This window comes from Barbus barbus (assembly GCF_936440315.1).
Source record: "Barbus barbus genome assembly, chromosome: 47".
NCBI classification, from domain to species: Eukaryota; Metazoa; Chordata; class Actinopteri; order Cypriniformes; family Cyprinidae; genus Barbus; species Barbus barbus.
Window position 1 is genome coordinate 7,822,253 of NC_136725.1, and position 104,863 is coordinate 7,927,115.

General features: G+C 38.1%; 5 protein-coding genes across 9 annotated transcripts; all 5 read right to left on the reverse strand.

Annotated features, from left to right (window-relative positions):
• Positions 1-358: 358 nt before the first annotated feature.
• On the reverse strand, positions 359-11,077 carry wnt11 (wingless-type MMTV integration site family, member 11). Its single transcript, XM_079410143.1, has 6 exons — positions 10,859-11,077; positions 9,247-9,457; positions 7,706-7,932; positions 6,195-6,475; positions 5,626-5,918; positions 359-1,604 (listed from the first exon to the last, which is right to left on the reverse strand). Exons 2-6 carry the CDS (start codon positions 9,327-9,329, stop codon positions 1,430-1,432), a joined length of 1,059 nt encoding a protein of 352 aa, XP_079266269.1. The 5' UTR covers positions 9,330-9,457; positions 10,859-11,077; the 3' UTR covers positions 359-1,429.
• Positions 11,078-22,856: 11,779 nt separating this feature from the next.
• Positions 22,857-37,419, reverse strand: LOC306865946 (uncharacterized protein). Its single transcript, XM_079410811.1, has 14 exons — positions 37,129-37,419; positions 36,431-36,551; positions 35,925-36,032; positions 34,687-34,723; positions 32,710-34,562; positions 32,545-32,572; positions 30,658-32,426; positions 30,517-30,565; positions 30,205-30,248; positions 29,978-30,026; positions 27,991-29,855; positions 27,827-27,863; positions 27,661-27,744; positions 22,857-27,582 (listed from the first exon to the last, which is right to left on the reverse strand). Exons 1-14 carry the CDS (start codon positions 37,215-37,217, stop codon positions 23,564-23,566), a joined length of 10,152 nt encoding a protein of 3,383 aa, XP_079266937.1. The 5' UTR covers positions 37,218-37,419; the 3' UTR covers positions 22,857-23,563.
• A 915-nt stretch (positions 37,420-38,334) lies between these two features.
• LOC306866112 (52 kDa repressor of the inhibitor of the protein kinase-like) lies at positions 38,335-42,455 on the reverse strand. Its single transcript, XM_079411135.1, has 5 exons — positions 42,167-42,455; positions 41,504-41,624; positions 41,058-41,138; positions 40,873-40,912; positions 38,335-40,618 (listed from the first exon to the last, which is right to left on the reverse strand). Exons 1-5 carry the CDS (start codon positions 42,253-42,255, stop codon positions 38,724-38,726), a joined length of 2,226 nt encoding a protein of 741 aa, XP_079267261.1. The 5' UTR covers positions 42,256-42,455; the 3' UTR covers positions 38,335-38,723.
• A 312-nt stretch (positions 42,456-42,767) lies between these two features.
• On the reverse strand, positions 42,768-46,975 carry LOC306865511 (cytoskeleton-associated protein 2). 4 transcript variants are annotated; one of them, XM_079410148.1, is made up of 7 exons: positions 46,800-46,975; positions 46,372-46,462; positions 45,415-46,232; positions 44,434-44,773; positions 44,251-44,311; positions 43,819-44,134; positions 42,768-43,731 (listed from the first exon to the last, which is right to left on the reverse strand). In XM_079410148.1, exons 2-7 carry the CDS (start codon positions 46,399-46,401, stop codon positions 43,443-43,445), a joined length of 1,854 nt encoding a protein of 617 aa, XP_079266274.1. In that variant the 5' UTR covers positions 46,402-46,462; positions 46,800-46,975; the 3' UTR covers positions 42,768-43,442. The 4 variants fall into 4 exon arrangements, with proteins under 4 accessions (XP_079266274.1, XP_079266273.1, XP_079266275.1 ...); XM_079410147.1 differs by having other exon boundaries at positions 46,372-46,437; positions 46,800-46,937; XM_079410149.1 differs by having other exon boundaries at positions 46,381-46,437; positions 46,800-46,929.
• Positions 46,976-51,960: 4,985 nt separating this feature from the next.
• On the reverse strand, positions 51,961-79,842 carry LOC306865353 (LHFPL tetraspan subfamily member 6 protein-like). Of its 2 annotated transcripts, XM_079409906.1 has the most exons (5): positions 79,640-79,842; positions 78,749-78,892; positions 78,389-78,662; positions 54,990-55,088; positions 51,961-53,363 (listed from the first exon to the last, which is right to left on the reverse strand). In XM_079409906.1, exons 3-5 carry the CDS (start codon positions 78,660-78,662, stop codon positions 53,245-53,247), a joined length of 492 nt encoding a protein of 163 aa, XP_079266032.1. In that variant the 5' UTR covers positions 78,749-78,892; positions 79,640-79,842; the 3' UTR covers positions 51,961-53,244. The 2 variants fall into 2 exon arrangements, with proteins under 2 accessions (XP_079266032.1, XP_079266031.1); XM_079409905.1 differs by having other exon boundaries at positions 78,389-78,892; positions 79,640-79,837.
• Between the last annotated feature and the right edge of the window lie 25,021 nt (positions 79,843-104,863).

A 104,863-nucleotide genomic window follows, 5' to 3' on the forward strand; every position in this document is an offset into this window, starting at 1 on the left:
TAAAACCTGAATAAAACAGCCGTACTTGCAGTAACGGACAATTAAACGCTGGAAAGAGTTGAGCTCATTGTGCCAAGCGCAAGGTTTAGCTAGCGCTAGCACGTTGCTATTTATTAGGCTATGGTGTCCAAACAAACACTTTCCCAAGGTTTCTGAGTTTGAGAGACTGGTTCTTGTGTGCTTTTAATCGGAACAATAACAAGTGTGAGATGATTTATAGAAGTGTCATTTGTAATTGTGCTAAATTGTTATTTGCTCAAGACATGGAACTTAAATTAATGACAACTATGTTTTTGCAGTAGGTCTTGCTCAACATCTCATGAAAGTCCATTTGAATTAAAAGAAAAAGCGAGTCTTACAGGTTTAAATGGTAAAGATTTTTAATTAGTTCATAAATATTTATTTTTTAATTCAGCATACAAAAATGACAGTATGTACATCCACAGATAAGTGGCTCACGACTTATTACGGCCATAATAGGTGACCCACATATTCTGTTCACATGCTCAGAGAAGTTTGGCATTTGAATATCAGCATTTTTTTATGTTGGGTAAAAATATAACAAGGCACAACACATACAGTCCAATGTCCTTGTTGATATACGTGGAATAAATACAGGTACTCTCCCTCTAGAATTGAAGTAACCAACCAACCAACAGATGAAAGCCACTGTAAGTTCCTAATTCAAAAGCCACATTTGAAGTTCCCTTTGCATGATCAGCACATTCTTTATCTCGTCAGTCTTAACTGGTGAGAATCAAGTACCATCTGAGCACTGAGGTCTGAATCCCTTAGAACTTGGAATGTGGAATCCTCTGGAACGTCAAGCAATTCCGAAGGTTCTAAAAAGAGGGCTGAAAATCAATGCCAAAAACAGGGAAAATGTAACTTTAAAAAAAAAAAAAAAATAAACGGACCCAGGTATTGTGTAAGAAAATAGACTTTTAAGATCTGGATAAAGGAGCATATGTTTTTAAGTTTAAAAAAAGATGAGGAGTAAAAATCCTCTTGAGGACGGTGAGCTGGGTGTTTTTAACAAAAACCACGTTCATTTGTGCAGTAAAAAAGTCCAGAGTTTATAAAAGTTCATAAAGCCAAAAATAAACCATGTCTTCTCAAAAGCATATAAGATGGAAAAGCGTAAGACAAAAGAAAGCCTCGTTGGTAACATGCTTTGGTTATTTGTGGCCAAGTAAGTCAGGTAGACAAAGGTTATGCTCCACACCCAGGCTGAATATATCTAGAACAGAATCAAGTCTTGAAATTTTCAGCTCGTTCAACCACAAAGTCTGGGAATTCGAATGAGAATTCTGTCCAATTCTGTTACAATAAGTAGAGCGCATTCCAGATCTCCTTTAGATTAGTTTAGCTGAGAATAGGTACGTGCGACAGGGATCGGAGCAACTGTTGGCAGAGATGGAGAGCCGACTCATTTGCACACGTATTTCTCCACAGTCCTCTCGCACTTCTTGCACGTGACATAGCAGCACCAGTGGTATTTGCAGTGGCATCGCTCCACCACTCTCTCTGAGTACGGGTTGTAGCCTCTGCCACAGCACATCAGATCACAGCTGTCACTTCCGCTGGAGGTTTTATTGCACTGCCTGCAGAAGAAAGAGACAAAAAGAACTTTATAGAACATGCTGTACCACCAACAAACATAATAAAAAACACTTTTGCTGTCATTGGTTTGGCAGCAATAATCACTCATAAAGAAGGCCTTTTAGGGGACTTTTACATATTTTTTTAACAGGTCATCTTTAAAAACAACGACAAAGAACACACAAATATGGGTAAAAAATAAATTTTTAGAGAAAAATGTTTTCTATTTTCTTTATATAAAAAAGTCAATTTTAAATCATATGATATTATTTTTATCAGTACTTCATACTGAGGAATATTGTTTATTTTCTATAGTTTTCTATGATTTTATATTTTTGATAAAATAATATCTTTTTATTATAGTTTTTATAAAATATGCAAATATGTGTGTGTGTGCGTGCATATATAATAAGTCCATTTTAAGTTATTTGACATCAACACTTTTCAATACTGAGGACTTATGTTTTTTATAGAAAAATCTGTGGAAATATTTTCTACATTTTCCAAATTTTTGATAAAAGTGCATTTTCAACACCTTTCTATATTGAGTAAATGATCATTTTTTTGTAGAAATATTTGCAAAATCTTTTCTATATGTATCTGTTATTATTTTTATTTTGAAAATATAAAACAGGCCATTTTAACATTATTATTATTTTATTTTTTAAAATATATAAAAAATTGTATATTAAGCTAAATGTATTTACATACCTTAAAAATAAATAAATATACTAACTGACTAGTCAGCTGTTAGACAGCTAACTCATACCTAATCTAAACTGTTTTCTATATGGAACTTCAGGAACATGACTTCAAAAATACATTCACACAAATAGATGACCAAACATTTCTGTGTGACCATGAGAGAAATTACTAAACATAAGCGTCTTTTCAAACCAAGGTAAACCTTTAGCCCAACCACATATTAAACCAACAGCATTAAACCTTCTTATAACTTGTTTTAAGAGCCAGTTGATTCGTACCCAGGGAATATTTTCTCTTGCGTTTAAGTGGATCCTGCAGACGCCCTCATGTACTGAAGCCTGAGGCAACTTGAGCAATGAACAGCCCTGTCATAAATCATGCTCTATGCACTAGGGGTCGGCCTGTGTGTAGCCCTCTCAGTATAAGTGCATTGTTTTATAATTGTGTGGTGTTAATGCTCAGGGTGCTGAGAGACAGACAAGAGGGGGAATGGCTACTATGAGAGAGAGGTGAAGAATGCTGTTATTTAAAACTAAAGTTAAATTCTCTCCCAGGTCAATGCTGAAAGGGCAGAAAGGCAGATAAATATGCTTTAGGACTCAATGAGCAGCATATGTTCTGCTGACCTGCACCAATGTGGAGTTATATAGTCAAACAGTTTGTAATTCATGAAGAGACCTTTAAAAAAACAAATAAGGAAGAAAAAGTAGTCTAAATTTAGGACATTTTGCTTCCAAACTCCTAACGTCTCTAAAGTGATCTGGTTTTACCATCAGTTTAACAATTTAACAGCTGTGAGCAGAACTTTAAGTTTCATCCCGAAGTGAAAACACATTTTAAAACACATCTCAGCGCTCACTCACTTCGAGATTGTTTCTTGTTTCTTTAGTGATACCGATCATCTCTAAGCCTCTGGGATGTTGTTCTGTCTGAACTTCTAATGCGCCAATTTCATTAATAGCAGTCTTGCTGCTCACAAAGCAGCATGAGGAGCATGCAGAGCAATGTAACTTCAGATGAGATACGTTCAGGGCTGCACTAAGCTTGTCATTTGGTCTCTCCCATCTCTCATCGCCAAATCAGATTAGAGAAGCCATCTCTGCAGGTCTAGTTAGGGTAACACTCACGGCTCATTATCTTAAGACTCTTCAAATCACAAAGAAAGGATGTGCAATGATAGCAGCTTCCTAACTTCATGAGTGAATCTCACAGAAAAAAAAAAAAGAAAAAAAAAAAAAAAAAACAGGTCACATTTCACCACAACATCAAATAAAAAAGGAAAAAGAAAGAAATGTTGACATTTCAATATTACAATATGTAGTTCTATTTTTCTTAATGTGCTTAATTATCATTAGAACAACAATTATAAAAACTGAGCACATTCCCACATCCCAAAATTCTCATTATAGAAACATTATAACTTAGGATGTACAATTGAAAAAATACAAAGCACACACATATTTAGGTAAAACACAATTTTATAGAAATATGTACAGAAACATTTGTCTGTAACTTATTTTTAATTTTTATTATTTGCCATTATATTTTATCAGCACTTTGCTGATCTGTGGAAATATATTTTCTATATTTTAAATAATAAAATATTTTAATAAAATATATACATTCGTAAAATAATATGAAATATTATATTTTCATAAAAATTGAATTGCCATAATTTGTAGGGACATTTTACTCATAATTTACATATAATTTAATACACACACACACACACACATACACACACACACACACACACACACATACTCTCACTCACATTATTGGCATTACAGCAATAAGAATGGGCTTTTTTCCCAATGGGAAGTGTGCTTAGTTGTCATAAATATAATGTCACAATGTAAACATTTTCTTCAGGCAAAACATATTTTCTTCATTGTTTCTGCTGATTTTGGGGTGAAACATGACCTGTATTTCTTCACAGGGTTCGTGAGATAGATTAACCCTTGTTGAATGGTATAATTATAATAACTGACCCTTCATAAAAAAACTGACATCAAAACATAACACAATGTTCATCTGAGGACAGCAGGTGTTTTAAAGACAGGTATGAGGTGATGGGATAAACAGAGGTGCTGAACCCCTTACATACCAAAGACCACCATGGAAGCAACATGTGAGACACACACAGTTCCCTGTTGACGTTCTCTATTGATTACAAAACACACCAGTGTCTTGTGACCAAGTACCAAGCACTAAATATATGAACAGAGAGCACGTGTGAGTAGTCTTATCAGCACTACGGCTGAGAATGTATACTGTGTGTTGAGTGCACCTGACATATAGCATGTCTCTAGGTTATCAGCGCACTGACCTATAATGCCTATAAAAACCTAAACTGAAAATATTGAGTTCAAGAATTTGACAAATTATAGACATTAATGTCCTTTATTTTTGCTGCCACCATTTTTGGAGCTGACTGTGGATTGCAGAAAATTCATGTCATATGAACCAATAATTCCACAAAGCTTACAGCCAAAAAAAAGCAACACAGAGCACATTTAAACGCAAACATAACAAAAGCGAGGAAGCTGAGGTTTTTCCATTCTTACCTAAATCTGCACCTGTGTCTCCACTGATAAAGCAATAGGAAATAAGCAGGAAGAATTCATTGTCGTGCTAATCTGTGTGCAGAGCTGCTATCGGCTGAGAGCTCTTAGCTCTGTGAATAGCAGCATTACTCACAGAAAGACTGTGATAACAGTAAAGAGGACACAGTCACTTTGGACATGTCAGAGACACGTGTGTACACACACAGTCCGGCTTTATCAGGGCTTTTCAAAACAAAATAGTGCCACCACTGCAGGAAGAGATGAGACATCTTATAAAGTGCCAATGAAAAACCTAAGGCAAACATCTCATGACACGATCGTTGTGTTTAGAGACAACCTGCCATATTAAAATAGTTTTTAATATGTGGAATAGGTTGTTTTTCTGATCAGCGACAAACCAGAAATTTAAAAACAAAAGTTAAATTTGATTCTGGTTATGTCAATTTTTTTAGGTTTAAATTGGTGTAAAATGTTTACAAGTGTTTTCTTGACCAATCATCGCCGTCACTTACTGTCTGTTCCTACTACAAATGACTGGTGTGAATTCACATAAAAGGAATATTTAATTAAAATAAACAATTAATGAAATACAATATATATAATATTTTTTTTATTTATTTATTTGTTTGGATTAGGGCCTGTGAAGATATTGTCTTGGAATTTTTAAACCTGACCTGTCTTTTTGCTAGCCAAAAAAAAGTCCTTATTGTTGAGCAGTTGAGTATGTAATTTGGTAATTAGTTAGTCTTACCTGTCCTGAGTACCAAAAGAGCCCGACTTGTCATTCCTTATGCAATAATCCGGTGAACTCTGCAGATAAACCAGCTCATTCTCTCGCACTGGCCGGATGTCGATATCTTTGGGGACGAGTTGTTTGCGTGTGCCCATGGGCCGATGAACCACCTTAGTGGCTGACAAATACTTGGTCTTTAGGTCCATGGCGATGTCCTTCAGGTCCTGTAGGCCTCTCCAGCAGGTCCGAATGGAGCAAGAACCAGAAACACCATGGCATTTGCACTTCATAACCAGAGCATCTCTCAAAGCCTGTGCAGGGGGGAAAAGTGGAATGGATTCAGATGAAGACAATAATAAAATGACATTTTGACAGTCTACACAGGGAATGCAACATATTAGTGAATTTGGACAGCTTTTGCTCATTACACATCATGTATCAAATAAAGAAAAAAAAAGTAATAACCCATTTTAATTATAAATGTGGTTTGAATCAAACTCCATGCCTGACTGCCTGTCAGATTAAGTCATGTGATTTTGGTTTTGTAGTGAATTGATGACACATGGTTTCTGTGAGGCACCGCTTACCTGTCTGCCCACTTCACTATTGTGAAGATGCATCAGCTTGTTGGCATTCGAACCAGACTTCTTCTTCATCTTCATGGGGGCATCAGAAAACTTGGAGCCCATGAGGAGACCATAATGCAGGTTATCAGCACAGCCGCCCCACCTGTACCCAGGCTCAGGTATCTCACCTGGAATCGGACCACACGAGCACAACCTCAGGTCTCCAGAGGTGCATGCCCGTGCTATAGTGTGACTTATAGCAGCTGCGGAGAGCGCATGCACAAATGCAGATTCCCTCGTTCCTAAAAGACAAAAAAAAACTGATTAAAATTAGTTGCTTATACAAAAAGAAAACATGAATTCTGAATACTTTAACTGATTTTTTTCCCTTACAAAAAAGCAAAGCAAAGCAACATGAGAAACCCGTCAGTATGCCGTATGAAAGGATAATGGCGGAGATTATGGAACTGTTCACACAGTGCACATACGTCATGACAAGATAATAGGTGTAGAAACAGGAGAGGCTCAACTTGACCCCGTACAAGGTACATCAAAGGCCGCCTCCTTAGCGGTGAATTTACAAGAGGCAGGAGTGCTTTAACTCTTGACAAATGCAAACGTTCTGCGGGGAAGGATGTCATACTGTTCTCTAGAACTTCAACAAGATTTAGTTTGACCATCTCCGGCATTTAGATCACACTAAAAGCTCATAATAAAAAAATAGGGTAGACGATTAAGGCACCCGTCAAAGCGTAGCATGCAAGTGTCAGCGCCGTGTGGAAATCCAAGACGTGATGCTGAATCGTTAACCCATGAAAAAAAACAAGTTGACTACACAATATCTTTTTTGTGACTATTTTATTTAATTGATTTCATATTTCTTTAATTGGTTGACAGCGGAAAATCACATCTGTGATGCAGGGGTCGGGCGCAGGGTAAAACCGTAGGCTTTAAATGACTGTGAAACCAGGAAAAAAGGCAATTCTCTGTCTATTACTGACTAACTCGCTCAATAGCATCTCTCATTGAATTGAATGGATCCTATTGTTTGTCCTCACAGTAAACGCTGCTCCTCCGTGAAGTCTCTCATCAAACGAAGCATGAGAAAGAAGAGCGACGTGCAAGAATTCTGTGGGTCGGAGGTTTCCGGGTGGGCAGGGGTATGATTTCTTTTATCATGCAGCCAGGCACTTAGGCCGAATTGCAGCATTTAACTGGCATAGTCTGTGTTACCCGGAGCGAGAGTGTTTAGAGATCACCGTAGGCTGCTTTTTAAACCATTGCCCTCATAAAGAGTTAGATGGGTTCCTCAGACCTATTAAGGCCTGAATGGAAACCACACTTGGGTATAAAGAGAGATGTGTGGTTGCCTTGAAGGGGCTGGCAATGGACGGACAGCGGCCCGTTTGCAAATTTAGGGCTTGCTGTGTCTAAACAGAGCATCTGTGGATAGATTTCAGAAACGCTTTACACAAAATAGACTTCAGTTGGAAATAAATCCTCTTTGGACATGATTTTCCTCTGTATCTCACCTCGTTCCAGGTCCGGGAGGAATTTTGGAGCATCAATAGAGGAACAGTTCCAGCGCATGTCTGTGAAGGTCTTTTGGCAGACCTTTTTAACCTCCCGTGCTGCTTGGATGATGGTTTGCATGAGCTCCAGGTTACTTCTACAGAGCTGAGCCTGAGAAGAGACGAGGCCTGGCAACGTCTTGCAGTGCTGGGTCTTGTTGATGTGTTGCGTGGTCTGCGATAGCGACCTAGATGAGTAAACGCATATATTTCAATGAACACTTGATGTTTGTGAACTGTGTGCATTAATATAAATGTCTTTTAAGTTGTAGAAATTTAATCAAATTTTATATTACAAGTTAAACAGACACTTGAAATACTCATTAAAATGTTTGGTGGTGTGAAAAGTGATCAAAATATTTGTGGCAAGTCTTGAATTTAAAGTGGCTGAATGCAGCATAGTCAAATAAACATGGTTAAAGCCAACTGTAAAATATTAGGAGTAACATCAACGGTTTAAATACGTTTGCGAAAGCGTTCTCACACGCATTTAGGCTGCGGGCTAAAATTGTTCAGTGTCTCACACAAAGGCATGCAAACAACAACCCATTCCCAGAGATAATCAATCAAGATTAGACCAAAATGGAAGAAGATTATTTCTGAATCGCTTGGAAGCAAGAAAAGGCACCAAAAAGCAATTGCCAATGGAAAAAATGTTGTTTATCTGCAAGATGATTTGGTTATTGTTAAAAGTTTAGTGAATGTTCCATGGTATAGCTGCTCTCAGACAATGGCAGAGGAATTTTTGCAAGGTTAAGTCATAGCAAAAAATGCAAATTATAGATTTTATCTTAAAAATTATCTCCCCCTAAAACTTAAGAGATAAACAATATTAATTTCAGTAAGACTTTGTAGTGAAACCTGTTGAATTCAAGCATTGCTTTTATGATTCCTTCTCTTTTACTAAAACGCACACATGTATCACTATTCGTGAGAACCAACTAATGCCCGCTCTACCTTTGCCTGTTTCAGATTAGGGGCCGCCACTTTATGTTCCATGATATGCTGTGACTGACAGACCCCTGTCTTAACCTCTACACACACACAAACACACATACACTCTCCATCTTTGTTATCCAGGGAACACAGGTGTTTATGGCGGCATCTGTTTTGCATTTCTTGCCATGCAATATCAAGACTGTAGAAACCTCTACCAGCATCTTGTGCATGCAAAATGGCCTCTTCACGACCAAATTTCTCCACCATCATGTTTTGTATCGCAATGCATCAACAGTATGATTATGCGAATACGACACATTCTGCTGAAATCACAAGTTACCAGGAAAAAAGTGTTCAGTTGAACTTTCCTTTGATTTAATAGAATTAAGATAAAATTCTGTGAAGATTTTTTTTCCAATCCCATTTTTTCACTACCAAGAAAACATCTTTTCCCAGCTTCCATTTTTTCGTTGCAGATGATTTGACAAATCAGTCAGCTTGTAAAACATCTTGAATGCATTTTAGACAGTTTCGGTATAAATAAAGAATAAAGAGCAACTCACAGCCATCTGATTCCTGTGCACTGCTGGGACAGGAGCAGGAATGTAAGGAGACAGAGCGGGAGAGAAGGGAAGGTTCGCTTCATGCTGTACAACAAGATCCAGCTCGATCAGAAGACACTGATGCAGGTGCTCGCTGACCCCACTGCTTCTTGACACAGTTATAATTAAAAGCCAAAAGCCATGGCACTTATTCCTTATTTCCGTCCCTCTCCTGTTTGGAAAAATAAAAATCAGATTCAGATTAAAATAGATCACATGCAGCGGACCCTAGGTTCATGTTATACTCTGATGATTACTAATGTGCACCAGACATACTTTTACAGACATAGATTTTTAAAAAATACAAAAAGCCTTTATAAATAGCTTTACTATTGCTCCAATGTATTTAAATTCTGTATTGTTATTATGTTATTCTATTGCATTACTGCATCACTTTTGTTGTTGAGGATTTAGTATCATTTAAATTAAAAATGTCTATATAGTTTTTTGGTTTTGCATCTCCTTGTGACAAGGAGACACTGAAAAAAAACTCATTAAAAAGATAAGTGATTAAAAAAAAAACATTAAAAATGTTCAAATTTTCCAGTGTTTTAGTACTCTGCATGCAAATTTCTGAAATATAGGTGTGGCAGTTTTTGGAATGTTGTCAAATGTTCTCAGATTATTCCATCTGCTGGAATAGGAGGTCAATAAACAGATACTAGCTCCCAGTGGACAGGCTGTCTGGCCTCTGGCATGATGCTTTCAAATACAGACAGTGATTGTCCAGATTGCTGAGAGCTTGCGTTTTTTTTCTTCCTTTTCCTTCTGGCTACAGATACATTAAAAGCGCAATTACAATTACAAACATAGGTAGCTATTGTATGAAAAATTACAATACTTATAATACTAATTACATTTCAAATGTTTCCTGCTGTTGAAATTAACACTATAATTTCAACTGTAATGATTTCTATTATTTTATTTATTTTCAGTCTTTTTAATAAATAACAAAATGTAAAGTACAGATTGTAGCTTTGACACTACATTGATTTTACTAACAAATTTTAAGCAGCAATTAGACTTTACTTATTTTTCAGTGAACTAAATATAGGCTAAAGAAATAAATACACAATGCAGTGCAGTTTATATCCTATGCATTTTCTATAATTTAGATCGTATGGCCAGCTATACGCAATCCGAAGATTTCAGCATTTCTTCAGAGCTCTTATACGAGCTAATTACACTAATCTCATATGAGATATAAATGACGGCTATTTAAAGATATGAGGCGAGCGATTCACTTTTATTGTGTGTGTGTGTAGTCTATATGCAAAAGTAATAAAACAGCTGTTTCACTCTTGCAGGCTGCGATTTCTCGAAGTTTGCACTTCATCTTTATCTCTTGTTTTTCCACCTTCGGGGGAAACGAGGTGAATTTAAAATGTAACCTAATTAGTTATAGGCTAACCCCGATATAAAGCCTGCCCTAATTTTTTGGTAGGCTACTATTGCAGATTACTGCCCTGTCGATTTGCTTTAAATTCCATTAGATATTTAAAAGCTAAAACATCTTGAGATACCAAGTTAAGAAATGTGCGCACAATAAATGTGAACGCACTTTCATCCTCACCTTTATCAAACGGAGACTGACGCCAAAAAATGGTGCAAAATAATCCAAAAGTGTGTTTTATTTAAATCCAGCCAAAATTCTCTAGCCAAAGGTCTAAATGTGCGTTAATCCGTTTTTGTAAAGTCCAAATGAGAAAGCATCATGCAACAGTCCACTGATAAAGAGATGTGTGTTGATTTTGAGGTGCTGTGCTGCTCGCGCGGCGGAATCTGCTGGACTGACGCTGCAGACGGAGCTCGAGATTATATGAGCCCGCGCGCCACTTTGATCTCGAGCTGATGTCAGGGGCTATTAGCATAACAAAGTGGTTAAGGTTTCCAAGCCAAAGAAAACGCTGAAAATATGATCTGTGACACTCCGACAACGTTTTTTAAAAGCCTAGTTTCATTATGGGTCAGTCATCGAAAAAGGTGCGGGTTGTGTCCCTCATGAATAGCCTGTGTGTAAACGATGAGTTTTAAAAATTAACACAAACTTTTACTGTGATATTGTAGGTAGGCTATTTAATTTTTTTTATTCCCTTTTCTGTTTCCAACTTATTCCAACACACACATTTCAGTGGAAAATATTTATTATTTCTATAAATAACTTTAGATTAGGTTAGAATAAAAACTGTTGTTCATAACTATGCTCTATTAAAATGATTTACAATTCCATAAATACATAATGACATCATCATCCTTTCAGGATGTGAACTCAAGGACAAAGGTGCACTATTATTATTAGCACTTCATCTTAGATTTGGTCAGTAGGGCATGATTTTAAATAGTCCACCCTGTCGCCATTATTTAGTAAAATAGTGATTTTTGGAGTGGGTATTTGTTGAAATATCAGAATTAAATTTCCTTTCTAATAAACTACTCGTGATATCATGCCAGTCACTGTAATCTCTGAGAGGTGAAATTAGTAAAAAATCGAGGGAACATTAATTTCAGGGAATAAAATCACAGAATTTGCTACAACGTTGGAAATATTGCAATTCTAGTGTTTGCAAGGTCCATAAAATTAAGTAGGCTATGCGGCTTTCCTCACTCGTGCCATTTACAGTCCTGTACACGGCCCATATTGGCCACTCTAAAAACAAGGCCATTTTCCAAGGACGCTAATAATGATTTCAACGTGATGAATACGTCCTGATGCACGTATCATATTAGCCACAAAGGTTCTTCTACATTTCACACAATAAATTATTTAACCTCCAGAAATACTCCCAGTAGCCCATTGAAGTCCACATCTGAGCAAAGATATTTCCTAATTTATAAAAATGAGCTATTCAATTCTTTTGTTGTTTTTGGTCTACCAAGAAGTATAAAAGGCTCCATTAAAGGATTCATTATCATTACGGATTGCTAATAATAAATATAAATGTGTTGAGAAAATATTGTTATAGAATAAAAAAATAGGCCAGTATGCGTGTCTGTTTATTACAGATCGCACCACACACAATGGCCAAGTTAATATTTTAACCATCTAAGGTTACTGTCATTTTAATAGTGTCTATGGTGTAATAAAAGTCAAGATGTTCTCTGGCCATATGCTTCTCTTATTAACCTGGCTCTCTGGCCCAAAAACACCTCCTGCAGTGAATTCCGTAACAAATGCGTGTGTATGAGTAAACTCCAGGCGCTACATATTATCTTGAAATGTATTTATTATGTGCACTATACCCACCGAATGCATTCACTCTAATGAGGCCTGCGAGAGATGCATGATATTGGAAACTGTAGGCTATTTTAGTTTAATTGATTTAAGAAATAATCTAATAAACTAATCCTTCTCTCACAGCTGAAACCAAAGCAGCGAACAGAAAAAAAAAAAAGAACAGAAAAGAGGGCAGCATTTATATTTAGAGCTAATCTGATACTCTTAAGAGGTACCACCGACAATTGCCGATGCATAACATTTCCATTCGCTCCCAAGCTGCACCGTTTCAGCTCAATATAACGTGAAATGCCCGTGGAGCTCTAATCTCGACCCAAAGCGATGGGAAAGCAAATATATGGGAAAACACATCTGCCCACAGCAAATGATTTAAATATGCGGGAATGGGAATTAGCCAAACCGAGGGGGATGTGCTGGAGATAATAGACTTTGGACATGAATAAAAACCACAGGCCTTTTTTTTCGAGATTCAATGCATTCTGAACATTGCGGACAGATGGGAGTATCAATAAATGGGTCTTGTTTTAATGTTGAAACAAACTTATTTATGATCTGTTATGTGAAGTAAACAAAAATACACATTCATATCTTTCAGAAAGCTAATTTTGATTAGGTTTGAAGCCATAAAAGCAGCATGTTTATGAAAAAAGTCCTACAGCCATTTTATGAGGGATGTGAAAAGCATCTAGTAGCAGTGAGATGTGAATGGGCATGAACTCTTAATATCAGGTCAAACGGGACTGAAGACTTACCAAAACAGCCGTGACCTCTCTGGTGGGTCTGTGTTAGAGGTTTTAACACGCAGGCTCTCAATTCCTTCCCGTACCAGGATCAACACCACAGCCACTTTGATCTTCCAGCCTTCTCCTACCAGCATACATAGCCTTAGGCTGGTTCATAGAGGGCACGAAAGCTACTTCGGTTTATATAACTGAAATTATGCATGGGGCAGAAAAATGCATGTGCTTTGAATGAGAAAATGTCTTTTTGTGAAATTTTACCTGCTTTAATTTTTTATGCTGTTACCGAGACTAATGATTTAACGTTTGCATAATGAATCATTTGCGGCAGCTGTGCCAACTGCTCTGCACTATTTGTCTTCTATCTGAGACATCATCAGACACATAGCGCCATTTACCCTGACACATATTCAGATCGTTCATTCTGAGCTTGTTGGGAAGTCGTGGCCTAATGGTTGGAGAGTCGGACTCGTAATCCAAAGGTTACGGGTTCGAGTCTCGGGCCGGCAGGGATTGTAGGTGGGGGGAGTGAATGTCCAGCGCTCTCTCCACCCTCAATACCACGACTGAGGTGCCCTTGAGCAAGGCACCGAACCCCCAACTGCTCCCCGGGCGCTGCAGCATAAATGGCCGCCCACTGCTCCGGGTGTGTGTTCACGGTGTGTGTGTGTGTGTGTGTGTGTGTGCACGATGGATGGGTTAATGCAGAGCACGAATTCCGAGTATGGGTCACCATACTTGGCAGTATGTCACTTCACTTCACTTGAAGGAGTGCAGAGACACAGTGCCCCCCGTCCCCTGACGTCTCGGGTCTCTGCCCTGCTCACAGCTGTCTCGTGTCTCAGTGACTGTCAGCGGCGCAGAGCTAGAACTGCATGCATCTGAGCTGCACATCACACTCCTGATATCTATCACTAAGAATGCAAAGTTACAAGAACAAATAAACTTCACTCAAAGACAAAATAAATCTCTTAGTTTAAAAAAATGCCTTAATATTGTCATCAGCAGAGAAGATTTAATGTCTTGTGACAATATTCTATAATAAAACCTGTGTTCATCATTATATATGAATTTATGACTTGATACTAAACATGTATTTCTATTGAACCATAACTTTTGTTCAAGTAAGCAATATATATTGACTTTCAGACAAGTCCATTGCTCCATGTGAATGCATGGTTCCAGCAGCGAATGGTGGTAATCGTTACCCAACTGAGGCAAAACATCTACACAGTCCAAACAGAACACAGCAACAATGTTGATTTGAAACATTGTTCAGCAGCTCTGTGTCTCCGACAAATACAGAATCCATTTGTTTGAGATACAAGAAAGGCGGCAGCGTCTGTTTGGGGCTGGTTGGCTACGCCATGATGGAGAGTCTGTCGTTGACTGGCTGTTTAAACTAGGAGGAAATGCATAATTTTGGCTGCAGCACTGTGTCCAGCCAGTTTATTTAAGCTAAGGTGGGAGAAGCTTTGTTTTGGCTGTTCTTTTGAAACCTGTTTTAATTAGGCAATCTCATAAAAACAAATCATGATTTAATAGGCTGAATGAAGAGAGACCTGACAAACAGCTTATGTTGGCATGCCAGTGTCCCGAGGTTTTGTTTCTATCGCAAGCATGCTGGTGCTAAAGTTCAAATGGCTTAAATGTAAGCAAATTACTGTTTAGGAGAACATTTTAGGAAGTTTACGTACACTAACATTAAGAATGAGAACCACACCCACTCACAACTAATTCAATGCTTTCAGTGCACAAAAAAAGCGCAGAACATGCTTTTGCGTCTGGGTTTGTGTGTTCTTAGGTGCTTTTTGCTGTAAAAACACCAGGACAGTCACACTCAGCAGGAGAACTCAGAGAGAAAACGTTCAGCGTCCAATTCAGAGAGTTTGGACCTGTTCTTCAGAAAAGGGCCATTTGTTTAGGACTGGCCCTCTCTCCCCTCTTTGAAGGCGATGGCCCCTTTCATGTACCAGATGGGAGGTACTTCCAAAAACACAAGTGACTTGTCTCACTGTATGGGAACATGCACCCGTTTGGTTTTTGCTATTGGTGTCTGGTAACATTAGCTACTTCAAAGACGTTCCTCAGATATGGTTATATGCAAACTGATTTGGAAAATGACAATATTTGCTACAAGCAGAAGTAGACCTTTCATGAAAGCAAATTCTATAATCATTAACAAACATGCAAGGAACTCGATGCTCCGCAGCTTGTCGCTGTAGTGTTGTAGCTGTGTGGGGTTTGATCTCTCCACTTGTAAATGATAAAATAGGTGGGAAAGACAAGGAAGCGAAGGGGAGGAACAATGAACGCTTGTTCACAAGCCAGCGTGAAACATGGAAGGAGAATTAAACTAGGGCTACAAACAGCAGAAGCATGAAAGGCCTCACAGACATCGCCTTGTGTATGTCCATGTTGTCCTGTCCACATTTGAGGGAGTGTTATTTTCCCCTCACTAGAAGATCAAAGCCTTTACCCATCTGCCAAGGAGAATGCTGGGACAGGCGATACAGATGAGATAAAATCAGTAGCACAGCGATTTTATCGGTCAGAAGAGACGTACTTGTGGTAAGAGCATTTTCTACTCAAAACTAGATCAAAAGAAGCTGCTCATCAACAAAAGTGAGTGGGTTATAGAGGTTTATACAGATGAGATATAACCACTGTCATCGGAAATGAGACAGCAGGCGGAATACATGCTGCTACAGCATTCCTAGCAAAAGATAAAAAAAACCCTGTGCAACATAAGAGCCAGAGGAATACAGTTGGCCTTAAACCAATACACAGGACATCATGTATGTCTAAAGTATCACTTCTATTTTAGAATAAACAGTCAGGAGTATCTATTTTAGCTGATCACACAGTAAGTGATTGACAACTTGAAAACTAGATAACAACAGGAGAGACTCAGGATTTGGATCCAGTCTCTTTAGAAGAGCCTGTCAGAAGATATCAATGTTGTCTGGTACCCAAAATCAGTAACACTGTATTTTGTCTGGTACCTAAAACTCTTCTATAAGCCTGAGAGTTTAACAGTGGACACCAGGAAGCAGCACAAGGCGGAAGACAAAGTGATGATAAAAATGAGCTGGGTTTTAATCTTAGTCGCGCAGACATTCTCTGACCAGCGAAAATCCAACAAGTGTTTTTATATCAAACTGCTCTGCAACAACATTCCATAAAACCTTGAAACTGAGATATTCCCTCTCATTTGTAATGACAAATATTCTGTTAAATCCCACAATAATAAGATTAAACAATCAAAAGCATCGCAAGTTAAATAAGTAATGTAAAATATAAAAATATAGGTTAATAAAAACAGTATAAATGATAAACCAAAATGAAGAAAATAAAACAACACAGATGTATGGCTGCTCTCTTGAAGCTATACACACACTCAGGTTGCTGAAACTTTCCTTCACTCTTGAACTGTCCTGTTCACACAACCACTTACATAGCATTCAAATCACTACTGTATGAATGAATAAGCAATGTCAATTCATTTTTTGTTCTCATGCTAGCCTTGAAAATCACCTGTAACCATTGTGGCAGCGATTGTTTATCTGTGACATCTTAATTAACCCATAGCTACTTTTATACCTGAGAGAAGCGCATTTGAGCTGCATACAAGACCTCTGATCTCTCTGACTAATTTTAAAACCTAGATAACACACAGCTCATGTGTTGCTCACGTATGTGCAAGTTGGCCAAAAAAAAAGGCAATACACGCGAGACATACATGCAGCAAGTGGCTCTTGCATTTTATGATGTGAAAACTAGTTATTATCCAGTAGGGTCCAGTTCATACATCAGGGGTTCAAAAATACATATAGCAGATAGCGGCTAATGAATCTGAAGTCTTGCACATTGACATGAAACAGCTTGCATTTTGCTTTGAAAAATAAGATGGATAGAACGAGGTCGTCACTAATTCCGTAAATAAATGTAACCATATTAGACACTTAAGTACATGACTGACACCACATTCTGCTGCTGTGTGAACGTGGTCTATTATAATAGCCTTTCACCTGACTTGCAGAGTTTGTATAAAGGTTTCTGAAGATTAAGAGAATTTGAACCAATGAGAGAATGGTGTAAGCTTTCTGGGTGGTAAGAGCACAGACTTGGCAAAAGTTTTGGGTTTAGATGAACACTGATCTACTAAGGCGGTGGAGATTAACAGGGCAGAAAGAGGTAACAAGTAGAACAATAGATAAACTGTACGGACACATCTGTTTTTGATCAATAGTCTTCTGTAGGATTAAAGCAAAAAGAAACCAGAGTACCAGGGTCAGTTATAAGAACTACAGACGCTCCAATCTGAAAGCAAAGTAGTCGGGAGAAAAGGCTGCCAGAGCGGTAACCTAATCACTCCAAATCACAAGATAATCCTACTTGCCCTCCACTCTTACAGCAGGGCATTATTCATATCGGCAGGCACTCAGACCTCAAACTCTCATAAGCAAATGAATCAGTGACACATTCCTAATACTCTTGATTTAGAAAGCCAAAAAGCACAGAGTTATTTCAAGAATTCTAATAGCCATATTAATCTGTCAAAGATATGCCCATTTCACTTCCAATGCACTCAGGTTCAGTTATAAGTGTGGGGGAGAAAGTCGAAACACTAAAACCGCTTAAAAACTCACAGGTTAATCCATGACATTTAAATACATGAGATCTGATGTTAAGGTCTAAATTTACATGCAGAGTACATGGACAAAAAGAAAAGAAAAAAGAAAAAGAAAAAAATTAAGTATTTCCGGATCTGACCAACATATTTGACATTGGAATAACTCAAACCAAATGCGTTATTTGTTGGTGGTTCTGAGATTTTGGCTAGGGATTGCTGGCACGGAAACCTTGAAATAAAATCCTGTTAAGCCCTCTGCCTCTCTCTCAGGAGTATAGTTAAAACCATGCTGTGCATGGACATGATTATGCACCACCACAGGTCCTACGGCATGGCCCTGCCTTGACTTCCAGCAGGAAACAAGCTCAGGAGTTCAATTAGGGCAATTCTCGGTTTGGCCAGGACATTAGCAGGCGATATAATACAATCAAACAGAGAGTGATGAAATATATAACATACTTTTTAATCAGCCATTTGAAAGAGCACATCTGATTTTAGAACAGATTACAAGATTATTGACAATTTAGAATTTATCAAATGGTTATGACAAAAGCTGATGGTGGGAGAGTCTCTGAAGGCTAGAGAAGACCGGAGGACTCCGACATAATCCTGTCTGCAAACAGCGCTGCCAGGCTGCCCAACCATCAGAGGAGACGGATCTGTTTGCTCTGTGGATGAGCAGGGGTAACACGAAGAGATAGTTCTTTCACACCGGGCTGAGCAGACACAATTAGACCCTTGTTCTGAGAGGAGGGAGAGGGCAGCTCTGTTTCGGCCTACAGACAGAGAATACATGAGCCCTCTACAGTGTGATCAGAGCAGAGGATGCTCCAGATGAACACACAGAGAGAAACAATGTTCAGACTGAGTGCTTTTGGAGGAAAGAGAGAGGAAATGTACTAATCCCAGATAGCAGTTCACAAGAGGAAGCGTATCTTGGCATTTCAGCTGCCGTTAATGGCTCCAGTGGTTTTAAGGCTCATGTTATTAGCCTGGAAAAGGCTGCCAAAGGAACAACAATTCCGTCCTTAAAGATAGGCTAGATCTTCATAGTTTGAATGTTTAAAATAATCTAAAAATAATAATAAAAAAAAAACATTACCTGAGCAACAGTGTCTTCCTCGGATCTACAGTATTAACTGACAATAAGAGGTCTATTTTGTGGCTGGAAGGATAATGTACAAACTCAACTTGTGATGTTGCAACTCCTGTCCTTAATGAACATTTAAGGGTTTCTAAAGACAAGATAGAGAAGTTAAATGTTGGACTTGTAACTTTGTATTTGACAACAATTAATATCACAAAGAATTCATAAAAATCTGGCCAGCAGATCTCACAAATAATTTATTGCTTGTGGAAAATGGGGAGAAAATCAAAACAACTGTGGTATGCGAAACACATTGGTCGATGAAAGACGGACAAGGACTTGGCTTGTCAGTATCAAACACCACATAAAAAATAGTTTGGGAAATGACCAAACAAACAATTGTTTCGAGAATAGATGTTGCACAATATTGTCAAACCACACTTTGCCATTTAACAGCAGAACAAGATTAGAGAACGAATGAAAAAGTGCACAAAGTGCTTTGATGGGATTGTTGATTCTTTAAAAAAAATCATACATTTGTCTTGATACAAACTTAAGTCACTTAAGCTGTTGGCAAAAACTTGGAAATGCTACCCTAGGGAGCAAAAAAGAAAAATACATACATTCTTTGGAAGAGCCTGTCTATAGCTGGAAATACTGTTTTTCCACGCAATTCTAAAAACTTCCAAGTTAGTTTTTCTCCATTTGCGCTCAAGATTATGAGTTTCTTTCTTGAGAGAATGGGTATAACTGTTGTACCGTGGCGCAGTACGTTTTTCTCTAACCTTTTTCAATTTGAGGGGGGCAACAGCTTCTAATGTATTAGAGAAGATAGTGCCCATGTTGGGTACACAGAGCAGTTGAGATAAATCAGGCAGGTTATTTGTGAATCTGTCTTTGGTGGCTGGAACAATAGTTCTGCCCGGACGATAATGCGGAGCCATATAACTAATATCAGTAATACGCAGCATGCACGATACAAGGAAATGATCAGTAACATCATCACTTTGAGGTAGGGGTGGGCGATATGGGAAAAATATCATATCACGATTTTTTATAGAAATATCACGATTCACGATTTTTATCCCGATTCTTTGTTAGTTTTACTATTTTGGTTTTACAAGTTGTCTGAGCATTACAGCCAAACTAGAAAGACAAAGATGCATGGCAGATATTTAGGCCAAAGTGGGTGAAGATAAAAAATCTGTCATTATTTTATTTTTCTTATTAAAAAATAAGAACAAAGATACACATTACAAATACACATAATATACAAATAAAACAAACAGTGCTTTATTTCCAGGTACAATAGGTGTATTTAGCAGAGCATTCAATGAAATTGAATGAACAAATATAAAAATAAAACACTAGATAGACTGATTCCTAAAGCAACTGTATTAAAGTTTTTCAGTCAAGAATAGTGAGTGATTTTTCTCTTTGTGTTTTGTTGTTTTGTTAACGTTAAATGAATAGTTCCCCCACAAATTAATATTCTGTCATCTGTCTGTCAATTCTGTCATAATGTTGTATTTTTATATCATCATTTACTCAAAAGTTGTTTTAAACCGGAATGAGTTTCTTTCTTGTGCTGAACATTTATAAATGCTATTTTGAAGAAGGTGGAAAACCAAACAGTTGCTGGTCCTCAGTGACTTCCATAGGATTTTTCTTTCCTACTATCAAAGTCAATGTAGACCAGCAACTGTTTGGTTTTCCACTGAGTAAATAATGACAGAAATTAAATTTTAGGGTGAACTATCCCTTTAATGACAGTCGACAGCATGTTTAGTGTCCTGTCCCTTTAAGAGCTGCACGCATCTAATATACAGGCACGCATCCGTTTCTCTCTTAACTATTTACTTTCATTTTAGAGATAACCAACTCAGTCTGTATGTAAACCTTGTGTGTTTTGACAGTATTAGCGCAAAATATAACTTAGTTGAGTAATCAGGCGCTGTTAGACAGGCGTTTTAGTGCGCGTGCTTCAGGTGTATGCGCTCAGAACAAGCGCACGTCAGACCAGCGCGCGAATTAAACATTTAACCAGCAAGGCTTGTATGCAAATAATGTACTTTTGCGATCGCGAATAAGTGCAGTGTCCTGTCTGAGTAACTCTACTGCTGTATGTCGTGTTGTACAGTACATAGAGACGGCGGTGCCAGAACTGTATTTGACAATGTGCGCTGTAGCGCGATACTACGATATTTCTTCAAAAGCAGATCGTGGAGACATTTTTATCGTCCACGATCAAAAATCGTCATATCGCACACCCCTACTTTGAGGTACGATATCTATATCGGTAAGATCAAGTCCATGCGATATAATTAAATCTAGCGTATGATTAAAACGATGAGTGGGCCCGGTGACGTTTTGCTTGACTCCAAGAGTTTATTAGGTCAGTAAACGCAAGTCCTAACGCATCATTTGTATTATCAACGTGAATGTTAAAATCTCAGACAATTAGCACTTTATCAACATTAACCAATAGATCTGAGAGGAAATCTGCAAATTCTTTTAGGAAATCTGTATATGACCCTGGTGGTCTATACACAGTAGCCAGAGCAAGAGATAGGAGAGATTTATTTTGCATATCTAACAGTGTAACATTCAGCAGAAGTATTTCGAATGAGTTAAACCGCCTGTATCCTGTTTTCTGAGTAACATTGAGAATATCACTATATATTGTTGCAACAAGTCATAGATTCAATCTGCCACAATAAAGTAATAAAGCAGGCCTTAATTGATTTGTAGTTGTAATTACTGTGGCCTTGTCTTGTTAATAGCTTTATTTTCCTGCCTTTCCAACCACATCTACTGCTGCTCTCACAAGAAACGACCCTAAAAGGTCAAAGGCTCTAGCCCCCAAGGGTGAATCATAGGTCCAAGGTTACATGGAAATGGGAGACTGATTGCTTCTCAATGACATCTCGAAATCTACTCCTGAAAACAATATTCTATGATGGATCTGGAGTCTACGAACCAAGGGTTAAAGAATGGATGCAAAACATCGACAGGCTACAGGGGGCCAATGCTATTTTGTGAAAAGCCTGAACTCTTAAAAAAGGCATTAAAAAGTGAAGACAATCATTAACTACCTTTAACTTTTAGTGGAAGATTAGTGAACACTGGCAGGAAGTGGTGAACAGAAGTGGGATTCTTCTCCTTAGTTTGGAAAAAAACCAAGGCAAAAAAAAAATAAAAAAAAGGGTACACAAGACTAAATCAGTTAAAACAAGACTAAAAGTCTTAAAACACAAAACTAAAATAACTGAACAGATAAAACAAGGTAAAAGATGTAACCAGCCAATTACATAAGTTGTTAGACTACCACCACAATAGTGTAACATTAAGAAATTTAATTAGTATAGCATAATAAATATAAATATTTTATATTAAGAGCCAATCAGCCGTTAAAAAAAAAACACACACAAAACTCCATTTAGAAAATAAGTTTGTGTTATGCATAAAGAAAAAATCCATAATTGCAATTATTTCAACAATTTGTGTATCATTTGACATTATTAAATATGCTGTTGTATTATGCATGTATTAGCACCAGTCACCCTGCTCTCTAGATATTGGTGTCAGTAATGTGGGGAAGAAAAAGCACACACAAATGAATCTATTACACACACTAGCTTCATTGAGGGTGAATAAATTAATGTTCCTACGATTAAATGAGCTTCTACTATGTATAACAAATCATCTAGGCAAAAAGTCTCAGGGAAAAAAACCCAACAAAAACCCCCAGATGAATCAGTCCTTACCCACTGGTACATACCAAACTATAACAGGTGTACATTGCCATCTTGTGGACATCCTTAAATAGTCCGTTTTTCAATTGAGAAGAGATTGAAATATAAAACACTGCTTCTTTCCAATGATTTTATTTATTTTAGTCAAATATATATGAACGCTTCCTTTGTGAGGAGGGCTTCTGGGAGAAATGTTTACAGAAAAATCCATTTATCTAAATAAAACTGCAAACAAATCAAACATTGTAACACGCATAATGATACAGGGACAGACTGGTCTTAGCTTGTGCCATGGGATGACATTGACAATATAACAGTTATAATTCATTGTGATAAAACATGATTCTCTTTTCCTCACAATGCATCTCAGAATATTTATATGATTTGAAGTCTTTAAAAGTTCCTGAAGATATTAGGAAATTCCCAAAAAGTGTGGTGTGAAAGTGTCCATCCAGACTTTTTGTCACATGATTCAAAGTATTATGTAGGGTTTTTGCATAAAGGCACAAAGCAGTAAGGCCCCCCAAGGGCATCCTATTCTGTTTTTTTTTGGCAAGACATTGGTCCCAATTGGCAGTCCTCTTTTTCCATGCCACTTACGTAAAAGGAAAAGAAATAATAAAAAAGACAAAACATCAATAAAACCATTATGTGATTATACTTAAAGTGTACAGGTCTAATTCAACTAATAAAATAAACATACTGAAACCTACAGTCAGATGTGATCTACAGTTTAGAGAATACAGTGGGACATTCTGAAGTTTCAGCAGTGTATGACATCCTATTAGACAGCTTGTTTGGGGGAAGCTAGCTAAGCCAAGCCTACTACAGAGGGTACAGGTCAGATTTCATCTTTCCCTGTGTGAAGCTACTATGCGTGCTGGAGTAGGGTAGGACAGCCAGGAGCCTAAGGATAGTTGAAATGTTGGGAAAAGACTCAATGTCAGAAGTTTTGAGAGTGCCGAGAACAGTGTCGGGTAGGTGCTGATGACTGGCAATACAGTCTTGCCACCTGTCCCTCCACATCTGCAGCTCATCCTGGAAGGAGTTTGGGTCAGGTAAGACATCTTGGAACACCTTGACAAACTCAGTGTTGTTGCAGCATCCCTCCACTTTGGACATGACATAAGGCACAACCTGCAAGCAGCGAACAGCAGACAGAACATCCTGGGAGAGTCCTTCCATCTCAGCAATACAGTGCTCAATGGCCCCTGTACTGATGTCCTCTCTGTAGTGCACATTTAAGGGTGGTTGTAGTGAAGGTACCTGCTTAGAAGCTAAAGCAACAGCCTCTTGAAACCAGGTTTGATGATGCGAGTCAATACTGTTCTTCATTTCACTGAGAGAGGGCAGCAGATCAGACACGCGGTTTACAGCTTGATACACATCATAGGAATTTCCCTGAAGACTCATGCTTATGCTTTTGGTGAGGCTCAAGATGTTTTTCATAATCACAACCGTCAAAATGAAATCAAAATTTTGGATAGCAGAAAGGAAGCTCTGAGCCTTTGCTGTGTTTGCCTCATTATCTTGGTTCCCTTTCATCTCATTCAAGCAAAAGATGATGGCCTCTAGAATGTCTGTAGTGAGTTCCAGAACTTCATGGCTCATTGCCAATTGATTGCTGCTGATCTTGGCTTTCAGCTCACTGGCCTTCCTTTCGTCCTCCTGGAACAAATGTACAACAGCATCCTCCAGTCTTACACGTCGCTGAATATCCTCAGAGAACCACATGAAGAGCTGCTCCAAGCACTCAAAACAGTGAGTTATCTCTCTCAGGGAGGACAAACAGGCTAGCAAAGATTTTGGAGTTACAAGGTTTGGGAAACTGAAAGCATGAGGGAGTCTCTGGGAAAGCAAAGCTGAAGCCTGTGTCATCTGAGAGACTGAGGCACCTGGTCTTGCCAAGGTTTGACTTCTACAGAGTGCCAAGTTCAAACCCCATTTCTCAGAAAGAGCGATGGTGAGCGTATCAACGAATGAAGTAATGTTTGTGGAGAGCGGGATAAAGGCCAATATATTTTCACACTTTATGTCTTGTTTGTTAAGGTAGTGTATTCCTACAGAGATGTATGGTTGGCCATCGATTGCAAACTCTTCCTCAGTGACTATAGAAAAGAACTTTATGTTGCACAGTTCCTTGAGCAATTCCTCTCGAGCAACAGCATTGTAGGGGGTAAAAACTATTTTTTGTATTCCAGTGCCATCCAGGGCAACTACTTGGTTTGCACTATTCTGAGCCTTTACTTCAGACTGGACTGTGCCTTCAGATTCTGCTGCCATGGGGTGATCAGTAATATCCTCAGGTGAAGCAGGTGTGCAATGGTCAGTAACACTTGGAGTTACTGCAGAGGACTGATCAAGGCAAATGTGTACTGCTGCAGTTTCTTGGTCTGAGCAATCTGGAGCCACTGAACTGAACAGATATGTGCCACAAGCCGCAGCTACTTTGGGCTGCTCAAGGCCAACCTGATCCATGTTGGACTGATCAGTATCACTTTTATTCCCTGGTACTATCTGATCATTTCCACCTTGACTAAGTGCCACAGACTGATCAGGTACACTTTGATTCAATGCAACTGCAAGAATAGTTTCACCTTGAGATTCTACTACAGACTGATCATTTCCACAGGGTTCATCTGCCACAAGCTGATCATTTCCACTTTGATTCCCTGATGCTATCTGACAAGTTCCACTTCCATCTTCTAACCCAAATCCACTTTGACGTTCTACTATAGGCTGATGAGCTGCAACTTCCACAAATGTATCAGTTACAATTTGATCTGGTGATGACTGATCAGTTCCACTTTGCTCTACTGTTACAGACTGTTCATTTCCAGACTCAACCATGAGCTCATCAGATCCACAATCTCCCAAAACTAACTGATCAGTTCCAACTTCATTTGGTAAGACAGACTGACCAGTTCCACTATCATCTACTGTTACAGACTGTTCATTTCCAGAGTCAACTACCATGAGCTGATCAGCTCCACATTGATCCCCTAATATTAACAGACTAGTTCCAACTTTGTGTGGTAATATAGTTTCTGTCTGAGCAGTTTCATTTTTACCTTTAACTACAGACTGATCGGACTCAACTTGACCATCTGCTATAAACTGATCAGGCACACTTTGATCTTCTGTAACTGACTGACAGGTTACATCTTGATCTGCTGTTACAGACTGATCATTTCCAGAGTCGTCATCTACCATGAGCTGATCAGATACATTTTGATCTCCTAATACTATCTGACTAGTTTCACCTTCACTTGGGAACCCAGTTTCTGTCTGACCGGTTTTATCTTGATGATCTACTACTGAATGATCATTTTCAACTTGACCAAATACAATGAACTGTTCTGTTACACTTGGGTCTCCTATTTCTGACTGACCAGTTACACTTTGATCTCCTGTTACAGGCTGATCATTTCCAGAGTCATCTACCATGGGGTGATCAGATACATTTTGATCTCCTGATACTAACTGACTTGTTTCACCTTCACTTTGGAACCCAGTTTCTGTCTGACCCTTCTCATCTTGATCCTCTACAATGGAATGATCATTTTCAACTTGACCAACTACTATGAACTGTTCTGTTACACTTGGGTCTGCTATTTCTGACTGACCAGTTACACTGTGATCTGATGTTAGAGTCTGATCTTTCCCAGAGTCAACTACCATGAGCTCATGAGATTCACTCTGATCCTCTGATATTAACTCACCTTCATTTGCTAATCCATGTTCTGTCTGAATAGAATCTTGACTTTTTACTACTAAATTTACAGTTTCAAATTGACCATCTGTCACAAACTGATCATTTACTATCTGATCTTCGGTTACTGACTGACCGGTTTTGTCCTGACCTGCTGCTACAGAATGACCATTTCCAGAGTTATCAACAGCCTCAAGTTCATGAGACCCAATTTGTTCCACTGATACCAGTTGACCAGTTTCTGCTTCATCTGCTATCACTGTTAATAACTGACAAGCTTCATCCTGAACTTTTACAATAGACTGATCAGTTTCAACTGAACTAACTTCCAACTGCTCAACTACACATTGTTCCCCTGTTGCTGGCTGGCCATTTCCACTCTGATCTTCAACTACATATGGATTATTTCCACTCACATCAATTTCCATGGGATGATCTGTTTCGCTTTGATGGACTGACTCTAACTTATTTACACTGTGATCAACTGACATGAGCTGAACCGATTCACTCTGATCCTCTGACACAAACTGACCATCTGCTAAGCCTGTTACTGTGTGACAACCTTCATCTTGAGCAACTACGGATGAATCAGTATCAACTTGAGCAACTGCCATTAACTGATCAGGTATACTTTGTTCCTCTGTTGGTGGCTGGTCAGTTTCACCTGGTTCTGTGGCAACAAACTGATCAACTTCCATAGGTTGATCAGATTCACTTTGATTAGCTGATACTGCCTGAACAGTACTAACTGGCTCTTCTTCATTGGACTGCTCAGTTCCACCTTGATTAGTAACTATTTGATCCCCTGTTACTGGTAGACCAATTCCACACTGATCAAGTACTTCAGACCGATCATTTACATCTTGAACAAGTACGATCAGTTGATCACTTCTATCAGGTTCTGCTGCTGTAGATTGCATAGCGGCATCTTGGACAGATTCTGTTGGTTGGTCAGGTGTGCTGGTTGGCAGAAAGCTGCAAGCAGGGATGACTTGAGCTGCAGTTGTGGCTTTGTCTGAGCTGCTAGGTGTTAAAGATGATGGCTGGTCAGGTGTATTTTCTTCAGCTCTTTCTATTTCACTAGAGTCATTGGTTTCCACTAGAATTTCCTCTGGAGCAGCAGTTTCTACATCTAAAAGGATGAGACATAATATTTAATAAAAAGCGATAAATTACTTATTACTAATATTTTTCATTTAACATTACTTACCGATTCCAGCAACATTTTCCTCTTGTGGATAATCCGAACCATTTGTATCTGCAACCATATCCTGTGGAGCCATGGCAATCACCTCTGAAAATGACAGGAAAGAGAGTGTCAGAATAAAACACAACAGCAATTTCATTACTTTGAAAGCCCATTTGAGCTTACTTACCACCTTCCATTCTCAGGTGATTAACTCTTGACTTTACCTACATGTATGAAGAAAATAAAAAAAGGAATTTTTTTTGTTTATCACTTGATATCTGTGTGTGTTAATTTGATATTTTTAGACAATGAGAATTATTAACAGCGTAAACACTAAGAAATTTACCACACCTGAGCAAGAAATTGATTACTTTCTGGATCACCCGCCATGCATTTCTCAATCACCTCTTCCAGGCTCTGTAGTGTCTGGCGATGCATAAGGAGCATTACTGCATCAGTCTTACTGCCCCTGCTGAAGATACCATCTCGGAGTAAGGTCCTCAAAGAGTTTAGCGTTGTCTTCATTAGATCACACTCCATGCTAATGCTGGGCAACACAGCCACAAGCTTAAGAAGGGTTGCAACATTTGGAAGGTTTTTGGCTTCATTATGAAGCAATGTCTCAGAGATGGAGGTGGGAGGACAAACATCTTGATACTTCTCCCTCCATACCGTGGCCCAGGTGTTAATGTCTTCTTCCACTGTTTCTGGGTCAGGGAGATCACTCAGGTATATAGTGTGCAGTTTATCTGTGGATTCTGGGAGAATAGGCAGAGGGTTGCATGTTGGCAAAAGGGACAAAACTTTCAGGGCTTTTAGGTGATTCTCTGAGAAGTTAAACTTCATTTCTTCAATCAAACCATTCAGAACTGGTAAGCTAACTGCTTCCATGTAAAATGTTTCTGGTGAATCATAGCTACTGACAGATTCCGCATATGACAGCAATCCCATGACCTTAGTTGCAAGCTCCACTGCCTCCTCAAACCAGACAGAATGCACCACACTCACATTGTCCAACATCTTGCTAAAAGTATCTATTATTGGCATAATCTTCTCAAACTCGCAAATAATGTCAGCAGGGTTTCCACAGCGAAACACAGTGCTGCAATTCCTCAAAGGTGAACAGGCATTCTTCAAGATCACTAGGGGGATGATAAAATCAACCTGTCTAAGAGCTGTGGACAGGGTCTGGGAATGCAGTGACATGCTATCACTCCATGACCCACTGGAGTTGGTGCTCACAGAATCCAAGCAGTTCAGGACTCCGTCCAGCATGTCCACTAAAATATCAAAGAAGTCTTCTCTCTTCTTCCATCTGGACAGGCAGGTCTCTGGGATCTCTGCAAGTGCTTCCCGTGGAGTATTCAGCAGCCCATCCATGGTCTTGGCAAGCTCGCTCTCTAATTTGGGTGACTGGTCAAAAAACTGTAATAGATCCTCAGCTGTCTCTAGAACCTTTGTAATGGATGCATTTTGTAGGCTTAAAGCCAGCCAATAGGCAAGTCCACAAGACTCACTGGGAGTGTTCACAGCTAATGGATAGCTCTCTAAAAATCCCAAAGCCATCTTCCTGAGACTTTTGCTCCCCGTACCAAAGCATGTGATGGACTGGCCACGACAGCAGGCCATCTGAAGTCCCCACTCATCTTCAAGTGTTTCTGAAAGAGCCTTAGCTTGCAAATCCACATCAGAGGTTTCATCAAAGGGCAAAAATCCTATAAGCTCCACTTTAGGAATACAGTCATTCACATATCTAACAAAGACTGGTAGGAACTTCGCCTCACCCACTGAAATAGCTCTATCAGTGATGATGGAAAAGAAAGGAGAGTCCTGAACTTCAGTGAGGATTGTTTCCCGTATGGCCTTCACAATACTTTGTAACATTTCTCCCTCTGAAAACAATGTCCCTTCCTCCTTCACCCACTGACATGAGGCAAGTTTCTGAACAACAGAATCTTGTTCTGTTTCATCAAGGTCGATCAATGAGCAGTTTCTCCTTGCAAGCGTAGCTGCCTGTTTAAAGACTTCTTCACAGTTCTTTATGTTGTCAGATGGTTCATCAGAATGGCCATTCTCATCTGGAACCTGCTCCACTTCTTCAATCTTTTCAACCTGCTCCTCAGCAGCCACTTCCATGCAACCAGCAACCACTTCTAAGTTTTCAGGTTGCTGCTGAGTCTCTGTGCTCTCTGTTCCCTCTTTGTAGATTTCTGCTTCTAAAAGTCAGGGTAAACATTGTTTTAGACAACAAATACAGCGTTTTCAATAAAACAAATATTTCATTAAACATTCAAACATTAAGAACTCAAATGCAAGACCATTTCCAAAAATGACATACCACTGCCTGTTATCTCAGAATTCACAACAAGTATTCTGGAGTCTTTGTCCTGTGAATAGAAATACTACTTATGAACAAAACTGGAAAAAAGCAATCAGCTATCACTAGCTGATATGAATCAACATTTTACCTAAAATAGTTTAAAACCATTTTCAACTCAATCAATTCTCTAAACCCTTTGAAAAATTATGTGTTATTATAACAATTATCATCACAACTTTACAAACCTGCTGAGCTTCCCTGTCCTCTACTTCATCCATGTGGGTGTCATCTGCAATGTTGGAAAAGTAAGCATTAATGTCGACATGAAATTAAAAATCACCATACCTATTTTCCAAATTTATGTTACTGATCTTACTGTGAACAACTCATGCATTCATGTTTTGTTGTTTACCTCAATTTTAAATCGAAATACAGCTCAATCTACTGGTAAAACAACAGAATTCTCTTTGATTACTGACATCTCTACTCTAAATACTGCTTTCACTCACCCCCCTTCAAGAAAGAAAAAAGCCAGAAATAAAAATATTATTACACACCTTGTGTTTGTAGTTCAACAGTCCTTCCAAAGGTTTTGGATTCTTTGTCCTGTGAAGTAAAACAGACTTTAGGAACACATCTGGAAAGCAAATCAAACATTTTTGAAGCAAGCAACAAATTACTTAAAAACTCATCCTTACCAGGCAAATACCTTCCAGTGTCTTAGGTGTGAGCTTTAAGCACTGAGCAACCATTCGGTCTAGGTCTCTGTTAAAGTCAGTGCCCACCTGAAGCACGGCTAAACAGGGCAATCTGTCCATAGGTGAGGTGATGTTCAAGTAGTCTTGATACATTTTGTGCCGCTTCACCTCACCACAATATTCTAAAGCTGTGCTTGGCAACACACACATTATCTTCAGCAATGTGTTGATGTTTACGAAGTACTGCATGAGGGGTAGACGCAGAGTCTGAAAAATGGTCTCTGGTATGGTTACACTAACCACTTTCGTTTTCCACTTCACTTTCCAGCAGCTTAGCTCTGTGAAGAAGTTGTCAGGATCGGGAAGGTCACCAATGTACAATGGAGGTTTTGACTTGAGTGTTTCAAAAACATAGCTCATTGTCACAGAGCACGGGACCAAGGACAATAAGTTGAGAGCCTCCTTGTGGTCATCAGAGAAATAGTCTTTCACCATGTTTATAAGGTGGTCAACTAAAGGGACACTCATTGCGTCTTTATAGTATGAACCTGGCTTCAAGAGGCTGTCCCTTGGAACAATCACACTATCAGGCACTTTAACCTGCACACCCAGACTCTGAGCAAAACATGAAGCTTCATCAAACCAATTCTGATGGAAAACCTTGATGTTGGTTTTCACTCTGTTAAGCGTGGCCACAATACCACTGATCTGGCTGAGCTGCGAGGCAGCACTAAAATGGTCCTTCTGTAATGCTGCACTCAGTTCTCTAGTGAAGGATGAGGCATTTTTTAGCGCAACAATTGCCACAATGAAATCAAAGTCCTTTATTAACTGAAGTAGTCTCTTGGCTCGGTTGGATACTGCCAAACTCCATCTTTGTGGTTGGCAGTTATCAATATTTTCAAGCCAATCTACCAGAGGCTCCAGAATCTGAGCAAAGACTTCATAAGAGTCGTGTTTCTCAAGCCAAGAGGAGCAGAAATTTCCTTGAAGCTCATGGATTTTCTCATAGCTCTCTCTTAGGCCTATGGCTAAGACTTGATCTAACTGTTTCTCGAGCGCAGGCATGCTGTGGAAGAATGACACTATCTCCTCTAACGTGTCTATGGCTCTGATGACTGCAGCTACTGGAACTGACCTGGACCACCAGGTATTGAAAGAGTAACATGAGCAGTGTGTGCATATAGCAAGAGGATACTGCTCCTGTATTTTACATGCAAAGGCCTTGAGCTTGTAGGACACTTCCCCAGAGCCAAGGTAAGCTTGGCCTCTGCAGTAGCTCAAATCGAGACGCCATTCTTTGGTGACAACATCAAAAAGTCGTTCGCACATGGCCTCAGTGTCATGAGTAACCTCGATAAAACCCAGAAGCTCAAGGCGCATGACATCAAAACTGTCAACAAATCTGATGAACATAGGTAAGAATTCTGTCTCTCCCAATCTTACAATTCGGTCGATAAACAGGGAGAAGAATGAATTTCCGAGCTCTGAAAGAATCCTCTCTCTTACAACATCCTCACACACTTTAAGGACTTCATTCATCTCGGATTTGGTCACATATTCTACTTCTTGATCTTGATCACCCTGAGTGTGTCTGCTTTGTCTGCCGTATGCTGCCGTGACAGCGGTCTGTAACGCTGATTTTAATGCCTCTTTATCAGTTTCTGCACACTCAGGTGGTTTCTGTCGCTCAATGTCCATATTTAAAGTCATCTCTCTTGGTTCTTCTGTATCTTCTTTAGAGGCGTCATTTGCACTGGTTTCAGGAACTGTTATATGAGTTGGAGTAAAATAAATAAAATCAACAACTGTATTTAACATAAAATTCAGCTGAGTTACATTTTTTCTTATTCAAGCTATCAAAACCAAAAAGGGGAGAAGCTTTACCTGATGGTTGCACTTCCATTACATCATCCTTAAAAAAAAAAAAAGTGGATTAAAACGGTGAACAGCTTGTTAAAAGCATGCTTAGTTTTTGCCATTATTTATCTCCTAAAGCGAAATATAATTAAATACAAATCAAATTTAATTAGTTACCAAAACCGTACTTACTTCATGTAATAGCTGCAGGATTTCTGGATATTTCTTTACATATGCCTCCACCATTTCCTCAGTGCTGAAGTGGACATCTTGATTGACATAAACAAAGGCCATATTGCTCAGTCTCTTTTCCACTTGTACTTCTTTCATGTAGGACTGATAGCGGTCCAACACCATGTCATAGTGCCCATACACATCAGATTCTGCGCGGACACAAGGGATGGTGCCCAACACTCTCAACAAGCTCTGCACATTTGGGTAAAAGCCTATATCAGGGATCTTGAGGGTAGCAAACACACTGGTGGGAAGAATCCTTCGCTTGCTAGCATGTCGCCATTTCACTTCCCAACAGCCCAGCTCATCATAAAAGGAGTCAGGACGAGCCAAGTTATTCAGGTTAGCATCAGCAACTTTGTCTTTGCGGATGCTAAAATTGTGGTCAGCCATGTATGAGGGCACCAATGACAACCATCTGAGGATTCTTGCCATTTCAGTGCCTAGGACTCTTTTGACTTCATCAACAAGGTATTGTAAAACCTTCTTGCTCAGTGCTTCCCTGTAATAATCCTCCAAAGAGGCTTGTGGTTTCTCTGCACCATCACCATTTGTCACCATCTCCACTGGCAGATTGACTGGCACCCCCAACTTCTTGGCTCTGCCGACTGCATCAGAAAACCACTTTCTGTGAAAAATGTCGATCTCCTGCATATGTTTGGTTAGAAGCTTCAAGGCGTTAGAGATGGTGTACTGCAATGTGCTGCTGATGCTGATTATCCCCCTGAGGCTGGGGTTCAGGATGCTTACACAACACAGCGTATTCTTCAAGACCACAAGTGTAATGATGAAATCAAAGTTCTTCAGCTTCTCTTTCAGCATTAGAAGCACTACGACGGTGTCTGTGTCCACATCTGAAAGGGCACTGGTGCACATCTCTCCAATGCTGCTCAAAAGCGGCTCCAAGATATCAAGCATTGTCTGGAAAGCATCGGTGGCATATTCCCAATGGTTCTGACAAGAGTCCTTCACTCGGTCCACTTCGCCTTTGATGTGGCTGTATGAAGCAGTGATCTTGCCATCAAGTTTCTTTGCCAGAGTTTCTGATTGCCTAATAACGGCAGCAACCTGTTCTACAGTATCAACAACATCCTGAATTGGAAGGATGGGCATGGAGCGAATCAACCACACATTGAAGGCGTAAGGCTCACTGGGGGACAAAACTACCTGTGGAAAATCCCGCAGCATCCTGCAGGAGAGATCCTTAAGTTTCTGACACATGGCACCTGATGACAGGTAGGTGAATCCGCGGCAGTGCTCCATCCGCAGGCCCCACTTGTTCCGGATCTCAGATATAAGCATAAGGAACAGAGTGTCAGAGTCAATATCGCAAGGAAGGAATCCCATGAGGTGCTTCTGTGGAAAGCCTTCACCAGTGACTGAGCGGATAAACACAGGAATCTGGTCCTTGCCCTCAATGCTTACTCTGTCTTGGAGAAGTATGGAAAAGAAGCGTGCAAGGCGCAAGCTATTGAGGATCTCCTCACGCATCACATCCTCACCTAAGGTGAGCACTTCTTTTTGGTCAATCTTTTCTGCGCATATGGTGTTGACAGAAACTGGCCTAGCTGGGTCATTGCCCAGTGGTTTTACAGCATTAAGAGATGCACTGTTGGTGATGCTAAAACCAGTGAAAGCTAAAGTCTCCTTGAAGTAGTCTTTCAAAATTTCCTTCGCTTTGTAAATAGCAGGATCCTCCTTCTCTGATTCATCATGTGCAGGAGGATTGTGCGTGTCGCTGTTCTCAGCTGAATCACTCTCAACTATAGCTTCTGCCTCTGGCACAGAGGGGTTTGAGTTATTGGTGGTACCTTAAAAAAGCAGAACACAAACACACTTAAAAACAAAAATGTAGAGAATCTGCTGTAATTAGTTTGTGTAATTACAAAGAGAAAACAGAATTTAAAAATGCTGACATGGAAATGCATTACCTACCTTTAGTTTTCTTTGTGGCAACAGGCTCCTCTCCTGTCTGGAAAAAAGGAAACAAAAAAAAATCTATAATTTGTAGTCAACGCTACAATGTGTCCATAATGCAGTGGTTATCTCACTTTTTTGGTTGCGGCCCCCTTAAACCTATAAAAAAAAAATTCCGGCATGACAAATCCCCGACATTAAACTTATGTACTGACACGAAGTTAAAATGATTTGCAACGGTTGCATTGTTGTGTACAGTGTAGACAGCCTCTAGCTATTGTGGCGCGACGCGACAACTTTAGTATCCGGTGTAGACACGGTGAGTGAAGCCGAGAGAAAGATATGCCTCATCATATTAAGCTTTTGAATTACCAGCACCTGCCTGGGTGTGTGCGACTTCATCTATGGCTTTTCTCTTCCCTTTCACAAACCGATCCATATCCCATTCTAAGTTACGTCCGTTGGCTGTTTACTGTTTACTTGTTTTACTTTTACTGCAGATGGCCCGCGCCCCCCCTGCAGTATCCCCCCTCCTTCACAATTTGTGAACCACTGCCATAATAACAAATAAAAACAATGAATTAATAACAATGATGGCTACAAATTATAAAATGCTTGTTGAGGGAGTGAGCTATTGAGAACTATTACAAGCACGGAATCTAATTTAAATGAGATGATGGAATCACATTCAAATGATAAGTAATCTACACAGAAATCAATCCCCAAAGTGTTTGTTTACCTTGTCACTTTGTATTTAACTGCATAAACTTAATCAAAAAATAAAAGACAGGCAAGTAGTTTGCTTCATTATTTTAAGTTAATAAAAGCCTGTATTGCATAAGATTGTACTGATATATAAGTCTTTGTGCTGAATAAACTGATAAAACACTTTGCATTGAATATCTACTTGATGCTACTTATGTGTGCTGGGTTCACGGTGCCAATCTTTACAAAGGAACTCTTTAAAACCCAGTACAGAACACTTCATTGTCTTCATTTGGTTATTTTCCAGATTTTGGAAGATCTGTCTTTAAATAAGTTGCTAGAGACTACTCATTATTAAACTACTACTCATCATTATTCTTGTGTTTCTCTTATATTGAGATAAACACAAATATTAAAGAAAAACAGATTTTTGATATTTTTAAAATAATATTTCTCAAGAAAAGTTTTTCTCAGTCTATTCACAAAGCAAGAAAGTTATGAAACCGACTAAAACAAGTTTCTGATTCTTGATGTGTACATTAGATACTCACTTTCTCCCGTGTCCTTTTTCTGTTGGTAGTTTGTGCATTGTCCTTGTTGGTTGCAAAATCAAACATAGTAGGAACGGCATCATCCTTCAAAACAGTTTTCTGAGAGCTCTGAAATAAAAAGGAGTTTTACACATTAAGGGTTAACTGTGTCATGTCAGGGGGTGGGGGCAGGTTGACATAATTGGGGACCTGTGAATGCTATATATTTCGAAAAAAACGAACATAAATCAGACATTTATACAAAATACAATTTAATGACACTCTATGCTAGAGGCTTATGTTGCTGGAAATAGTTTTATTTTTATGGCATCCATAATAAATTTAATACTGTGAAATATTTAATCTTCTTTACATTTTGAAAAAAAACAAACAAAAAAAAAAAGTAATTTTTTTTTTTTTTTTTTGAAAAGCAAATGAAATTTTACAAATGGCTATTCATGATAAAATAAAAATAAAAACCTAATTTTTTTAAATAGAAGATGCTCGCCAAAAACCATGCAACTTACTTGCTGACATATCATTGAGGTCTCAAAGTGTTTTGAGCACAATCTGTAGTTCCTGTGTAAATCTTCAGGTGTTTTGGTCTCCAGATCTGGTCTGTGGCATTTACCCACCCATTGTTTACATCTAAAGATGAAGTAAGGTTAGGGCAGTAGTGCAAAAGTGATATTTTACCATGACTACAAATCTCAACAATCAAAATCACAAGTCTAAAACAAAGCACATGCGTTTAATAAACACCAAAATACTCAGTTTGACATCCAAATCCCACAAGAAGAAAGCAACGGCACAAATCAAGCCCTGAACAGAATAACGTATTCTGAGGGAATTAAATTCCTGCCATTTTGGGAAGGGCCTGATGATGGCGAACGTGTACAGAAGTCAATTGGTTACTGTAACCCCTTAAAAGTTGCAGCAATCACGTTGAAGAAATGCGAAAGATAACCTAATTTCATGCTTGCCAGTTAAAAAACAGGCCCTCGCAAACCAAAAAAATCTTTGCGTAACCAAATTAATGAAAGCAACAGGGAAAGCAAAGCCCACAATAAGGGTGCCATGCATTCATTGAATCATTGTAAAAGGGGGCAGAAGCTAACAAGCTAACAAACGATGCTAACTTGCTCATTCTGTACTTAAATAAAAATATAAATAGGAAAAAAACAGCATCGATTAAATTGCGATTGCATTTAAAGACTGCACTCACCGAACAGGATCCAGCGGGAACCTGAAGAAGGAAACGTTGGACTGGTCCGTACTCTGCTTGCAGTTTGCTGCGGCACAGCAGTCGGGCATTTTGGACTTAATCAAAATGAACACTGCATTGCACAAATCCTTCAGCGCAAAAGGAGACGCTTTGGCAGCAAAACGCGCGCGCGCATCTACACAGATTTCACGCTATCGGGCGTTATTTCCAATCGTCGCGTGCATTCTACTGGAACTTGCTCATGGCCGAAATGTTGCTACTTTCACAGAGGAATCAACAACCAGGAAGAACACCTATGTAGAGCGGAAATGGACTAAACTGAGGACGGACCCCCCCCAAACAAATAACGATATCACCGTCATTCGTTCCCCTTCCAGAATAAGTAAAAAAATGCTGCACAACTTCTTTTGTAAAAGTATCATCACAAAATGACGACTCAAATACAAATTAGTTCCCCTTCTCCACGAGGCGCCAAGGTTTTTGTAACCCACGTGAACATTCGAGGTCACACCCTTTTAATACCACTTTATCAGTCCTGATTCTTTCATAGGAGTCTAACCCATTTAGTCCCACATAGTAATATCTGACTTTGAGGAATCTAATATGCGTCGTTGATGTACTTTGCAACGACAAATTACAAATTCAGCTAGTCTTGATTTCATATGGTCACAGCTGTTTAATTTTACTTTACCCCTATGAAAGATGTCATAAAACACATACAACCACCATGTTTGGTTAAAACTTATATTCATATTTAAAGGCGTTTTGTAAGGATTATATAATTTACCCCACAACTGCCTAGTAGTAAAACATATGAACCTTTTCTTGTGCCTTATTGGGCCATTTTTGACTCAGCAAGAATCATCCCACGATATAGCATAATTTCACATTTTAAAAAGGCATGCAGTTTGTTCAGTAGTATCATTTGAATTAGTTAAATGCATGTGTGGGAAAAATGTGTGAATAAATGAGATAACATGGTGACTTGATTCTGCAATCTAATGCACAGGTCTCAGAATTATTAAATAATGTACCAGTAAAATAGCTCAAAGATCATTTGTAACAAAAGCAATAGAAATAATTAGTAAATATTTTATCTATATATAAAAACATTATCTATGTGCCTGATATAAGTATTAAAAATGCAACTCACTATATAATAACCTGCAAATAAGTGAAAATCATTATATGCTAATGATAATAGTTATAATACATATAATTATCATTTTTATTTGACATCATAAACAATCATTTAATATCACATTATATCAAAAGTTTAAAAACGGAAAACAAGATTTGTTCCCCCAGAAGTTGTATTTAATTCTGAAAAATGCATTTAACAGTTTCAAGACACATTCGTGAAATTGGTCAGCAAAATATATTTTTAATATTTTTAAATTCAAACGGGGGGTATACTTTTATATACACCATGTTAAATGAAACGGTAGAACAATAAGAAAAGGGTCAAGTCCTGTTAATCTTGTATGATTGTACATAAAAAGCAAAAGTAACAAAATTATAGCTGCAAAATTACAAACTGCATATTGACAAGAGTCATCATACTGCAATATGTAAGACTGTGCTGCTGCCTGTAATCAATCATGATTCTCTGCTGGCTCACTATCTGGATACATTTTCAAGTATTTCTCCACCATGCTGTCCAAATCATGCTTAATAGCACAGTTAATATAGAGCAGAGCCATGCTCTTGTTTCTGTGATGCACAGGTGTATCTTCCAGGTACGCTGTCAGTCGTTGTTTCGCAGTGCTACATTTGTCATTTGTCAGAGCAAAGACTGGCAGATTGTACAGGACTTTCAGGAGAGCACACACGTTGGGGAAGAACTTCACATCGGACAGCTGAAGCGTCTCGTAGATGGTTGATGGCAGTACAACGTCTTTAGTGCCATGCTTCCATTTGATCTTCCAGCAGTGTAACTCGGCAGGAAAGGTGTCTGGGTTCAGCAAGTCATCCTTATAAATGTCTGCACTGGTCTCCTCTGCGGTGTTGAACTTCAATTGTCCCATGATGGCAGGGACAAGTGACAAGGACTTCAGAGCCTTCAGGTGATTTTCAGAGAAAAGATCAGACAGCTCCTTAATCACATGGCTGACCACTGGAAGGGTGACTTGCTCTTTATAGTAGGTCTCAGGTTGGATTTCCTCACCAGATGTTGGTCGTTTTCTGAAGTACAGCCTGGGTACTTTCACTGGGATTTCAAGAGCTGCAGCCAGGTTAACAGCCTCCTCAAACCAGAACTCATGGTAGACCTCGATATTCTCGTAAACTTCATTCAGCGAATGCAGAACCGCAGTTAGACTGCTAGATGCGAAGAAGACCTCGTTCGTTTGGCCTTGCAGATTCTTACCAAAGGCTCTGGAGAAGGAAAGCGTGTTCTTCAGCACCACTAACGTCATGACAAATTCAAAATCAGCCAATGCCTCGGATATGACAAAGGCATTGTGTGCTACTTCATCGCTCCATTTGTGATCTTCATTATCATGGATGCTATCCATGCAAAGCAGGAGAGACTCCAGGAGGTCAACAGCTACTTCGAAGGTATCATGCTGCTCAGTCCATTTCGAGTAACAGGCCTCTTTGAGGACACTGGCCTTTTCTTCGTTTCCCTGGTAGTAGATCGAAATAGCATTGTCCAGCTGATTTTGTAACAATGGTGACTTACTGAAAAATGCATCCAGCTTTTTCAGGGTAGACATGACGAGATGCACTCCTGTGAAGGTCATTGTGTTAGCCAGGCAGATGTTTAGAGAGCAGCTGGAGCAAGGGGTGAGAACCGCTAGCGGGTGTAACTCAGCTATTCTGGCCACCACTGCTTTAACCTTCATAGCGGACACACCAGAACACAAATATGCCTGTCCTCTGCAGTACTGCATGTCCAGGCCACATTTCTCGGTCACTTCAGCAATAAGCCTCTTGGTGATAGCCTCCACATCACCCTCAAAAGGCAGAAACCCGACAAATTCTTCCCGGAGGGAGTTGGTCTTGTCCACAAAACGTATGAACAATGGGAGACGACTCTCTCCACCTATCTCCACCAGGTTGTCTACAACCAATGAGAAGCGTCCTTCTTTAACTTCAGCCAACAACTCTCCACGAACACAGTTTTCGATCACTTCCAGCATCTGCTGCAATTGAGTGGAGGAGCAATACTCAAGGTTTACGGGCGACCCCTCGAACTTCTTTCTGAGAAATTCGTCACCTGCGTTGATGCGGTACTCCAAAAGTGCCTGGAAGTTGCTGGGAGTGAAGCTTTTGCTTCTGGGTTCTTTGTCGGAGTGCCCATGCAGAGGGATGTTCTGCGTTCCCATCATCACGACAACATCTAACAAAGACTTAAGATACTCTTTATTCAGCGTTTCCTCATCAATGACCTGGGGGCTGCTGTCAACCCCATCGCCATTTTTGCTCTCACTGATCTCTTTGGTTGTTGCCTCACTATTATCTTTCGTTGGCTCACTTTGGGAGTCCGCTGAAAATACAAAAATACAAAAAAAAAAACAATATGTGTAAATTCAGTAAATATTTTGTATAGTGAAATTCATGTAAATAAATAGAATGTGTCAAAGAGATTTATTACAGCATTACTAAGTAAAAATGCATTTAAAAAATATCCCTCCAGATTACAGATTTTGCAAGGAGGGTATGTAATTATATGAGAAAATTATATTTTAATATCTAAATAACAAAAAAAAAAAAAAAAAAAAACACACAAAAACAACTCACATTTATTCTTCTTCGCTTCAGGGGCATCCTTATTTTCCGTCTGTTAGAAACATACCAAATTCTTTACTAAAACATTCACATTCAGTATTTACACATAATTGACATTTAGCTACCTTAAAAATGTTAAGAGATAGGATTAATACAGTACAGTAACAACTCATCGATTAATACTGAGCAACTCTTACCTCATTATTCGACCGTTTGAGGGAAGGATTGTCAAATATGGTTGGTATCGCATTATCCTTCAGTACAGTCCTGAAAGGGCTCTGGATAATCATCACAATAATGTGCAATGCAATATGTTAGAGATCATGTTATCTATTCATGGGAAGTTACGATGTCAAGCCGTTTTATTTGCCATACTTAAAACTCTTACACAGCCATTTTTCATTCTTGTATAATTATTGTACTTGCAGTTTTTTACTATTTATATTTTCACCGAAATTTATGTCACACTGCAGGACTATTTAAGTGAATGGCAAAGCGAGCAGAAACTTAAAATACACCTTTTCCCTGATACATAGCCTACACAATTTCTTATATTTTAAATTATAATTCATATGAAGGTAAAGTACATTAAAAAATACAATAATTACACATGAACTATACAAAAGGATTAATAACAACTTACGGTTTTGGTTATCAAGTTAGGTTCAAAGTGTCTGGCACACAGTCTGTGGTATTTGTTCAGATGGTCCGGTGTTTTGTCTTTAAGGTCTGAGCGACAGCAGTTTTCCACCCATTTCTTGCACCTACAGAATAAATATCTTATGAATGGAGGGCTTTTAGCATCTGCCATAGCACTTTAATGTGGATATAGCATTATGATACTGTAAAATAGTGCATATTCTCTGTATTGTTTAGTTTTTACTGAAATATACCATGTTGATTGTGTCTAGCTGCTAATACACAACATCCATAATGGGATCAATGCAGTTCATATCTATGACAGATATATATATACTTTCAGTACATTCAATCAGAACTGCGTTTTAACAGCCAGTTGGCCTAATAAACACACTTTCTTATCTCATTTAAACAATACAATTGCAAAGTAAAACTGGGCAGCCTGATAAACAACTCCTGGTTATATAACAATACGTTGTGCAGCATATAAACACTATATATTGTCTTCTGATCTGCCAAGCGAGCTAACTGGCTCAGTGCAGCTCTGCATACAATGTCTGTAACTTACTGGAAAATAGATGAAGGTTTAAACGGAGGTTAAACACTAAGTCGTCTATCGTCTAGATGACAAAGAGTAAGCTAGGAGAGCAAAATGTGTGTAATTTACCTCTCTGGGTCCCGTGGAAACCTGAAGAACGCCAGCACCGAATGAGTGCTGTTCCTGGAGCAGTTTAGCGCCGCGCAGAAATTAGGCATCGTGCGTTCACTCTGAGTCGAATCTTTAATAGCGAATCAAGTTCATTGAACTCACTGTGATGATATTCCGTCCAGAAAGTTTTAAAAAACGTAGTTTTAGAGACTAATAAAGTGGTAAATTGATCGGCACTCTAGTGCTTTGTGTGGCCTGGAGGAGAAGCGCGTTGGAATTCGTTTCCGTCCCACAATGCTTTGCTCGTGCACAGCGAGTTCAAATTCCCAGCCAATCAGCGTGCGCTTACAGGAAGAAATTGGCGGTAGTTTGGGAGGAAGCGTGGATCTGGTAGAAAAATACATTTATGAGCAATATTAAAGTAGTAGTTAGGCCAAGACCGATAGATGTGTCATTTACTCACATGATTTAAAGTCTTTTTTGAATACAAAAGAAAAGGTTAGACTGTCTCAGTCACCCTTTCGTTGCCATACAGAAATGTTTTCATTAACCCTTAACTAGACACATCAGATAATAAAACCATTTTTTCCATTACATTGACACAATGAAACTGATATTTATATTGCACTGATATATTCTTTATTAAGGTGTCTTACATTCACTAGTTCAGTGATCACAATAATGGTTAAAATACAGTGAATGCTCATCTTGCCTTTAAAAAGACATGGTCACTAGTAAGGGATTCATGAAATCCTCTAGAAAATAAGTCTAGTGAATTACAAGACTTTACTGTAGGTTCAGAAAATTACACATTTAAAAGAAAAACTGAACAGCTGAACAGTAGCAACAGCAGAATTGGTGACATCTTAAAAATCTTCAAGAGAAATTAGTGACAGAAAGGCAACACATTCTTTAGTTTGTTCATTTTTCAAAACAAATCAACAGCAAAAAACCTTTTTACATCAATGTCAAAATTGTTTCACTCCATCTTCCAGGTTCACAAAATGAACAAAGCAGTGTTGTGTTAAAATGTTACAAAAACAGAAAAAAGCTATTTATACACACACACACACTGCACTAGCCTTGTTAGCATAGAAGAGAACTTTTATAATAGTGCCTATAAATCAGATTATTGTCCCTAAACTGTTAAAGCCATTGCAGTTAAGAGATCATTTAGCAGCCCAATGCAACAAACACTTACATATTAAAACAAACCATTTTTAATAGTGTCACATAGGATACTTAAAATGTAGGTGTTACATATGCTCATAAATGTCAACATCAGGTTATACGCTTAACTGCATACTTTTGCAAAGTCTTCAGGCTGATCAGGCAGGTCTTCCAGTAGTGCTGGGTTTTTTCTGTAGATGTAAGCATTTGCATCTGCATCTTCCATCTGCACCAGCTCAGCCAATGAGGAGACGCAAGTATCGTGGTCGTTCAGCATACCTGGCATACGAGAGGACTTACGCTGGATTCGTGTCGATCGTCGAACAGGAGTCAGAAACTTGAGGTCTTTGATGGTGCTTTTGCGTCGTGAGCCACTGCCTGGTGCCGTTTCGCAATCGATTATCTTTTTTACACTATAGGATGAGAAAACCAGATGAACACTTAAACTTCTTACAAATGTATGTGTCTTTGTACATACCGTTAAATGACCCCAAACTCACCTTTGCAGATATGGAGTCGTTTTCACATTGTATTTCACAATGGATGCCCCTGCCATCTCTGGAGTGGTGCTGTTCATCTCCTCATCACTGTCATCATCTTCACTCGCAAATGGCTTCTTCTCCTTAGGTTCCTCATCATCATCCTCATTCTTTATAATAGGTTTCTTAGTGTCTTCTGTAAGCTCACTTTCTGAGTCTTCCTCATCTCCCAGTTCCTCCTCTTTCAGAATTTCAAACACTTCATCTGTTTCCTGCTCCTCCACTTGCACTTCCATTCTTTTCTCTGCCACCATGTCAGATTTGTCAACATTTACACCTGTTGAGGATGGGCAAAAACATATGAACAATTTATAAAAATCACATCACGACTCAAAAATAGTAATATTAGTGTTAATTAGCAATTCCTGCATAAAGAATATGAATGGGACTCACCATCTTCACATGATGAGGGCGTCTCCATTTCCTCCAATTTATCACACAAGTTCAACACCAACTGCATATTACATATAAGCAAAGCAGAAATTACGAAAAAAAAAAAAAAAGACAAAGTACATCAGTGAATATCTCTCTGTCTGTCTATCGGTTTCACGAATAAGACTCTCTTATGGTTCTTACCGACTCCATTCTTATCTCTGGGTCGACTGGCAAATCCATATCACTGTTGTCCAGCAGGTCCAGTGTGGTATTCCTAATATTACTTGATCTCCTAGAACACACTGATTTATTGTCAGGGACTTCGATATCATTAGTTTGGTTGTTGGTCTTCAATGGAGTGGTTGGTTTTACAGCCTCAGTCTGGACTGCAGGCTCAGACTGGGCACCAGTTGTGGCTTTGGGTCCAGTTTTAGGCTGTGGAGCTGGTTTTGGTTTTCTTGAAATGGCTGTCGACTTTTCCGCGATTGGAGGCCTTTTCAGAGCCTTTCCCCTAGATGCCAGCCACTCTGCAAGCTTTGCTCTGAAAGTAGAGTGCAAATGAAACATTAGACAAATCACATCAATATATTCTCTTCTATCAGCACATTGTCACACTTGTACAGTTAAAATTAAGCAGGTCATGCTTGACTCAAGTTTCTAAAATACATAATCTATTGTCCAAAACTTTGGTGTCTAAGATTTTATGTTTTTTGAAAAAAAAAAGTCTCAAGACTGCATTTATTTGAGCAAAAATACAGTAAAACAGTAATATTGTGAAATCTTACAATTTAAAACAACTTTTCAATGTAATGTAGTTTAAAATGTAATTTATTTTTGTGTTAAGCAAAGCTGTTTTTTCAGTAGCATTACACAAGTCTGCAGTGTCACATGTTTTAACTTCAGAAATTATTCTAATATGCTGGATGGATGCTCAAGAAAATATTAATTGGACACATTATTATTAATCAAATAAGAATAATATTCTTGTGGAGAGCGTGATACATTTTTTTTTTTACCAGTATTCTTAGGTGAATAATTTTTTGTAACATAGTAAATGTCTTTAAATAATTATTCAGACAGGATTAATTAAACTGATTAAAAAAAAAATGTATTAATTAAATAAATATATGCTAAATAATCTTACCGACCCCAAACTATTTGATGGTAATGTATTCAACTTACCTTCTCTCTTCAGCCGTCTCTATTTGTACTTTGTAGTGGCTGACTGTACTTGTGACAGGCCTGCAGACTTTCTGTTCAGTGGTGGCTGTTTTGGGTATCTCCACTTGCACCATCTCTTTCTTCTTCAAAGCCATGGGTTTGTTGATGGCCAATCGCCCTGTAGCTAAAGGGGCTGACCTGGGAAGAGCACAAGCACCTGCTTGTGAGACAGTGCCTTGGACCTTTTGAGGAATCTGTTTTTGGGGAACAGACTTCTGGACTGGTTTTTCAGTGGCGTTCAGCTGGATATCGGAGACAGATTTCGGTCTAGATGACAAAGCAGCGTTTACTCTGGGTTTAGTGGATGCAGGCAGGGAAGTAACAGACTTGGACCGAACTTTTGGAAGCTCAGGTTTTGGTCTGGTCACATTCGGTTTTGAAATCACCTTCTTTTCTGTGGTCTTCACATCAGCACTGGGTTTTCTGAAACAGTCGATTTTAGACTGTACTACACGACCCTTATATGTACCAGGTTTGGATTTCTGGATGGCAGAGATGGTAGAGGGTGGTTTTTGAACTTCTTCCACAAGCTTCCTGTGTCTTACAGTCTGCTGTGTACGGAAGGCCTGGCTTAGTGTGTTACGCTTGGTAGGATCAGCATTAGTTTTAGTCTTCAGTCTAGCATCCTTTTCCTTCTCTCTTGTTCCAGAGTTATCCTCCTTAACATCATTCTTTGACTGAAGGGGTGCAGATCTACAAATCACTTTTTGTTTTGATACAATACTGCTGGTGACTTGTTTTTTTGGGCCACATATTGGTTTACTGTTTTCCTTGTTGCTCTAAATAGAAAGAATAAAGGAGCTGAATTAAGCAAACTACATTTCAAGCACACAAACATTTGTTACACATCTAAATGTGAGAAATAAATGTCTGAAATCTATAAAAGAGCTGATCTGCTTCACAAAATGCAATGATCACCTTTCTCACCACTGACTCCATTCTGTGCATCTATAAAGGACAGCTCTTCAAAGACGATGATTTCCCCTGCACAACACCACACTGTTATAACCTTCAAACAAGCAAAACAAGAAAATAGCAACTTTTGACTGCTTTATTTAGCTGGGTCATGTCTCACAAGCTTGAACTACATCAAAATTAGACAATACATATTTTTGTGACTGTCATCTTAATATTATTATAAAATAGAAATCGAAGTTGCACCCAGCCATACAAAAATACCTCATAACATATCGAACAGATGAATTCAAAATATTTCACACTTTTCTATCAGTACTAAAACAATCATAGAGGAGCTCCCATTATATTAGCACGCTTCAAAACGAACCAAAACATGACAATACTCGCAACAAATTGATAATAGTTGCCAAAAAACAGCATCTACTTACGTTATCTACTGCTCCTTCAACCAGTCAGGTAAGACAAGTATAAATATCTCGGTTTAATAACTGTATTTGAAGAAGAAAAATCTCCTCAGATTCAAGCACAGCACACGCTCTTTCAAACTAGTTTGAGTTCAGGTCAGCGCGGCGAGATTCAGACCGTTTGTGAGTCACTCTAGCCTACGAATCGTATTGGCTGCTTCTGATCACGTGATTAAAATTGAGTTGGCCCCACCCCTTTTATAGAAAGCAGGGAGCAGCCTGTTTTGAACCAAAATAAAATTCCTCTCATAACTGCTCAGTTTCAGAAGAACCCGGCTGCCCTAAATTCCAGTCTAATGACATTAATTTAATTTTAGATAGCCCTAGCCTTGGTAAGAAAACATAATGTTTAATAAAAAAGATAGGCTATGTATGAACAGCATAGTCTATTGTGCTTTTATTTTTTGAATGCCCCTGTTCATCTTTGTTTTGGTCTTAAATGTCTTAAAATTTCTAAATGTTAAAATGAACTGCATCCTAGTCTTAAATGTATCATATGTTTTACTTCATTCAAATGAATATGACTTTTCTAAAAGGAAAATATTTATTATTGATCTGTTTTTGCTATTAGGGACATTTTATATTCATCAAACTAAATGGAGTAACTTAAAACCCAATTTTGCTAATTTCCAAACAGCCTTTAAAGTTTATTTAGAATCTATAAAGTCTTTAAAAAACCGTACAGCCCAAAGGATTGTGTCTCTGCTAAATGAGTTTATTTTCTTTTTTAAATTATTATTTTATTGTTTTTATTTTATTAAAACTGTCTCAATTTGTATTTACAAAATGTGTAAATATGAGAAATATGTGAAGAACCTGCTGTTGAATTTCGTAATTTTGAAAGTTCAAAAAAAAAATATATATATGTACAGCATAATTTCTATTTAATTTCTTCCATGTGAAAATAACTGAAAAATCTTAAAGTCTGCTAAAAAGATGAGAGTAAATTTCATCGCAGGGCATAAATCAAAGTATGTCATTGAATATATTTATTCCAGACACCTGCACACGTACAGAATGCAGTTCAGAAGTTTGGACATTTTCCTGTTCATTTATTCGCTCAAAAGGCCTCATACACGCACAAGTGCATAGCAAATTACATTAAGCCACTAGATGGCAGAAGATTCCACAGTCTTGATGCCCTAAACCAGCTCTAAGCAGAATATTACAAACCCATTTGAAATGTGCCTGCATTTCAGTGTGTGATAATGAGTAAATAAGGAGCTTATAGCTGTTAGGCTATGACTCCAACTGTGATCTCAAATTGCTTCCCTGGGGGTTCCACTTTAATTAATGCAATATTTAATTCATGAGATATTCTGCTGACTGCATCATGTGAGGTCTGTTACACATGTGTGGTCATTTCTGCCAGTTAATTATGACCTTTATTTAAATAAAGAAGGAAACTAATTTGACCTCTGTGTCTGGACTAATCTCCTGTAAACCAGAGGCAAGAGGGAACAAATGAAGCTGGTTGGACAACTTCTTGGTTATTCCATTTCAAGTAGACATTGACCTGAAAAGCACTGTTTTCTTATTGGTTTACAATAAGACTTAAAATGAACATGCATCTACTTAGCTAGGCTATCATTTACAAAAAAAAAAATTAAATTATAAATGTTGTTCAATCCTGATGTTACAAGAGAAAATAGTTAAACATAGCCATTAGCCAACAGTTTTTCATGTGAAGTAGACTTCACATATGGCACTGATGGCAGCCATATGGCTCCATCGAAACATCAAGCCAAAAACAAAATCAACCAATCCCTTTCTTTTATTTAATCTATACACTAAACCTAGTTGCATATTTCTGTGAGGGAAAATATTATTGCTGGTGTGGTATCAAAATAAGACTCATGAAATGATGACTCCCCTGCTTCTCCCTATGAAGCTTTACTCTGCAAATAACTACACAACTACAAGCAGAATCCTTTATGATATGTATAACCAGCGTTTCTAAACTAACCATCTGCTTTCACCCTCATTTGCTACAGAATTCGAGTACATGATGTACATTAATAGCTTCACCTACTACGGTCACAGAATATGATGGTCACAGTGTTCAGATTTTGGTAACCTTTAATACAGTTTTATCAGATTTGGTGACCCTGCAAAATTAGAGAAGATTAGACACCACTAGAGTGAATTTGGGTAACATTAAAGCCATTCTGTGTGAAATAGATGGACGCAATGGATTTTGGTAGCAGCCATGGATAATGTGAATATTAGGAAATATCTAAAAGACATCAGACCATCTTCCAAAGACTCATCTACCTGACTCGAGACAATACTAGAGACAGTAAATCATCCATCAAAATTATTGAAGTAAGAGGGAATCACAGAGGTGAGATGATCTTATACATACGGACAGCTTTTTCCCTGAAGTCTGGCAAAGCAATGCTTTGAGCATTATGAGTGCCCTCCATAAGTATTGTAACAGTGAAGACAAAATTGCTCTGTTGGCTGTGGAGTCAAGACATTTGCAAATATGATTAAAAGATGAATATGAGACAGAACTACAGAATGTCACATTTTATTATTAGCCGTTTAAACATACATGTTTTACCAAATAAAAAGTTCAGCACTTTTAGAGTCCATCCCACTCATTGATGTGAGCATAAGTATTGGGACAGTTGAACATAAGGCAGATATAAAAGATTAAAAGCTATTATTTAGTTGCAGATCCCTTGCACACAATTACAGCAGTGAGTCTGAGACCCATAGACATCACCAGACTCTTGGTCTCATCCTTTGAAATACTTTTCCCAGCCTTTAATGCAGCCAATTCCAATTGTTGCTTGTTTTGGGGAGTTTCTGCCTTTACTCTCCTCTCCAGCTGGTGAAATTCATGTTCAATCAGATTTATATCTGGAGATTGACTTCGGCAATTTAAGACTTTACATTTCTTTGCCCTTATAAATTCCTTGACTGAACTGGCAGGGTGTTTTGGGTCATTGTCCTGATGCAACATGAAGCACTTCCCAATCAATCTGGTGGCATTTTCTTGAATATTGGTAGGTATTTAGATAAATACCTACAAAATACCATCATTTAGATAAAGGTTCATCTTTGTCTCATCGGCCCATAAACACAGTTCCAAAACTCTTCTGGCTCAACTTTGTGCTTTTTTTGCAAACTCTAATCTTGCCTTTCTATTTTTGGTGCTGGTCAGAGGTTTGCATCTTGCTGTGTAGCATCTGTAATTCTGTCAAAGTCTCCTGAGGACAGTAGATTGTCAGAGAATCACCCCAGCTTTCTGGAATTTGTTGGTGATTTTACAGCCACATCTTTTAGGGTTCATTTTCGCAGCTTTTATGATTTGTCTGTCATCAACTACTGCTGTTTTCTCAGCCGATCAGGTCGTTGTTGGTTGCTGGTGGTTTCCAAACTCTTCATTTCTCCATGCCCTTTGTTTTTGCTATAGCTCTAATTGACTTCCTCTTTTCTTTTAGCATCCAAATTGCTTGCTTTTCTCTCAAAGTCAGCTCCCTTATCTTCATCCTGGTGGTTTGTGTGTGTCATTATCGGATGCAAGATTCAGAATACAGAAGTAATGGATATAAGTTCAAGTTCAAGTTCAAGTTTATTTATATAGCTCTTTTTACAATACAAATCGTGGTAAAGCAGCTCTACAGGAAATTAAGTTCCCACAATATATTTATATATTGCAGAACCTTAATATATTTAACTTATGGCAAAATTTGGTAATTCTGTATGTTGTCTGAGCGTTGGCATCCTCTGAGGGGTTGGCATTATCGTTTCTCAGGTGTTCGGTCATCTCAGATCATTTAAGGGTTGGATCCAGACTGAAGCTTCTGTCATTCCGAGTTACCACGGGATGTTAATCAGAAACAGAGAAACAAATAGAGACATAATTAGCGTAGCTGCTGTTCCATCTAAGCAAAAATTATTTGTTCAATCCAAGTTAAAGAATAATAATAATGTACATTTGATCAGATATAACTGCAGTACAAGATTACAAGATGCATTATGTGAATGCTTGGCTAAAGATATCCTTGTCTTTAATCTAGATTTAAACAGATAGAGTGTGTCTGAACCCCGAACGTTATCAGGAAGGCTATTCCAGAGATTGGGAGCCAAATGTGAAAAAGCTCTACCTCCTTTAGTGGACTTTGCTATCCTAGGTACTACCAAAAGTCCAGAGTTTTGCGACCTTAGGGAGCGGGTTGGATTGTAGTGTGGTGGAAGACAAGTTAGGTACGCAGGAGCTAAACAATTTAGGGCCTTATAGGCAAGTAATAATATTTTGTAAATGATACAGAACTTAATAGGTAGCCAGTGCAGAGACTGTAAAATTGGGGTAATATGATCATATTTTCTTGAGCTGGTAAGAACTCTAGCCGCTGCATTTTGGACTATCTGTAGCTTGTTTATTGAAGATGCAGGACAACCAGCTAGCAGTGCATTACAATAGTCCAGTCTAGAGGTCATGAATGCATGAACTAGCTTTTCTGCACCAGAAACAGGTAGCATGTTTCGAAGCTTGGCAATGTTTCTAAGATGGAAGAATGCTGTTTTTGTAACATGGGAAATATGATTTTCAAAGGACAAGTTGCTGTTTAATATAACACTCAGATTTTTGACTTTAGAGGACGTGACAGTGCATCCGTCTAGTTGTAAATTGTAATCCAAGAGATTCTGTGTACTGTTTTTTGGTCCAATAAGTAATATCTCTGTCTTATCTGAATTTAATAGGAGGAAATTATTGGTCATCCAATCTTTAAGATTTTTTACACAATCTATTGGCTTAGATAGTTGAGAAGTTTCATCTGGTCTTGTTGAGATATATAGTTGAGTATCATCAGCATAACAATGAAAACTAATCCCATATTTTCTAATAATATTACCAAGGGGCAACATGTATATTGAAAATAGCAGAGGACCTAGGACAGATCCTTGTGGTACTCCATACTTTACTGGTGATAATTGAGATGACTCCCCATTTAAATGAACAAAGTGGTAGCGATCGGACAGGTATACTAAACCATCTTAAAGCCTGCCCTTGAATACCAGTATAGTTTTGTAATCGATCTGAGTGTGTCATGGTGATTCAACATCTATGTGTTGAATCACCCAATAATAAAATGTGACATTCTGTAGTTTTGTCTCATATTCATCTTTTAATCATATTTGTAAATGTCTTGACTCCACAGCCAACAGAGCAATTTTGTCTTTACTGTTACAATACTTTTGGAGGGCACTGTATTTGTTAAAACTCCACCACGTGTAACATTGATTTTCTATTGCCTTGCATTTACTGCAGCTTTCCAAAATTGGCCTGTCTTTCTCACTGACAGGTTTAGCGTAATTAAGGGGGAAACTGTATGAACTCTCCTCCACTCAGTCAAGTGTTAAACCAGGGTGAAGTTTGATGATTATCAGTAACAGGAAGGCATTTGCATTTCTAAAACAACAGCTGACTGCAGAGCGTGTGTGTGACGGTTTGCTGATAGTGCTAAATGGGAACAGCAGATCGTCAATAACTTCTGATCAGCCTTTACATCTTCCCACAGTGTGGATCCCTGCAGTTTCGCATTCCAGAGGCGAATACTTCAGCACTGCATCACCCTGTCGGAAATTAACAACGGGCAATCCATCATTCCAAAGATAAAGATACACGCAGGTTAAAAATACACAGATCAGAAATGTTTAGATTATGGAGTTTCTGTTTAGAAGCAGTTAAATAAAAGACAAAAAACAAATACACTAATAAAACCCCTCAAAATTAACATTTGTAAAATGCAATCCTTTAAATAGAAATGTTCTTATATAATATCGCCAACAATTATTATTATTTTTTAAATGACAGTATTTATTTACAAATGCAGTGAAATATAATGGACAATTACACATATGTTATATAAAAGTTGTAAATACCAAACAAAGATCATATCAGACACAATATATTTGATGTATATTATTGCAGCGGAGATAAGTGAGGCAATAACAGGACATTAATAAAATGCATAATATAGAATAGGTTATTGTAATAACACAATATACCAAAACACAACAACTTAAACCACCGAGAATACTGTACTTACACAAACACGATAAAAAAGGAACATATAAGTTATAGTAACACAGAAAGTTCCGTCCGAACTCAAAAATTCAAAAGTCAATAGGTCGTCTGACATATTTTCCTTTTTAATCATACTGGCTCCACTTTAAATGCAAAAGATCCCAATGCAGGCCAAAGATCAGTCGTAAGATAAATCTCCAGTGGGAACTACAACGGAAAGTTCATCATTCGGTCATGTCTCCTTGTATATGATTTGCGTTTGGGAAGTGCACCGGATGTAGAAGCTCTCTGAAGTGAAGAATGAAAGTCATGCCCATATATGTGGTGTTTATAGTTTCCTCTATTGTTGTTTTGTCTTTCACATGTTTAGTAAGGGTAGTGTTTCTGTTTCTTCCCTGCGAAACATGCCATCCACGTGCACAACAGCATGGCCACCACAGCTCCAGCCCCGGTGCAGTAATAAGCCCATCCGATCTCACAAGAACCTGAAAGAAACATCAACCTCAATATGTACTAATACTCAAAATTGGTTATGTTCACACAATGTATATTGCGAGGCACAATATATTGTTAAATATGAATTTTTAATGCTAAAATTAAAGCATACATTATTTCTAGTCTGCTACCTATTAAAAAAAAAATGTGTGTGTGTGTGTATATATAAATATAAATATATATATACATACAGTCGTGGTCAGAATTATTGGCACCCTTGGTAAATATGATCAAAGTGTCACGGGTCGTGGTTGTAGGTAAAGCGCACGAAGAAGGAGTAGACAAAATTGAGTTTTTAATAAGCTTCAACACACGTATAACATTTGAAATAATATTAATCCAGGACAAAGGGTGGACAGAAACTGATGGCTTATTAAAGATAGGCAAACAAAAGGAGCAAACGAGATGATAAATTAACACAGGTGATCAGAATGAACGAAGATTAACTAATGAGAACAGGAACTAAACCAGATATAGACAAACAGGAACTCAAACACGTGACACAAAGAAGGCTCTGAAAAGAAACCTGCATTATTAATCTTTTGGTTATGGATCATGGATTCTATCAAATACCAACAGATAAAAATCAACAAGTGACTGACTCTGTTAGAAATCTTATAATCGGCCATGTTTGGATCTTCCAACGAGACAATAATCCAAACACAAACCTAAAAAACAACACATAAATGGGTCACTGAGCACAAAACCAAGCTTCTGCTATGGCCATTCCAGTCCTCTGACCTGAAGCCTGTAGAAAATGAGTGGGGGTAACTGAAGAGAAGAAGCACGGTCATGAAGCTGTGACTCTAAAGGGTCTGGAGAGATTCTGGATGAAGGAATGGTCTCTGATCTCTTGTCAGGTGTTCTCTAACCTCATCAGGCATTATAGGAGAACATTTAGAGCTGTTAAACTGGCAAATGGAGGTTTCAAAAAGTATTGAAATTAAGGGTGCCGTTAATTGTGGCCAATGTGTATTAGAGAAAAACATTTATTTCATAATGATACTTCCTCCCATTTTATGTTCTTATTCTCCAAAGAAAGGTTAGATTTTTGTGAATTTTTTAAATAAAAATCAAAAGGATTAACAATGGAGCTTAATTTTTACAGCCTTCTTTGATCATATTTACCAAAGGTGCCAATAATTGTGACCACGACTGTATATATATATATATATATATATATATATATATATATATATATATATATATATATATATATATAAAATACTAATATTTTTAATTTTTCAAAATATTTAGTAAAATACAAAAAAAATATAAAATATAATTTATTACTGTGATATCACATGATCCTTTAAAATATTCTGATTTGACGCTCAAGAATCATTCCTTATTATTATCAAGGTTGTGCTGCTTAATATTTTTATGGGGTATTCTTAAGAGGATTCTTTTGATGAATAAAAAGTCCAAAGTAACATTGTATTTGATGAACAAATTCTTTGTAACATTTCTTTACTGTCACTTCTGACCAATTTAATGTGTCCTTTTGGAATAAAAGTATAAAATTTTTTCCCTAAATAAATACACAAACAAATCTTACTGACTCTAAACTTTTATGGTGAACATAAAAATCTGAACTTGTATATATACCAACGTACCAAGATCGAACTGGTCAGAGCTGTTGCCGCAAGTCTGTCTGACCTCCTCACTGTCCCACCCTAAAGGGTACAGGGCACATCCCGATCCGATCAGCAGCCCTGCAGAGAGAGAAAACACACTGTGAATACAAACAGACCTAAAAGTAAACAAGAAAAAAAACTTTATAACGTGATTAAGAGCTCACATTGTTTCCCGCTGAGTTAGAATGAGAGCATGATATCTCTTGAAAAATAGATGATAGCCATGAAAAACAGCGCTTCATGCATTTTGTCATTGGTCTGAAAAGCTATTATTTGTTTTACTGCAAACAATGCAGGATCATTAGCAATTTTTTTTCCATTTGACACAGATACTCTATCACAAGCAAATGCAAACACACCTCCGCAGAGACGATAAAGCACAAATCTGGTTTTCATCTGGGCTCAAGATCCAAACAGCTATGAAAATATGATAATAAATGCAGCAAGTAGCTTATTTATAAATGAGCTTCTAGGGAATTCTTTCATATTTTCCCTTTTATGTTCTTACCAATTCAGCAAAAATAAACAGGCGTGTAATTCCCACCAGAAACATATACAAGTTTCAATATGGCTCCTCCTCTCCAGTGAGCTCTAAATTCTTACCAGAATACTTCCTAATAAATGCATGTGTCATTTCAATACTAATAAAGTGGGGGTATATATGCTTTCATCAGTGTTTTATGATAAACGTGACTCAATATAACATGGCAACTACAGTAAAAAAGCTTTTACTGTTCTAAAAACAGATTTATGAGCAGTATTGGATTTGAAGATGTTAGAAACACACGTCATTGTTGTCATGTGGTGAATTTGGCCAATCGTGAAACAGCTGTGTCGTCATCAGCGCTCCAGCAGTTGCTCTGGAGAAATGACGATGACGCCACCATCCTCTCGCTGTTCTGGCACGGGGCCAATTCCCATCGTCCCGTGGACCTCCCAGACACCACTGGACTAAGATGGAGGGAAGGGATCCTCCGGTGTCTGGAGAGTGTCCAGCTCCGAGCCCGGAACGGTCGCCGCCCTGGAGGCCTCCAGAGCGCCCACCCCCCTTCCCCGTTGGATGTTGCTAGGCGCGGGACGCGCCTTCCGGGAGGGGGGAGTAGTGTCAGACTTTGTCTCTCTGTTCCCCTCCTCTCGTGCCCATATTTGGTTAGTTCCTGTTCCTGTCCTCGTTTTGCTTATTAGTTCATTAGTTCCCAGCCCTGTGTTATTAATTATATAGATTAGCTTCTGTTTATAAGCCCTGTATTTCCCTGTCTTCATGTCGGCTGTTAATTGTCTTTGTGTGCATCAATTCTCCTGCGATCTCCATGTTCCTTGGCATTTGGTTTCGATTAAAAGACGTTGTGAAGTTATCTCCTGAGTCTCCTCGCTCCTTACTCCTGGTGACCGTGACAGAATTTGCGTTCATCAACCCTTTATGCTTTGTATTGTGCTTGCTAGTGTCAGGCTCTATTTTTAAGTATTTTGTGACTATGACTTCTATATATTTATAATTTCTAATTATTATTTATATACGTAATATTAAGGTTATTATTTTTTATCATATTTTAGATAAAAATACTGGTCAAAAGTTTGGAATTTTTATTTTTTGAAAAAGAAAAAGCTATGCTTTTGATCAAAAATACAATGAAAACTGTAATATTGTGAAATGTTAGAAGAACTGTTTTTTATTTAAATATTCTTTTTTTTGTGAAAACCATGATACACTACGTCTCAATATTTTTGAATAAGTAGTAATAAGAGTTAAAAACACATTAAATTGACAGTAAAAACATTTGTAATTTCTCAAAAGATTTACGTTTGAAAATATATTAAAATCTAAAATAGTTATTTTATTTTTGTAACAATAGTTTAAAATATCACTGTTACTGTATTTTAAATTAAATAAATGCAGCCTTGGTGAGCGTAAGAGACTTACGGTGTAAATGAAACATATTTAGCAGCTAGTGCAACCATGCTGTGTGCATACCTATGCATGTCATGTAATGTTTGGCTCTCTTTGTGTCTGGTAAGAAATGATGGGTGTGTGATCTTCTCAAGTCGCCTGTGCTGACTAGATGTTGTCTGAGATAATGAGAGGACAGAGGACTGAACACAAAGAGAACTCCCACACTGCCGCACAAGCTAAAGCCTTTTACAGGTTTACAGTTTATTTTTGGAATGATTTGCTTTCATTTGTACTTAGACTTTGATGTCACAGACATTCTTTGATATAAAAAAGCCTAGATTCCGGCATTAGTATCCCAGCTCTGTAGGACTTGCTCCTTTTCAGAAGTTTCAGAACTCATCTTTGTCTTTAAAATTCTTCAAATGTCTCCTGTTTCCTCCATCCATCCAGCAGGCCTGAAAATCCATTACATTGAGTCAGGCACTTACAAAAATGACATTCTACTTCAGAGTTCAAAACTGCAAAGGAATACAGAGGGAAGGGAAACAAGCTTTTAGTGCTTCTACTTTTGTTTCTCAGAGGCAATCAGAGAAGTTATGAATGAGTAATCGATAAGTTGCTATTGGGCTAGTTGTTATGTGTATGTGAGCGTGTGAAAAGAATACAGACTTATGCAGAAATTAACTTCTGCAGATTGCAGCCATATTCCTTTCACCCTGGCGTGTGGTTGAGCACATATCCTGAGGTTTGTAAAGTTGCGAGTACAGCAGTTCTCCTTGACCAATTCAAAAATGGACCATCGCAGTACTGTGAAACGAGGTGGGCCTTTCGTCACTGAAAAGGTGAGGGAAAATTAACAGTGATAAAGTAAACAAGAGGGATGAAGTGCTGCACACTCACACTCTGAAAAAAGTATCTCTGTGGCTTGCAATGTGCTTCTGGTAGAATGCAGCACTGTGTTTTCAAAGTCATATTACCACTAGCATCTGGAAATTTCATAAACTGTATGTAGTGCATAGTATGTAGTCAGAATATACTAATTAAACTGCATGCTAGTCAAAGTGTGTGCACTATAATAAAAATATGCTCTAGAAAACTAGTATACACTAAGTAGCACTCGTTACAGAAGATATACTACACAACTAGACGGAAAGACACTAGAGCATTACAAAACAAGTATGCACTAAATGTAGCTTATACGTGGCCGAGGGCACAACATTACAAAAAATGTACAACACAACTAGACTAAACTAGACACTACATTACAAACTAAGCATGCACTAAATATAGTATATAGTAGGTAGAGTGCACAAAACTAATATGCACTAGGCAGCACTCACTACAGAAAATGCACTACAGAACTAACCTGAAAGACACTATGCATAAAAAAAAATATTATGCAACGTTGCAATATACCAGACCGAGCAAACCAGTATGCAGTTTGTAGAATTCACTACAAAAATGTACTACACAACTAGACTGAATTACAAACCAAGTATGCACTAAATGTAGCTTATACTAGGCCGAGTGCTCAACAAAACTAGTATGCACTAGGTAGCATTCACAACAGAAAATGTACTATGCAACTATACTGAAAAACACTATGCATAACAAAACGTATGCAGAAAAATTTTGCATATACTAGGCCGACTGCCCAACAAAATTAGCATGCACTAGGTAGCATTCACTACAAAAAAAAATTAAATACACAATTACACTAAACTAGACACTGCATTACAAACAATGTATGCACTGATGTGGCATATACTAGGCAGAGTACACAACAAAACAACTGTGCACTGGGTAGCTTTCACTACAAAAAGTACAACACAACTAACCTGAAATACTCACTAAATTACAAACCAAGTATGCACTAATATAGCATATACTAGGTAGACTGCTTAGCAAAACTAGTATACACTAGGTAGCATTCAAAACAAAAATATACTACAGAACTAGACATACATTATAACACAAGTATGCACTAAACGGCAAATACTAGGTACAGAGCACTATAAAACTAGTATGCACTGAGTAGCATTTAAGGCTGATCTATAAACTTTGTATTACAAAACAAGTATGTACTAAAATGTTGCATATACTAGGTAGAGTGTACAACAAAACTAGTATGCAATAGGTAGCACTCACTCTAGAGAAACTACAGAAAATGTACTACACAATTAGACACTACATTATAAACAAAGTATGCACTAATGCAGTATATACTATGTAGAGTGCACAGCAAAACTAATATGCACTAGAAGACCTACACTACAAAACAAATATGCATGAAAAAATAATAATATGCACTGTGCATGAAATTGCATGCACTATAAAAGCTGACTGTTAGGAATTGTGCATGTGAGTTATGCGTATTACCAGATCTGAAACAAATGGCTGTCATGTGGACATACAGACTGAGGTGCACTAAAGCTCAGAATGCAAGGAACCCAAAATAAATTTAGCTTTGACTTGGAAAAATTAATCTAACGAACAAAGTGAAGAAAACAGCGGAAAATTTTACTCATTAAATAATGATCTCATGAGATGTGTTTACGCCATATGAGTTTCAGTAATAGGACGAAAAGGGCATTGTGTGCAGCTGCTATATATTTGTGTACAGCATCAATCTGAAACAGAGGAAAGTCTGTGTGAGAGAGAGGCATAGGAGAACACAATCCAGCATAGGAGACGCTACTTCTGAGCATTTTGTCTCTAAGGATTCTCATGTTGCTCACATATAGAGATCAAGCTCTAACCCGAAACCCATAATCTTGTTTTAAACCCTCATCTAAACACAATTCTCTCCTTACATGAAGAATGGCAGGGTTTGAATTCTCAATCAAGCCACAAAAACAGTGATCAACTTCAATCTTCTCACTCTCATGTCACATGCTTTGCCAATACATGTGAGTGCAGAACCTTGATATGAGAAGGTTTATGTCAAGTGGATTAAATAATTAGCATTAGCTAATGTTTATTATGCGAAAAATATGGGTTTATCTCACCATGGATTCATTTTTTTATTTGAAGAAAATACTTCAAAGATTTGAATTTAGTAAATGATGACGAATTGGTACATTTATTAGAAATGTTTTTCTATAATGCATTTCTGATTTCTAATAAAATCCTAAACTTATACATTTCTAAATTTCTCACCATGGGTGCATTTTTATAAAAAAAAAAAAAAAAAAAAAAAAACCCTTAAGATTTTAATTTAATAACTGATGAAGAATTTTTAAAAGTTTTAGAAAACAATAGGCTAAATAAGAATAAGAATAGGAAGAATAAGAATAATACGCATTATATTAATAACAACAATAAAAATGTATATTATTTTGCAGTGAATTTCTAAACTTCTGCATTTCTAAATATCTCACAAATTTTAAGACTTTATTTAGTAACTGATAAAGAATTTACAAATGCGCTAGAAACAGTACAGCAAGCATAAAATATACACACATAATTGACAGTAAAAACTAATCTAAAAATTATTTGAAGGCTTGTTGAAAAGGATGAGGGACTGCAACCCCTGATAGGGAAAAACAATGGACTAGGTTGTTTTCAAGAGGTGATCCACAGAACTGTAGTTATTGTGTAACGCAGCAGATGGTCCACTGTCAACACTACACAGAGCTCACACAGCCTGACAACACCACAGGAAACGAGAGCGCCAAAACACGGTCTTCAGTGGAGACAGAACAGCTGAGACTACTGTCTTATCACAAAGAGCAACACCTCCGATTGCTACTTACGCAAGCTCTCTTCAGTGAGTGCACAGATAACGCCTTCATACTGTATTTGAAGTGTTTTTCCACCAGAAACAACAGAAACCACACTGTAGAGGAAGGGACAGCAGTGCAGTTGCAGCCTTCAAGAGCTTGCATAATCTGAAAGGATTGACTTCACATTTCACTTACAATCCAAAAGATCTGCTGTCGGGAAAGCGTGGGGACCAGTTACTTATGGATTCAGTAAACACTCCAGCACACAACGATAAGACGTATCTCTTAGCCTGACAGCCGACAACAGTCTCAAAACATTCCACTTTCGGCTCCACAGCAATCAGTCATCTCATTCTCTCTGTCTATTCAAAGTCTTAAGTGAGAAGAGAGGATATCACATCAAAGAAATATGGAAATTAGGGTCTGCAGATTTGTAGTTGCATAACATTTTCTACCACCAAATTAATTTTCCATGACACTTTCTGAGATTGGGCCACAGACGTCTACAGAACCTGGAGAAAACAGGGAAAATCCTATTTTAAAACCCATTTCACGATTATAATAAGAACCTTTAAAAAGTAATAGCAATAATAACAATAATAATAATAATTATTATTATTAAAAATGTCATTATATAAATACACAATTATATTGTATACACTTATATACAATTACTTTTTTTCCAACTCTGTGGCCATGCTAATCAGTTCAACCATTTTGTGCAAAAATTGTTAAAATTCTATTTCAAAGTAATAATAAATGTTGCCTGCAAAACAACCAAATTTTTTATTCACTATAACCCTTTGGGTTTACTCATCTTTACTCATAAGAAAACAGCTGTTGTGCTTTACAAAGCCATTATTTTTCAAACAAAAATACTGATATTGTCCAATTATGCCACACGCTGGCCAGGATTCAAAACCTGGGATCTTGAAAGTAGTTCTTCTGAAGTTTGTGTGAAGTTTCTTCAGAAGCATACAGTCTTCAAATGTTTGATAATACCACTATCATCGATCATATTCTGCCCTTCCATACAGTTTGGCACCGAGTAGGTGAACAATGTCAGACATCTAGCATCTCCCTTTGATGTCAGCATAAATCTGCCCCTCTTTATTAAAAAGCCCTGGCAGGCTGACGATGGCTTCTGACTGAGAACAAAACCCAGCTGGTTCTCATTCTATCGCTGAAAGCCGTCATTGCTCAGAATTGGAGAGTGCTGTCCAGACATAACCATAATTTTCATGGAAGGGAGGCATTCATATGGTGCTGGTGGGTTTTACAGGCTTTGGGATTTTTTATCATAGAGCTCTTTCATGACCTAGATGTCTGGCTCCACGCCTGCACTGCTGCTATCTTCTGCCCACCCACTTACATTCCATCTAGCAGCTCAGAAAAATACCCATCTCCAAGGTTGTGGAGGATGAAGAATTGTGTTACGCTGGCTTAAAAATGAGCCTCTCAGCCTGATCATTTGTTAAGTGCTCAGATACTCTGGACCATACACTGGAATAGACAACCCACTTCCGTACTGATAAATATCTCTGCTGACTTGGTGATACAGCAATATATATTTACAAGCTAATGCAAGCATCACATTTATCATTGCCAGTGTTATTTTACTATTATTATTTATATGCCATTATAGTATTTATTAAAATCTTGAATTTGTTCTTAGTTTTACATTTTCAGTTTAAGGTTTAGCAATTTTGTTATTTTTACTATATTTCATTTTTAGTCAGTTTAGTACTTCAACTTTAACTTAAACTTGAGTTAGTTGCAAAGGCAACATTTCTAACTTCTAAACAAGTTTTAGAAGTTAGAAATGTTTAGGTATTTCGTTTAAACAACAAATGATGATTATGCGATTGTAACCGAATATTCGAATAACAAAATTAATCTACAGTCAGTTCTCAATCTGATCTAGCCATGTTACTTCATTTGTTTTAATACCAATAATTGGTGTTAAACTACAATCTTGTTAATATTATAATAGATATTTAGTCTGTTTATCAAAGTTATTTCAGAAGACTTTAATGACTGCTGAAGTTGTCAAACTAAGCAGCTGCAAAAACAGCATGACGATTAGCAATGCTACTGTGAAGTCTGCAAGTTTAGACAAAGTCCACTCATGTTCTCGTGAACAAGCACTTCTGAGGGATGATGAGGCTCTAGACTGGGTGCCATGTCAATCAGCGCAGCCTACTGCGGAACATAAAAAGATATTTTGAAGAACATTTCAACTGTTTTTGCCTATTTAATGAAATCAGTGGAGTACAACGTTCACTGCATGGACAAAAAACACTAAGACTTTTTTTTAAATATCTTCTTTCGTGTTGCACAGAAGAAAGTCAGTCATACACGTTTTGAATTGACATACAAGCGAGTAAATGATGACATAATATTCATTTCTGCACGGCACGCTATCCCTTTACTGACCAAACAAAAAGGACTGCAATTACATTATTTAAATTTATTTTGCCAGCAAAAATATAATTTGGTGCCCCATAACAACTCTTTGTGATAAAAGAAACAGAGAGCCCTGAAACAGAGACGGTTCGTGGCTTTAAAGGTGGGGTATGTAATTAGTCGGGGCCGAGTACCAAAACAAACTTGTGGCCAATCAGCAGTAAGGGGCGTGAAGGAGAGAGCGTTCAGTAAATACTTTGTTTCATTGTAATGTACTGTATGTACGTTCCCTGAACTACATTTCTGCGGCTATTAATATGTTTAAATGAAAACTAAAAGAGGCAGTGTGTGTTTGATGTATTTTGTCTGTAAATATAGTGAGGAAGATCGCAGCAGCCAAGGCGAGCTGACTGATGTTATCAAGTACGCTGCTCTTTACAGAATTAACGGACTAACGTCGTTCTGCCGCAGGAGTTCACACTCCAGAGTCTAACTCGTGAAGTCCGAACTACCGAGGATGCAAGTCTGAAATTTGCATAATCTTCTCAGTACTTTAGACCGCGATGGAAACGCAGACAGCAACAGGTCTGGGGGAAAAAAGTTCCTGGGACATACTGTTCCAGGTCATTTTGGTGGAAAAGTGGCTTAAGTTTCACAGAACTAATCGTTGCCTGGGTTGCGTAGGCTACGTACATGTAGGGCGGATCTATCAAAATAGGGGCGAGACCCTTTTGGGGTAAAGGGGCGTGTTTGTTTTGGTGATTTCAAATATCAACATTGGCTTCCAGAAATTGCTTACCCTGCCTTTAAAGTCAATCATCTAGATGAGACACTTATGAAAATGGTGCCCTGAAGGCTTTGAATGACCAACATTGGTCTCCATGTTCATGCATTCCCTGTCATTAACATCAGTGTGTGACATCTTGGTTGGAAGATCTGATCACAGATGGCTCCATTACGGCAGCATATGGTAGAATAGTGTACCCACACAGACCATCAAAGCCAACTTGGACCTGAAATTAAGGCCCCTTGAGAACGATGCAACATTTCTATTCCACACCATCTTCCTGTTAAATATTACAGAATCAGTTTTTGTTTCATATTTGGTCAGTTCATTTGAGTTGCTCCTTCTACAGATTATTTGCTTTAAACTGAAAATTGTGTCATCGTCCACCTAACCTCAGTTCACTTCAGGTTCATGTGACTTTAAACCAATTGATCTCTTTAAACCCCAAAGGAAACAAATTTTTCTCATTCTTAAATAAATATACTAGTTTCTGAAAGCATGCATTTTGATTATTTGACCCAAGCATTTTCTGAAGGACTTTCCCAGACCACCTACAAGCTCTTGAATGGGATTTAGGATTGAGGATTAAATAGGGAGAACTAAAGCATTGTTGTCCTAACCCTTTGTTTTGAGACAAAAAAAGTTTTCCAAAAACAGGTTATGATCCGAAGTACTTCTAGAGCCTTTCTTTCAACACCCTAATGATTTCATTATGTTTCAACATAACGTTCCAGCAGATGTTGAGTTTTGCTTTTCTTTTTAACCCTAGAGAGAAGGAGAGGTTTATTGAGTTTGGTTGAAGTCAATAATGGAAACATCTGGATGCAGTTACAACACAGTATATTCCCACATAGAGAAGACGACGTCATTCAGGAATCAGCAGGAGAGAACTGAGAAAAAGAACCGATGGGAGGAACCTTCCCAAAAGACCCACAACTTCTATCCATACCAGATGCTAAAATGACACTCGAGAGCTTCGGGGAAAAAGAACAGTGTTCCATTGTTCTAGAAGAAGCTCTAGAAGTATGTCATCAAATATCAAGTGACTGAGAGAGTATGTGAGCCGTATTTCAAGTACGAGCTGTTAATAACTTCATTCGCTGCCCATAAAGCTTGTATGTTTAAGGTGTAGTTCACCCAAAAATAAATTCTGGCACGATTTACTCACCTTCATGTCGCTACAAACCTGTATTGTTCGTATGTGAAACATAAAAGTTTGGACCCCTTTCGATTTTTACAGAATGGAAAAAAAAGTTGAAAAAATGAGTTGATGAGCTAATAAACTCATTTTAAAATGAATAGGAACCAATTACCAAACAGAAAAAAATAAAATAAATAAATACTGGGACTATACTGGGAATAAATACTTTCCAAACAGGTTTCATCTGCTGGTATGCCAAAAATATAGCTCCGCCCCGAACTCATGCCATTGGTTGAGCCAATGTTGCTGTTGTTGGGCAGGTTGTGCTGCTCAAACAAAGAAATGTTTTGAATTTGCCTCAGAGTTGACACTTTTTGGTGGGAAATCCACCTACAAATTGCTTACATACAGCTATCTCTGCATATCAAGATGGGATTTTAAAGGGATAGTTCACCCAAAAAGGATGATTCTCTCATTGAGTTCACACCCTCAGTCATGTTGTCAAACCCGTAAGATCTTCATTCATCTTCAGAACACAAATATATATATTATATAAGATATTTGTAGCTCTAAGATGAAGAAAGGTCTTACGGGTTTGGAACAGCATGACTGAGGGTGTGTAATTAATGATATAATCTTTGTTTTTTGGTGAACTATCCCTTCAACATTTTTTTAGACAACTTCAACATAATTCATATTTAATTCAAATCAAATTCAGTATTCTTTAAATGTTTCCTGCCTTTTACTTCGTTAAAATAGAATTTTAATAGCTCACGTGTAAGGTTTCTGCCATGTACCCTTTTAATATATTTTCTCCCTTTCAAGATGTGATTTAAAATAGAAAGTGTGCTTTGATCATGGAAGAGCAGTGGAGCGGTTATCTGAAGGAGAAAAAAACAGACGGGAACGAATGACATCAAAGAAAGTTATGGAAAACATGTAAAGGTGTGAAAAATCACTCCCAGCATCATTCCAATCAAAAATGCCAGTGAGTAGTGAGGTCCCGCATTAGAAAGATGAGGAGTAATTTACACTTCATCAGAATCGATTACCTACTAAAAGGAGAGAAAAAGAGAATTCAAGGTCACTGCCTAAGAGACATGCATCACAAGTAGAGTCATCATTAGCTCGGACGTGAGAAAGAAAATCCCAGTTAAGCTCATAGGAAATGGATTGCTGTGGGACGGATATCAAGATAGCCCCAACACAATTTCTCTTTCTCCTGTGTAATATTCAAGGTTTGATACTCTGCCATAATAATAAAAGAAGAAGAAGTAAATACACATAGCAATAGAGGCTGAATTGGGTGCCTTTTGGCCTCCAGCTTATAAAACAGTAATATTTTTGCAGAAAATTATAACACACATAGCTACAGTGAAATAAACAGACCCAGAGGTTTCCATCAGACACATTAAAGAAGATGAGAACATGGACTTCAAAGATACTCCAAAGGTTGATGAGACAAACAGAGTGAAAGAGGAAAAGAAAATGGATATTTAAGGGAAATAGACAATATTAAAATGAGATATTTGGGGGTAGGGGAGTTCAACAAGGAGTGTCACAAGTTATTCTGAAGGATAATGATCTTCAAAATAAATTATTAACTAGATTTTTACATTATCTGAAGCTACTATTCTAGGGTGCTCTGGCTGGATTTCAGCACATTGCAGGGTGTTCTGTAATAAATAAGTAAATACGTTTATGAATAAAATCATTTAAAATATATACATATACATGCTTTTTAAGAGACCATATTTGAAGTATCATTCTTTAGCACAAATTAGGGATTAGTTAGCACCACCAAAGATGCAAAATGCACAGGTTCATACTGACAGAAAACCTTGGTTGCAAATCATGGAAGGACTGCCAACTAGGAAATTAAATCTCTAGTTTATAGTCCACTGCTCATGTGAAGAATTGGTGTGTATATGTGTGTGTGCCAGAAAAATCATCCATCACAGGTCGTCCTACGCTGCCATACTATGCTGTCACATTATGCTGTGACAGCTGTACCAGGAGTTCAAAGAACAGACTATGACTTCTTGTCGTACCCCGAGACTATCCTGCCTTCCCTGCTCAAGAACAAATAGAGAAAATAAATCAAACAAACAAAATTGCTTTTTACTACGTCTCTAAGCATTTTTATCAGCACAAAGAAGAATGCATGCCCTCTTACAGGTCACAGTGGCACTAGGTCAAGAGTGATTATCTTCCTATTGGTCTGCGTCCCGTCTATGTCCTTTTATTCAGATTGCGAAGGTGACCTGGACTCTTTCTTTCATAATGAGCTACAACTTGCAGTAAAATAGGCTCTCAAGAATCTGGCAAAGAGGGAAAGTTAAACACTGCTTGTGATGCAAGTTGTTCAAAGTTGTTAATTTAGTGCATGCATTTAGTACACTTGACAAATAAACCAACAAGTACATTTGAGCTATTGTTATATTGTTAAAAATATTTCCATTTCAAATATAAGCAGTTCTATTGAACGTTCATCAAAGAATCCTAAGAAAGTATTACAGTCTTCACAAAAATGCCGCATGACTGTTTTCAATATTGATAATAATAAGAAATGTTTCTTCAGCACCACATCAGCCTATAAGATGATTTCTGAAAGATCACGTGACATTGAAGAATAGCAGTAATTGTTGAAAAATCAAGCTTTGACATCAAAGGAATAAATTACATTTTACTATAAATTACAATAGAAAACATTTATTCTTAATTGTAAAAATATTTCACAATATTATTATGACTGTCCAGTTTCCATAAAAATGTATCTAAATGTGTTTCAGTTTCAGTGGGTCGAGTCATAAAGCCAAAGCCAGTGGCTTTGATTAGACTTAAGTCAATCATAAGGTACAAAAAAAAGAATGTCACGTTAAACCGTTAGCCCTTGTTTCACATTGAAGAACATTGTTTATCTGATTATTCTCCACCCCTCAGACTCCTCTCCGTCTCCTACTTCTTGCCTAAAGAAATCAATGTAAGTATTGCATTACCAAAGCAGCCTGTCTTTCGCAGTGATTCAAATCTAATATCACTTCCTGAGGTTGAAGAGAAACTTAAGTGAGATGTTTTTTGCATTTACTTTCTAAGAATATAATTTAAGCACACTTACAAAATGGAAAATCAATAGCTTGTAAATCATTCACAGGTCTATCAAACTTGCAACAACATGAAGCCTTCTGTCATACCTGCCAAAAAAAAAAAAGTGCAAGAGACTGCATCAGTGTGTTAGAAGAACACAATTATTTGGGCTATTAATTTGTCTAAAATGACTAATAATTGGTCTAATATGGTAAATCATTTATCAATGGGACATCTTGCAATTGGGACATCCATAGATTTTACTCCAGTTAAGGGAGTAACACCACTGTAACGCATGACAACTCTATCCATTTGTCTATAGTAAAGAAAATAAGTGCTTCAGGCATACAATGTTTGTAAACCACTAAAGGAGGAAGTTCTAGCCCACAAAGAAGCTTGTCTTCTCCTCATCTGACTTTCTCCACCAAGCACTTTTCAATCTATATATAACTGCACTGGGCAAATTACATCTCAATTACCAGAGCGCTATCTGTGAAGTGGCCTGCCAGGGATGAAGGGTTACTGCTGCCAGGGCTCGTCATGTCATTGTTGACTTCTGGGTTGCCAAGTCAACAGGTCAGAACATAGACAGAGTGTTCCAAAACTCACATACTTACAATCTGGAACTCTTCATAACAATTACGTCCATTTCTAAAAATTCTGACATCCTGTTGTGTCTATATGTGGGTGGGCAGGTGGATGTTTATGTGCAGTCCAATCAAGGCTTGTTTCCTGGAAGTGCAGTCCTGTCTTATCAAAACCCAACAGTGTGAAAACAGAGAAAGACCTGCACAGACTCGGACCTACTGTTACAGATGGAATTTTCCATGAATGACTGGCTTTTTTTGGCAGCTTTTGTGATGAATTGGCTGCTGTTTGTTAAAGTCCACACGAAAACATGCCAGCAAAACATGGACACAAAAGGGACCTGTCAAATAAAATGGTAAAGTAAATTTGAAGAAAAACCTAGAGTGCTAATTTAGAGCGTCCTTGCACCACTAACAAAACATAGCTTACCTAATTAGATTTTTTTTTTAACACAGAGGCATGTGTCCCTCTCAAAACCATCGTCTGACTTGCTCTTCTCAAAATCCTTTGACCAAAAGACAGACAGAGCCTGACTAAAATTCCATGACAGTGACGTGTGAGAAAGCAATAAAGGGTGAATGGTCTCCAGATGACCCATTCGCTCCTGTTGACCCCCGACAGGGATTGTCTTAAGGTTTAACCTTTGAACTAGGCCAACAAGGAACATTACAGAGATATTCACACCAAAATTCTGTCATTAATTACTCACCCTCAAGTCGTTCCAAACTCATAAGACCGTCGTTCATCTTCCTTCGGAACACAAATTAATTAATCATATTTTATATGAGATACGAGAGCTTTCTGACCCTGCAAAGACCCTGCATTCATTTTATGAAGCTACGAGAATTTGCATAACATTACGGTTGAACCACTGATGTCCTTGCTACGTCTCTGGGCCTTGAACGTGGTAGTTGTATTGCTGTCTATGCAGGGTCAGAAGGCTTTTGGATTTCATCGAAAACATTTTAATTTGTGTTCCAAAGATGAACAAAGGTCTTACGTGTTTGGAACGACAGGAGAGTGAGTAATTAATGACAGAATTTTCAGTTTTGGGTGAATTATCCCTTTAAGAGTAAAATAACAAGGCACAATTTCTCTAACTGGTTCGAGCCATTACAGCTCTGCTAAACATCTCCTTTGGTGTTCCCTAGAAAAAAGTTATGGGTTTGGAAACATATAATGGACAGAATTTAAATTTTTGGGTGAAATATCCCTTTAATAAAGCAGTTGGGGTGAGCAGCTGCCTAGACCAAAGTGTCCGCACTGAGTTCCATCATAAACCTTGGCATTCAATCCCTAGACGTGATTGACAGTCCTGAGCTCAGCTCAAGTGGCCAGCCAGCCGCTGCTATCATCCTCATGCACATGATGTAAAGCCGCACTGTCACCACACGCCGTTACAGACCACCACAGACTTACACGGACCATAATTCTTATTTCAATCAGCCAGAGAGTGAAGAACGAATGAAATGGTGAAAGAAAAGGACACTGAGGCAAAAAGGCCACTAGTGTGTCCTAAACTAAGCTCATTAATTAATTTACCATTATTACAGCCAACAACAGCTGGAAATGTTTTTATGAACATAAATGCATGATTATTCTAAAAGCCTTTTCCTTTTTAAATCACACTGCGGAAAACTTAGGAATGCTGTTTAGAAGAACACAATATGTTTGCTATTTACAATTATATTAGCCAAGTTTTTCTCAAGATTAACATGCCACTAAGGTAGGAGATCAAGTCTTAATTTTTTAGTTTTGTTCATCACACAAAGAGTATGGCTTTGGAATACTTGCAATATACAGTGAATAAGTGATAAGATAACTTTTATGATATATTTATGCTATGTTTTGGTGCTTCGGTGTCCTTTTTGTCCAAAGCAGCACATTTTTCGATCTCTGTTCTTGTACTATGTTCTATAGAAGAAAGTCATGAAGGTGAATAAGCAACAGAGTTTTATTCTGTTTAATATTACGTTGGCTTTGACAGCAAATGGAGCAGGCTAAAAAAGAAACATTTACAGGCTACTACGGAAAATATATATTCAAACTCAAGAAAGCAGTAAACAGACTGAAAAAAACCTTAAAGCTCTAATGGTGCCTTGGCGATACCACCTTCTGGTTCCAAGAGACCTGAAGAGATGAAAACTCTTCTCTACTGAGCTTCCTTCAAATGTGCCTGTGCCTTCTGTGTGAATCCAAACCTTTATTTTCTTCTGCTTTATCCACAAAAGAATCTCCTTCTGCCACACTGTTGGATCTGTCTCTGAGCTAGGAGAGAAAACCATTTATTTCCTCTTTTACTGTAGCCAAAGAATGTCTCTGCTGCCACAGTCGTGGCCCTTAGAGGACCATCTGGAAGCCTGGAACATTCCAGCATGATTGCCCTGAGGAGAATGCAGACCTGCATTCCAATCTGAGGCAGGGAGCCTGGCCGGAGAAGGACCATGCAGCGCTGGAAGTGGACTGAGCCAAGTTCGCCATGGAACTTCTCAAAGTTCTTGAACACAGAGGCTCCTTTGTTCACTTAGAGTTAGCTTTGTTCAAGCGTGCGCATACGTATTTGCAAAACGTTAATAAAGTCTAGCTCATGCCCTTCTGGCTAAGAAAACCATTACGCTAAGAATTGAAAGCGATAGTTCACAAAAAAAAAAAAAAATTTCTGTCATCATTTAGTTACCCTCATCCCCTTCCAAACCAGTACAACCTGTATTCTTTCTTCTGTGGAACATGAAGTGTCTCAGTGTTGTCAATGGGGTCTAACATCATTTTAACATTATGACATACAAAGCTACAAATCTTGAGTAATACCACATATTTATTCTACAAAAAAGATGCATGTAAGATTGGGGTCAGAATGATTTTTAATGATTTAGCCACATCAACTCTTTCCAGTTTATTTTTGATGAATTGGTTTATCCATTTTACAAAACCAAACCATCAGTTCGTGAATCAGACTGATCCGGTTCTCAGATTTAACTCACTGATCCAGTCAAAGTGGTTAACAGCTCACTGGAGGGAATGATTATGAGTGAATAATGATTTAGATTTCAGTAAATATTTGCATGAAGTGGTGTGTACTACTATTCATCCCACTTTTATTTTTGAAGCGTGAAACCCTCAGTTCCTATTGAATGAAATGGACTTGAAAATAAAAATCCTTCAAAATGTCTTCTTTTGTGTTCTGTGGAAGACACAAAGTCATACATGTTTGAAACAACATGAAGAAGAGTAAACATTGGGTCAGCTATCCCTTTAACAACAATAAAAGGCCAATGTCTCAATTTTCTGAAAGTTTTTGTGGATGATGACAGAGAAAGGAGTGCTAGATACTATTCAAGAGATGCATAAGCAGACTGAGGACATGGTATACAGGCAAATATGAAAAAGTATCCGGACGCTCTTTCATGCGCTGCACACACCCACACGCTCACATATGCTATTCTGAGCATCTGAGGATTTGAACATCCCAGCTCTCTTGTGAATCACTGCCTTTCTAAATTATGTGAGCTGGTTTCAAGATATGTGCCTCAAAGCTAAAATATCATACTGGATTTGAAGACTGATTTTTTTTTTAGTCAGTTAAGTTTCAATGAATAATTCATGAATGAAAGATCTCCTTCTAGCACGTGTTCGCCTGACTCCGGTTTATCAGGCCATACATACCCACAATGACATTCAAAACAATGGGAACACAAACCTCTTTATATTCGACACACCACAGCAAACTCATTCTGAATCTCATCTTCCCAACTAAAGACTAGAGCACAGTCTCATTTGTGACACTGTCCATATTTATATATATTTAGGGATGACAAAATTACTGAATATTGATACTATTCATAATTTGCATTCATATTTACAATGTTTAGTTTTTTAATTAGATTTAACATAACGACATTTTAGTGTCACAAAAATATTCCTTTTATCCCTACCCAAAAATCCTTTGCATTCCATACTTTCCTTCACCTACATCGTTCCAGACTAGTGCTAAGCAAAGGCAAAGATTTTGTCGAGCTGAAAATGAAGTCATGCAGAACGCCGCTTTTCTTACAAGAATGTAAACACATGCAAACAGCAGTTGTTGCTGTGACCTACATATCCTTACAGCTGTTGTGTACAGTTTTGTCAAAGGGGCTGATATCGCAGCCTGTTGGAAAGGTTTCTGAGTCATTTCCTTAAGAGTCACGGAGGAATCAATTCTTGTAAACCGTGAGGGTTTCTTTATAAAAGTTGAGATTGGCCAGCTGATGGTGCCCTGCTGCTCTTACGTTGTTTTCTCTGGAATCTAAAAGTCTGCTTTGAGGATAGCATCTCTCCTAAATATGCCTTAAATTATGTGTGTGGGTCAAATAACAAGAGAGAATAGAGAATGGCAAGTCTCCTAAATGGCTCCTAAAGCGAGAGCTGTTATTGCACATCATGTTTAATGATCCATTTTTATTTCCCAAAGTGTAAAATATCCCTATGGCTGCACTACGTATTAAAAAATGTGATGAGAAAACACATAACAGCATTGAGACACATCACGTCATGAAACTGCACCTTGATATCAATTTGTTATGCCAGTATCTAGGTATATTCATTACTTTAAAACACATTTAGCTTAATGTTTAATTTAATACATTTAACTGTTGTGGGAGTTTCTGTCTTTCATTCTTTCACTATGCCATTTTCTTGGTTGAAAGGTAATAATCACAACATCTCCTTTCATAACATAGGTTGTGGACAATTTTAACATGCATGGATGCACACTAGTTCATCATTCAGGCATATTCTGGCATTTAATTTACTATAGCATATTACAATTTTGGATGCACTAGTATAAACAAAATCTGTAAAAAATTTAACTTCAAAAGAAAAAAATAGTAAAATATATTTTTCACATTAAAAATGAATGATTTACATTTTTCGGATCATTAAGATATCGAAAAGAAAATGGATTTTCATGACAATTAAGTACATTTTCCCTCAGTTCTCATTACTGCAATATAAAAAATACTAATCCTCACATTATAAGAATGTGTAATTTATATTTCAATTTAAAATAAAATTAAATTGTAAAATTTTACATTATTGTAGTTTTTCTTTTTCTGCTAGTAGTTTATGATTATGTGTAAAATAACATTCCATGCTTTTTTATCACAATCATAGAATTACAGAAATACAGAGGCATCATTTAAATTAATAAATTATACAATCATTTCATAAATTTGTTACATACACTAAGAGATCGATCATTTAAATTAATGGGATACATAGCGGATACATTACAGCAAAGAAACTTTGGGGATACATTCTTAATAGTCATGAAAATAACATTGCACTGCAATAAAATTTCATTTTGATTTTATGCTGTAATTTAACTGGCCCTGTGAGACTTCTAATCTTGCATATCATTTAGGAAGGATAAAATGTGGATTGAAATTCAATCATAATGGGCTACACCCAAAAGTGCCAAGTTTACAAGACATTATATGATAGACACTGTCATTGATTTCTGGGAAGGACAGTGACAGATTTTCTTCACCTCTAGCCTATTTAGTTCACTGTGTGTCACTCTATACTCTTTTTCTCCTATTCTCCAGCAACATTCCAAAAATTCCAAGGAGTCAACAGAAATTTTCAGACAGTAAAGAAACTGAGAGTGAGACATAGTGAGAGATGCGCACCAGTACTGGAGCCAGTAAGTCTCTTCCTGCTGCTGCAGCTGTCTCCATCAGCTGGATCCTGTCTGTCTTTCTCATTCTCACCACACTACGCCCTCTCATCTCTCCATCCGACTCTTTCCAAGCACCCAGGGGTCAGCACGGGTCAGCTAAAACTAGCGTATACACCCAGACCACAAATACACGTTGCTCAAGCACACACATACTTCCGTTCACCACACAAATGTACACAAAAATCAGTAGTTCTCAACACCCGGCCGTTTTTCTGCAATTAGAAACTTTCCAGCGTGACTAATTCAATATTGTCAATTTAGATTGAAACGAGAATGATTTACACAGCAAGCAGACGTGAGGTATTTGACATCTGAGCTAACAGAGGGAAAACAGGAGGCAAACTTTCACAGCTCAACAATTTTGCACATTGTGCAGTCCACTGTGACCAGACGTAATGTCAAGGACAACTTTGGAAAAGTTACTCATTATTGTGACACATAGGTGGGCAAATGACTTAAAGATACAAGTGCCAAATTGTTGCAGTTTCTGAATTCAAACTTTGACAGACAACATACACATTTGTTCCAATCTGCACTGACTCTCTGTTGGTATTCGTCGAAAGTTTACAGCTCAAGAAGTGAAAGCTTACATTAAGACAACTGCTGCTGGATGGATTACCGAACCATCACGTCTTAAAACTTACTCAAGCACACGCATAGACACAGTTGTTGCCACCTGACTTATTTGTGTTTTCCTCAGGGTAAGGTTGGATAAGATTTCCCCACTGTAAGTATGATAACATGATCTCTGGAATAAAGGGTCCACAAAAACACAGAACAATTGTGATATTCTGAGCAGTGACTTAATGTAAACTGGCCTTATTTCTGTCACTTGAACAACTGAAGACAAGGAATTCACATGTGAGTATATACATATACATGAATACAAAAAACTTTGGGATCTGTCAGATTTTTTAAATGTTTTTGAAACACAAGTTACCAAGTCTGAAATTATTTGACCAAAAATGCAATACAAAACAGTAACGCTGTGAAATATTATTACAATTTAAAATAACAGTTTTCTAGTTTAATAAAACTTCAAATGTAATTTGGTTTTGTGATGGCAAACTTGAATCAGTGCAATTACTCCAGTCTTCAGTGTCATATGATTCTTCAGAAATCATTCATCTAATATCATCTAATATTCTGATTTGGTGCTCAAGAAACACTTCTTTTTATAATAAATGTTGAAAACAGTTGTGCTGCTTAAAGGGGTCATCGGATGCCCATTTTCCACAAGCTGATGTGATTCTTTAGGGTCTTAATGAAAAGTCTATAACATACTTTGGTTAAAATTTCCCAATGGTAGTGTAAAACAACACCCTTTTTACCCTGTCAACATCAGCTCTGTTTTCAGCAAGCCGTTTTTTTAGTTCATGTTGCTTTAAATGCTAATGAGCTCCGTCCCTCTCTTCCGTGGGGTGATGAGCAGTACTGTTTACTAGGGGCATAAGGCAATACATAAGGGACGGAAAGCTTGGGAGAAATCCAAACAGTTGATTTTTGCATTCGCAAACTGTAACAAACTCATCAGGCAATGTCATTACAGCAAAGTGAGAAATATCTCCCAGGAGCTGAGGTTCTGAAAGGATGTCCACAGTATATCACTAATGTGATAAGAAGACATTAAAGAGTAATTGAGAAAACACCCAGATCCCACTGAGTCATATCGGCAGATCTATCAAGCGAAAAAGACTCATTTCAAGGTCTTGGGTTCTCATTGGTCAGGATTCTGACAGTAGCCAGACGGATCCCATAAATCCTACGGTAAATTCACGTATGAAACACATGACTGAGCCAACTGTCTTTCAGGAGAGCGTACGTGACGTATGCAAACATGCAACGGGTGCTGTGAAGCAAGACGTGCGTGTGAGAGGAAATCCAATAGGATGCAGTAACCATAACATTCATTCAGAAGGCACAGACAACAATATGGCCTACTTCCCAAGTCTGACCTATTAACAAATAATATACCCACATGAAAATGGCAAACTGAAGAAGTGATACACCAATGTGGCATCTGGCATCCATCCCAGAATTAGTAAGCCCATAAGCGAGTCTCTATCGCCTTTACTGTATCAAGTGATAAAAACAAAGCAAAATCACAGCCTTCTAGGACAAGGCAAAACTGCAAACAGGAAATATTTAGTTGCCCTTGAATAAAACATCACAAAGAAAGCAGGTGTGCGTATCAAAGTGTGTGTGGTAAAGTAAAGAGAGCACAAAGGAGGAGGGAATATGAAAGAGATATGAAAAAGAGAAGTGTTGCCTACGGTCCCTCATAGAGAGGTCACGTATAATAAACCTCCATTATTTCCCATCTCTGAAATGGAGCAAAGTCACTGCTCCGAGGCAGGACAAAAGAAGAGAGGGTGATGTAAGTCATAAGGGCCCGTGAGGGGCCCTCCTGCTCATTACAAAGCCAATCGCTTCATAAGCAGCTCTGTTACTGCCACACGAATATAAAGATCTCATAAAAGGAAAGTAACAAGAGATCATTTATTCTGTTACCTCCTGCTCTCTCTTTTTTTTAACATGTGTGTGTATGTTTGAGAGAGAGAACAAGCCTGGATTTGCAATGCACATTCTCTTTCTTGACCATTAAAAGCTTATTTGGCCAGGACTAGTTTTCTCCGAGGAGGTCAGGTAAATTTGTGCTTTGCAGACGTTTGAACAAGCCTGTTTTTTTCCCTCATTCCTCTGTATAAATTACTGAGTAATTTAATTTTTTTGGGGTCCTGGGAGAAATTGAATGCTGTCCAGAGAGGAATGTGTGTGATTACGGTATATTATTTTTCTCAACGCTTCTCCTCATTTACTTTGACCTTTGGTGAATGCCGTAACTAAAGCTTAAATTTCTCGTTTCACTGCCTGGTGTGCCTTCAAGATGGATTTAGACCTTTCGGCTGACTTCAGCTTGCCATCTGGGTAAAATAACAGTCGGCGGTTCAAGTACTGCTGGTACTGCATCTGATATTAAAAGAATGTGTAGCAATACAGAAAGTACAATCACAAACTAATCAAAAAGTCATTTTTTACTCACCCTCATGTCGTTCCAAACCTATATAACTTTTGAAGACCGTTTCTGTCCATAAAATGAAGATGAATGTAGACCTGTGGTTCAGAGCGACATGAGAGTGAGTAAATGATGACAGGCGTTTCAATTTGGAGTGAACTATCCTTTTAATAAATTAATTTTAGTTTGTAAATTTACCAAATTTTCCATAATATGCCCACTTCCCATCCAAAATCGGTACATGAAATCATAGACGCTCTGTGTTAACAACTGTAGCTCAATCATCGGTTGAAAAACCAGTTCCATCTTACAAGTATTAAGGACATGAAAGGAAACTCTTGTTTGCTTTTCACTATTTGTTTAGTTACCAAGCAAACTCAAACTGATTTTCACCAGGGTGTGAGTTTGGTGTGTCGGCCCAAATCAACAAGGCTCCTATCCTCACAGGATGACATGAATCGTAGCAACAGAATGTCAAAACAAGCACACCAGGTTCGACTAAGAGGATGCGGTTGTCGTCATGTGTTCCCGCTTAGAAGCTGCTAAGTACTTGCGTCTGGGAAAGACGCAAACGAAAGTGTGTTTGAGGAGTTGCAGTGTTTCATTTTACTATGCACTTACAAGCACATTCATCCATCCCTCTGAAAACCAATCTATACATCCAACCAATAAAAGCACTAAAAATTAGTAGCTGACCAATGCCGATACCAACTAACTACTGTAGAAAGTGGGGTGGCCAATATAAAGCCTATATTAGGTTATTCTTATAAGAAAATAAAATTGTATTATTTATATTATATTAATTAATATCAGCAGAGTTATCAGCTTGGCCATTGTCAATCTATCACTACTTAAAACGATAACAGTTCCTCATTCAATCAATCATTTAGCGGTCACACTTTTCATCTCTCAATCCATCTATACACTCATTCTGTCATCTGTACATCCATTCATCCATCCATTTCACCATTTACCCATCCACTGAATCTCCAGTCAAGCTCCTTGTAATTGAACTCACCTCCCACAAACTGTAGCCCTCCTGCTACTCTTCCGATGGTGCGAGAGATTAGATCCGTAACACAGCATCCCATGATTGCCGTGAGAGCCACCAGGAGCAGCAGTCCGCAGCCTGTTCCCGTCACCACCGTGCAGATCCTCCATTCCAGACTCGGGATGCCCTGAAAGGATGCATAGCGCCCACACTGCTCCAACATAACCGTCCCACCACGGGCCTCATCCCTTACGGGGTAGGAACAGCGGCGGAATGTTCCAAATGACACCGGCTTACCCATCTGCGACCCAAGCAGCCAGTATGGCATGAAGAAACCTATGCAAGATGTGGCTGCACAAAGAAAGGACAACAGGGCCCATACCACACCTGCACATGTAAGACTAGATGCCATCACGATCAGCTCAAACTTTCATATAGATGCAAAAGACACTGATTTCAGGTTTAGTGCGCATGCAGAGCTCCTAAGCCCACCGGCCTAGATCCTCCCGGCATCTTCCTGCTCGGTTATACCTGAGGAAATAGTAAGAAGTGTGGGAGGATTAGTAAAACCGTGGGACATCTGTTTCCAGTCATAAATCTGATGAGACAAGCTCTTCAAATTGGATAAACTTAAAGGTGTTCACTTTCTCATGTCATTTTCTATCTGAAGAAACAAAGGTGAACAAAATTTCACATATTAATGATAAATAAATGAACAAAAAAAATTGAAATAGACTATATGACAATTTTTACTAAAAAAGCAAAAATATAAACATAAACTGTTTACATAAAATGTATAGTAACATGTCACCTGTTTGTCACTTAGCTTTGAGGATGTTGTATAGTTCCCACATATTTTGATCAACATCATTTTATAAAGATTTCTATATTTGGCTAGTTTTCTATATCATAATTTTATAAAGATTTCTATAGCCTATTTGACTGTTTTCTATATCATATTCCAACCCTTGAAATTAACAGAGTTAAACTATTGCATGCATTATGCATTGCGTGCTGTGACAAGAACTCAAAAAACGGAGGTAAAAGATGATAAAATGGTAATGCACATAGTAATTCACATTTTCCCGCATGCATTCATCAACTTTTTTTTTTTTTTCTAAAATCTAAAATGGAAAAGTTAACATTATCTGTCATCTATTATAGGCTAAATAACCATATGGAATGTAAACGAAAATGAAAACATGTATGGCGCACTGTAATGTGGAAAGTCCAAAAGTGAGTCAAGAAACTGATTCAAGCATGCGACAGAGATCTTACATGTCTGTGTCGTTCACTGTGTCCGATTCCACTTGGTTTCAAAAACTAGAGAACATATATGACGACTAAATGCAGCGTATACTCTCTGTTCGTTTCTATCCGTTCCAGGGTTGCGGGTCTCTGAAGTCTTTAACTCCGCCGTCTAGAGTCCACTTACTGCACGTCTCTGCCCGGGACTAAACCGAGCGTGTTAAAAACAGAGTGGGAAAGCGCAAGCAGAGACACCAACCTCCAGATCCTCCGCCCAGGGGCTGGTCTGACAATATGCTGCGCTTCCCAAGACGACGCAAGACTCCGCCTGGCTGCCGCGAGCTCTCTCAAAGTCCCTCGTCAAAGTCAAAGTAATTTCATTTCTGCTCTCCGTGGGAGAAAGGAAAATATTTATAGAAACGAAAAACGGTGTATCCAGCAGGCATGATGAAGAACATAAAATCCTTTTTTAAGACAAATATTTGTTTTACATCATGCGTAGATGGGGACAGTCATTTCACAAATTAAAGAAAAAAGGCCTACTGACAATACATTTTTAAACTGACTGTCGATTTTGAAATATAATGAAAATAATGACAACAATACAAATGATAGTTCACATAAAATGCATAATTTACATAAAGTAGCCTATGTAATTATGTAATTTCTGCAGAACACAAGATCCAGGGGGAGTGGTTGGATCTAGATCTAACTCCTCCCACCTTACATATACCTAAACCTACCCGTCTCCAGCCCCTGATCCCTAAAACCACCCATCCCCACCCCTAAACCTACCCGTCTCCACCCCCTGATCCCTAAAACCACCCATCCCCACCCCTAAACCTACCCGTCTCCACCCCCTGATCCCTAAAACCACCCATTTCCACCCCTAAACCTACCCGTCTCCACCCCCTGATCCCTAAAACCACCCATCCCCACCCCTAAACCTACCTGTCTCCACCCCCTGATTCCTAAAACCACCCATCCCCACCCCTAAACCTACCCGTCTCCACCCCCTGATCCCTAAAACCACCCATCTCCACCCCTAAACCTACCTGTCTCCTCCCCCTGATCCCTAAAACCACCCATCTCCACCCCTAAACCTACCCGTCTCCACCCCCCTGATCCCTAAAACCACCCATCTCCACCCCTAAACCTACCCGTCTCCACCCCCTGATCCCTAAAAACCACCCATCCCCACCCCTAAACCTACCCGTCTAAAACCACCCATCTCCACCCCTAAACGTACCCGTCTCCACTCCCTGATCCCTAAAACCACCCATCTCCACCCCTAAACGTACCCGTCTCCACTCCCTGATCCCTAAAACCACCCATCTCCACCCCTAAACCTACCATCTCCACACCCTAGATGTGGATCCAACCCCGCCCCCTGGATCTTTGTTCTGCAGTGAGGGGCTACCATACACTGTAAAAATTAGTTCGGTGTGAAATAACACAGAAATCGAAAATTATTAGTTGGCTATATCTTCAATCTCCTCTCGAAGCTCCGACAGTCCGCTCAGAGAAGCTGTCAATCACAGCTGTAATCATAACGACACGCCCCGTATTTACAGCATCAAATTACTAGCTAAAATCAAACTTAGCACAAAAACGAAAAATTGAACATATATCAGCGTGATAACAACTACCTTAAATGACCTAAATCATCTTTCGGAAAATTATATTGGAAGTGTAATTTATTTTTTATTTTAACTCAAGTCCCATTCGTTTACATGGAGAGGGCGGGGTTTATGACCTGTACTGCAGCCAGCCACCAGGGGGCGATCAAAGCGCCCGCAGCTTCACTTTTAAAGACGTCTGTGGCACACCCGGGGGCTTCTGAATTTCTGACACGTTCAAGGCCAAGAAACATAGTAAGGACATTGTTATAATAGTCCATGTGGCAACAGTGGTTCAACCACAATGTTATGAAACTATGAGAATACTTTATGTGCATGAAGAAAATTTATTGGAAAAAACCTATATTCAACAATTCTCTTTCGTGTCAGAATTCGATGAGTGTTCACAACATTACGTGTGCATTACTCTCTTTGCTAATAAGCTGCAGTGCATCCAGGTTCTACATCAGCAGCACCACACACTTACATTTATTGTACTCTTGTGAATGCACAGTGGAGAATGACACAGAAGAGAAAAATGGTTGAAAAAATTGATTATTTTAGTTTTCTTTGCACACAAAAAGTAGCCTATTTTCATAGCTCCATAACATTAAGGTAGAACCTCTGATGTCACATGGACTATTTTTGGACTATTTTGTCCTTTCTGGGTCTTGAATGTGTCAGTTGCGTTGCTGTCTATGCAGGGTCAGAAAGCTCTTGGATTTAATCAAAAATATCTTAATTTGTGTTCTGAAGATAAATAAAGGTCTTGAGGGTTTGGAACGACATGAGGGTAAGAAATTAATGACAGAATTTCCTTTTTGTGAACTATCCCTTTAAGCTTAGGTCTTTCTCAGGGTCAAGTTACGTGTCGCCACCCAGGATACAAATTTCACTGAACTATTTTATACATAATAGAAACCATTGCTGCTCACATAAACGGTTTTTGTACATTTGGATTGCAACAAAATATAATATTTTACACTTTTGGTTTCAGCATGGTTTATATAGGCTATTTCATGTATAAACAATTATTATAAAATATTTTAAAGCTTTTTAAGTGAACATCCTATGCACCTGACAAAAGAAAATTCTTTAATTTAAGAGACATTTATGCAAACTGCTGAGTTTTAAACAGGTAGCCTGGACATCGATCGAATGTATACTGCCACACTGCCTAAACAGCACATAAAAACTGATGTTGCATATCAAAACGGGTCTGAGGGCAGCAACGACCTTCCCGATCAGAGGAAAGGGTACACTGTCAGCTGCACTTCTTGATCCATTATTATAATTTCCATCCTGCAGTGTTATTTCTCGTCAGCAGTGTGTCTCTGGTGGCATTGGCTAATGTGGCTGTAATGATGTTTTAGTATTCAATATCTTCACTGCTGTTTCATTTTATTATAAACCAAAAGCAACATCAGAGATTCGCAGCATGTTAAAGCGGTTCTGACCCTGATGAGAAATGCAAATTGAGGGAGCCCATCTCTTCTTCTTTCCCTTGTGTAAAGTGATGTAGCCGTAAGCAGTCATGCAGAATTCATGGAAAGCGTCTCTTGCACAGGAAATAACCAGACTGAGAGACCTTAATCTTTGATATGTATGCTGTGATACAGCATAGAGATCTGGGCAGCATGTGTCTGTCCAATGATTTCCTGTCTAGCGATTACATATTTAGCTACTTGGTGGGATACTTACAACTTCTTCTAGGAGGTATTTTTCCTATCAAAGACTACACAGTTGAGCAAGGATTTGCATTTGAACTGAAATCTCTCAATCAAATGTTAGAGAGAGCACAATTTGAGCAGTCTATCCTTTGATCTCTGTTCTAACTGTTTGTTCAAACCATGCAGGTCTGCATAAAGCCTGTTAGACAGACGGATCATTTAGCTTCTCAATGGACCATGGACATACACACACAAAAAAAGAAACACTCCGAAAGTAAAACTCTTTTGCATCTTGAGATTATTAAAGCATTTGCAACCATATGTTGGTTGATGTTTTTTTCCCATATTACAGAATTAGTTTACTCACAAACACACTCTGTGAAGCTGTTCTCATTGGTAGACTTAAAGGGAGTTTTTAATTAAATCCGAGAGCTTTCTGACTCTGCATAGACAGCAAAGCAACTATGTTCAAAGCCCAGAAAGGTAGTAAGGACATCATTAAAATAGTCCATGTGACATCAGTGATTCAACCGTACTTTTATGAAGCTATGAGAATACTTTTTTGTGCGCAATGAAAAACTTTATTCTACAATTTCTTCTCTTCCATGTCAGTACTCGACACATGTTCATGACAGCACCATGACACGTGTGCTTTTCTCTCTTTGCAAACAAGCCACAGAAAGTCGGTTCCATGCATACTCTTGTGAATGTGCAGCGGAGACTTACACGGAAGAGAAGAATTGTTGAATAAATTATTTTTTTCCCCCTCACAAAAAGTGTTCTCGTAGCTTCATAAAGTTACAGTTGAACCACTGATGTCACATGGACTATTTTAACAATGTCCTTGCTCCATTTCTGGGCCTTAAATATGGTAGCTGAATGGCTGTTTATTTAGGGTCAGAAAGCTCTCAGATTTCATTAAAAATATCTTAACTGAAGGTCTTACTGGTTTGGAACGACAGGAGGGTAAGTAATTAATGACAGAATTTTCTTTTTTTTTTTTTGGTGAACTATTCCTTTAATAGCACCAACACATAGAAAAAGGTCCAAAATATCAAGTTTATGCAGGGTTTAAATACAAGTAATGTGGTTGTGCTTAAAATCCGTTTCCCAAAATATCTCAATTTGATTTTTAAACTGCATATTTTACCATTTTGAAAACGTGTTTAACGCTACTCGTTTGTCTGCTAAAATCTTAATTTTTGTAAAAGCTATGTTTTCTAACAGCTAAGCCTTTTTAAGTTATTAATGTTCTTATGAATTATTATTAATACTTCATAATAAAATGAACATTAAAGTGACAATACTAATAAAATAAAGGTTAATTATAATTTTAATAATAAATATTTCCATCACATGACTGGCTTTAGCTATTAGTCATGGGGTGTTGTGTAGGAAGCAGTCAATAAAATGCATTTACCAGCTACTACATATAAAGATATGACTTTAATTTATGATATTTGTGTCTTGACAGAGTTATGGCTCCATTAGCTCTTATGATTAATTAAGCACCCAATCAATTTGCAGAGGCCATATTGCTTTCCACCTGACTGATCTGATTTCAGCTCAATATTCAGTGGCTTACTGGGTATCTCAGTAAGCCAGATGTCTATTACAAGTGTGAGAAGGTAGGTGCCAGATGTGTGTTCGGCTCATTGGAATTCACCTGTATGTCACAGATGTATATGAGAGTAATTTAGTGCCAGGCTGACATTTACTATCCTCGTAAATGACATCATATGGATTTTATAGGTGTGAACTGAGTTCTCGCTGATGTGTCGCCATTTGAGCACCTGACTTCAATGGCAGTTTGTGACCTGAGGGTACAAAGACGCTCATCAAAACCCGACCATTATAATTATTCACTCTCTCTCTCTCTCTCTCCCTAGCTGTGCACAAGATTGTTATGAGCTGTCAAAACTTCATAAGAATCATGTTAAATAGTCTCGCTTTGTGCACCATGTTGCTTAAACTGACAAATGTGATCCACAGAGACACCAGAATTGTTACCTGCTAATGATGAAGAATCTCACAGAAGAAGTTAATGAGATCTCACAGTTACCCACACATTTACCTCATTACTGTGAATACTTGATGACAGAACAGTCTCTCTTTGAGAAATTCATCACTGAGGCTGACAACGAAAGTCACTTCACAGTGCTTGTCATTGTCATTCCCTTCTTCACTGAATTGAGCCAAGAAGGTATTTATACTGTATGTGCTTTTACTGATCAGCTAGCTAACTGATAATGAAAAAACAAGTGTAAAAGCCCTTGCAAGTCGCATTTGATAGCAATGTGATCATTCAAACCACCTCAGGAGGCCATATACCCAATTCTTACTCTTTCCAGATGGAACAGCCTCAACATATGGAAGCATGTTTGGGAGCACTAAATGAAATGTGGCACAGCTATTGCATTTTATATCAAAGCAATTGTGGCCTCCTAATGTTTTTAGTTTGTGGCTAAAATGTGGAAACACATTTATTTGGCCAAGTATAAACACAATGTACACACCCGATCGGATAACAATGTGGTTGATCAAATGACACATATAGTCCAAAAGGAGGAATCTTGAAGAACAAAGAGTGATTCCTTGTTTGAGCATGATCAAAAGCGGAAAGCTGGAAAGGTGGGTAGGGCAACACAGAGCGAGAGAATGAATCACAGAAAGAGGACGACAGCTGGCTGTTATTCACCCTCCTACAGTCTAAGCCTTGAACGAATCACAAATGCTAACACAGCACCCTATAAAGGAAAAAGGGACAAAACCCCCTTAACACAAAGCGCTCAAATTGACTTTCACACTTTAACACTCTGTTTTTCCTCCCTGTAGTTGCTTTTTAGCTTAGACAACTTCTACTCGCTTCCTTATTACGTTGTGAATGTAATGATAGCAGTTTCCATTTGTCATGCTTTTTTGATTTTTCAGTGAAGTGTCTAATATACTGACTATTTTCAAACATGTTTTCCCAAACACTTTTAGCTGGCCAAAACTCACGCCATTGGTTGAAACACTTAATCTTTGAATTTCATTCAGCAAAATAAACTAATCTTTAATTAAGTCATTAAATTAAACTGTTATCATTCAATAGTCAAAACCCACAAACACATCGACATAAACAATCTTTTGAAATCATTAAAATGCAGCCAAGATCAATTATGAGAAATGTACATCTAGAGTCTAGTCTTTCGTTCATTTGTCATGTGACAAATGCAAAATAAACAAACCATTCACAAATAATCAATCACTGTTGCCTGGCTGCTCAAGCTATTTTTTTGATAGCACCACAGAAAAATGCTTTTCACAAGTATTATGTTTGTCTTTTAATATTATGGGATAAAAGAAAGCATTTTAACAAAATTACACACTTCAGCTAAGATGTAGGTTAATATGAGAACTGGGGTTCATTATTAAGACATGTTTTGAGGTTGTAAAATGCAGTGACAGACACTTTTTTCGTGTGCCTTGCCCTGCTGCTTGTCTCACTGTGTTCTTCTTGGAACAGCGTGACCCAGACAGTCAGCAACATCCAGATAATGGCTGTGCCAGCAGGAGCCTGTTCCACCATCTGATCCTCAGTAGTGCAGTTTGGGTTAATGGCTGACATGTCTGTAAAGAAAACAATGCAGAACTGAATATATATATATATATATATTATAAATTAGTTCTAGATTTTCTTGCATTTTAGAGGGCTTGTTCAATAGTTGGTGTACTTATCTTCAGATCAATGCACAAGGAGCATAATGTTGTTTTTCAGAGACAGAAAAAAAAACACTACCAAACATCAAGGTAGCTACTTGTTTGGCTTGGCCATAAACAGAGACCTATACAATTAGGAGATGGCAACCTTGTCATTTTGCCATCTCTTTTATTAGATTGAAGAAGTCAGTCATTGTGCTCTTGCTTGTGAAGTTCCTGATTTTTTTTCTCCAGTGTAAGTAATTTGATGTCACTTTAGATGTTGCATTATATGTTGCACATTAGTGGTTTGTTACTTTTTATAATTTACATTAATTTAAAAACGTCTTGCAGAAGTTTACTGAGGCCCCCTAGAGGGCTACTGCTGAAACAAATGTCAGACAGTGGTCTAGCTTTGGTTCTGCTTCAGGTTCTGCTTCAATACCAAAATTCTTTATTTGTACAAAATACTCTTGCTGAAAAAGTGAAGAGTTTGACTGAACACACAAGCTTTGATGCTAGCAACAAAGTATAAAGGATGTGTTTTTCACCCCATTTAATCCTATTTATTGTTATTATTATTATTATTATTATCATTATCATTATTATTATTATTACATGGTTAATTGGTTAATTAACATTTCACAATGTTTTTCAGAACAGCCATTTTTTGGTTGATTTGGGCAACCCGGAATTTGAGAAATTTTAAACTTAATTACTATTTTCTGTATGATATATATACACTGAAAAAAAATGGCCTAGAAATCATTTTTACACAGAAATTGCTAGTAAATTTCAAAAATTGTTACACACAAATTTACTGTTGAATTACAGTAAATTTGAAACACTGAAATAGTATCTTGTTGTAAAACATACTCCAATTATATACATTTTGTTGACTGAAAAGATTAAAAACATTACAGCTAAAAACCATTTAAACAGCGCACCAAGAATTTAAAGATTCTCACAAAAGTCTATAGCCTTGGATAAATACCCTTAGAGGATAAAGTGGTATTATATAATGTAAAATATTGTATTATATTTATAAATTCCAGCATTGAAATATCAGCATGTTTTATTCCATTCAAGCCCACCACTTCAAAGAAGATGGGCGACCGAGAGCCTCATTCTTCTTCCTCCCTGTCTCTACAGGTATGACAGGTATAAATGAAAACTTTCATTTGAAAACATTAAACCTTTTAGGGAGGTAAACATGCAGCTAGAGAGACAGTTTTATTGCTTGACGTATGTTAAATATCAGGAAATGGCTCTCTAGTACAATTCTTGAGTTTTGATGCACATCCAGGTCCATCTTTCTTTAACTTGGCTGAAATCAGCCCTGTGCTCATGCCGGTGCTACTGCCATTGCCATGGATATTTATAAAACAAGATCCTGGCATAAACAAGTTTAATTCAGCTAAAGCGTGACACACCAATAAAGGTAGCAGCAAAAGGATAAAAATGTGTTTGCTTTGAGCAAACAGGCATGAGATGATTCATTCTATCCTATGATGATTTTGTGATTGAGTTTAAAGTCATCCAGCCATTATCTCCTTGCTCTTGGCACAGTTCAAGTCAACAGCCGCAAGCAGTAATAAAACCTCAGATGCATCAAATACAGCTCATTAAATACACCACTCTCCAGCTGGGCCCTTACCTGTGTTTACCTAAAATGTATTTTTGGCCACCCTGTGTGGGATGAGGCTACGGCATTCTTCTCTAAAAATAGAGACATGTCTCAATCGTGGTCTATTACTCACCGAAAAGAAACAAACTTATGTTTATGTCTAAAACATCTGTTTTTTAGATGGCAGCTAAACAGCGTATGCAATCTCAGTCCACTAGAGGGAGCACTTTAGCAGTAATTTAACACAAATTGAGGCATTATTCTCTCTTGAAACCCAATAGGTGGCGCTTTGGGATTTGTTATAGTGTCTGACTGTCATGGAATATCATACTACCATATACTAATTCCACAATAGTATTACACTTTACACAGTATGCTAATTTGCTCAAATTTCCAGTGTACAACCTGTGTGGAAAAGAAGATTTTTTTAAATTAGTTGTTGTTTTAGACCTTACAATTGAAGTTGTTCATCTTAGATGTGCATAGCTTTTTAGTCTTTCAGCATAAAACCTGAAATACCGTAGGCCTATCCCAGAATGCAAAGAATGCCATGTGCTCAACCTGACCTTCAGTTTCAGCTGCAATTTCTATCTTATCCTCTTTGACTATTTATTTGATCAGACTGCCAAAATTGAAAATAGAAAAGGAAAGGAAAATGCATGACATGTGGCCAAGCACGGTGTCCCATACTCAGAATTTGTGCTCTGGATTTCACTCATCCAAGTGCACACACACACCTGGAGCAGTGGCACCCAGGGAGTAGTTGAGGGGTCGGTGCTTTGCTCAAGGGTCTCACCTCAGTCGTGGTATTAAAGGTGGAAGAGAGCACTGATCATTCACTCCCCCACCTACAACCCCTGCCAGTATCAAGACTTGAACCTGGGACCTTTGGATTACAAGCCCGACTCTCTAACCATTAGGCCACAACTGCTCCAGTATATACTTTATATATTAAAAATATTTTATACAGCCATCATCATTTGTGGATATGCAGGTGAAGCTGAGGGGCGCTAAGGGTCTCTTGCAACATGAACTGTTAGCAAAACACTTGTGAACTAACCATGTACAATTTATTACATCATCAGAGTCAACTCTATGCTTTTCAATATCTTTACATTGACTAAACCTGACTCTTAACAGTGACACTGAGACAACTGAGCTTAGGATGAGAGAAATATTTAAACAGTGTTGGTGAAAGTTACTTTTGAAAGTAATGCATTATTGTGTGGGGGAAAATGCAACACTCAATATGGCCGTGCTATTGAAGGAAGCCCCACCATCTGAGCAAAAGAGCCAATCCCTAATCAGTAAAGTCAGCACGCATGCACACTGGCTGGTCTAGCCTGACAAATAAGCTTTTCTTAACACTAATTGAGAAAAATAAACAACATTGCATTGGTGATTTTAGATATGAAATTTAATCCTCAATTTTGCAAATAATTTTGGAGAAAAAAATAATTTTGGAGAATTTGATATTTCCCCATTCAAACAGATAAGAGCTACACTTGCATGCCTGAGAGGTGTTTCAAAGATGGCCGCTGAGTGATATGACTTGCCTTAAAGAGACTTTGCTCCCGATTTCTCTCAATATGCAAACAGAAGAGCTGTCAGTCAATAAATGGGAAAACAAAGTAACTGGCTTTACTTATTTGAAAAAGTAGCTCAGATACTTTCTTTTAAATTAAAAAGTAAATTTGTCTTCTTCAAAAATCTTGAAAAATCTTGTTTTAAAAAAACACTGAAATCTGGTGCCAATGTCTTTCATGTTTTACCATGTATTACCTATTAAAACGGGGAAATATCTAAGGGAGTCAGTCATCTTACTGTACGCCAGTCATTAAAATATCATTTGCTTCTTGTTAGTGGTTTGCAAGAATTAGTAGTAGTAGTGACATTCTCATTCTAGCGTGCGTTTGATTGGACAAAAATCAGTGTAGTGTATGAGTCATCAGAATTTTTGTACTTATGATAAAGGTTATTTTATTTTCCATCTTGTTTACATTTTTTTAACCTGGTGTATATAGATGGTTTTAAATAACATATGGACTAAAATCAGCAGAAGTCCAATTTTGAAGTCACGCTACACTGTCAGACTTCATTTGCCTGCTATTTACACAGAAAAGCTAGAAAGTAGGACAGACAAGTCACTTGCTGAGCTTCAAAAAATATGCTTCAGTGCTCGCAGTATTTGATTTTGCATTTTGTGCTGTAGACCTCACCCTGAGATGGATGGGATACTGCTGATCTAGTGCACTTGCGGTGTATCTGAAGACAAACGAGAGCCATATGACTTATTTTGACAAGGTGGCAGCCAGTTTCTTCAGTGAGTTTTATTAGTGGGGTTTGTTCAATTAGCTGTAAAATGTAACCCAAATTGACCATATTTTGGACTCCCTCAAAAGCAAAGCCTAAGATCAGAGAAAACCACTATAGAACCTGTTCTTCAGACGGCCCATGATCTGTCAAACCAGCTTGAGAATTATAAAGGGGAATTCACATAGTCAAAGGGAACCTCCCTTTGTTCCATCTCTTCTGAAACACGCTGACAAGCTGAAAAAAATATGTCAGACATGTGCCTGTTGGCCGCATTGGACTTTTTAACAGCTATGTAAACTACACAATTTGAGCTGTTATAAAGCCACTTCACACATTTCAAACCAAGACGCTCCAACCAACCTAACCAAAATTTACACTTTTTTTCTTGTTTGACGTAAAGTTCTTACAATAAAGTGTCTGTGAATATTATGCACAGACTGCATTTTTTAGGAGGAAAAAACAGATCACATATGTTCAAAATTTGTTTCTCAATTAACTGCCACGTTACAGAAAAAGCTTTAGGCTTTCATTGCAATTCAGCTGCCTGCTTATCTATTTTTATTTTTTATCTATATTTGTTAGGCCTTTAGATGGATTTAGCTTAAAATGTCAAGATGGAAACAAGCTTTGCCAAAATAATGAGTAGCCTTTAGAAGCTGTCAGTGAATTTGGTTTTTATTATCAGCTAAGCTACAATATGTTCCCTATGGGTTTAAGAAAATTAAATTTACGAGACTATGTTGCCATGAAATCTCTGCGAGACCTCTGTGACCCGTTTTAGACCATTTTTCCACAGCGTTGTCTTGTTTTATAGCATTGCTCTGTATAATTTAATGGTCAGATTGTTTTAAGCAACTGGCGCATCTTGCATCTCTGTAACCAATTGTACTAAAAAAAGTCAAGTCATTCACATCACTGGATATTATGGCTGGTCGTTTAGAATTTCTATGGTAAAAGCAGCTGTCAAATATTAAATTGTTAATTTATTACCTCGCTCTCTTTCAACATTAAAAATGCTTTGCCCTAAAATTTGCATGCTCTGCTTCCTTGAAACCTCGCCTACTTTGATTTGATTGGCCATCCCAATCATTTTTTGGTTACAGACCTGTAAAAGTCTAAAACAATTTTAACTCAAATGAATTTTTCATGTCCACAAATATTTTAAATGATTGAAATGTAGCGCTTCACACTGGGTGTTTTTTTTTTTTAATACTTTTTTTTGCAATGATGACCTGCTTTCCGTAGCCTACATTAGCACTGCACAAAAATCAAAGACTCACGTAGGCCTGTTTTTCAGAAAAATGAGAGATTCAGAGAGACTGGCTCTTTAGTTTGGCCCATTATAGTCATCAATCTTCCCTATTTACGTGAAGCAGTTAGTGCACATGATGTGTTTCAGGTATTCTCTTACACACCCAGACCCACACCAAGTAAAACAAACTGAAAAGCCAAAGAAAGCTGGTGGTTTGCTCTTTTAATAATGTATTCTTTTAGGCTGGTTTAATAAGTCAGTTTAGGTGAACATAAACCTCTGATATTTACTGTGTAGGAAAATGGTGCATTTTAAAATAATTTGAACAAAATAAGATTTGGCGGTTTCAACCACTGCATAATGTTAATTACAGCTGAAATCTGATTATGGGTCCGTTTATTTTCAGCAGCTGAAAGAGACACTCTTCAGTGGCAAGACCCCTGTCTGAAATCATATTTTCGTCGGCTTTAATCGCATTTAAGTTGCGGTGCTTTGGCTAAAAGGGTCTCTCCAGAAAGTTTATAAGGGAGCAGAATTCTGTTTTACACAGCTCCGTTCTGCTCCATTACCAAACACCGCATGGCTGCTTCATGCTGTGGGTCTGTCTGCAGTGTCTCCCATCATCCCCAGTTAAATAAACTGAGTCAACAACTCACGACTCAAGTCACTGTATTATTATGGGCAATTTGGCCGGTGAACATCACGCAGTGATTAGGTGAATGTGGCTGCGGCTACAGTGCTATCAAAATTAAAGGACACATTAAAAGGACACATTTTTATACCTAAATTCTTTACAAAATTGAATCTCAGCCTTTTTGATTATAGGCTACTAATCTATCTATCTATCTATCTATCTATCTATCTATCTATCTATCTATCTATCTATCTATCTATCTATTTTAGTTATAGAAATTTAGATACAGTGGGGGGAAAAAATTGATCCCCTGCTGATCATGTATGTTTACCCACTGACAAAGAAATGATCAGTCTATAATTTTAAAGGTAGGTTTATTTGAACATTGAGAAACAGAATAACAACAAAAAAATCCAGACAAATGCATTTAAAAAAAGTTATAAATTGATTTGCATTTTAATGAGTGAAATAATAAATTTGATCCCCTATCAATCAGCAAGATTTCTGGCTCCCAGGTGTCTTTTATACAGGTAAGGAGCTGAGATTAGGAGCACTCTCTTTAAGGAAGCAATCAGTCAATCAGATTCCAAACTCTCCACCATGGCCAAGACCAAAGAGCTGTCCAAGGATGTCAGGGACAAGACTGTAGACCTAGACAAGGCTGGAATGGGCTACAAGACCATCGCCAAGCAGCTTGGTGAGAAGGTGACAACAGTTGGTGCGATTATTCACAAATGGAAGAAACACAAAATAACTGTCAATCTCCCTCGGACTGGGGCTCCATGCAAGATCTCACGTCGTGGAGTTTCAATGATCATGAGAACGGTGAAGAATCAGCCCAGAACTACACGGGAAGATCTTGTCAATGATCTCAAGGCAGCTGGGACCATAGTCACCAAGAAAACAACTGGTAACACACTACGCCGTGAAGGACTGAAATCCTGCAGTGCCCGCAAGGTCCCCCTGCTCAAACACATGGCCAAGGCAACAAAGGAGTGGCTCAAGAAGAAGCACATTAAGGTCCTGGAGTGGCCAAGCCAGTCTCCAGACCTTAATCCCATAGAAAATCTGTGAAGGGAGCTGAAGGTTCGAGTTGCCAAACGTCAGCCTCAAAACCTTAATGACTTGGAGAGGATCTGCAAAGAGGAGGAGGACAAAATCCCTCCTTAGATGTGCGCAAACCTGGTGGCCAACTACAAGAAACATCTGACATCTGTGATTGCCAACAAGGGTTTTGCCACCAAGTACTAAGTCATGTTTTGCGAAGGGGTCAAATACTTATTTGACTCATTAAAATGCAAATCAATTTATAACTTTTTTTGAAATGCATTTTTCTGGATTTTTTGGTTGTTATTCTGTTTCTTACTGTTCAAATAAACCTACCATTAAAATTATAGACTGATCATTTCTTTGTCAGTGGGCAAATGTACAAAATCAGCAGGGGATCAACTAATGTTTCCCCCAGTGTAGGTGTTTTAAAGATTCAGTTATAATACAATATTATATAAAATATTCTGACAGAATTTTAAAATTTAGCCTTGATGACTGTGATGAAATCCTTTGAACATGAATACAGCACCAGGAATCGCAGAATAAATGTAATTGAATTAGCCTAATTATTAAATGCAATAAAATGATAATAAATTCCATGATCTCAATATTAAATTAACCTAACATGATTCGGAAATATTTCATTTTCCAAGAACTAACTTAAGAAAGCCAAGCTATCTATCTATCTATCTATCTATCTATCTATCTATCTATCTATCTATCTATCTATCTATCTATCTATCTATCTATCTATCTATCTATCTATCTATCTATCTATCTATCTATCTATCTATCTATCTATCTATCTATCTATCTATCTATCTATCTAAACGCAAAAAAATATGTATTTCTTCTTGCAGTTGATTTACACTATGCATGTCATGAACATACTTCATAAGGGCTACTTTTTTATGCATTTGCATAAATATGCACGCATATTTTAACGAGAATAGATAGAGCAACACAAAATGACCACACAATTCTTGAGAATAAAGAGTGTTTAATTGGTGTCACAGGTCAACTGTTTACTGAGAAAAGCATTCAGTTCAGTGCAACACCATAAATGCATAACACCTGTACAGAAAACGTCACATTCACTGTTACACACAAATCTTCTAAAATACAGGATTCATCTTATCATTTAGGTGACAAGATGAATCTGATTTGGTGCTTTTACCCCTTTTCTCAGGCATCTTGAAGGCACGTTGCCCATGGTTTCACAACCTGGTAGCGGTAGTGAGGAATTGAGGAGCATCTTTGATAGCCAAGATTAAATTGAGAAAAGCATTAAAGCTTAAATTTGATTATGTGAGCCATAATCGAATCAAAATGAGCTTGTGAGAGTTGGCCTTGCGTCACAGATTCAACACAATTTCCTGAAGAGTGAAGGGATAGACAGCAGTCAACGGAATATGATCAGACAAAACACACCACAACAGACAGGACGGAGAGACACGGCAGAGTAACACGCAGAGGATCCATTCATGTCCTCGTCTATGCAAATGCCAACTTTCTTTCCTGAGAACACAAGGCCCAAAAGTTTGCAGTCGTGTGTTTGCTTTTGAGTCATAACTTTCAGAAAATGCTTTGAGTGCAGGAGAGAAAGACATCTGAAAATAACCTTCATAATGTCCATCTTCCACAGAGTCTGAACACCACAGCATTATGCTATCTTCTACACAGGAATTATCCATTGTGCAACAGCTTTATTACATCGGCTGTCCCCTTTTTCTCAGATGGCCCTTGATTCAAATAATATCTCTTGCTTTTCATAAAGACCAAATTACAATCTGAAGAGAGGAACTGGGCTTTGGGTCTGCGTGAGCCAAAACTAGCCCACTAATAAAGATTGACCTTTAACTAGTACAGCATTTTAGGGCCGTGAAAAAACCCCCTCATGATTAGTCCTTTTATTCCCATTCACACTTTCAATGGCACACTCTTATCCCCATGTTTCCCACTTTGTATCTTTTAACAGACAGAGCAATTATTGGCCTTTCCATTAGGCTTTGGAGAGCAGGCTCAGCTTAATTCACTCTCCGTCCAGCAGTGCTTTTATACAGATACGTTTTGTTCTCAGAAAGAGAAAAAAAGTGGAGTGCCAGAGACAGACAGACACGAGAAATCATCATATCACAGCATCTGAAGTGCTACATCCATCCACCTACTTTCCAAGTGAATGCAACAAGTACTCATATAGAAACCTTTTAGTGGTGAATATTCTTCTCATGGTCTTATAATATACATCCACTAGTCTTATGGTCCAGCGTCTGAGACATAGTTTGAGGATGAAAGCCAACGTTAGTCTAAACACAAAGTTATGCATAAAAATGTATGATTTTTAATTTAATTTTATGTATTTGGGACATTTTGAAGCTATGGTAATGGTTTAAAATGCTAAATTTACTTTTTTTTTGCCTTAGTTAATGCTTTAGGTATCAAAATAAAATGCAATTTGCACTATTATATTTATTATATATTATATATTATTATATATAAATATATATTTTCATTATTGATTTGTTCATAATAAATATGCATAATTAATTCATAATTCGTTCAGAGTTAATAAGTAGAAATTAACATTAACAAAGGTTATATTTAACATTTTTATTAACATTAACCAAGACATCATATTATATTATAAATGTACAAAAATATTAATGTAATATTAATGTAAAAAAAAATTATTAGGGACATTTACAATAGTTTACAATTAGGTTGACATATTTATCATTAGTTAATGCATTAGGTATCAAACTTTTTAGAGCATTTATTTATAATATTAAATTATAGGCTATTATATTATGTTCATTATTGATTTGTTTGTTCATAATAAACAAGTATAAGTACAAATTAATATATTAACCGAGAATAATAATGTTGTGAAAGTATTGTTTAATGATACTTAAAGCAATGTAAATCTTTCGCATGTAATATTAATGTAAACCTTTGGCAACAGACCCACTGCATATATTTTAAGGACCAGCACCAACCCCCTCACTTTGCTTGTCAACACCAAACACCTTACAAATCCCATGAGATGGATTATGATACTCGTTACTTTGTCCCAGGTCTGAAGCAGGCCTGTCCGGGCCTGCCTGCGAGGGGCGAGATCTCTTACCACTGCTAGTACCTTGTCATCTGGGTGTAATCCACAGCTCAAGTAAGGTAATTAGGTGGTGTCTCACAGCTGGTGCCTAATCCCTCTGTAGAAAAGAAGATACAATGTACACGTTACCTAGAGTATCTATGTGTGTGAGTTGCATCTTTTTCAGCTTTACAGCCAGTGGGTCCACACCCCTAATTATGACTTGTTGTTCTTATTCAATAATTCTCACTTCCCTGTGGGTAACTCATTCTGCGTGCGTTTGGAATGGTTGCTGTGTGAGGTTTTACATGGCTGTGATTCCCTGATTCACTGAGAAACTATGCATGTTTAAAGTGTTGTATTTAATTTGTCTGATGGTTTATGACTCAATCAATTCGCTTGAGCGCGCTAGCTAGCTAGATAGATCCACAATATCTGAGGTATCATTCTTTTTAATTTTATGAGTTATGCATCACATTTTAATACTCACGGTTAGTGGTTTGCTTCCTATCCCTAAGTGTGAGCAACAGTATTAGTGATGCTTGGCTTAGCAAACATCACAGATCTTCATTAATCCCATTATCATCGATCACAACAGAGATTTTTGTAACCTCATAGCAGAACAAACAGAAAACGTTCTAGCATGCATTCAGTTGCTGATTGTATTTGAATTTAGTCTGGCTTTACTTACATCTGTGAGAGATGAAGCGGTTTTTTGTATATCATCTATTGTTTCTCTCAGTGATTCCACCCTACAGGTTTTCATGATCCTTTACCCGAGCTGGAGCTGCAGGGTGTGGGAGTGCTTGTGTGTTATGTTGTTACCATGGCAACAAATGATGATTAAAAGTTCTACGTGAGAGCATGGGACAATGCTTTGGAAACTAACTGAAATCAAGTTTAAGGGGTGTAATGGTACACAAACATGACGGTTAGGTACGTACCTCAGTTTTGACATCTGGTTCCGGTATAGCAGGGGAAAAAACTAAACATAAAATAGTTTTTGTTTTAAATAAACTGATTTAAGTCATTAGATGTTCATTCATGTTTATTTCGCATTGAAATTTGTAGTAAAGAGCAGTGCCGATCCTAGACTTCTGGGGGCCCTACACAAAACTGTGTCGGCTGGGGTTGGAGGGGGGGGGGTTGGGGTTATGGGATGAGGGGATGAAAGAATGGATGAAACGCATTTATCCGTGTTTCACTCTGTCTCGAATCGTGCTCACGGAAAGCGCTCGAGAAACAGTATCTCTTCCGTGGCTCGGTAAGCTTTCTTTTTTTTTTTTTTTTTGTACAGAGCAAGAGACTGTACAACATTCACGTTACATGATTTGGCTGATTTTTACGTAGAGAGCGTGAAAATGCACCGGATTAAAATAAATGATCATTCATGTTTTCATAACCGCTGGCCAAAATCAAAAACGAAACTAAAATTAAAACATCTTTGAGAGCAAGGGGGGCCCCTGGTGTTTCGAGGGCCCTACGCAGCTTCCGTATTCTGTGTATAGGGAGGATCGGCTCTGGTAAAGAGGAAGGGTAAAGCTTACTCGCGCTCCACGCTGCCATTTGAATTGAGGCGTTTATACAGCGACCGGACACGCCATATAAAAGATTGTTAAAATGGTATTTATTGATTACATTTCCTGAAAAAATTAAATGATTTGTTCGGTACTGAACCAAAAGACCCGTACAGAACATTTTTGGTAAGAATACGTGTACCATTACACACCTAGCGTAAGCTCTAAAAGACTAAAACTGAAAGATAAATTAAAGCTAAATAGAAATTAAATTATAGAAATATAATAGAGATAACAAATTAAAACTGAAAATATAATACTGAAACTTGAATCAAAATATTAATAAATACTATAATAGTAGCCTAAATAACAATAAAATTAATTTCTCTCATTCATAAACCCATTCATTCTTAAATAAAAAGCTAAATTTGTTCTGCATGTAATTTATGACTAAGATCTATTCCTGGCATAATTAGCAGTGTTAACTGCACATGTTTTTGATAATAGAGTAACCATTAGCGTGTTGAGAGAAAACAAACAAACTTGGCTGCATGGTGGGGTGAGATGTCTGCCAGAACATCCATGAACTAAAGCCAAGCTCATAATAACATAATATGAAACATACAGGAGATAAGGCGCAGGTCAACACATGAAACTGAGTGCAATAGTAAATGTGAGAATATAATGAGAGCAAATGAGATGGAGAAGAAAATGAAAAACCTTTTAACAGGACTATAATTAAGTCTGTGAATGGGGGAGATGGAGAAGGTGGTAAGTATAATGGACAGAGGACATTACAGGTAATGCGTGACTGTATAATGACTAAAAGTCTGTCTCAGAATATGCTGTAAATTAATATACGTCTTCAAAGAAAAATTAATGTGCCAAACACCCAACAATGACTAAAGACGATCCCGGTGTGACATGATGGCAACATGTTATGACAAGCCACTTATCATTGAAGACAGTCTGATTTTACATATGTTACATAATTTGGCATTGTGAAGGATTACTATATTATAAGGAGTCTTTATGAAAAGTTAAAAAATACTAATAATGCATACTCTAAGAAATGTACCACATCATCATGTGAGTATTTTAATTACGTTTTTAATTTGCAAAATATGTACACTCAAATCAAATTAAACCCTTGTCTAAAGCCAAAGCTTTAATTTCCGGCACAACAATCTCATCGTATCATCTTGCCACGTTTCCCTGATGAGCTCGTCCTAAATCAACTTCCTTTTGTCATTGCTGGGCTGCAGAAACAACAGCACAAACATTCCAGTGGAGCGTCACTCTTAGTTCGATTACTGCTGAAACATTCCTCTGGCAGAACTGAGGAATGAGGCTCTCTGGACTCATTCACTAGTGGATTTTGGCTAAACTGTGGTGTGGGTTCAAACACACACACACACATATGCACGCGCACACACACACACGGATAACTCCTAGTTCACCACTTTGCTTCCAATTACAAATCCAAAGGATGTTAGTAAAGGCATTCTATCTATCTATCTATCTGTGATGTTCTGTTTTATCAAGGAGACACAGACATACATGGTGTGAAGTTGAATCAAATCTTACATTTACTGACTCGCTATTTGCATAACAACCGCACTTGGCATGTTGCTAGGTAAGGCAAGGCAAGGCAAGTTTATTTATATAGCACGTTTCATACACAGTGGTAATTCAAAGTGCTTAACATGAAAGGAAGTAAAATAAAATCACAACAATAAAATCAAGGAATTTAAACACTGTTAGTGATGTGCTCTTAACACAAAAAACAAACATTCTCAAGCTTTGTTCAAACTCTTCCCCATTAAGTGAAAAATCCTTCCAAAATACCTAACTATTCCACAACTTAACCCCCTACTTCATCCCCTACTACTAAATTCCATCCCCCAGTACTAACTTACACCCCTGTACAGTGCAATCAGTTTGGACGTAACACAGTGCTCATTCAACAAATTCACAGCTAAACAGATGAGTTTTGAGTCTGGATTTAAATGTGGCTAATGTTTTAGCACATCTAACCTCTTTATGGCTAATAGCTAACATAATAGTTAAAAGCTGACTCCCCTTGTTTTGTGTGAACCCTTGGTATTTCTAACTGACTCGATCCTAATGATCTGAGTGGTCTGTTAGGTAGGGTGATCATACAGGGCATTTTTACGGGACGCACCCTTGCCAGGATTTCTATATTGCCTAAATTATCCAAAGTAGTTTGACCAACTAACATGCAGGTATTGTACATAATCGACCAATTGTGGCACATGAGAAGGTGAGAACGATCAAAGCGATGCAAATACGTGCACGTGTTTGTTCGTTCGTTTGATTTGAAGCTGTGCATCAATTGTTGTATGACATTGCCGGAAGATCGATTTGAAAGCATAAGGAGCCGTCTGCTATGCTCTCTATATTTCTCGTAAAATAATATCATACAACGATCGATCCAAACAGTGTAAACTGCCAAAACCTGGATATTTTAGGCAATACAGAAATTCTGGCAAGGGTGCATCCCGTAAAAATGACCCGTATGGTCACCCTACTGTTAGGTTTATATTCAGTGAGCATAACTGCAATGTATTTATGTCCTAGGCCATTGAGTCACGTCAAGTCACTATTATTTGCACAGCACTTTTAACAATGCAAATTGTGTCAAAGCAGCTTTACATCAGCTTGATATAAAGCTGGGTGGCTTTAAATCAGCTTTGCAATATTTAGACAGGGAAATAGTGTGTCGAAATAGTGTCATTCTCCTCTGGCCAGACAAAATCAGCAGTTTAAATCTAGGCTGCAACAGAGTCAGATTGTGCAAAGGACAAAGGACATTGAGTGATTTATAAATGAGAAAGAGTACTTTAACATCAATCCTAAATATAACTGGAAGCCAGTGTAAGTGTAACAGAAGTGGCGTGACACAGATGGTAAGTAAAAACAATTATCTTTATTTTGCACAGAGTACTCATTACGGATAGTAGGGAGATGCAATGGTGAGTATAACAGTCTTTAGACGTCTTCCTTGAAGATTGGAGTAGAGTGTAACTTGGAATCCTTTCTTACAGATGACCAGGAGAACAGGAGACACAGAGACGGAGCACACACCTCAAGAGCACAGAGACTGGAGAGAACATGGAGCCACAGAACACTAAGGAGGACCACAGGGGATAGGGATAAGGATATGGATATGGATATGGATATGGATATATATATATATATATATATCCATGGCAGCAACGTACTGGATGAGCTGCAGCTGTCTAATGGTCTTCTTGGGAAGGCCGGTGAGGAGACCATTACAATAATCCATGCTGCTGGTGATAAAGGCATGAATAAGTTTCTCCAATTCTTGACTGGAAACAAAACATCTTGCAAAGTTTTTGAGATGATAGTATGCTGATTTAGTTACTGCGTTGACCTCAATACCACGACTGAGGTGCCTTTGAGCAAGGCACCGAACCCCCAACTGCTCCCTGGGCACCGCAGCATAAATGGCTGCCCACTGCTCCGGGTGTGTGTTCACAGTGTGTGTGCTCACTGCTGTGTGTGTGTGCACGTTGGATGGGTTAAATGCAGAGCACGAATTCCGAGTATGGGTCACCATACTTGGCAGTATGTCACTTCAGAATCAGAAAGAGCTTTATTGCCTTTATTGACAAGGAATTTGTCTTGGTGTTAGGAGCTTCCAGTACAGAAGTACAAACATAGTGCAGACAACATATAATTAACCCCCTGGGGTCTGAGGGTGTTTTGGGGGCCTGGAGAAGTTTTGACATGCCCTGACATTTGTGCTTTTTTCAGTTGCTTATAAAAATGTAAATGGCTAAAGTCTAATAAAACTGTAAACAGCAAAAACTGGGCTACAATAATATGTTAGCAGCATTTATGTACATGATTGTGTTTTTGAGAAAGCAACGTTTATGCGTGGTTAGTGAAAAACAAAAATTTTGAAGTCACTGAAATAAGACCATAAAACACATACAGAACATTTGTTTACAAGACTTTTGAGAACCGGCTCTTGTAGCCTAGAGTTTTTGCTTCAAAATTATGTGAAAATCAGCTTGTTTAATTGCACACAGAAAACAATATATTGATTTACATTTTTAAAAGACATGTTTTGTGATCGAAAGCCTATATGCGAGGGAGTGGCCTTGAATATTAAGTGATTTTCAACTGAGAGACAAAGGGCCCTCCCCTGATGTCCCCATAATGACCCATCAGTGTGACTGTGACTTTGAGGCAGGTAAGACAGAATGTGAGGAGACTGAAATTTTTTTTTTTTTTTTAATTATTTGTATTTTATTTACAACACATTATAATCAAATCATACATAATGAAGGTCATAATGGTAACCACAGAGATGACAACAGACATTGAGTCATTCCTGCAACAGATTATGTTCAACAAGTGAAACAAGTCATACTTTGTATAATAAAAACACTAATAATGAAGAGAATAGACAATACATTATAAATAAAACAGTACTAAAAAAAGAAAGAAAGAAAATGTCCATAGACAGAACTGTGAATGTACATATGTCCTATGTACGGATGAAGGTTTGATGAGTTATTTACAGATGTACAGTACTAGGGTGTGTTATGTGTTGTTCAGGTGGGATATGACCCAGGAAAAAAAAAGCTGTTCTTGTGTCTGGCTGTTTTGGTGCTCAGTAATCTGTAGCGCCAGCCAGAGGGCAACAGTTCAAAGAGACAGTGAGCTGTGTGTGAGGGGTCCAGAGTGACTTTCTTAGCCCTTTTCCTCACTCTGGAGATATAAAGATCTTGGAGGTTGGGTAGAGGGGCACCAATAATCCTCTCAGCAGTCCTGACGGTCAGTTGTAGTCTTCTGATGTCTATTTTGGTAGCTGAGCCAAACCAAACAGTTATAGATGAACACAGGACAGACTTGATGATGGCAGAGTAGAACTGTTTCAGCAGCTCCTGTGGCAGGTTGAACTTCCTTAGCTGGCAGAGGAAATTCAGCCTCTGCTGGGCTTTTTCACAATAGAGTCAATGTGAATGTCCCACTTCAGGTCCTGGGAGATGGTGGTGCCCAGGAACCTGAATGACTCTACTGCAACCATAGTGCTGTCCATGAGGGTGAGTGGGGAGAGTGCAGGGGGGTTCCTCCTAAAGTCTACTATCATCTTCACTGTTTTGAGCATGTTGAGCTCCAAGTTGTTGTGACTGCACCAGACAGCCAGCTGCTCAACCTCCTGTCTGTAAGCAGACTCATCTTCGTCCTTAATGAGGCCGATGACTGTAGTGTCGTCCACAAACTTCAGGAGCTTGACATAGGGGTCTTTAGATGTGCAGTCATTTGTGTAGAGGGAGAAGAGCACTGGGGAGAGAACACATCCCTGAGGGGCACCAGTGCTGATGGTGAGAGTCCTGGATGTGAGTTTGCCCAGCCTCACTAGCTGCTGCCTGTCTGTCAGGAAGCTGGCGATCCACTGACAGATGGAGGTGGGCACAGAGAGCTGTGTGAGTTTGTCTGAGAGAAGGTCAGGCATGATGGTATTGAAGGCTGAGCTGAAGACCACAAATTAGATCCTTGCGTAAGTTCCAGGTTTGTCAAGGTGTTGCAGGATGTAATGCAGTCCCATATTGACAACGTCATCCACAGACCTGTTTGCTCTGTAGGCAAACTGAAGAGGATCCAGCAAGGGTCCAGTGATGTCCTTCAGGTAGGCCAGGACCAATTGCTCAAATGACTTCATGACCACAGACATGAGAGCGACAGGTCTGTAGTCGTTAAGGCCAGTGATTTTGGGCTTTTTGGGGACGGGAATGATGGTGGAGCGTTTGAAGCAGCAGGGAACTTTGCACAGTTCCAGAGATCTATTGAAGATCTGTGTAAAGATGGGGGCCAGTCGGTCAGCACAGACATTTTTAGACAGGTAGGATAAATATTGTGTGGTCCTGAAGCTTTCCTAGATTTCTGTTTTCTGAAGACCCGGTTCACATCCTCTACACAGACTTTAAGCGCAGGTAAAATGGTGGAGGAGGGAGGGAGGGGGGTTGCAGGGGGGGTAATGTGTGAAGTGCAGATCAGAGCAGGTGCTGGGTGTCAGTCTGGCCTTTTCAAATTGGCAGTAAAACGCATTCAGATCGTCAGCCAGTTGTTGATTCTCCACAGACTGTGTGTGGGGGGGGGGGGGGGGGGTGTCTTGTACTTGGTTATGTTCCTCAGACCAGTCCATACTGACGCCGGATCGTGGGCTGAAAACTCTCTTCTCAGCTTTTCAGAGTAGTTTTTTTTAACCACTCTGATCTCCTTTGTTAGTCTGTTCCTCGCCTGGTTATACAAGATTTCATCACCACTTCTGTAAGCATCCTCTTTGGGCTGTCGAAGCTGTTTGAGTTTCCCAGTAAACCACGGTTTATCATTATTGAATGATAAGAATGTCCTAGTGGGGATGCACATATCCTGACAGAAACTGATATATGAAGTTACAGTCTCTGTGAGCTCGTCCAGATTGGTGGCAGCAGCTTTAAAAACACTCCAATCAGTAACGTGGAAATTGGCTTGTAAAACCAGCTCTGTTTCATTAGTCCATCTTTTAATAATACATTATAATAATAATTTGTTACATTTATATAGCGCTTTTCTAGGTACTCAAAGCGCTTTACATAGAAGGGGGGGGGGGGGGGGGGTCTCCTCAAACACCACCAATGTGCAGCATCCACCTGGATGATGCAACGGCAGCCATATTGCGCCAGAACACCCACCACACACCAGCTTATTGGTGGAGAGGAGACAGAGTGATGAAGTCAATCAGTGTATGGGGATGA

Coding starts and splice junctions, on each gene's coding strand:
- LOC306865511 (XM_079410148.1), bottom strand. CDS start 46,401: ATGCACAGAATGGAGTCAGTGGTGAGAAAG. Junction 44,312..44,433: donor CAGAGATAAGAATGGAGTCG/GTAAGAACCATA, acceptor TGTAATATGCAG/TTGGTGTTGAACTTGTGTGA. Junction 43,732..43,818: donor ACGACTCCATATCTGCAAAG/GTGAGTTTGGGG, acceptor CTCATCCTATAG/TGTAAAAAAGATAATCGATT.
- LOC306866112 (XM_079411135.1), bottom strand. CDS start 42,255: ATGCCTAATTTCTGCGCGGCGCTAAACTGCTCCAGGAACAGCACTCAT. Junction 41,625..42,166: donor TTTCCACGGGACCCAGAGAG/GTAAATTACACA, acceptor TTTATTCTGTAG/GTGCAAGAAATGGGTGGAAA. Junction 40,619..40,872: donor TGAAGCGAAGAAGAATAAAT/GTGAGTTGTTTT, acceptor TTGTATTTTCAG/CGGACTCCCAAAGTGAGCCA.
- LOC306865353 (XM_079409905.1), bottom strand. CDS start 78,773: ATGGCATCTAGTCTTACATGTGCAGGTGTGGTATGGGCCCTGTTGTCC. Junction 55,089..78,388: donor AGGGCTACAGTTTGTGGGAG/GTGAGTTCAATT, acceptor CTCTCTCTGCAG/GGCTGCTGATCGGATCGGGA. Junction 53,364..54,989: donor CTCTGACCAGTTCGATCTTG/GTACGTTGGTAT, acceptor TGTTTCTTTCAG/GTTCTTGTGAGATCGGATGG.
- wnt11 (XM_079410143.1), bottom strand. CDS start 9,329: ATGAAGCGAACCTTCCCTTCTCTCCCGCTCTGTCTCCTTACATTCCTG. Junction 5,919..6,194: donor ATAGTGAAGTGGGCAGACAG/GTAAGCGGTGCC, acceptor CCCCCTGCACAG/GCTTTGAGAGATGCTCTGGT. Junction 1,605..5,625: donor TCTTTTGGTACTCAGGACAG/GTAAGACTAACT, acceptor TTTCTTCTGCAG/GCAGTGCAATAAAACCTCCA.
- LOC306865946 (XM_079410811.1), bottom strand. CDS start 37,217: ATGCCCGACTGCTGTGCCGCAGCAAACTGCAAGCAGAGTACGGACCAG. Junction 34,724..35,924: donor GAAAAAGGACACGGGAGAAA/GTGAGTATCTAA, acceptor CCTTTTTTCCAG/ACAGGAGAGGAGCCTGTTGC. Junction 30,027..30,204: donor AGGACAGGGAAGCTCAGCAG/GTTTGTAAAGTT, acceptor TTCTATTCACAG/GACAAAGACTCCAGAATACT.